The sequence below is a fragment of the Lemur catta genome, chromosome 7 (assembly GCF_020740605.2).
Source record: "Lemur catta isolate mLemCat1 chromosome 7, mLemCat1.pri, whole genome shotgun sequence".
Classification (NCBI taxonomy): Eukaryota; Metazoa; Chordata; class Mammalia; order Primates; family Lemuridae; genus Lemur; species Lemur catta.
Genome location: NC_059134.1, coordinates 53,098,289 through 53,242,467, shown reverse-complemented (window position 1 = coordinate 53,242,467; position 144,179 = coordinate 53,098,289).

Genomic DNA, 144,179 nt, shown 5'->3' with positions numbered 1-144,179 from the left:
AGTTTTATTTTTCACATTTAGATCTATGATCCATTTTGAATGAATTTTTGTATGTCGTATGAGACCTAAGTCAAGGTTCTCTAAATAGAAAGAAAACTTTTGCCACATGTAGAATACTGAAACAAGATCCACACCTCTCATTTTTCACAAAATTCAACTCACAGTGGATAACAGACTTAAACCTCAGGCATGAAACCATAAGAATTCTAGAAGAAAATGTTGGAAAAACTCTTATAGACCTTGGCCTAGAGAAAGAATTTATGAAGAAGACCCCAAAGGCAATCACAGCAACAACAAAAACAAGCAAATGGGACCTGATCAAATAAAAAAGCTTCTGCACAGACAAGGAAACTATCATGAGAGCCAACAGACAACCTACAGAGTTGGAGAAAATAGTCACATGCTACATATCCGATAAAGGGCTGATAATTAGAATCTATATCGAACTCAGGAAAAATCAAGAAAAAAATCAAACCAACCCCATTAAAAAGTGGGCAAAGAACATGAATAGAAACTTCTCAAAAGAAGATAGACTAATGGCCAACAAACACATGAAAAAATGTTCAACAACTCTAATCATCAGGGAAATGCAAATCAAAACCACAATAAGATAGCACTTAACTCTAGTGAGAATGGCTTTTATCAAAAAGTCCCAAAACAATAAATGTTGTTGTGGATGTGGAGAGACAGGAACACTCGTACACTGCTGGTGGGACTGCAAACTAATACAACCTCTGTGGAAAGCAATATGGAGATACCTCAAAGGGCTACAAGCAGAACTACCATTTGACCCAGCAATCCTATTACTGGGCATCTACCCAAAAGAACAAAAGACATTCTATAAAAAAGACATCTGCACTAGAATATTTATAACAGCACAATTTACAATTGCAAAGATGTGGAAACAGCCTAGGTGCCCAGCAATACATGAGTGGATTAATAAAATGGGGTGTATGTATACCATGGAGTATTACTCAGCCATAAAAATGATTAACTAAAACTTCTTGTATTATCCTGGATGGAGCTGGAGCCCATTCTTTTAAGTGAAGTATCACAAGAATGGAAAAACAAGCACCACATGTACTTACCATCAAATGGGTACTAATCAATCAGCACTTATGTGCACATATGGAAGTAACATTCATAGGGGGTTGGGCAGGTGGGAGTGGGGAGGGGTGATAGGTAAATTCACACCAAATGGGTATGGTGCGTGATGTCTGGGTGTTGGGCAGGCTTGTAGCTCTGACTAGAGTGGTGCAAAGGCGATATATGTAACCAAATCATTTGTACCCCTGCAATATTCTGGAAAAACAAAAGTATGATAAACTGAAAAAAAAAAAGAAAACTTCTAAACATTAAGGATAAATAAAGAACACTATAATTAAAAATATAAATAGGTTTCCTTCTTGAGTTTTCTAAATCATATTTGAGGACTGAAGCCATTTATAACACTGTTGGATGTGGTTCTAAATGCACGTAGTGAAAATATCTAGGACAATTGTATTATAAACGAGGGAGAGTAAAGGGATTTACAGACAGATAAGGTTTTTACTTCTATCTCAGTGTATTTTTGTTCTCAATCTCCTGTACTCACTCAGCTTTAAAAACTCTTACCATAAAGATTAAATATTATAGTGTCACTTTTGTGCAGTTATATTAATATCACTTGCCCTAAAATGGTTTTGTTTCTTCATAAGTCAGTGTAATGTAGTGATCAAGAGCACAAGATGGAATTAGCCCTGAGTTCGAAGCCTGACTCTCTCACTGATCTCAGATACTTACCCTCTAAACTGTAGTTTTCTCATCCAATAAATGGGAATGATGACAAGCATCTACTGATAGGTAGTTTGTAAGACTTAAATGAAACATTCTAAAGTATTTATCATAACATCTGCAATTTATTATCTACCAAATATAAAGAATTAGTGGCAATGGTGTCACGTATATATTTTAACCCAATTATTAACCTATGAGGTAGCTTGGGAAAACAAGTTTCTCTCCCTATTGCAGATAAGAAAACACCTATGTTATACTTGTATAAGACTTTAAAAGCATATATGCAGGCTTACACATGCTCATTCTTAGTTACTATCCAAAGGCTCCATGCAGTTAATTGTATTATTCCCATTTTAAGGATGTCAACAACAGGCAAAATGATAAGGTAGGTTAGTGACCACTAGGATGTAAGCTCCATGAAGACCAGGGCTCTGACTGTTGGGTGTCTTCATTACATAGAACACTGTGTGGCATGTAGCAAGCACTAAGAAATATTTATTGAGTAAAAAAAGCAAAGTAATACAATTATTCTCAAACAATATTCAGTATTGAATGAGCACAAAGATCTATCACTGTCTGTAATCTGCCATCATTCTTCTTTATCTAACAGTTTTCTCCTAGTGATGTTTCATATTATTGAGGGATTGGTTTATCCACAGAGAATGTCTATAATTTCTAATTTGCTGTAATAAATTTTTGGCCTTTAACAGATGCATGACAACTGTACTCCACTGTGTTGTGAATTCCATTATTATAAGACAGATGCCTGCCCTTTCCCACAAAGCTCAGAGCTCTGTGAACTTTCACTGTAAATTGCATCTCAAGTTCATAAATGGACATTTTTACTAACTGTGTGAGTGTGTGCTAAGTGTGGGTTTAAATCACTTGGTGAGTTACAGACCACTTAATTGGAGTTGAAGCACATAGCAAAACAGATACATATCCAAATATATTTTATACAATTTTACAACTCTGTAATGTAGTGATCATCAATAAAGCAAAAAAGCATAATAATAAAACTTGGATTTTATCATTTGGAGATGATTGTCAAATGTAAAACATTTATGTGTCACCCAGCAAGCAAATTCTTTACAAGAAAGCTCTGTGTAAAGACAATTTAACCCTAGGATTATCTAGGACAGGTTCAAATCCTGAATCTACCGTCATCGTTTGTGTGATTTAGAGCAAGTTTCTTTGCTTGTCTCCTTTGTTCATATGAAAATTTAGAAGGATGATGATGATGATGATAAATATCAACTAGCAAACTCATGGTACTTACTATGTCAGGTAATGCTCTAAGGCCTTTTATGTAGAGACTCATTTATTATTTAAAACAACCCTCTGACGTAGACACTGTTTCCTTTCCAATTTACAGATGTCTGCTTCACAGGTAGAATTAAATGATTAAGTATATATGGAAAACGCTATGCAATCAGTGAAGTTGTACACATTATTAGCTACAATAGCTTCTTTGCATCACATTTACCCAAGCTATGACAATTTTTATACAAAATCACATGGACAGACCTGGTTTTAAAGTTGGGTATCACTGCTTATTATTTTATACAGTATCCTTAACTTATTCAGTATACTTAAACTTTTCAAGACTTAGATTTTCCATCTGTAAAATTGGCATGATACAGAACCTAATTCATAAGATTATTTTGAGGATTTACTAAAATGATCCTTAGTTCTTGGCATATTTTCTCAACAATTGTTAGCTATAGTGATGATAAAGACAACGATAAGAATGAATATGTTTACTGGGAAATAGAGTGGGATATGCAAAATGGTGATAGCTCCTTGAATTACTTGTATGTTAGGTATCAAGGCTCTTTCAATGCATGACAGGTTTTATGTACATATCCTACTACTCCTAAGTATAGTGCTAGTATGTGACTAAAGGGCATCCTATATTCATTTTTTCTAGCTCCAAGTCCAATTAGCTCTATTCTGTTTTCCATTAGATCCTTGAAACTCATCAAGGTTAAATGTTCTGTTAGTGTAATATACGTGAGTCTCTTTAAATTATAATGTTCTAGATTCCAAGATAGCCTAATTATTTACTAGAGATCCCTGAAAGAAAGAAAATTACCAAATACGCAACACACTGATGATACAAGTCAGGGGAAGACTTATTCAAGACACAAAGCAAGCACATTATCAATATAAAAAAGTAATAATTTATAACTGGTAAAAGAAACTGGATGTATTTAATCCACCTCTGTTTGAAGGTCTTGCACAAGTCATAAAACAGGACTCATTATTTTTCTACCCAAATTCATTTGTGCTCTGGTTTTCTATACCTTACTAAATGACTCCCATGGTCTCCACCAACACTGTTGATGCTATGTTTGATTCCTGTCTCTCTCTCATGCCACATTGCTAAACAGCCATCATGAGCCCCCTTCGCTCAGGCTTATTGATTCTCTCTGTTCTCACCACTGTTTCTAGTCTTTGTCTTCATTGTTCCTCACCTGTACTATTGCAGTAGAGTTTTAATGGAGGATTACCCCATGCAGTCCATTTAACATCCTATAACCAAAAGTATCTTAATATAAAAAAGCAAATCTTATCAATTCACTTCCCTTCTTAAAAATCAATGATTTCCATTGCCCCTGCAATAATGTCAAACTTCTTAATACGGTCCATGACCTGCAGTTTGCCTGCATCTCAAACTGTCAGAAACCTCTTGCTTTGCCTTACTTATTTCCCCCTTAAAACACAACATTCAACACACATTGAGCATCCTTCAGTTCTTCAATAGAGCCAATGTTCTCTTTTCTCCTCTGAGTCTTTAAATTGGTCTTCTTTCTGCCTTGGGAAGTTTTCTTTCCATGTCTCTTCACCTAGGTAATCTGTGCCCAACCTCAGGGTCAGGTTAGCCATTGCTGTCCAGGAAGCCTTCTGCAAACTTTCAGTCAGATTATGTGGCTCCCTTTTTGCCTCCGTAGCACTCCTTATTCCCCCTCATTTTAGCACTCGGATTACTGAATCATAATTCCTTTTCCTTTTTTGTGTTGCTTACTAGGTCAATTTTGAGGACAGCTTCTGAGTCTGATTTGTTTGTCATTTTATCCTCAGGACCACTCTTCAAACAAGACACAGATTAGGAGAAGCTCAGCAAGGATTTGTTAAATGCATGCATGGATGAATGAATAAATTCAGAACAGAAAAGATTCATAAATAAAAACAAAGCAATGTAAAGGGTACAATGGCAAGCAATTTTAGATAAAGTAGCCACGGAAGAAAATCTTAAGATGTCTGTTATTTGAGCAAAGATCTCAAAGGGAAACGTGAGCCATGTGGATATCTAGGGATAGAGCCTTCCAGGCAGAGAGAATTAGACAGAGCTTTTGAGGTTTGAGGGAACAATAAGGAGGATATTGTAGCTGGAATAGAAAGCAGAGTGGGAGAAATAAGGGTTAGATCATGTAGCAATTTATAGGCCAAGATAAACTTGGGTTTTATTCTGAGTGTACATGAAGCAATTGAGGGATTTTAGTAAAGAATGCCTGAATTAGGAGATAACATTTATTTCTTAAATATACATCATAGCAAAGCACATTTTAAAACCATTCTGGGATTTTTAAGTGAATTTATTTGGAAGAATAGAGTTTATAAACATTAAAGTTGTAAAATCACAGATCATTTTACAGATAGAGAATTTAATCCCGAGCAGGCTGACTTTTATATCAAAAATTATACAGAAAATATATGGCTAGCAGAGATGAAAAGCAATGACTTTTTTGACTCCCTGCCTTGGTTTACTTTTATAAGGATGAAAAAATGCAAGCATTGTTTGGGGCCATATATATGAGCTTCAAAATGGCCAAAATAGGTGTGAAAAGTAACCTGAGATATCATTGAGATTTCTCACATTTTAAAGATCTGTTTCTTTGATAGTTTGAACTAGACTATAGAAATTTTCAAGGCAAGTATAGAGTTGCACTCATTCTTTATACTTTTTATAGTATGTGACACAGAGATTGATGTATCAGAGACCATCAACAATGAATGTCAAAATGCAATGAGTGTGTAGTTCACTTCCTCTGAACTCTTCCTAAAGTGAGCCCTGAATCACTCATTCCTCTATTAAGCATTTCTGAGTCTCTATTTTGTGCAAGCTATCTTGTTGGGTACTGGCACGGTAAAGATGAATGTGTCATGGCCTGTGTCCTCAAGGAACTTGATTCTTAGGGAGGATGACAGACATGGAGGCTAGTCATCATTTAGCATAATGTGAAAAGGGCCAAGGTGAAACTAACAAAGCATTTCATAGTTCTCAAATGCTCTATAGTTTAACAAATATAAGTATTATAATAATATTTAATATTTACTGTCCACTTACTTTGTAAATTCTGTAAGTGCCTAATGTGCATTATCTCATTTATCCCTCCAAATGATTCTTTTATTGTCCTGTGGGCCATAAAACTTACCCATTTTTTAATATGAGGAGTAACTACAGGGAAGTTCAGTAGGTTGCTCAAGGTCAATCAGTTGGTCAATGGTGAAGTTTAGAAACAAACACTGGCAGTTTGAACCCAGAGGCTATACTTTCAACAACTCACATAATTTTGAGAGACAGTGGCGTATTTTTAATTCTCACAGAAAATCTATGAACCAGTTTTTATTTTATTACCATTTCACAGGGAAAGATACTGACTCAAAGAGGTTCAAAAACTTTTCAAGGTCATGTAGAGCCCAAGATAAACCCTAAGTCTTGATTCTAATTCTTGTCTTCTTTCCACTAGAACATACTTCCTCTATATACATGTTTGTGTATGTCAGAGAGCTCGATAAACATGTTAATTCTTGTTTGACTGGTCCATGGATGGAGGTGAGGGACTTAATTAAGGGGGTGATACATCTCAAACAGGACTACACATTCTATTTTAAAATGTCACTGAAGTAGGATATTTTGCCACTATGAAATAGCAAGCTGTTTCCTGTTTAATACTATTTCTGGAAAATGTAAATTCAACTTTTCATTGAAGCTACTATATTCTGGATAGCACATGCCAATTGATTTGAGCATTCTTTCCCCATCATTGCCAGACTAAACATTCCCAAACAAAAATATACTCAAATTCTCTTGGAAGCAGAATTTTCTGACATGTACCTGGGAATCTAATTAAATATGGAATAAATACAATTTTAACTGAAACAGGCCAAGGGAATTTCAATAAACTGCAGTATTTTATTGACAAAAATAATAACAGCAATATTATTAACCACATGTTCATTATCATTATACTCATTTTATATAGATTAAAAACTCTAATCCTCACAACAGCCTAAGAGATATGTATCCCCATTTTGCATTGAGCATTAAAGATTCAAAATGTTAGATCACAGAGATAAGAAGTGGCTAAAGCAGAATGAATGACAAGCAACATGGCAACATAGCAATTCCAAGCCTTCTTCTCCCCACAGAAATACCAGTTTAACCAGCCACTCACAAGTAAGAATAACTTTATGAGAGCTCCAGAATCCAAGTGAGAGATGAGACAATACCAGTAGAACACAGAAACAAAAAACATAAAAGAGTAAAACTAACCTTTTGAGTTTACCCATATCACCCCTTTCCCAAGATGGCACAACACAGTGCTAAGATAGAATCCTTGGCTCATGAATTCTCCAATGGTGAAAAGAGAGAGTAAAGTGAGTATCTAACATCTCTAGTCTTCCAGGGCCCTACGTGAGACACCTGTGTTTTTTGTTCCTCACCCAGAACACTAAGAAAATCTGAATGGCTAGATTACCTAGGGTTAGCTAAGAACAAAAACAAATGGGGCCGGGGCTTTCAATAACAAGCACACAGATCTCAATAGCCAGCCTACAGACCCTGCCAATGACCTAGACTTGGACCTCATCAGCGGACCCAACTGAGTACCCTACCAGCTGCCCCACACAGAATCTCCTGCTTCGCTGACTGGTGAAGGGCTTTCCTTACCAAAAGTAATCTCCAAGGACTAGAAGAGGTGATTGCTTCTTCAAATATGCGGACACCAATGCAAGGCCAAAAAGATCACAAAGAATCAGGGAAATATGACACCACCAAAGGAACAAAATAAAGCTCCAAGAGCTGATCCTAAACAAATTTAGATCTACAAACTGCCTGACAAAGAATTCAAAATAATTTATCTTAAAGAAGATCAGTAGATTACTAGAGAACATAGATAGAAAAATAAATGACATAAGCAAAACAATACATGAACAAAATGAGAAGTTCAAGAAAGAGAAACTATAATAGAACACCAAACAGAAATTTTGGAGCTGAAGAATACAATGTTTGAAAAGAAAAGTTTAATAGACAGCTTAAACAGCAGAATGTCTCAGGTAGAAGGAAAAAGCAGCAAACTCGATGACAGGGCATTTGAAATTATCCAGTCAGAGGAGAACAAAGAAATAAAAATAAAAAAGACAGAAGAACCTACAGGACTTGTGGGATAACATCAAACAAATCAATTTATGTACTATGAAAGTTTAAGGAGAGGAAGATAAAGAGAAAAAGGAAAGAAACTTACTTAACAAAACAATGGCTGAAACTGTTCCACATCTGGAGAGGGAAATGGATATCCAGATTCATGAAACCCAAAGGATCACAATATGTTGAACCTAAAAGGGCATGTACTAAGACACATTATAATGAAATTGTCAAAAGTCAAATTCAAAGAGAGAATTTTGAAAGCAGCAAGAGAAAAGTGACTTGTCACATAAAAGATAACCGCAGTAAGACCATTAGCAGACTTGTCATCTAGGAAACCTTGTAGACTAGGAGAGAGTGGAATTATATATTCAAATTTCTGGGGGGAAAATTTCCAACCAAAATATTATACCTGGCAACACTGTCCTTTAAAAATGAAGAAAAGTTAAAAACTTTCCCAAGCAAACAGAAACAAAGGGAGTTTATAACCACGTGATCTACCTTACAAGAAGTGCCAAAGAGAGGTCTTCAGGTTGAAATAAAAGAATGCTAAATAACAACAAATAAGCACAGGAAAATATAAATCTCACTGGTAAAGGTAAATATATATAAAAATGTCAGAATAACATAACACTACATTAATCACTTTAATATAAATGTTAAATGACAAAAGTATTAAGAATATGAATAACCACAAAAATTTGTCAATGTGTTCACATATAAAAAGAGTAAATTCTGACATCAATAACATAAAGCATGGGAGGAGGAAGTAAAAGTGTACTTTTTATATGTGATTGAAATTAAGTTGATATCAACTAAAGTGGACTCTATAAGATGTTTTATGCATGTCTCTTAATAACCACACAGACAAAACCTATACTAGATATAAAAAATATAAAGAGAAAAGAATAAAAGTATATCACTACAAAATCAAATCTCAAAGACAATAAGAGAGGAAGAGAAGAATATAAGAACTACAAAATATAATACACAGAAAACAATTTTAAAAATGCCAGTAGTAAGACCTTATCTACCTATAACAATTTTAAGTGTAAATGGGTTAATATCCCAAATCAAAAAATACATAGTAGCTGAATAGGTAAAAAATATCTAATTATGTACTATCTACAAGAGGCTCACTTTAGATTCAAGGACACATAGGCTGTAAGTAAAGGGATGAAAAAGCTATTCTATGCAGTTACACAGTTACAGTAACCAAAATAGCATGGCAATGACATAAAAACAGAACATATAGACCAATAGAAAAGAATAGAGAGCTCAGAGATAAGTCACACATTTACAATCCAGTGATCCTTAACAAAAGTGCCAAGAACACACAATGAGGAAAGTATAGTCTTTTCAATAAATGGTGTTAGAAAAACTGTATATATGTATACATGTATGTATACATGTATGCAGAACAATGAAATTGGACCCTTATCTTACACTATATACAAAAATTAAAGTAGATTAAAGACTTAAATTTAAAACCTGAAAACTATAAAACTAGTAGAAGAAAACATGGGGAAAACTTTTTGACATTAATAATCTAAATGTCAAATGTCAATGATTTTTTTAGAAATGACCCCAAAAGCACAAGAAACAAAAGCAAAAACAGACAAGAGGGATTACTAAAAAACTAAAAAGTTTCTGCACAGTAAAGGAAACAATATACAAAATGAAACAGCAACATATGGAATGGGAGAAAATATTTACAAACCATGTCTAATAAAGGGCTAATATCCAAAATATATAAGGAACTCAGACAACCCAAGAACAATAAAACAAAACAAAAAAACCTGATTAAAACATGATCAAAAGATTTGAATAGACACTTTTCCAAAGAAGACATACAAATGTTCAACAGGTATATGAAAAAATGTTCAACAGCACTACTTATCAGGGAAATGCAAATCAAATCCATAACAAGATATCGCTTCACACTTGTTAGGATGGCTATTATGAAAAATAATAACCAAATATAACAAGTGTTGGCTAGGATATGGAGAACAGGGAACCCTGGAATACTGAATGTAGTAACATTAATTGGTGCAACCACTGTGGAAATTAGCAGAGAGGTACCTCAAAAAATTAAAAACAAAACTATGTTATTTATCAATCCTACTTCTAGATATACACCCAACAAATTGAAATCAGATCTCAGAGATATTTGCACGCCTATGATTATCATAGCATTACCACAAGAGCCAAGACATAGAAGCAACCTAAATGTCCATTGACAGATGAGTAGATTAAAAAAATATAGTATATACATACAATGGAATATTATTCAGCCTTAAAAAGAAGGAAATTCTAAGGTTTGTGACAATGTGGATGAACCTGGAGGACGTTATTCAAAGTGAAATAAGCCAGACATAGAAGGACAGACACTACATGATCCCACTTATATAAGGAATCTAAAATAGTCAAACTGGTAGAAGTAGAAAGTAGGGTGGTGGTTACTAAGGGTCTGGGGTAGGGGAGAAATGGGTAAGTATTCATCTAAATGTACACAGCTTCAGTTATACGAGATGAGTAAGTCCTAGAGAGCTACTATACAGCATAATGCTTATAGTTAATGATATTGTCTACTTAAAATTTTCTAAGAGGATAGACATTATGTTGTATTCTGATCACAAAAGTAAGAACCATAATGAATAAAGAGGGCAGGAGAAAACTCTGAGGTGATGGACATGTTTATGGCATAGATTGTGGTGATGGTTACATGGTACATATGTACCTACAAACTTATCAAGTTGTATACATTAAATACGTACATCTTTTGGACATCAATCATACATCAATACAGTGGTTTTAAAAAAAGGATCTACTGATAGATTGATTATATTCTAAAAAAAAAAAGAAAGTTCCTAAGGCAGGAACTGAATTCAAGTCCATATAACACCAAAGTTATTGCTTTCTCTACACTGTTTCCTATTTCATGTTGAGCTGACAGAGCAGAAAATTCAACTACATTGGACAAATTCATAATTAGGTTATCTATTAAGTGGACATCTGGGTATGGATTGGAATTTGCCGAGTGTGAATATGAATTTACATATTCTTATGTTAAAGAGATATATTAGATGTTAGCTATAGCAGTCTCCCCTCATCCACGGTTTGAGTTACCCACGGTCAATAGTCATCTGAAAATATTAAATAGAAAATAAATAATTCAGCTGGGCAAGTTGGCACATACCACCTGTAGTCCCAGCTACTTGTGAGGCTGAGGCAGGAGAATCACCTGATCCCAGGAGTTCCAGTCCAGCCTGGGCAACATAGTGAGACCCTATCTCTGAAAAAAAAAAAGAAAAACAAACAAAAAACACAGGAAAATAAAAATTCATAAATTTTAAATTGTGCCCTGTTTCACTCTGTGCAGCCCAGGACATGAATCATCTCTTTGTCCAGCATCTCCACACTGTATACACTGCCTGCCCATTGGTTACTTAGTAGTCATCTAGTTATCAGATTGAAAACGCATAGTCTATATAGCATTTGGGACTATCTGAGCTTTCAGACTATGTTGGAGGTCTACGGATCTTGGAACTTATCCCTCATAGACAACGGGGAACTACTGTACTTCAATCCCGACACTGAGCGTACCAATTCAGTGTTTCTAATGGACTTCAGTCCATCCAAGTTCCAGGACTTAGAAGATGAGTCTGTAAGTGGCTTCATTAATGTCCCAATTTACAGATTAAGCAAAGTGTAGATAGATGGGCTGGCTGCTGGAAGCTCCCATGAATAGACATGGTGGAGATTTTTGTGGTTATTTAGGTCTACCTGACATTTGACAATTGCCTACTTTCTCTAAATTCTTTCAATTGTTTGATAGACTCAAAGTGAATACTCAATTAGAGTAAGCACCATAGAAACCCATCTGCCGCACGACTTCTAACAAAGGCAGGATACCATCTACCCCCAGGGCAGTTTGTGGGTACAGCAGCAGCACCCAAGATTCAATCTGAACATTTCTTATTCAAAATCCCATGCTCATAAACCATATGAGTCATCTAAAAATGCTTTGAGAAGTCTCCAGTGTTCAGGAAATGGCTGAGATTTCCGTATTCTTCACATAGGAATGGTTCTTTTCCTTAAGCCAAATTATGATAGGCCCTAACTCATAGAAGATTAAATAAAATAAGGTAAGTGAAATATTTGGGACAAATCCTGGAAAATAGTATTTCCCCCCAAATTAATGCAATTCATACTTTCAATACATAATTTTTTACTAGATATTATCTGTAATGTATTGTGGCAAATTCTCAATATACTTTACATTTTGTACAAAAACATCATTTACTGAGAAAATGTGATATATCAACCTCTATATTAGGAAATGTATATGTAATCTCATATTATCCTCACAATAACAGCTCTAGATTCTAATTCCTCATTAGGAATAAAGAACCTGAAATTTAGTTATATGAAATCACTTTCCCAAGGTCATATGGTGACTCCACCATGTGAACATTATAAGCAAGTCATAGGTCCCGGAAAACACCATCCACCTAAGTTAGTAGATGTTCATTCCTTCTCCATTTCCAATTCTTTTCTTGGGAGAGTTTTAAAAGCTAAGCCGGAATCTACATTTTCTATACTTCTTTACAGCTACGGTTTTGCATGTAAAGTAGGTTCTATCCATTGGATGCATTTGCCTGAAATCTAAAGACAGAAGTGGGACAGAAAGCATTTTCCCTCTATCTTTTGGCTATGTCTGTGCAGGCACATGTGGGAACATAAAGTTTCTCTGCAGAAGCACCTCATGCTCATCTTTGTGTGTGGCTGGGAATAGTAATGGCAACATGGGGGCCAACGCCTCTTGAACCTTATTTCTCATTGCCTGGTATGCATATATGGGTTTACTTTCTCCATACTTTTGGTGTCTGCAATGGAAGTAGTCCTGGCAAGTTCTTGGGTATGGGCCAGCTCCAGAGGTAGCCTGGGGGAGGGTAGTTCCCCCATGGATTAGTTGTTTTTTGGGGGGAGTTTTTCTTAGAGACCTAGGTTAGACTCTATTTCTATGTCATAAATTATAAGCCCCTGGTTCCCTATATTAAATCCATTATTGCTTAAAAATCTACAGCAGCATCCATTTTCTATACTTAATCTTGAGTGATACATTGAGTAATGGTCCCTACTTGTTAAAACATGTCTGCCTGAGAACCCATCTTGTGATTTCTTACAATGAGAGAGAAAGGTATTACTAAAAATTTACCCCATTCTTCCACAACAAAGACATGGGCTCTGGGAGGGACAGATCTATGGCAAAAATTCCACTGCCATTTCACATATCGATCAATGCACAAATTAAAGAATAATGATTTGTCACTAATAGTTCTTTTATATTATTTCTGGCTTTTTCAGCTTTCTTTTTCACTTTAATTAATCATGAGAAAAGCCTCCAATTTTGTGAGTATCTATTAAACACCACAAATAGTGATAGGAACTTTGATAAACCTTCCCCAATCTTCATGAGATCTTCATAAGATATGTATTTTCATTCCTGTTTTATTTATTTGTTTATTCAGGTGAAGATACCCAGGTTCATAAAGGTAAGTCTGACTCCAAATCAACCCATTCCCGTTTTAATGCCTGCTGCCTGGTCAGCCTCTCATCTTAGAAAGACTTTCAAAGTTTCATCAGATGTACTAGCAGAAAAACACACTTGAAATCAGAAGACTTGGTGTAAATACAGCTCTAAGATGTCATAGTAGTGGAATCTAAGGCATTCACTCACATATTTTTAACCTTCGTGTCCTCATCAGTAAAATTGACAAACCAGCATCTTCTCTGACTAATGCACAGCTTCCTGCATCATTCCACAGCTCTTTCAGCATTTACTAGAACGTTGGAAAGATTTTAAAACATACACATTGTCTAAGAGTAAACACTTGGGCAAGTCATTTATCCTCTTAACTCTATTTTCTCATCTATAAAATGAATATGATGGTTGCAGCTCCCTCATTGTTGCGAGGATTAAGCAGGATACCATAATTGAAGTGCTTAGCACAGTTAGATGTTAAGTATCTAACAATGTTAGCTTTTATTATCTTTATAATAAATAACACAAACATAAGTTTGTCTGAAACATTTTATTTAAGTAGCCTCCTCCATAACACTGTACAAAAGTTTAAGAGTAATTTTAAAAGAAAAAATGTCAGCTTTAGCAGGGCCCTGGGTATAGCTACCCTGCCAGGTATAACTTGCATCCTGAAGTAGATATGCAAAGCCTCCTGCCAGTTGGCTCTATGCTCTGTTTGGAAGGCTGCTTTCTCCTTGTCCTCTTGGCTCCTGATGTGGATGAGTAGATTTTCTATCTGTTGGTCACTGCCAATGACTCGGGCCAAAGGAACAGATGTGAAGAGCAGCCCTCCAAGAGGGAAGTCTGATCAGATGAAAACTTTTCCTAGGACTGCTCTTTTCATGCCTGGCCTCACTGGCAAGCAAGAGAATGGATGAGAGACAGCAGCCATATGCCAGACCCATGGCAGATACTCGGCAATCACAAATGAGCCACTTTTTGTTTGCCTGCTTCTTTTAAGCCAATAGGGGTTCTAAAGTCTATACAGAATCATAGTAAAACCCATGCCTAACTGGGCATGAAATAGATCCCTGAGTGCGTATTTGGGGGAGAATGTCTGATAGACTAACCTTGTAACTAATCTGAGAGCCATTCACTCATTTACAATGGGAAAGCATTTTGTAGGTAGCACTTGGCATAGACCTCTTTTCCCCTCATGCCAACATCCCTCCTGTCAACTAGACTACTGCAGAGAGACAGATCTATTCCAGAAAGAGGCAGGAGGCTTTCTGCAGAGCACATACTAGAGGAGGATCCTCCTTGACTCCAAGTATTACACAAAAAGTCAGAACAAGTAAGCCACAGGAGCAGCCAGAACTATATAAATAAAACCACCAAAGATTTTGACTCTCAAGTCCAAAGCTCAAGCAACTGTAGATAGAGAAATTCAGAACTTTTGCAATCAGTTTATCATCTTTGTCAAAGAAAATCCAATGAGAGGTGATGCAGAATGTAGTAAATGATCAGAGACTTTCAAGAATCAGCGCAATAAAAGAAAGGCTTCTGAGCTACCACCAGACAGTAACGTTTCCCTTAGATACTCTGGGCTATGGAAGTCACCAACTCCTTTGTGAGGAGGGTGAGAGTAAAGATACATATCACACAGTATTTGGTGATAGTGTGTTTCTTTTCTTTTTATGTGTGTACATATACACATACCGAACTTGCTATAAAATGCATCTAGTCACCTGGTGACATTATCATCAGGCCTTTGGAGACTTTTTATGTAGTCCTGACATAAAGCAATTCCTTCCAGATATTATAAAAAAGCACATGAACCAGTGCTACCCAAAGGACAGTTTAGAATCAGGATTCTTATGCCTACAATATAGGACCTCATAGAACAAGCTTTAAATAAGGCTCATTTTCTACTTGAGCGCTATACAGGTTATAGGAATCTTCTGCTGTCTAAGTTTTGGGGGGGATTTCTGGATTCTTGAACTTCTCTATACTTTTCTATGACATTCTCTAAAGCCCCAGGAAAATGTGACTTTTTAAACCAATTTATTATTAATTATATACACAGTCCTGGGTGCTTTTAAAGGGACATTGAACTTAGTCATTTCAAAAAGCAAGGCTTCTATTCCTTGATGAGATGGAGTTAGTTTAAATCTTGCCTCAGTTCCCTGCTGCCCTCTGTTGATTTCCAAAAGGGCAAACGGAGCACAGCTGGGAGCTTCCCTGTGGAGGCAAAGGTGATAGGGGAAGAAAACTATATCCTGCTCCAAGGAGCACCCTTTTGAGTATAAAGCAGGAAACTGGAAATTAACATTTATTGAGAGACTATACTGTGATAGGACTATCTTAGTTAATCATACGGCCTCATCGAATTCTCAAAACAACACTGGAGCTAGATATTTTATTTTCATTTGGCTCAGGAAGAAACTAGCACTCAAAGTATGGTGTACTTTACCCTAGATCACATGGACAGAAAATGACAGAATAAAAATTTGAGTCTTTCTGGGTTCCAGAGTTCCTTAACTTCCATGTCCTCCTAGGTCTGAAGTCAAATTTAGTTTTTCTATTTCTTAATCCTTTCTCTAATCAGCAACTTCAACAACCAACCAAGATGCATTTCCTTCTCCATTTCCGTCAACTGTAGCTCACTGGCCATATCCTGAACCTAATCAACAGAGGGCAGCGGGGAACTGAGGCAGGATTTAAATTGCCCTGTGGGGGCCACTGGTTTATGTGCTTTTTTATGGAATCTGGAAGGAGTTGCTTCCTGTTAGGACTATGTAAAAAGTCTCCAAAGGCCTGGTAATAATGTCACCAGGTGACTAGATGTATTTTTATAGCAAATTTAGCATGTGTATATGTACACACATAAAAAGAAAATAAATTACCACCAAATACTATGTGATAAAATACAGATTTTATGTAACTTTTCCAACTTTAGAAGTAGCTCACTGACCATATCCTGAACCAATTGAGTCATCTCCTGACTGTTCTTTCCAATGCTGTTATTTCTTAATATCCACTACATATGGTACTGCAAGATTAATATCCCTAAGGTCAATTTGATCATTTGGCTCCATACTATAAAAAAAGATATCAGTACTCCTTCATTGCATTTTTAATTATGATTATATTCCATAACCTGGCACTTAAGGTCTTCTATAATATGGCCACAATACATGCTTCAAGTCTAATGCCTAGCCAAGAGCTTAAATCAAACTGTATATCATTCAAATAAGAGATGTAAACTCACTAAATAATCTTAGCACTTGGATTTTGCTCATACTGTTTTCTCCATAAGGATTACTTTTCTTCCATTTTCAAATAAAACTGCTCCTTTGGGGACCATCTCAAATGCCACTTTCTCTGCAAGCAATTCTAGATATTCCCAACCAAATAGTACTATGTTTTTATGGGCCTATCTTCCTCTGGATTGGCCAGTAAAAGAGAAAAAAAATTAAGGTTAATTTGTGTGCTAAACTTACATTAGCAGCTTTACATATTTTATCTTATTTAATCATCTACATAAATGCAACAGGTTTGGTAATACTCTCTACACTTTCTACAGACAGGGAAACTGGAACTTGGAGACACTAGGAGTTTGTCCATAAGCAGTAGTGTGGGAATAAAGTCCAGACTAGTCAAATTTCAAGTACATAATCTTTTCTCTATTCCACGTATGTTTACTAGAGGTCCAATCACTTAATCTGCCTCCAGAGTTTGACCCATATAGTCCTTTGATATAAGTACATCTATATCTATAGATATAATTACTTCGAAAGTTGGGAAAGATTACATAAAATCTGTATTTTAGCTTCCCTTGAAAAAAATCAGAAAATAGAGATACTTTGGGTTTGCATTCCCTCATGTTTCCAGGTGGTTTAATCTACATATTGATAACTGTCTTTATACTGGCAAATGTCCTCCAGTTTGCAATGGTCCCCATTCTGCCCACTCCACACTGTACCATTCTGATGCCTGTGCATTTGTTGTAATTTTCCTTTGACAGCTTATTTTCTTAGGGTTAGAATCTCTCTCTTATTCACTTTTATATTCTTTACCAGTACCTGGCATGGTACCTTTGTCAGGGAACAGTGAAGATATAAAAAAAAATAAGTAACATTTAAAAGCACAATTTTTGTGCTATCAGAGAGACTTTAGTTTGAGTCTCAACTTTATTCCACTAATGTTGGTCAGATTGTTGAACATCCCTTTGTCTCAGTTTCCTCCCAGAGTCAGCATGTGAATTAGATAATGTGTGCAAAATGGTAATGTGACTGGCACATAATAAGTGCTCAGTAAATATTAACTCTTTTTATGACAGCTGTAATTTCTGAAACTTAAGCAAATTGAAGTTCTCTCCATTAGCATTAATAGAAGCAGCAAAATGAGAAAAATAACAATTAATCGTTTGCCCTCTTATTGAATGAACCACACAGAGCAATCTTTTTTTCTCCTTGCCTCATTTTTCACAGAAGAAAAAGTCAATCAGAAGCTGCTAGAGCAGAGAAAAGCAAATCACTTTGGCACCTGAACAACAAAGCAATGTTAGTTTATTTTCTTTGTAAAAAGTCATCTGTTCACAAACCTCTTTTATGAAATACCTGTCATAGTTCATTTTATTGAACGTTACTCACGCCACATTTTTTTGGCCTCAAGGTCATTCCATTATCAGTTCCTACTTCACCTTCAGTATTGGAAATGGCCTAGGAGAGACGGAAGGGAAAACACGCACACGCAAACATACAACACACTCACCAGATGGACAGCTCAGATAATAAAGGTGATTTCAATCCCTGGCAGGCGGAACTTAGATCTGTCCCTGCTACAGATGAAACCAGCACCAATGACACTTCCTGACAGATCTGGAAAGACAGCTTTATCAAAGGTGCCTGAAGCCAGGAGCAGCTTTCAATCTGATCACTGGGTCTTACACAAGATAACAGAAATATGTTTTATGTGCTATTTCTTTAAAAAAAAAAAAAACATTTTTTTTTTGCTTCTTTTCCAAAAAAAAAAAAAAAAAAAGGGGGGAGAAAACAAACAGTAATAACCACAAAAGTACTCAAATACCTCTCCCCATCCTGAAGAACAACTCAAGATTCCTAGCATATTGTCCAAGATTCCTGCCATATTTTTGAGGCTCTCAGCTATGGTCTTAATGGGGCCGGTTTTCCCCAAGATAAAGGAAAGGGAGCCACCCAACCTTCCATGTTTTAGGCAATAAATTTATGTTGTACATATATATTCTTTCTCTAAATTTGTAAAAATTCCGTGATTTACCAATGACGATGATGACGATGACAACAACAGAGACAATGGTAATTATGATGGGATGATGATGGTAGTGATGGTAACCACGGACATTTTATAAATCAGGAAATTAGAGCTCATGAAGGAAAAATAACTTCAGTCAAGATTATGCAGCTAGCAATTAAAGCTTCTGAACAATTAGAGAGGTCCATTCACTGGTCTCCAAGCAACCTTTGTGCTTTTCCATTTTTGCCTATCAAGCTTCTCGGTTAGTTGAGATTTTCATCATAATAGGTTTTGTAGTAGTAGTAGTAGTAGTAGAAGCAGCAGCAGTAGTGCAGGGCCTGGAATTGGGGCATGCAGATAGAATTGAATTAAATTCAGGGAAGAAATTGACTTCCCAAGCCCTGTGACTACCTACATATATGAAAGGACTGTGATATAAGCTGCACAAAAAGAACCAGGTTATGGATACAGAATCTTCATCTTAAGGTTCCAGTGAGGTCTAGAATTTATAGGAATAGTATTCTGAAGGTGTAGATATATAGGATAAGTAAGACAGGTATGTGTTTAGTCATTCTTTTTTTTTTTTTTTGCAGTTATATTATAATGACCTGATACCATACATCTAAATGAGTGAACACATACCTTCAGTTATAGAGAACCCAGAATGATCCTCTTTCATGTTGAAGATATGTATTTACTGTTGCAAAATAGGAATGGTCTTCATTTACGACTGATCTCTCTCTCTAGTGTCAAAAAGAAGGCTTTTAACTAACCACTCTACATTGAAAAGCCTCAGTTTTGGCAGATATCTTAGTTAACAGGCTTGGCTAATAATCCTAACAACAAATCAACTTCTTTAGTTATATGAGAGCACATTTTACAAGGCAGATGTCCAAGAATGAGAATATCTCCTATTCAATCACCAATCTTGTTATTGATGGAGAAAAAGTAAATTTCAGTTCTCTTACCATCACATGAACATGAAACTATGGTCATTTTAAAAATAAAAACTGTATTTTTCGTCTGTAAGAGCTTGGGAAAGATAAAAGAAAAAATAAAAAGGAAAGAGAAAAAAGAAAAAAGAAAGAAAAACTGCCTGTGGACAGAGCATGGTGGCTCATGCCTGTAATTCTAGCACTCTGGGAGGCCAAGGTGTGAGGATCGCTTGAGGTCAGGAGTTCAAGAGCAGCCTGAACAAGAGTGAGACCCTGTCTCTACTAAACATAGAAAAAAATAGACAGTCACCAGAGTAAACAGACAACCTACAGAATGGGAAAAAATTTTCGCATACTACACATCAGATAAAGGACTGATAACAAGAATCTATTTAGAACTCAGGAAAATCAGTAAGAAAAAATTGAACAACCCTATCAAAAAGTGGGCAAAGGACATGAATAGAAATTTTTCAAAAGAAGATATAAGAATGGCTAACAAACATATGAAAAGATGCTCAACATCCCTAATCATCAGGGAAATGCAAATTAAAACCACAATGAGATATCACTTAACTCCAGTGAGGATGGCCTTTATCAAAAAGTCCCAAAACAATACATGTTGGCATGGATGCAGAGACACAGGAACACTCATACACTGCTGGTGGGACTGAAAACTAGTGCAACCCCTGTGGAAAGCAATATGGAGATACCATAAACAGATTCAAGCAGACCTACCATTCGATCCAGCAATCCCATTATTGGGCATCTACCCAAAAGAACAAAAGTCATTCTATGAAAAAGACACCTGCACCCGAATGTTTATAGCAGCACAATTCACAATTGCAAAGATGTGGAGACAACCCAAATGCCCATCAATTCATGATTGGATTAGTAAAATGTGGTATATGTATACCATGGAGTATTACTCAGCTATAAGAAATAACGGTGATATAGAATCCCTTTTGTTCCCCTGGAGAGAGTTGGAACCCATTCTATTAAGTGAAGTATCCCAAGAATGGAAAAACAAGCACCACATGTACTCACCAGCAAATTGGTTTCCCTGATCATCACCTAAGTGCACATTTGAGAATAACACCAATTGGGTATCTGACAGAGGTGGGGGGTGGGGGAAGGGGATGGGTGTATACCTACTTGATGAGTGCGATGCGCACTGTCTGGGGAATGGACACGCTTGACGCTCTGACTCAGGGAGATGGGCAGGACATGGGCAATATATATAACCTGAACTTTTGTACCCCCATAATAATAAGCTGAAATTAAAAAAAAACACAAAGCAGAGTTATTGTCGGAAACTGAGATACTTATGGATAGACCATATTTAATATATCTTTGTATCCATGTCAAAAAAAAAAAAAGAAAAAAATAAATAAAACTCAGGGCAACTAAAAATACAAAACATTAGCTGGGTGTGGGGAACGTGTGGCAGTAGTCCCAGCTACTCTGGAGGCTAAGGCAAGAGGATTACTTGAGCCCAGGAGTTTGAAGTTGCTGTGAGGTAGGCTAACAACACAGTATTCTGGCCTGGGTGACAGAAGGAGACTCTGTCTCAACAATAAATAAATAAATATAAACTGCCTGAGTATGCCCGCAATTTTTGTTTTTGCTTAGGTACTAACATAACTTATTCACTTAATTTTTTTAACCTTTATCTATTTTGTTCCGATTTAACTGTAAAAAAATTCTGTAGGAACCCAAACCAATATTTTTATAAAGTTTCCAGAAATTCTCAGTGGGATACTGAAACTTGAGGAGGCACTTAAAAGGTGCTCCCCAACCAGCTCTTTATGACAATGAAACTAATAATTGTTCCATTAAAGTAGCATTTTAAAGTCTACACATTACTTCCACACCTGTTATGTAATTGGATTCTTATCAGAATTTTTTTGGCAAGGTAAGTCATGTTATTTTTCTCATTTAAAAGATAAAGAAGGCATTGGTGTTCAGAAGGGTTAAGTGCTTTTACTGAAACACATTCAACTAAGGTGGAGTACATGGTATATTTTCTAAAGTAGCTTTAATTATCAACTAAATAAGGATAACTTCCAACTCTATAACTCTAGCCCAGATGTCTCTCCTAAGATTGAAATCTTATCCAATTGCCTTTCAAACATCTCCATCTGGACATGTCACAATTACCTCCCAGTCAGCCTGTCCAAAAATGAACTTATCAACCCCTAAACCTCTCCTCCCCCTGGGTGTTCAGTGATTGGTTCCTCCAAACACAAAGGTACTCAAACCACAGTCTCTTCCCTTATACTTCCCACCACTCTCATTTCCAATTAATCATCAAATTCAGCCAATTTTATATTCCAAATGTCTTCTGAGTCTGTTCACCTTCCTCTACTTTGCTAGTTTACATCACAATTTTTTCTTACTCGAACTAATAAAATTATCTTCCAACTGGTTCCTGACTTCCAACCATCCGGCAATTCCTGAATGGCTTAACAATAAAGTGTAAATATTTTGTTCTGAGTTTTTTCCTTCATAAAATGAAGATAATAATGGAGAACATAGTGTCTATATCTCAGGGTTGTTGTAAGGAAATAATTAGATGATGGCTGTAAAAGTGGAAGGCATTTTAATCATTATTTGACTGATGAACGGCAAGGATCTCCTAGACCACCTGATCATTAATACTCTCAAACTTATATAATATTGTGTCCATTTTAAATGTTGGGAAACTGAGGTTCACAACAGTGATGAAATCTGCTCAGGGTTAGTTGATAAGTGATGCTCCAGAGACTTTTCCGCATAACTGTCTGACTCCACACCTGTAACCTTTTCTTTATAAGAGCCTGGACTCTATCCTGAGGGAACTTGGAAATCAGGGATGATTTTTGAGGGTGACCTTGGTACTCAAAAGAGGATTTGATGCATATTTTCCAGGCATACAATACTTATTGCCTTGTGGTAACACCTTCTCAAAGCCTAGGGTAGAAAAACTGAGCTGAAGCCAGGAACAGAATTGGATGAATGGGACACTTGACTTAACTCTATGGAACTAATGAAAATGGTGCTTCAGGGCTGCTTGGGGGAGTACATCACCTCCATTTTTGGCTTAGCTGGGTCATTTTGCCTTGAGCCATGTGTCTGTAGATTGCTGGGTGACATACTGCTTGTGTCTCTCATTCTTCGAGCTACTTGGAACATTTTCTTCTCATGGCTATGGCAGAAGTATATAAGAGTACAAACCCAATCACAGTGTTTTTCAAGTCTCTGATGAAATCATGTCTGCTAACACCCCATTGGCCAAAGCATACCACAGGAGAGTCCAAGGTCAAGGAGCAAGGAACTTCACTGACCATGGAGTTGGTCAGAACTGCTGAGTCACATGGTAAAGTATGTGGACAGAGGCAGGGGTAAAGAATTAGCTTCTTCAATACAATTTGCCACATGGCAGCTTCTAGTTTGAGGCTATTAGGAGTAATATTACTAAGAACATTCTCATGTATGTCTTTTGATAATGTATGTATGCATTTATGTTGGGTATTTATCTCAGGGTGGAATTAGTGGGCCACAAGGGATGCATATGTCCAGCTTTAGTTGATGCTGACACACACTTTTACAGAGTTTACAAAGGGGTTGTAGGAAATTACACTCTCATCAGCGCTGTACAACAGTTTCAGTTATTCTATATCTTTGTCAATAGTTGGTACTATTTGTCTTATTCGTTTTGGCCAGTCTAATAATATGGCATTGCAGTTTTGTTTCTCTTTGCATTTCTCTAATGAACTAATAATGGTAAGCATCCCTTGCAAAGCGACTATTCCTTTTTCTATCAGATTGTTTACATTTTTCTTAATGATTTATAAGAATATTTGATATGCTTTAGATATGAGTCCTGTTTTAGATATACATATTACAAATAACTGCTTATACTGTGTGGCTTGCCTTTTCAATATCTTAAGAGCCAAAGTTCTTAATCCAAATACAGTTTGATTTATCAACATTTTCCTCATGGTCAGTGATTTTTTATGTTCTCTTCAAAAATATTTTGACTACTCCAAGGTTACAAAGACTTTTTTCTTGTGTTTTTTTTTTCTTTATTTCTAGCTGGTTTTTTTTTGTTGTTGTTGTTACTGGTTTTACTGTTCACATTTAGATCTACAATCCGTCGTGAGTTGATTTTTACGTGGTGAGAGGTAGAAGACGAAAATTCTTTTTTCCACATGTATATAAAATACACAACACAATTTACATTTATAGAAAACACCGTGCTTATCCCACTGCAATGAAATGCTGTTTTTGTCATAAGTGATTTCAAATGTGTAGATCTGATTCTGGGCTTTCTAGTCTGTTTTATTGATCTGTTTGTCCATCCTTGTAATGATGTCATACTCTCTTAATTACTCTAACTTTATAGTAAGTCTTCATATCTAGCAGTATAAGTCCTTCATCTTTTGTTTTCCTTCAAGTTTTTCCTGGCTATTCTTTAATCTTTTTGGAGCACACTAAATATGATTAAACATTTGAATGATTTCCCATTGCACTTTGGGTAGAGAATGAAATTCTTGTGAGGGTCTATGAAGCCTCACCTAGACTGAGCTCATCGACCTCTCATACCTTATGCTGAGCCCTGTTCATCCTTAACCTATGTTTCCTGACATATGGCTTTTAGAGTCTTGTAACTTCAGTGCTCCCTTCTGCCACAGTGCCTTTAAACATGCTGTTCCCTTGCCTTGGAATATTTTTGTACCTTTCCCCTAGTGTCTCTTGATCCTTTAGCTATCAGTCTAGTTGTTACTCCTTCAAGAAATCCTTCCCTGACCATTCTGGCTCATTTTTCTCTGCTACGTACTTCCATAGCTGAATGGACCTCTTCTTGTCACTGGTAAGTAACTTGCATGGGTGATTTTTTAGCTAATGTCTACCTTCCCCCTTGACTTGAGGTCAATGACCCTCGTGTCTACCTTATTTATTATTTTATATCCAGTACCTAGAAAAGCGCTTAGTGCATAATAGCTACTCAATAAATATTTTTCTGAATTAAGGACCTAAATGAAGTGAACCCATGTAGTATATCAAAAGGAGTATGGGATGGTGTAGGAAAACAGCATAGGCTTTTGGTGTTAGAGAAGAGTTTGAAACTAGGTAAGAGTACTACCAGCAGTATGATATTGGGCAAGCACTCTTTTTGTATCTCAATTTTCCTATCTATCATATAGGATAAATAGTTACCTTCTAGAATCTGACACATAGGGGATAGTAAGTCAATGAGAATTTTTAAAGAGCAGAGCTCAAACTTTATCACTGGCCATCTGACTCTTAGTTTGCTGCTCTATCTACCATTCTGATGATTATTCATATCAAGCTCTGTTCGATGACTACAAGGCCCTATTGAGTGAGCCTAGAAGTTGTCAGATGTAGAAACTCCCATTTTGAGGAAATAGGTCACTAGGTTCCTGTTTTCACTCATTTCTGTTCTACCATTTTATTTTAATCCTAGAGCAGGGAGAATGACCTTCCTGGGGGACAGAATCATCTTAAATCAGAGAAGGCTCAAAATCTATCTTATACAACTTTGCTATTAGTGAGAACAGGGGCCAAGCCAAAGCAACAATGGTGAAGGGGGAAGCTTTGTAAGAAACTGGTACCTTTGACATTTCTCCAAGTTTATATTCTGTAATGTGTTTCCATGCAGTAACCAGAGATGGGTTAAAATGGAAAGAATTTAGAGGCTATGTTTAGAGTCATCAAGGATATTTATGTCCCTGAAGAGCTTGATGAAGATGGTGACAATATCCACTCAGATTGTCCACCTGAGATAACCCATAGGATGTGAGCCCTGGGTAGGAAGCAACGCAGCCCTGCATGGGACCTGTGCAGTTCCCTGAATATAACCTCACATGATAATATCACTTTTAGACACAAAAGTCCTGTCTACTCCATTATTATGCCATTTAGCCTTTGAGTGTGTAAAGATGATGTCAGGGTATGCAAAGATTTTCATCCTGCCTTATTAAAGTCTCTGGACTCTGAAGCTAGGATAACATCATAAATATTTTTCTATTACATGAATACTTTCCTTGATTTGATTTTACTGTGGGTCTTGTAGAGTGAAAATCCAGGTAAGTGAGCCAATTTGTACACTGTTTTAGAGATATCATAGTGAAAGAAAATTCTATCCTGTGTGACACTCTCTCACCAAATAACCTCTGTAGAAAGCTCATGAGCTTCTGAATCAGAAGGACCTGTATTCAAAATCCAGACTTCTCCAGCAGTGGACACCTAGGGTGCTACTTGATCAACATCCACTCTATCCTTGTACTTCAGAGCCATGGCTGAAATCCTAGTCTGTAGACTACCAGTTCATTATTCTTCGTAGATCATGCTATCAGTAATTAAAATCTGAAAACTCTAAGAATTGGACCAGAAAATTTATGGAAGACATTATTGGTTAAGTTCTATGGCTCAAACTGGATTGTCTATATTTGAATCCTGGCTCCATCATTTACCAGTTGGGTTTCTCTGGGCCTCTCATATAGCATATTTGTGCTTTAATTTACTGAACTATAACTATCTCTATTTATCTACCTACCTACCTACCTGCCTATATCTTGTTAGCTAAAGAGCAAGAGTAGATGCTCCATACATATATAGTTATTGTATTATTAATATATCACAAAGGACAACAACATAGATGCCCTTAAATCCTTCATCTTGACGGATTCAGCTTGTTCCATTGTATTTAAAATAAAATTACTTAAAAAATAAGTCAAATGTCTTGCAAAGCTTATCTTTAGTGACAGAATGCAGTGGTTACCTCTTATGGGTTACTGAGTGAGAAATGGCAAAAGAGAGCCTTCTAACTGCTGAAAGTGTTCTATACTTTCAGCTGGGTTATGGTTGTATGAATATATACATATGTAAAAACTCATCAAACTGAGTATTTTAGAAGTGTGCATTTGACTGCGTGTATGTTATATATCTGGTGGAAAAACATTAAAATTCCTTAAAGCTCCAGCTCCAGTTCAGTGGGAAATGCAAACTTCCTCACTCCACTGACTCCATGCTTTTCAGGATGCTCATGTTTTTCTAGTCACCTCTTACTTCATATTTACGCTTCCGGTGAAATCCCCAGCTCTCTCGTCTCTGCCTTCTAGGTGGTATTCGTATCTCTTCACTCAGCATTTTTGTTGGCTCAAACAAGAAACACAATCACTTCTCTTCATTATCTAAAAGCCGTGCTCACAAATGGTGAGGGGTTAACAATAGGGAATTATGAAGATTATAATGCATCATAACATACAATTTAAAATTGCATACTAGGTGTTCCTGTTTGTGAAGCCCTTTGTGGACACCTACCCTTGGGAAATTCTTACCAGTTTCTCTTCCTCTCATTATCTTGCTTCGTTCTTTCCATCTAAATCTTACTTTTCCTTTCATTTCCTAGACCCCTGACCTCTGTGCAATCTGACTACAAAACTGAAAACTTGTCAAACTTTACCCTTCAAGATACTTTAACCCTCTTTGATTTCCCCTAACTGTAGGCCATGCGCTTAAGGGCTATTTATCCTCAAAACAGTCTATCAGGGGTTTTGTCAGAAAAGCAATTTATATGTTTTTAGAAAGCTCAATTATTCCCACTGATTCAGAATACTGTTATTATGATTGTGTTGCTTTTTAGAAAATCATTCCATACTCACAGTCTACAATGATAATAATTATATACAACCCCTAACAAACTCATCTAACCATTATTTACATATATACTAAAGAGAGTATACTATGAGCTACATAGACTACACAGGCTATATATATGCTGTGTGTGTGTATATATATAGCATAGGTGTACTATATATGTATAGGCTATGTTTGCCTGTTTGCAAAAAGGTATATGTGTATATATATACACACACACGGCAGATAGATACCATATATATACACACCTATATCATATTTCCTTGATTTAAAGAAACATATTTTTATATTTTAAGGTAGCTGATATTAGAATATGCTTTATAATTTTTGTAAAAAAATTAAAGCCATTAGTCAGAGGAGCACATGGCAACATAACTTGTCTCTGTCTGTGCATGTACCTGCGCTCATACCTATGTTCATACTACTGTTACCTGAGTTGGGTTACTTTGATTGTTAACATTACACAAAATTAAAGTTTGACTTAAATTTGGAACCCTAATTGTAATTTAAAATGTCTTCTCAAAGATTATACAGTACTACAACGTTCCATTGAAATGAAAAGTTATTGTGTACGACAAAGGCTGTCTATCATACAGCAGTCATTGCAATTAGAGTCTGCAGAAATTGTCAAATTTCTGGGACTATATAATGGTATTTTCAGCCCTAGGAGAGGTTAGTGTGACCAATTTATGCATCATGAAGGACTACCACTCAGGAACATTACATTTATCTGTCAAAAGCCTTTGGCTGACTTGCAAACGGAGCTATTTCACTTCCCATAATATGTAATCCAGTTACAGAAAATTTCAAAATGTCAAGTTCAGCCAAATGTGGAAAAAACCCAGATTTTATTTTTAATTTGTCTCAGAATTATTATATCAGGCTAAAATATGGCAAAACGGTCTTCATGACAAAGATTATGGAAAACAGAATGTTGTCACTGTGATATTATGCACACTAATTGGTGGCTAAAAGTAATTCATGCATAAGACTTTAGTCTTAATGCAAAGAAGGTTTAGACTAAATCTTTCATGGTCGTGCTAAAAAAGGATATCGTTTGTAATTGTGCAGATAAATGTATACCACTATGGCTCCATTTTATAAGAATCATGTTTATTTTATATTCAGTGTTTTTCCCTATTCCTCTGTTCTAACCTGGAGTTAAATTGATGGTGCATTACATAGTCACTGACATCTTAGAATTAAGTAAATGAAGTTTTCCATATTAATGCTGGAATACATATGAGATGGATTGGCAGGTTGTTGAAGGGGTAGAAGGGAGGGAGGGAACGAGGGAAGAGTGCAAGTCTTTCCTTTTAGTTATCTCTGTAGTTTTCATCAGGATTGTTTTTACTGAAATAATTCATATCATCAGCAATCTCAATCAAATTCAAAGACTTTGAGCACCTACACTGTGGTAAGAAGTGTTGGAATACAAACAATGTGGGATACATAGTGCTTGTCCATAAAGAGCCGGGACACTGCTTACCTCAGGATTAGTAGGCAGAAATACAAGATTATTAAGTGGAAACCACCTATGGGGAAAAGAGATTCACTGTCGGCTATTAAGGTAAAAGGCTCCAGTAAAAAGTTATGTCTTGAGACTGAGTTGACTTTGGAAATTAAAGGATTGAAAAGATTATGGAAAATACACAGTAAGTACTTCTAATGTGTCCAATGCTGGAAGCAACTATCATTGTGGTTTGAATGATTTAAACAGATACTATTAGCAATAAACTTCACCATAATTAATCTGGGTCTATGTTTTTGCTATTCATAGCCTCGTTCATACTAATGATAGCTAACATTTATTATATGCTACTAAGTCTTTTAAGCAGCAAAACAATCTTATGGAAATTTAGTGCAGTTATTTCCATTTTATTGATAAGGACACTGAGACATACTAACTCAACCAGGTCACTCAGGCAGTAGACAGTAGAGCTGTGGTGTATATGAGCTTCATACCGTGTCTACATTTTTTTCCTAAGTTCTCTAAATCAGCAGTTCCCAAACTTTGTGGTCTTGTGAAGCTTTTACCCTCTTAAAAATTATTGAGGTCTCCAAAAAGCTATGGTTCATGTGGATTGTAACTTTTTATATTTTCTATGTTAGAAATTAAAACTGGAAATTTTAAATAATTTGTTAATACATTTTAAAATAATAAACCTATATCAAAATAAATAACATAATTGTATGATAAATATGTTTTCTAAAACAAACCAAAAATACCGAGTAGCCTTTAACATTTTCTATCATATATACATATAAAAATATACATATTATACATATATATTTAATGTTTGGCTCAGTAGAAGATATCTGAATTCTCATATCTGCTTCTGCATTCAATTTGTGTTGATATGCTATTTTCATTGAAATATATGAAGAAAATATAGCCTCACAAATAAATATATGTAGTTGGGAAATTGAGGAATATTTTAATAGCTTTTACAGATAATTGATACTGCACCAAATCTTAACAAGTGCAGTTTCTTAAATGGTATTTTCAGTGTGGAATCTGAAAGCATGTCAATGAATTTGTTTGTGTTACATTAAAATCCATTGGTCTATTTTGCACTTTGATGAATCTTTTACTCATGAATGATTTTATTTTATGCATTAGGCATTTTGAAAAATATTGATTCGTTGAGTTGTTCTGATCTTCCACATGTTGACAGGTTTCTTTATACAATATTACAAAATTGTGTTTGCTAGTATCACCACTGATCTCAACAGAAGTCTTTTAGTATAGGGAGGCTGTCAAGCTTATAGTAGTGGATACAAGTTTCCCAAAATTCTAATTTTCACTTGGAAGCTTGAATTTTATCATTGGCAACAAATACTGTCAGTTGTTTTTCTTGAAATGATAGGTTCACTTCCTTCATTTTCAAGAAAATATCTACCAAATAATGAAGTCCAAATCACCATAATTTTGTCAATTATTCTTTCAAGTAAAAATGACATCCCTTGAAAAAGTGGCTAGTTCAGCTCACAACTCAAATCATCACACCAGGGCTTTCTGTACTAAGCCAACCACCATATTTCAATATGTAGCAGAACTGCTTTATGTGAATATCCATTTTCATCATGTAGAAATAAAAAGATATTTCCTCTATGTTCAAGATTTAATAAAATTGATAATTTTTACTACTTTATCAAGTATATTTTGAAGTGAAATTGGCTTTTTAAATAAAAAAATGAAAGTGGTGCTGAAGAATTCAGTGGCGCTCATACAAATTGGTGCCATTGCCCTGATTAATGCTAAAGGGCAGCAATTTTACCCACCATTGATTTTGTGCCATCAGTACAAAAGTCAACACAGTTTAAAAGGCAAATTATTTCTTAGTAGTATTATGAAAATAGTTTTGATACCATAAACTGCCTGATAAGGTCACAGGGACCCTCAGGCATCTGCAGATCACACTTTGAGATGTTCTAACTTAGTGTACACACATCCTATACATCTCCTTTTACAAATGTGTCTGTTTTTAAAGATATTAAAGGGAAAGAAACCATAAAGAAATCATAAAGAAACCAAAAAAATAAATTATTTTTAAAGGACCATTAAATGGCAGAAGTATGAATCAGAAGACAGCTAATGTGTTATATATGTAATCTGTAAAACATTAATTAAAAGTAAATTTTATGAGAAGAAACACTTTAAGATTTGAAATGAGTTGTTAGTTATACTATTCTACAAAATAGCACATTTATAATTTAAGTGGTTTCCCTTTTTACCTACGAAGCAAACTATGCCTGGAATCCATCAATATGGAATTCATATCTGGTATATAATTTTAAATAGTTCAGAAAACATTAAGATAAGATTTAACTATTTCTGAAAGCAAAAGGAATTAGTTTCTATGATATTGAAATAATAAATGATATTAAGAATGTTAATAGCTATTGTTTATGTTTTTTAACTATATTATTCACTTTAATCTGGCAGCATACTTGTGATTTAACTCCAGAAGAGAGAGCAGGTATCAGTCATCTGCACTCTGTCCGGAGCAAGGAAGATACCAGCCAAAGTTAACCAAGTCTGCTGACTCAAAGTCTAACCCTGAAACACAAATTCACACACACCGATGCTTTCTTCAAACTTTACTTTTTAGATCTGGAAGAAAAAAGATGCAGCAACAACGACTGAACAGACAACTGCTTAAAATAGGCAGTGAAGCAGTTCTCCTTTGCAATAGAAGGATAAAGTAGAATGTTCCACATCTAATTAGCAATCTTAAGAAAGTGAATTCACATCTTTTTTTCTGAGGTGTTACAGGCTAAACACAGTTGAGCTCCCGGTCTTTGGAGGCCTGACAAGGAGAGGTCACTGATAGTAAATTGCTGGAACACAAGGTGCAAGACATCACACAAGGCACCATAGTGGGAAACTAATATTTTTCCACAAAAACACAAGAGAAAACAGAAGGAGATTGAATAGCAATGGTAGTTAGTCTTTCCTCTAGCTTGTAAATTCCATTTGGGCAGGAGTGCTATATAATTCATTTTTTAATTTCCCTAATGGCAGAATGCTCAGGTACATTGAAGGCATTCAATGCATGTTTGTTCATTTTTAACAGAATTGAATGGGGATTATTAAAATTTAGTATTATAAGAAAAGATAACCCATGTATTTGAGTGTTTATATTTTTAAAATCTTCTTCTAATCATGTATCCAGCTGATAGTAATTAGTAAATGCTCAAAGAACTACTTATTGTGAAATTCGTAATATTATTCACTCAGCATCTGATGCCATAAATTCCTCTTAAAACTTTCACCAGTGTGCTAAGACATGCATCTGTGTTGGTAGTTTGTAAGAAAAATCTCTTCCTGAAAGCGTTTTGAATTCTTTCTTCACATCAGAGGTAATGTATTTTCAAAGTTATGTTAGTTACTACACATATACACAAACACATTCATATATTTGCATAGGAATATGTGTATAATTACATGTGTGTATATTTATATACAACTCATATATGCATACACACACATATATATAGCTTTTTTAAATAAATGTGTGGTCTATACTCTATACGACACCTCCCCTCTAACATAAATACCAATAAAAAAAAAAGTCATTTGCCTAACACTAAACCAACAAAAAATAGTTCTAGAGACCCAAACTCATATTTTATACTTTGTGTTTCATTGGTTATCCTAGTTTGGAAAAAAAACAAATCTCTCCAGGGGATTCACACAGCCACAAGGAATCATTGCCATTAGACTGGCAGTAGCTTCCTGAAATGTGACACAGTGACGACAAAGGAATGAATATTTTCTCTAATTCCTGCCTAATAAACATACACTTCCACATTAATTGAAAATATGAAAGAAAACACTCTGGGCACTGATTCACAAACTCAATATTTACTTCCTTTAATTACCTACTTCAGGAGATTCTCCCCACCCCCAGAAATGTTTTATAAAATCGATCAAATAGTATTGTTCCCTGCAACATCACTGGAGACAGCATTTTCACTGAAAACAGCCTGCTGCACACGTCAGGACTCCCACCATGGCGGCCTCTGCTCAGTCTACCGCCATGCCCTGCCCTGCGACCCGCCTCTTCCTCCTCAGGGGCACTTCACGGCCCAGGGACTCATGATCAGCAGGTTAGCAGACTGGCCTACTGAGACTTCCTACTCACAAACTAATGGTTTATTTACTAAATAAATGGAAAGATCACCTATATATCAAGCTGCAGGCTCTGGAGACACAGATATGAATTCAAATCCAAGTTCAGCCGTTTCCAGCTTCTTTGATCTGGGGTACATTACCTAACTGCTCTAAGTTTCATTTCTCTCATCTGAAAAATTTCTGTACCTATTTTATATTTCTGTTTTGAAGATTAAATTAGATATATAGAGTGCTCAATACAATGTCTGATACGTCAGTGCTCAGTGCCAGTTACTGTGTTAGCCAGGATAAGCTAGGCTAGGCCATGGAAATCTCACTGGCTTAACCCAAGAAATGGTTGTTTCTCAGTCCCGGTACATTTGGTGTGTGTTCAGGCTCTTCTTTTCAGCAGTTCCCTGAGTGGCGACTCAGGGACCTTAGTTGCGTCCATACTCTCAGTATGCTATCTTTATTGTGCATTCCAAGGCCACTGGAGAAAGTAGAAAGAGATCTGAAGACTTTCATGGTGTTTTTCTAAGACTTCCTAGAGGTTATTTTAATTGATCTCACCCACATCCCATCTGCCAGATGTCATATAGGCATATGCAAGGGCAGCTGGGAAATGCAGCCTTCCTATGTATGCCTCTGGATGAGGACACATGGTAAACTAGTTTTCATCAGAGTTTACAGCAGCATTGTCCTTGTCATAGTTACTATCATCATTACCCTTAGAGTTAGACTACATCATCTTTTATTTTCTATCCAAAGCGATTAACTGTATAGTGAAACCTTACAGTAATGTGCCCCACAAAAGAAAGTTCCAGGCCATGTCAACTGTCCATTCACTCATATTCTTAGCAACTGGCTAACTCTGGCCATCCCAGTAACTTCATAATGGTACAATCCTGTATTTTATGTGATTAAATTTTTGGACCCACATTATAACACCATGGCTAGTGTCTACTGTATGAAGTGTTCCCAAGAACTGCAGTCAAATCTGCCCTTCTAGTGTAAGAGTCACTAAAAGTGATAATTGATAAAATGTAGGTTGCTGAAGAAGCTGCATTATATTATATCAATTTGTGATGAGATATAAAGAATGATAATGCGATCAAGTAAAAAATATGGAATTTACATTCTGCTTTTACCTCCTATTAATTTTATAAATCAAGATCTCAGTGTCTCAGTTACCTCCTCTCTAATTTATATCCTTAAAAAATGTAAAAATAAGGCCAACAGTGCTAATAGTTGTTTTGTCTAGTGTTCAGAAATATATATATAATCATATTGAATTATTAGAATAACCCAATAAAATAGTATAATATTTATCCCTATTTTATGCAAAAGGAAGCTAAAATTAAATAACTTGTCCAAGGTCACATAGCTCGTAAGTGTTAGAAATAAATTTCAAACCTAGATCTGTATGACTCCAAAGACCAGAATTCATCATGCTGCTTCTTGAAGACCTCTGCCATTTTTAAAATAAGCAGTGCTATTGTTATCATTATGATTATAATTATAGCATCAACCTTGGCTTTTTTTTTCTATTTTGTCCTAGGAAGCCTTTCTTCTTTAATCATGTAAAGAAAGTTTTGCTGTAGACCACTTGAAAAGGCAGATAGTTCAATACACTGATACAGTTTAGAGAACCATTAGAGATACATAGAACATTTAATTTGCAATTCAAATGGAACTGCTGGTGCTACATATATGGGATGCTAATAAATATTAGCTAGGTCTCTGCCTTGATTCCACTAGTCTTCACCTTCAGGTGGGCCAAAATTCAGGGCCAGATCATCTTCATTAGAATGTTAAGTAGGTTTATGCCATTTCCTTTCTGCAACAAATTTATTTTCTTAAAGTCCCAGTTTTTAAGTCTTAATATTTAATACTTAATATATTTTTTACCAACATTTTTCCCTTTATATAATACTCATTTAATTGGGGGGGTGGGAATGTGTTATATAAAACTTATTTTTTTAAAAAATCTGGCTCTGTGACATTCTACATCAACACATTTCTCTTTTACTATATAAAAGTAGTTTTAAAGAACAGAAAATAAAGTGAGAGTGAAAGAGATATCAAGGTATCAGAGAATTGAGGTGGGGGGAGATATCAGAGAGAGAGAAAGAGATCAAAGTGTTCTGATCTTTCCCTTAAACCTTATCAGTTCATCACTCTTGTCAGCCTCACCCTTGGTGACATGTGACAGGGCAGCAGATGGTCCCCAAATCTAAATGTTGAATATTTCTAGGAGTGAAAATAGCATAATGTATTTCACAGTCTGATAAGATGTTAAAAGGCTGAATTCTGACATTCCTGATAAATATCATTATATAAAATACTAAGGGAATCATGCACATAAAATTTCTTCGACAATGATTTTACTGAGGACTGGGCACTGGTATGTTATATTAGCTCCTTAATGAAAAACCACATTTAGAAATCTCACTAGTCTAAGAACAAAAAGGTAGAAAGAAGCAGTTTAAGAAAGACTTTTACATGCTAAAAATATGGGACTTTGATAGTTAATGAATTATTACATAATAGCATAGGAAAATGGGAATATCAGTGTACCCAGTTCTCTGGTGATTAAGACTCAGAGCAGTTACGTGCCTCCTCAGTGAGAGGGCAGGATTTGCACGCCTCACTGATCGGCAACCCTGGCCCAGCAGCTCCGCATCTGACTGTGCCCATCACTCTGCTCCCAGAGCAGCCTGAGCCAGCCCTGCTGCAGCAGGCTACACTGCATTTCCCCATCTTGAAAAGTGTTCTCATTTCTCATTTACATTACTAATATTTTCAGCTTCCTCATCCTCACTCATCATTCAATAATCTTTAAAAACATATTTGTGAGTGTGTGTATGCATATACAAAAACATATATAAAATTTTGTCAAGCAGTTAAAAAGTCTTTATGTAATAAGCAACTGCATAGGATTTCTAACGGAAAAAAAATGGGGGATGAGGAGGATCTTATGGCTTAAAGAAGTTGGAAAACAATATATTATCCCTTATTCCAATACATAAAGAAAAAAAGAAAGCAGGCTTTATGGAACACATTTCAGGTGTAAGCACTGTGCACGGTACTTTGCAGACATCTGTCATTCTGTCTTAACAACCCTGTAAGCGAGCATTATTATGCTTATCTTCATAAACGAGGAAACTATGAATTGCACACTTAAGCAATAGTTAAATGGTGGAGGTGGGATTGAAACCCAGGTGTGCCTGATTCTTTCCAGCATATTGCTCTGTCTCTCCTTTTTTGTATTTTTTTAACTACCAACATTGTGGGGATTAATGAGCTCCTTGACTTTATTACCTGCTAGATGAAGCAGCACATTCACTTAACTACCCTCACTCAATTCACTTCTTTTGAGCTCTGTTTAGAATTCTCTTTTTGAACTAACAAGGTAGTATTCATGCCACCTATTTACTTCACACATTTATTAATTTCAACCTATAAATATCTTGTAGTACCTTGATTTGAACTTGAAAGAAAATTGGGTGCTTAACCATAATGTGTGGAGAATAAATAGAATTTTTATTTCTTTTAAATGAATCCTGATTTCCTGGGCTAATATTGTCTAGTCTTGATAATCTATGGTTCTGATAAACAACAAAAAACTATAAATTAGATCAATAAATGTTATGAGTTTCACTGGAACATCCTGGTTTAGGGCACTTGAGAAACAGGATATTGTGAGGAGTACAGTGAACTAATTATTTCTGTGTTTTATGAATGAAGTTTATGTTTGTAATTTTCCTATTTTTATTAAAGAGACAGATTGCATTTCATAATTTTTTGTTGCATCCACTGCTCACCTACTGAGCTGTGGAACACAGTACAGTTGAACCAAGGATTTACTGCTGAGAAAGAAACACAGGGGAGGTATCACTGGCTTCCACTTGGTTCTATAATGAAGTACAAAAAAGTGGGAAGGAAAAGGGAAGAACTGGCACTAAGGTGGCACCCATTGGGGCTTTCCAAAGTTACATTCTTTAATCCTCACAGTACTTGTTGTGTTGACATTGTTATTCCCATTGAACAGACAGGTTTCTAGTGATTAAGTGATGTGTTCAAGACAAGCCACTCTGTAAATGTACTTGATTCCAAATTCAAGAGAACCTAAGCTCTTGAACCAGAGCTTCTGCAACATTTCCTTGAAAGGATCCCATGTTGGAGGGGCACAGATGTCTATAATTGAGGTTCTGTAGCCACAGCCTAAAGAGGCAAACTTCAAATTAAAAATATCTTTATAGTTATAGTATCATCTACATGTTTATTCGAAAATTTGCACTATCTACCCAGAGGAACAAAAGTCATTCTATAAAAAAGACACCTGTACCCGAATGTTTATAGCAGCACAATTCACAATTGCAAAGATGTGGAAACAACCCAAATGCCCATCAATTCATGAGTGGACTAGTAAATTGTGGTATATGTATATCATGGAGTATTACTCAGCTATAAGAAATAATGGTGATAAGGAGTCCCTTTTGTTCTCCTGGATAGAGTTGGAACCCATTCTATTAAGTGAAGTATCCCAAGAATGGAAAAACAAGCACCACATGTACTCACCAGCAAATTGGTTTCCCTGATCATCACCTAAATGCACATTTGGGAATAACACCAATTGGGTATCAGACTGAGGTGGGAGTGGGGAGAGGAGATGGGTGCATAACTACATGATGAGTGCATTGCGCACCTTCTGGGAATGGTCATGTTTGAATGTTCTGACTAGGGGGAATGGGGGTGGGGGGAGGGGATGGGGGTATACCTACATGATGAGTGCATTGTGCACCGTCTGGGGAATGGTCACGCTTAAATGTTCTGACTCAGGGGGGATGGGGGATGGGGGGAGGGGATGGGGGTATAACTACATGATGAGTACAATGCGCACTATCTGGGGAATGGACACGCTTGAAGTTCTGACTTGGGGGGATGGGCAGTGTATGTGGCCTGAACTTTTGTACCCCCCATGATGATAAGCTGAAATAAAAAAAAAATTGCACTAGATCCCATAATAGAACCATGTTTATTTTAAGGTACAAGGTGTTTTATATTACCTTTTCTCAATAGACACCAAAGAAATAGTCTGCTTGTTTTTCCTTTCACGGAAAACTCCCTGCCCTGGCCCCTCACTCTTCTCTGTGAAGTAGTTATATCTGGAAAACTCCCTCAACATCAACAGCTTCTTCTGGTGGCTTTGAGTGTGGCTCTTCTCATCATTTAGGATGCTGTCTAAAGTCCTCAGTGTCAGTCTCCATCTTGTTGCCATTCCTTCAGGTTCCAGCTGGCATAACTGACTCATGGCTGTCTGTCATTATCAAACTACTTTGTCCCTTCATTCTTTTTTTATAAGTCATTAAGCTGGGGGTAACTCTAAGGTTAGTGTTAGGTCACACTTAAATCTCATACAACTCTGGCCTGGAAAACTATATTCTTATCATTAAGAACAACCGTAAGTACAGCAACTTTTAGATTTCTAAATACATTTCAGGGATTTTCATGTGTATTCCTCACAAGAATTCTGTAAATAGCATCATTATTTCTAATCAAAAACAAAAGCTGTCACTTAGAAAGAATTATCACTTCCAAAAGTTATAGGTTGGTAAGTGGAAAAACCAGTAAGAAATGGTTCTTTATAAATGCACCTACCCCCCCACACACACCTGTCTGGGTGTACATTCTGATGCTCTGGCTAATGTCCATTATTCTTGCCAATCTCCACAAATATAGAAGAAATGCTGAACTTGAATCCTACACTAATTGCTGAGCTTTATTCCCTTCACCACCGCCTTCCCCTCCGTACCCACAGCGCAGCCACCCAAGAGGCACCATTAGATCCTTCCATCCCAGAATCTATCAATGGTCATGAATTCTGAGTTCTGGCTGCACAAAAATGACTGAGCATGATGGTAATAACTAACAGAAACTTCTGTCAGATGTCAATGCAGAGGATTTTCACTCTTGTTTTGAAGAATTCCTAATGTCTATCTTTCATCTAGCCATTTGTCAATTCAATACACATGTATGTGGCGACTACACTGGTACTATAATATTCTTTCCACCCTCCTGCCCCAGTGGATGTTTCTGGGCACCCTCTCTACCTTGCTTCCTTTGGGAAGCCTTCAGCCCAACAAGGAGTGCAAGGTTTTAACCTTTATTTCTAAAAATATACGTTGTCCACTAACTAAATAGAAGAATATTATCAGCAATGTCACTCTTATTGACATCATTCAAAATGTAATAAAAAATAATTTAAAAATATACACTTGTGATTCCATTTCAAATTTTAGTAATTTTGCCCAAATTATCTTAATTCAGATATTAATCCCATTTCATAGGAGAGAAAACTTAACTTTAAAGAAGCTCTGTAATTTCATCTTGAAACCAAGTCTCTAATCCAATTCCAGTATTTTCCCCTTGCACCAAGTGTTCTCTTATAAATAACATATAAGTCACCTTTCCTTATAAAGCACATAAAATGTGTACACACTCATGCAGTACATGCTAAAATGGTAATAAAAATAAACAGAAGGTAATAAAAATCCTAAATCTAAAAATAAATACAATTACTGTAATTGATAATTAATTTTGCTCTGAGTTTCCTATCAGCCAACATAAACACAATTATAATAGTTTGTGAAAATATATATTTTAAGTCATCACTAATATTTCTAAAAAATCAGATAAAATTTGAGAATTGGTATTTTAGAGCTTATCAACAGTCAATCACATTTCCCAAGCTGCAGGCCCAGCCTAAGGCATTGAGAACTTTAAATGAGATGCTTGAGTGGGGGTCCCATTCAGAGGACCAGTGAGAGGTGGCTGGTGCAGGGGAACAGATCACCCACAGCTGTGGAGGCACCAGAATATATCAGAAAAAGAACTAGAATGCAGCAGCTAGAATTCCACTCAGAAAGGTTTAAGGCAAGAAAATTTAATGAAGAGACAATTTTTGTAAAATTATTGAAGGTTAAAGGGAAGAATTTAAAATGTTGAGGTACCCAGAGACGAACAAACAACACGAAAATTTTCCCACAATTAGGTCTGAAAGGTTGAAGGGAGGAAGATCAGTCCCTAGGACCTGTGAGAGCCAGAGCCAGGGAGGAGGCTTCACCCAGCAGCAGCTGTAGTCATAGCGGGAGAAGCTATTACTGAAAACCAGGAGGAAGGGGACACAAATACTTCATCCTCTCTCTCTCCCTTTGCCAGCCTGTTTCCTCTTGTTGCCTCCCATTGGCCAAACCTTACCAGAGGGCAAGGAAGCCCTGAAGATGCCAGGATGATGACCTTTAAGTCACATGACTGAAAATTGGCGGGGCAGAAAAGTGATGATAGAGTTTAACCAGCAAATCTGTGTTCAAGTCTTGGCTTCTTTACTCACTATGTGAAACTGGGCAAGTTACTTCACCTCTTGGAGTCTTACTCTCCTCAATGGGTCATTGTGAAATAATAGATAAGAAGAATTTAACATAGTGATTAGAAACATAGTGAATTCCCTGTACATATTTGCTGAATATAAACCTGAATTAAAATGGTAGCACCTTAAGGACTGGCATGAAAGAATCAGATTTATGGCTTTGCAGACAAGCTGAGGGCCATGAGCAAATTTTCTAAAGAGCTATGTCAAATATATTTATGCTCATGAGCAGCTAAATTATGGCTTCATATCTAAAGATCTACTCAAGTCCCAACTTCTCTACAGCCTTAAGTGATCATCTGGTTGGAAGCTAAAACAATACTAGGGCTTAAAAAATAACAACAGTTACATATTTTATCTTTGACTCTGAGAAATGTTAAAGTATGCCCCCAGGGGACAGACAAAATGGACTCCCCATGGCTCACTGAGGTGCTCAAAGTTAAGACAGAATGAGGTAGCCATCCCTGGGTGAAGGAGTGGTCACATACTCTGTGTTCTCAGAAAGATGCTGGAAAAGTGTCACAGGACCTCCCTTTCTACAATCAAGCTAAACTAGTTCCTACTGTCAGTGCCAAGATAAACTACAGATGGAATCTCTCCCCTATTGCCGCCCTCCCACCCCCATACACACACTGGCTATTAGAAAGGAACACCTGACAGAAACTTCTGGTTTGGGATTTGGAAACCACCCAATCGGGGCTCAACTATTCTGACCAATCAGAACTGAACAAGTTTGAATCCTTCATTTGCATAAACAGACCTGATTGAGAACCTGGGCTAGAACCCTTCCTATTTAAGCCAGACCCTCTGTTTGTTCTTCAGAGAACAGACTTTCACTTGTACTAAAGGCTGTGCCTCCCCATTCTGCAGAGTGTTGTTTTACAGAAAATAAAATTCTCCCTTTTTCCTCTGCAGATCTCACGGTCATTGGTTAACAGAAGCTAAATAAGGCACTCAAGTGACCTATTGCTCATTGACTCATGTCAGGAAAAACAAATACAGCTTGGTAGTGGCCCTTTCTTGGGGAGGCTGCCATTTCTAGAAATGGTCTCCAGTGGAAATGATACTCTGCTCATACTCTACCAGGGTACATACCCAGGCATAGTCACTGGACCCAAACTGAGTTAATCTTACATCTCCTCCTAGAAGGAGAAATAATGCTCTAGAAGCTGAGTGAAACATGTTTATAACAGCATTCTACAGAGGGAAGTCCAGGAATTCCTGTTACCGAGACTGTTGAACAGCTATCCACTCCTGAGTCTTCAATTGTTTAACTCTTCTTTTAATGATATACAATACTTCAATACTTTCTAATAAATTACTTTAAATATTTTTTGAAGTAGTGATTATCAGTTTTTATTGCTAGCAACTAAAAGAACTTTAGCTAATATGATATTTTCTATCCTCATTTATACCAGGGTTTCTCCCTGGACACTACTGACATTTTGGACCATTCTTTGTCATGAGGACCTGTCTTGTGTGCCGTAAGAGATTTAGCAGCAGCCCTGGCCTCTACCCACTAGATGCCAGTAGCAACATCCAGTTGTAAGAATCAAAGATGTTTCCAGACAATGCCAAATGCCCAATGGGGGGACACAATTGCCCCCAGTTTAGAACCACTGATTTAGACTAACAGGAAGCTACAAGTGGACAAGGAACGTTACTTATCTTTGTATACTGTTTTTAGGTAGCCAGGTCGTATGCTAAAAATCATGTTTCAAAGTTGATTTAAAGCAATTTTATGGTTTAAATTCCAGCTCTACCACTTACTATGTAACCTTGGGTAAATTATTTAACCTCTCTGAGTCTTTGATTCCTCACTTTTAAAGTGGAGATAATAATTAAACCCCACTAGTAACTCTGAGGATGTAACAGAATAGGGTATGAATGCAAAGAGCATAAAACAGAGTAGGACTTAAACTGGAGCTAGGCTAGGCCTCCTTTCCTCAGTGTAGTGCATTCTGCCTAGAAATAATTCAATCATTCTTTCTTAAACAAATAAATGACTTATTAATAAAAGCCTGTAGCTGTGTATGTGCATACATATATGGTCATTTCCAATACTTCTGTTTGCTTATAATAAAATTTCAATTAAGTAAGAGAGACAAAACTCTTGTTTGCTCACAAATATCAGGGTAATTAATAATGGTAGGAAACAAAACCCCTGGTGTTTAATGAGAAATTTAGCAAAATATTATATTTCCCTTGTTTGCTATATCTGGACGTGGTCTTCTAGGCAAACATGAAGTCGCATGCAAATCACTTATGCTCAGAGTTCCTAAAATAACAAAGTAAAATCTCCCCAGTGCCTGAACATCTCTCAGACAGTAGGCTGGATACAGTGATGATTGGTTTAAGCTCCTCATGTAGTAGAGTTTCTACTAAAATGTTCTCCTGAAACAGGCCTTTTTTCAATTTACCAAGAAATGTATTAGAACCAAAAAGGATCGCAAAGGATAATGTTGGTGGAAGATATTTGACATGTTGCTAGGATGAGTTTTAGTCAAATTTTGCAATGGAAAAGACCAAAAGGAAGGGGGTTGCTGGATAGTTAGATAAAGTGATCAAAGAATATTCTAATTTCCTTCTCTCCCTACTTCCCTCTCTTCTTTTTTTTTTGGAACTCTTTGATAAGAGAGAACCATAATTGGTATTTTGAAAAGAAGGGGGAAAAAATCATAGCCCCAATTCATCCAACATTCATTGTGTACCTGCTTTGTGCTGATCATTCATTAGCTGTTTGGAATATAATAATAATAGACAGCTCTTAAATCCCAAAACAACACTACTATTTAACAAATGCTTCATGAGTTTCTCTGCTGCTAGGTACTGGAGTTGGGTGGTTGTACATTTCTCTGTCTCTCTCACTAAAATTTAAAATCCTCAGGGTAAGGAAATGGTCTCATTTATCATTGTGTGCCTAAATCCTAGCACAGCCTAGCACAGTCCAGTGCTGGGATCTAGGGCACATTAAGGACCAAATATTTTGTTTAAATAAATTAATACATACTTGTTATTATTCCTGAGATCTGCATGTTTTAAACACTTGCATATTAGGTAACCATTAGATGATTTACACTTAATTTGCTTAAATGCAATAAATATGTATTGTCTGCTACCACCTTGTATGTGCTAAGAGTTGGGAAACAAAGATAAATTTAATAACTACTTTGACCTCAGGTTACCTTGACTACTACAAAAGTCTCTGGGAAGAAAGTGCAGGCAACATAGCAGCTTTCTGAAAACACAGAGTTCCTTCCTGTAGAGGTTCAAAGCTATGAACCCTAATTTGGCTGGTTCCTCAGTATAATAATATTAATATCTCTTAATTTTGGACAAAACGCTCTGTGATATCAGTAGCAGACTGAGGGAGTTTTCCACAGAGCCTCCATCATCAACTCCCAATATTGGGGCTATTGGTTATATCTTTCATTGTCAAAGCCATGAGGGAGAGGGATGTCTCATCTCTGCAAATATTGGCATAGTCAAAGGACCTTGAATCTTTTGACTTATTCCTTTGGGTTAACTACTTCCTTTAAAGATAGTCTGCAATGAGCAACTCATTGTGAGAGCAGGGCTTGGCAACGTGCTTCACTCATGGAAATAGAGGTGCCATCCTCCTGTTTGCACTTATTTTCATTTCACAGGCCCCTTTCTAATCAGATAGGAGAAGCAGACACAATTGCTCACCTAGGTTTCTTTCTCCCCTCAGAAAATCATCTTACTTTATATTTAAGCAAAACAAGACACCAGAAATATCCTCTATAAGCTCTCCTACCTCTTTCTGCAAATGCAATTGCTAGCTTTAAAAAAAAAATTCCCTTTGAAGGGAAGATTTCTTATTAAGCTCATTAATTAAATAACATATTCACTAAGTAACTTATTTATTCAGTCTAGCTTCTGTGCTGACCCTTGTACTAGGCATTAAGCCTCACAGAATAGGGGTGAAGGTGGAGGGAGAATAGTGGGACAGGATCTGTAAAGAGAGCACCAAATAAGAAAGAGAAATGAGTATATAGAGCATAGCATTATTCGGGTGTTCTGGAGCTGGAGGAGGCGCATGAGCAATGAGATTAGAGAGACAAGCTGGGAACTGTTCATCAAGGAATGTAGGCCACGCTGAGGAGTCTGGACTTGGTATTGAAGATGTTGTTTAGCCAGTGAAAGCTAGGTGTTTTTAAATGATTAGTCTAACTGCAGATAGAGCTACACCATATAATATGGCAGTAAGGAAGTGTAGCCACGGGTTCCCCCCTTAAGCACTTAAATTGCAGCTAGTCCAAATTAAGATGTGCTGTAAATTTAAAATGTACACAGGATTTTAGAGACTTAAATACAAAGGTATCACTATTTTTATATACATGGAAATAATGCTTTGTATGTTGTGGGTTAAATAAATTATATATTATTCCTAATACCTGTTTTTTCTTACTGTTTGTTTATTACTTTTTTTAATGTGGCTGCTAGGAAATTTAAAATTACATATGTGGCTCACATTATATCTCTGGCTCACATTATATCTCTCACAATGTATTGCAAAAACTCCTGGTTTAGATGAGAAACAACAGGGACCTAGACAGAGTGAATTACTTTACATTTACTTAAAATAGTGAATTTAAGACTAAAATATGTATAATACATACTTTGGTGCCAAAATAATCTTCAAGAAGCACTGAGGTAACAGATTTTTGCCACATCTTTCATATAGATCTTTCCCAAACCTCAACTGCCTATAGAAACTCTGGGGGTTGAGGGACACATGGAATAAGTTCTCTTTTTCTACCTTTTCTTGAGAAAATATATATTTTATATAAAAGAAACGGGGCTCTCTCACCCACCCTTGCTTCCCTAGAGTGTACTGCTCCAGCAGGAAGACCCTCCTGGGCTCCAAACAGAGGACAACTGAAAAGATTGGTGAAGAGTTGCAAAATTGAAGGGCTCGAGTCTGGGTAATAAATCCTTTGGCAATGGAGTTGCCTATTCTTTGCTTTCAAAGACACTGAAGAAGGACCTAATAAAACTGTCAACTGATGAATCATTACAAATAATTTTTGATGAAAGATCACACTATGATCTTTGGGATATTATTCAGAAGAAAATAAAAAATGAGAAAAGTGTCTATGACAAAATCTCTCCATTCTTATTCACTTATATATGTGAAAGTTTTCTCAATGCTTACATTTAGAAAACAAATGGAAAAATAAAAATAGATATTGAATCTTTTTTAATTCTAAGTAATAGTCATCTATGGATACATGAAGTAAAAAAATTATCTGGGATTCATATCCTATAAAATGTTACTATAATCTTTAATATTTACTAAAGTTAAAAATGTATGTATATAGTTTTAATTAGCATATGAATAATGATTGTATTAATAACTCAATCTAGAAAAAACAATTAACACCTAGAGTTTTATGTTCCAGGAATGTGAAAAATCTAATTTACATATGTATTTTTGTTTCAGAGAAGTTTGATAGGTTGATCAATAAAAGACTTTCAGGCTTAACAAACAAATTACATTAGAACAAAATTCCGTGTAAGAAGAAAATTGGAAATACAAGTTCAAAGAGAAAGAGTAACAAGTGAGGCTCCTTATTGTTAAAGATGAGCTTGTTCATGTATTTTTAAAATCGATGATGGTGAGTGTTAAAATCACCCTTGTATTTAAACTCCATCTAATATGTTTAGAAGAGTGATGTAAGAGTTTTACATCTAAATGTTAGTTTTTACAATGTGCTGTACATTACATCCCCTGCAACTATTTACACTTAAGATGAAAAATCGTAGATGTCAGCAGAAAAATGTGTGAGGGGTTGTATAGTTGTTTTTCGTAATTCTTCAATAGGCCATGCAAACCAAATGGTTTGAAAAGCATTGATTTAGACGATATATTCACGGTGGGCTTAGCAACCTAGTCAGCATGGTTGGTGAGGAAAATGATTTGGGGTGGAAGAAAGGTAGTCTCGGGCATTGCTGTGCATGCCCCAGGAGACCAGGCCTGATCAAAGGACATACTGGCATTTTCTCCAGTGCAGTTTTTCCATGTGAGAAACCATGCTATATATTCCTGGCTTTCCTAGGCACCAAATGCCAGCAGCAATCCTTTTTCTCATCAAGATACCCCAAAGTGCCTCACATACTTGCATGCAGTGCCTTGGACAGCAATCCTTGTCCTGGCTGACACCCACTGGAGGAAGCATTTCTAATCCTGTTTCAGCAGATACATTGCAGAGGTCTTCAAGGAAGATTTTGGTACCATTTTTGCCTCCAGCTTGGTTTGCCAGGGGGTCTTTCAAAAATCAGCACATATATAAGCACTCTCACACCAGAAGTTTTCATATATGACATAAGAGAGTCAGCTCCACATTTCTATGCAAATAATAGTGGAATTATGCTCTTGAAAGGGACTTGGAGTTCAGACCAACATTTTATTTGCACCGCAGGAAACACACCTGCTCCACCCATCAATATTTGATGGCTATTGAAGGGAGGACAGAACAGACATGCTGTCAGAATTTATCAAGGAAAGAGCAAGAAGCAAGCTTGAACTTGCACTGGAGTTGCCCATGGGGAGTCGGAGTAATTGGGACATTGCCCCACTTCATCTAGCAGGATTTGATGTAAGCAGCCAGCAGGGGTGAAGGAGTTCTAGCGGGGGCAGAGGAGGGGGCAGATGGGGAGGGGGTGGTGCCATGTGCTATAAAATCAGGCACAGGGAAAACATGTCTAAAATGATACTGAGTTTTTGTGATTGCTCTATCTCCAGCTTCAGGGGCAAGGGCTCATTTTATAAGGTATGATAAATAGAGATTTCTGGCTCCTTCCTCTGGGATACTTTTCCTTACCCGTATCCACCTCAAGCTGGTTTAGGACCCCTTCTCCTTCTACACTTTCTGATCACCCTCTGATTCTTTTTATAATAGCCCCATGTACATTTTTGATGTGGGGCCAGTCTGATGGGATAAAAGAGAAAGGTACAGAAAGAAGTGCTATATGATCAGAGGTAAATGCTGGAATAGGATTCAAAGTCTCTAACTCTCTCATGTGCTTTTTCTCTGTGGCTTCCTAACCAGCTTTCTCTGAACCCATGTTCCGTTGTTTTTGGCTATTTCTTGACGCATGTTCAGTCTTCACATACAGTTGATACAGGTTTGTAGTTGTGGTTGTAGTGAATACAGTTACCCAACTGAGTATTTTTGAAATCAAGGCGTTTGTGGCAGGGAAAGTCTATGCTGGGTCCCAGGGCTCTCTAGAAACCTGCACGGGAAGGAAGGACTCGTGAAAGCAGCAAGCAACATTCCTATTGCACAAACTCTGTGCCAGGCTAACCCTGTGCCAAACACAGGACATCAACACGGAAATACACAGGCTAGTGAGACGGAAGCTTGTGACAGGGAAAGAAACCATAGTGAACAGCTTTATAAAATAACACATTAAGAAGTACCTACAAGTATAGTAGAAACTTAGCTAAAACTATTGAAAGGCTTGAAGAAGCAAAGAAACTCATACATTCAGAAAATGAAATAGACTTAAAGGCATTTAGTGAGACGGAAGCTTGTGACAGGGAAAGAAACCATAGTGAACAGCTTTATAAAATAACACATTAAGAAGTACCTACAAGTATAGTAGAAACTTAGCTAAAACTATTGAAAGGCTTGAAGAAGCAAAGAAACTCATACATTCAGAAAATGAAATAGACTTAAAGGCATTTTATGAGACGTTTATGAAGCACGCCCAGCCCATGCCTCCTTGGGAAGGGCCTCCTTTCTTTGTTCCATTCATGGAAAGTTTGCATCCAGTGATTCTGGCCACCATTCCACAGATTTGTAGGCACCTGATCCCAGCTAAGTCAATTAGATTCTCTTCATTCTCAATACTAGAATCAAAATACAAAAAGTTAAATAAAAGATTGTGGGAACTGGCGCTATAATGCCAAGGCAGAGGCAGAGTTGGTAGACATTTTCTGGGACAGCTAACTAAGTGGAGAAAACCAGTTTGCAGGGAAAAGGTGCGAAGTGAGCAGAGACAAGGAGTGGCAGAGATGAGAGACAACATGGCCCCAGATAAACATACCCACACAAAGAGGTTTAAGATATGAGGTCCAGTTGTGCTGCCAACTACTGGGTCTACACATAGCTTCCCTGCCTACGACAGTCACACCGGCCCCATCTCTTATCTTCAGAAGGAAAATAGTCCTAGAGAAGAAAGAATAGGTACTTTAATTAATGAATTAGGCCTGGCATACAGATCTGCATTTTCTATGCTACCAGTTGGATTTCAGAGTAAAGGAGCTACCAGTTTCGAAAGAGTTGGTGATGTTGTTTCCTCCAATTCCAGGACCCATTCCAGGTCCAGGATTGTGCATCTGAGTCAAAGTAACTCATAGAAGACCACTATAGTCCAAGATTCTGACCTGATGCTGAGTCACCATGTTATGGGGAAAAACTGTGTGTCTGTATATATGTCTATATTTTCACTTATTTGATTTTGCAGTTTGGCATTTAAACACCATATCTACAGGATAAAGATTATTGCTTTTAGTCATACGTCATTGCAAGGTTTAACGTACAAAGACCATCCCTAAGTGCTTCCTGCAATTCTTGAGCCAGTATCTGATCTCTTAGAAATCCAGCTTCACGATGATCTGTCCCAGGAGAGTCTTCCTTCTTCTTCCTCTCACCAGAACTACTTCAGTCTATATTTGTAATCCATTCTGTGACAGAGGCCCCCAACTGAAATAGGGTCCTAAAAGGCCCCCTACATAAAAAGGAGCAGCCTTTATCCTAACTAGAACTCTGACTGCTCTGGACAACCAAGTCCTCCCTGGGAGTCTGCACACCAGGAAACGTCCCTGGTCACCCAGGGCCTCTTGGCAAATCTTGGGTCAAATACTATCTCCCTTCTGATGGATTTTTAATCTCCACCTGGCCTTCCTTGATCCCCTCCCTGATCTAGGTCCTGTGAGTGATCATTTAAACTCCTTTCCCTTCAGTATCTTCAACACTCTTCTGTGGCTGTCATTCTGTCACTTCTCATTCATAAAACCCCAGTCATGGAGCATGCTGCTTTCTCCATACCCCTTTAGCAGTTGGGTCCCGGTGTTCAGACTGGTACTTAAGGTCGATTATCTCAGCTGGGCCCTTGGCAATGCCCATTGGTCCTTTTCCTTGTGCTTACCAACACCTGATACCATTTTAATCCAGTTTAACGTAGTCCCAGAAAATGATTGAGCCTCCTACTTCAACAGGGATACCCGAGGACCTCACATTCCATTTACCGCAATTTTCTAGTAACACACTCTTTAGATCATACTATCTGATCTCTTTTTCACTCTGTAGAGAAAGTGATTCTTCTTCTACTCAAGGATAGGCCATTCACCTGGGCCCACTCTTGAACTCTTAACCATGGGAGAACCATAATCAGGTATCCTTAGCTCTAGGATACTTTTAGCTTCTCTGTTCCTATTGATTTACTTCCTTGAGCCTAAAAATAAAACATAAATCTCTTATAGCTGGACTTGATCCATTTCTGAGAGAATAAAGCTTAATACATTGACTACCCCACTAGAAAAAATTATCCCTGGGGCCTTGGTGTTTTCTTAAAACAAAATGATCCTTTGTAATTTGTTATTTTTATTGTTTTCTGTGCATGAGTTATATGCAACATAATCCATGTTTATAGAATTAAGTTGTCAATATTAATTGTAACAATAAGAACATCTACAAGGAAGATTTTTATGAACCAACTACAGAACTACAGAATTTTGCTTCACAAGGCCCTGGGCTCAAAACCAGCCTGAGTTAAATACAATTCACATGACAGTCAACGTGTTAATGTCCTAAGGCATTGATTGTATCTAATGAACTAATTTTGCTTTATGCATCTATATTGATATTGTGCTTCCTAGGTTATCCACATCCAGAAACCCACTAATACATGACTCTCCAAGGCAAAAGCATTTACCACTTCCTATGGTGTAAATACTCCCACAATGGTTGATTTCAAGCTATCAGTATGTTATTAAGCATGCAGTTGGGAAGAGATAGACACACTATTACATAATATTTCCACCATTCAGACCAAGAGATGTAAATAACCTCAAGATCACAGATAGTAATAAATGTAGTAAAATAATGAAGAAGTGACGAGTTTTGAGTATTTATTACTACTGTTTTTAAAATGATTTATTTTATCAAAAGTTTATATCATTTAATTATTAATCATGGTTTCCCTTAACAACTGGCTTGCAAAATTCTAAAAATTGAACAATATTTTAAGAATCATTTGTTTGAGTTGATTTTTGTGAGACGTGAGAAGTACGGATTTTTGTGAGAGGTGAAAAGTGCAGATCCTGTTTCAGTCTTAGAAGACCGTTCACCATTATTTTAAGAATCATTTGTTTCATTAATTCAGACCCTAAAATGGTTTTGGCAGACAAATCTATGTTTAGGCCAGCTCACTGGATATTTCCAGGAAGTAGGTACAAGAACCTTTGAAATAACCATTATTTTAAGAATCATTTGTTTGAGTTGATTTTTGTGAGAGGTGAGTGTGGATTGCTGAGAGGTGAAAAGTGGGGATCCTGTTTCAGTGTGTAGCAGCAGTTCTAACACACCACCCCTACATCGGGCTATTAATGAACTTCTTTCTTCTTGAAACCTGATGCTTCTATCCATCCTGTAACTATGTTAATACTTTGTCTGAAGCCCCCTCATGTCTTTCTAATGGTGTGTTTTTAATCTCTGTGATCTCTTTCTTTCTCCCTACCTAAGAAAATCAGTGCTCCCAAAAGTTCTGTAATCAGCCAACAGATCTTCTCACATTGTATATACCCACTGATATCCCTTATTTATTTCTGTTTCAGGTTTCCTGCACCCGGACAACTAAGGCAGACCACTGAATGTCATCCTTGAATATTTCCAATTCTTTCATATCCCATAATCACATCTTACTTTGCATCCTAAATACGTCATGTAGCCTTTCCTTTTCTTTCTTCCTATGGCAATTGTTCTAATGCAGGCCCTCATCTTACTAAAGCAGTTTCCAAATGGATCGAGATTTCTCTATTCTTGTCTTTTCTTGTCAGCAGCTACCACACTGATTTAGTAAAATTCATATATAATTATGACATTCCTTGATTAAATCCTTTCAATGGCTCCCCATTACCCACTGGATAATTACATTGCAATATAAATCTATTGTTATTTGGCCTCTGCCTAACCTCACCAGCCTCATCTTTCACCACTTTCTGCTTTATTTACATTTTGTTCTTCACCAATATCAAACGCTAACAATTGCCTCCATAACCAGCTCTTGCCCTTCTCTATGATTTAATTCAAGCTATAGTTTTTGTTGGCATAACTTGCCCCTATCAGCCCGCATCTGACCATATCTTTACCCAACTCTTAAATCTTAGATCAGATACCACATCTCTTTTAGGCAGACATTTCTGATCTCCTATAATGGACTAAGTATCTGGGGCAGCATGAAAATAAGCCACTTCCATCTGCTGGTCTGGGGAGCTTGATGGACTGATGCCCCCAGCTCCTGCCGCTTTGGATTCCCCAATGTATTCCTGTTGAGGTCACGCTCTGTGAAGGTCGTTCCCAGCCAATGGCAGAACACATTGGGGAAACTAAGGCAGGCCCATTCTGGCGGGAAACAGTACTCCTCCAATGAATGATTTTGGTCATTCACCATTGCCCTGGCTAAACTTTTTTGGAATTATGATGCAGTCTGACATACTCCCTACCCCAAGTTTCCTTCTTTCCCTTTCCTTCCATAGGTGTCAAATCTGCACCCTGATCTGAAGGCATATCCCAGTCTTCTCTTGATCTCCTTCCCTAATAAATTTCTTGCATGCCTAAGGCTGTCTTGTTGCCCTGCTTCTCTAAGGACTCCAAGTAATGAAGTGTCCTATCCTTCTACCAATTTCTATCGATTTTCCTATAAACTATATTTTAACATTCTGTGCATGCCTATATTTATACACATATATGTATATATCTGTGTGTGTTTACATATGGCTGTGTGTGTCTATATATGTCTGTGTGTGTGTGTGTAAAAAGATGAGACTGTGAAATCTTGAAGGCAAAAGCTCTGATATTCATCTTTGTATCACAGCATCTTACATACATTTTAATCAGTAAATGTACAGAGAATAAATATATTTGATGTGAACTTCTGCTGTGCAAAAAAATAGGTGCAGCGTGATTCCCAGAGTAATTTATTATGCTAGAGTTTTTCAGAGTATGAAAATATGTGATATGTCAGAAGTATGACAATTTCATAAAAGGTATTAAACCACTATATCACCATTTCCAGTTAATTGCAGTATATAAAATAACTTCAGCTCTGAATATGGAAGCAGCCAATATAAAAAAGAGTGACTTAAGATATTTTTCACAAGGCTGTGTCTTATAGTAAATAACTTATTTCTTCTGAAATTGATTTTGAATAAATGCTAGTTAAGCGTTATCCCTAGGAACTTTGGGGAAGGATAAATGAAAATAGAAAATACTCTCATTCAGGGACTCCACAAATATACTCTAATTTAGAAAGTAGCATGCAGCTTAGGGAAATCTCCCTCCGTAATTTCAAGCGTACCTGTTTTATTTCACATATTATCAGAAAGTTTGCATTGAGTGTTTCTGTTCCAGGCATTGTTTGAAACACAAAGAGAGATGGCCTATACATCTATATAGTTTGAAAATCCTTGAGAATCTCTGAAATAAAATGTGATAGAAAAAGTTGATCATTTTTTAGTGACTTCATGGTTCCATTTTCTGTATATTTTTTAAATATCTAAATATCTTCAAGGATGTATATATAAAACATATTTTTGCAAACTGAAAACAAAGGGGGTAAACTATTTCTTTGTTCACAAAGGATGGACTTCTGAAAAAAATAAGAGAAAAAAATACCTGGTACATTTTTATTATTAAATATATTTTAAGTTTGATATACAGGTATATTGCTGCTACTACTACTATTGGTTTAGGTTTTTTGTTGTTGTTGTTGTTGTTGTTGTTGTAATAATTCAGCTATAGAAGAGAGGAGAGAGACTCTTGACAGTTTATATTCCTGATGCATGGGACCACAGAATATTCAGCCTAGAAGGAAATTCTGAGGCCATATAACATGTGAGAAAATAAAAAAAAAAAGGCCCAGAAAAATTAAGTTACTTGTCCAAGGACACCTAGAAAGTTGACAGAGATAAGATTTTAAAGTATTAATTGATTGACTGATTTCATTCATTCATTCATGTTTTCTTGTGCTCATATAAACACTCATGGACTGCTTAGGATGTTCCAGGGGTTCTGCTAATTGCGAGGACACAGAGGCTGTAGCAAGACCCTAGATTTCCAGAAGCCCACAGTCCAGTGATGGATAAAACATAATTTTTAAAAGGAATTGTTATACAAGAATGAATAAGCTAGAAGCAAGAACAAAGTGCTTTGGGGACACCCAGAGGGAAATGAGTTACTCTTTTAGGAGGTTTTAGAAAGTATAATACATATAGGTCCTGTTTTCTCTGACCCTTTCTCTTTCTATTTCTGCTGAGACTCCTCTCTATAAAACTTTCAGGTTCTTCAATTAGTCCTGTCCTCCTGGAAGCCGCTCCAGGAGCACAATGTTTTCTGATACTCTTTTGGAAAAAAAGGAAAGAAAAAAAGGCTTGTGCCATCCAATTTCAAGTTTAGAAGAACATTAGCATGCCTGCTCATTGGAGTGAAACAGGTGTGCTCAGACCGTGAGTGATTTGGAACCAGAGCCCTGAAATGGAAGTCAAGAGAGAAGCATCCAGAGATATATACAGTACCTACTCCAGCATCTATACCTGTTTCAATTTTAAAGTTTTTTATTTTGTTTTTTGCCTAATTTAAGAAGATAATTTTTCTTGGGTAACTTGAAGATAGTTTTAAGAGAACTAGATTCAAGAAGTGCCTTTGATAAGAGGCAGAGGATGGGAATTACTAAAGCCAAAAATTCCAATCTATGTAACCACAAGTAGTTTTGTTCTCACATTCCTAACCGAGTTCAGGGTTAGCTGTGACTTAAAGGCCAATATATACTGGAAGGATAAAGTTCCTTTATGCAGGTAAGTGTGGAATTTGTTTTATTAAATTTCCTCCATACTAAGTAGCTCTCAGGTTTTTATAATGAAAATTATTTTATGATCCTAGAGGCATTTGCCACTTCCATCTTCCCACTCTTTGCACTTTACTGAATGTCTTGATGTTCTCTAAGTGTGCTTGGCTATTTCTCACTTTTGGAGTGAAACACTTTATTTTCTCTTCCTGAAATATCGTTTCCTTTTTTCTCAATATCTCTAATAACTATTCATCTTTAGCTTTAACTTCTCTCAGGAAATGTTCATGATTCTTCAGGCCTTCTCCTGTGTTCATAACTTTTAAACTCTAAACAAACTGCATCAAAATTGCCTGTCTACTTATCTCCTAGACTAGCCCTGTCAAATCCAAAGATAACAGAAGCCACATCTGTAATTTGAAATTTTCCAATATTCACATTAAAAAAGGAGAAAAATTAGATTGAATTAATATTAGTAATATATCTTATTTAACTATGTCTCAAATATGGTAATTTTGACATTTAATCAATATAAAAACTCTTAGTGAGCTGTATTGCCTTTTTTATACTGAGTCTTTGAAATTGAGTATGCATTTTATATATAACCACATATCTCAATTTGGCCTAGCGATATTTCTGTTGCTCAATATGCTACTAGATTAAACAGCACAGTTCCAGATCATAAACTCCTTGAGAACAAGAATTCTTTCTATTTAGAAGTTATAGCCTTAGGACCTAAAGCAAGTTATCATAGGCTTATTGCAATAGAAGGAGACATTGTTCTATATGGCAGTTAAGAGTTCTAGATCCAGACTGACCAGAAAAAGTGGCTTTGTCACTTATCTTTCTAATTTTGAGCAAGTTCCTTAGCCTTTCTAACCTTTCTTCTGCAGTAGAACCATAATCTACAGCACAGATCCTATTGTGGTGACTAATAGTAAAATGCACAGAAAGCACAGACAGAGTCAGTATATGTGGCGTGTTACACTTATTGACTGCTCAATTAATATTCAACTGAAGGATAAGTTTGTATAATTTTTCCAAAGTAGAATTTTTTTTTAGCATTTGAAAATTAATTACTAAATTTATAATTAAATGAGTTGAATGCATTTATATAAACTGAAAAAATGGCCATCTGTCAGTCATTGCATTACGAAAAAAGCACTAAATAAATTTTCAACCAACTTGGAACATGCCTCTGGTTTGGTATGGTTTATAGGACAGCTGTAAGATAAACCAAAAGTTTACTTTTGGTTTCTCAAGAGGAACTCCCCATAAAAGTCATTCATATTCCACAATAACTGAAACTGAGATACTATGGTGTGAGGTTGTGTTACTGATAATCTGGGAAGACATGTGATATGTATTATGCATTTACAGATTAAAGAAACAATAATCATTTCAAATATGAGCTACGTAAGAGGAATTGTAAAGGCAAATGTTTTAAATTACTACATGTGTTGGTTTTTGGTTGAAACCTCGTTTATGCAATTCTTTATGGCTGTCCCAGGGTCAACAGGAGCCGTGTTTATTCCCCTTCCCCACCCTCCTGAAAAAAAACACTCAGTCATGGTGACCATAGGAGCAGCCATCATTCAGTGCAGTGGCTGGATGGGTACCTGATCTTCTTTGAGCCAACTAGTACCATATACTGAAATTCTAAATAGAGACAGAATGTCTTTGCTGAATGAGCTTAAAAGATGCTCATTTTCTAACATCTGCAACATAAGTAATAAATCAACCAATTTTCAGAAAAAAAAGGAAACCCTGAAATGAGAAAATTACGATGTCGGTTGAGCCCCAGGTCCCAGTTCCTGCAGTGTGGTTGCTCTATGAGTGTCTGTGCTATTCTTCTAACAATTTATCTAATAATATTTTGTTCAAGCTAGATTTAGTTGGATTTCTTCCACTTTAGATCAGAGATTTCTAGTTACTATAAATGAATACTTCTATTATAAAATTAAAGGAAGAGGAAGAAGAAAAAATAAGAAAGGAGGAAGAGGAGGAGGAGAAGGAAGAAGGAATAACTTTTCTAGGCCACAGTCCCTGTATTTGGTACTATAAGCCACGCACAGTTTGAAGCCCTAAAGAGTAGAGATACAATGACTTATTAGAGAACCTGGGAAGAACATTCCATAAGGCTGAGTGTAAGTGTAAGATTAGAGTCCTTGAGATGTCCCTCCATATACCATGCACACACAAGCATACAAGCATACATGTAACTGAATAATGTATTTGAATTTGGCTCTTTGCAAGCATTGACTCTTGTTTGAGACAGATAACTTTCCTTAGATGTAGACTAATATTCTGATTTAGTAGATGGAGAGATGGCGGGTTCAAATGGTAACCATTATACAAAAAGCCACAAAATTAATTGATAGCAGAGCAAGGGCATAAACCCAGGTTCTTTGAGCCTATACTGAAAATTCTCTTTCTCCTTTTTCAGTCAGCAGCTCCCAGACATCATTCAAGTGGAAACTGGAAGGCTCTCTCCCAGGACTGTTGGTGAGGGGATTTCTTCTGGGGGTGAAAGTGGGGGCTGAATGACAGGTAACCCCTCTTCTCTTGCTGTGGCTCTGGAGTGAAATCTACAGTGGAATTCAATCCTCTGCTGCAAACTTTGAACAGTAATTGGTATTATAGGCAGGAAACATAACAAAGAAAAGCATTTAAACCTCCTGTTGTTAAGAATCTTTAGGTCAATAGCAGCATTTTAAAATCAATTTGAGGGTTTGGTGGAAGATACAGAAGAGAAACTACAATCAACATAATAAGGTTAGATAACCCTTGTCATGTTAATAGCTACCTAAAGCTTGACATCAATCCCTTACATTGATTCTCACTTACAGTTAAAAAAAAAAAAAGAAAGAAAAAATTAGGAAGGACAAGCATAACACATAATCTCACTGAAGCATCAAATTAGTATAAATAATGATGAAGAATAATTGCTGCTGTTATTGGAGAACAACGCTGAAAATGAGGTTTCCAGGATATCTGCTGACAATGAGGAGAGGCTTTGGCAGTTTCGAAATTCACAGAAGGAAAAGATTAATTGGTATTGCAGAAGTACACCTGCGGTAGGGAAACCAGCGTACGCAGAGCTAGATGGAGGGTCAGATTTGTCCTCCTGCGCCGGCAGCCACGGCGTCAGCCTTGGGAGGACTGGCGCCACCTAGTGCTTGATACTGTGCTAGGCATGGCAGGGGCCACAAAGGAGACGTGGTTCCAAAGGTTACAGAGATGGGTGATAAGTAGAAAGCTGGATTTGAAGTCAAAATCCTGTGTCTGCATCCTGCCTTCACCAGTTGTAAGATCATCTGACACACATACACACACATATAAATATATATATATAATATTATATATATGACATGTAGTATATCGGCATCTGTATGATATTATAAATATATATGTATATTTTACTTTTCATGTATTTTCTATTTCTTTGTACTAGAATGTAGGGTCCAAGAAAGACAGAAAGAAGGAGTTTTGGTAAACTAACATATTCCTAGCTTCTAGGATAATATAATAATATCTGGTGCATCGTGGGCACTTGAGAAATATTCATTGAATCAATTTCTCATCTTTTAAAAGTCCTCTATGTAGTTTATCCACCTTTAATCACCCCTTGATACTTTCACACCTATTCTTTGTATTGTTACCAGAATGATTGTCTAAGAAATGAATCAGCTGCCATTAATTTTATTTGTAATGGAAAGGGGGAAGGCATGTGATAGAGAAAGAAGAATTTTTTAAAAATGGAAATCTGATGAGGTACTTGTCTGCTTAAAACAACGTGGTCCTTTCTCATTGCCCTTAGGATTAATTCCAAATTCCTTAGCATGGCTTGCAATGTTCCCCAACTAATATTTCTACCTTCACCTCTATTTTTCCTTCTGTACCTCCCCTAAACATGCTGTGCAGTTTTATGACTTTATGGCTTCTTGTATGTGGTTTTCTCTCTATAATATCCATTCTCAATCTTCAGGTTGCATTTGCAAACTTCAAGTTCCAAGTTAAAATGTACTCAGTCTGTAAGGATTTTCCAAATTCCCTCCAGGTCTATTTAATCTCTTTGTCCTCCTTCCATGACCAGGCCTTTGTTAGACAGTTTAAATTATGGTAACATAGTCGGACTCCACATAAGACTCTGACGTAACCGAAAGTGAAATTACATCATCACATCATCTAAGAAGGAGCCCTAGTTCCTAGCATAGTACCTGGCAAAAGAGAAGATGTTCTGTAAAGTTTTCTTGAATAAATGGTTGTATGTATAGGAAATCAGATGTATGGGAATAAAGCTACTATATATATCACAAACACACTAATGGTTATAAAGATGTAAACCTGAATATGACTGATTTCAGTGATTTTGCAAATCTTATTTTCCCTCATCAATGAAATCTGCTATTATGTTTCATTTTTCTTCTAAAGAAAAACAACTCACAATATCCAGAGGTCCTTGGTAAAGCAGAATGCAGCCAGATGGCCCAGGTAAAATAAAGACAAGCAGAAGAGATGAGTCTGCCCAGGCTTGGGTTTAGTGCTTCTGAAATAAATTTATCAATGTTCTAACTGACAGTAAGGGCCATAAGCTTTCCCCAACTTAATTTCACTTCCTGCTGTTTACACCAGAATGAAGTTACAATGTAAATTTCTGTTTTCATTATCATCTTGCCCATAAGGAATCATCCCAGAGCTCCCAAGCATGAGTGGTGCTTTAGAAATAGTCTGGATCTGGTGACAAGAGATGTGGGTTTAAAGCCTATCTTTGCCATTTAGTGTGAACGTGGATGATTTGTTTCATTCCTACAAGTCTCAGTTGTCATATCTGTAACAATTTCAGGGTTTCAGCTGGAATTCAGCTGATTGTACGTAAATGACAGTCTGGAGTCTGGGTCTACTAGGGGTTTATTTCATTAAGCTGATTAGCAGAAGGTTTCTTAACCTATCCCACACCTAACCCTTTTGGGAGAAAGAGAAAGAATATTAGAAAACTTGTATCCCAAATCAGAGATCCACCATCAGCATCTTCTAGGGGCTTGTTAGGAGGCAAATCCTCAAGCTCCACCCCAGACCAAGTCAATTATGACTTTTAGGGACTGGAGATCCACACCTGTGTCTTACCAAGCCCTCCATGTGATTCTCATACACACTAAGGTAGGAGAACCACAGTCCTAGAAGGGTGAGATGAAGAAGGTAATTTGTGCTGTCTCAGAGCTTGGTTTCCTTGCCCACTCCCTTGGCCCCATGCCCAGTAGAGAGGGTACAGACAGAAACTGGAGGAGTGCTCCCTCTTTTTGAACCTAAAAGATGTTATGCCCACCTTTATAAATATGCATTAGATTTCAACATAAAGCAAATCAATGCACTAGTCTATAGCACTGCTTTGGTTTCTTCCTACTCACACTTGCCTGGAGAGTCTTACATGCCCCATCCTAGGGGATCTTAACTTTCTCCCCATTCTCAAGCTCAGGAACTTTCTTATGTATTCTATACACTCTACACTGTGCCTGTGCATTCTTTCTCGTTCCATATTTGCCACCACCTGTCGTGATGCCAGAACCTGCTGGCCCAGTTCCATCCTAGTGGCCTAAAAGGATTATCCAAACCCCTGTAGGCTTTCCTATCCGCTCTACAAGCAATGCAATTCCAGCCTCGGGAAATTTTAGGAACATAGTCTTCACCTGAAAGGGTAGTTTGGCAATAACTATCTACCTTCTAAGGATCAGAGCACACAGAGACTAAGAGAACTATTTTGTGCACATTTGTTCAGGTTGGCCATGTATTAATAGTTACCACAAATAGCCCCAAACACAGTTGGGCTATTGGTCTCATATGTCACATACAGTAGCTCATTTGTGGCCAAGCTAATCTCGCTTGGCTGCCTTTCTTTTCTGGATGGAAGTTGCTGACGAGAGTGAAAAGGTACATAACTACCCCAGGAAAACCAAAGGTAAGGCCGAAACTTGATACGTATACAACCTAAATGAGAAGCAGCTCTTAGAATGCAAAATCAGGTAATTACACCAATATCACTGAGAATCAATGCTAGATTTGGCACTTCAGAAAGGGAATGTGTGAAAAGAAATATGATGTTTCAAATGATCCATTTATACTGTCTATTGTTTCTAATACTGTATATTAAATGGTAGTATCGTTTCCAAGCAATATTTTACCATTAAAATGCACATCACCATATGGAGACAATTTTGCCTAAATCCTTTACTGTGGCCAAGTTGATGATTGAGAGGGGCAATAGCAAAGCCTGGCCTCACTTTACCAATACCCAGGACTACGATGCTGTGATCACCCACCCATTTTACAGAAGAGGACATCAGGGCACAGAGAAAATTAAGTTGCCCAACTTGCCAGACACCACAAAATCCTTAAGTGGGGTGTTCTAATGGCTTCAGGCCTCCCAAGAAGATGGGATTTGGAATTAGTTTTCTATCCTATGATCCATACAGAAATCTGGGCTGAGCTTAGAGAACCTGTCCCCCAAGTGTTCTTCCAGTTCCCACCTTGTTGCTTACACCACATGAGCTTTTTCCTGGGTGTCCGACTTTTGCTCCAGTTCCTCTCTCTAGGATCAAAGCTCTTCCTTAGGACTTGGCCTACTTCACTGGGGCTCGCACTTCCCAGTCCTCAACTTTGAACTGGAAGGAGCAGCAGTAAAACAGGTGCTGCCACTTAGAGCAATGCTACTTTAAAGAAAGAAAGAAAGAAAGAAAAGCCTACAAACATCAAATCACACTCAAAAGCCTACACACATCAAATCACCCTGCATGTCAAAGTTGGTGCAGACCAAATGCAAGTCTCCAAGTCCCACAGGATTCAGACCAGTGTCCTTTAGACTTCAGCTACCAAGCCCTGCACCTGACCTTTCCCCATGGCTGGGCATGCCGCAGGTCTCTCTCTGAAACCTAGCTAATGTTCATTTCAAATAACATAATTTCCAGTGACCAGTGCTGGTGCCCAAAAAAAGAGATTCCATTTCCTTCTTTTTACATCTTTTTTTCTTTTAAAACACAGGAATACGACAGAATCTGAAAGCTTGTCAGTGCTTTGTGGAAAGCCTATTATGGTATTTTCTAATAAAAAGTGTAGAGACAAATTTAAAAAAAAAAAAAAGAAAAAGAAAAAGTGACCAAAAATTCAGATCCCCCCAAAATTATCCCTTGCAATACTGCCCTTACCTTTTAATGAAAGGAAAGATCAAGTATTCCAACCATCTCCTCAGTTCTTCAGCAAAAGAGCTTCTGCCAAGAAAATGATTAATGGCTGTTACTTATTTGCATTTAATGACTGAGTTTCAGGGCAGTCATAAGCGTTTTTAATCATTGGCTGATTTCTTAGTACTACCAGTTTCAAAACTTAATCCAGTGTTTTACGAAATGCTAGGTAGAATGGTGCAGGTTGAAGGAAACCAAAATATTTCATCCCAAAATATACTTCTTTGAAGTATGTTGAGATGGCTGGTCAGAGGGCCTGCAGAGAGAAGTAGTCCTACGAAGCTGTCTTTCTGGGGGGAGTTTTGCATCTGTAGAGAAAATCAGTATGGATGCAGCCAGCCTTTCTCTGAGGCTCTACGTTGTCTGGATCTAAGAAAGATTAACTGAGAATCTGATACCTTTAGAGGTTTGGGGAAAAAAAAAAAGAAAAAAAACCCAAAAACATCTACCATCTATTCTCTCTGAGGGCTGCTTTTTGTGAGGTTTCTTCTATAATATATAACAAGACCACCTTTCTAGGCAGGCCTCCTCCTCCTCTTCCCCTTCTTATTACCTGTTTTGCCACTATAACCTGATTAACCACCATAACCTGTTTTTGGCCATGCTTTGAGCCCCTATTCTTTCAGTAAAGTCAAGATGGTATAGGAGCTTCTGTACCCCATTAGGGGGTGGACAATTACTCTGTGCTTCTCCCCTGTGCACATGAATGAATTTGTATGCCATTTCTCCTGTTAATCTGCCTTTTGTCATTTGATCACTGAAACTTCAGAGGGTGAAGAAGTTTTCCCTTGACCCCTGCAGGGGTACTGTTTCAAGAGATCTGAGTCTTTTGTTCTTGCTGTTCTCCAAACTCTATCACTTTCTCATTTGGGGACTTAAAATGAAGATAAAGCTGCATAGGTAAACAGGTTTAAACTGCAATGATGGTGGTAGGGGTAGTGTTGAGCAATGTATTAAAGTGAATGCTCAGTAAATATTTGTGGAAAGAAGGGAGGGAAGGATGAAAGAATGGAGGAAAGTGGGGAGGGAAGGATGAAAGAATGGAGGAAAGTGGGGAGGAAGGAAGAAAGGGAGGGAGGGAGGAAGGAAGGAAGGAAGGAAGGAGAGAGGAAGAGAGAGAGGGAAAGAGCAGGGAGCTATAATAGTAGAATAAGGAAAATCCCTTGAAGTTCTCACAGGTAGTGAAACATTGACCACATATAATCTTTAATATCCTCATTCAATAGCAGCAGTTCTCAACCAAACTGCACATTATAATCACTTGAGTAACCTAAAAAATCTTTATGCTATGACTATATCTTCCACCAATTAAATCAGAACCTCTGGGGGTGAACCCCCTAGAGGTGAATCCCATGCCTCAGTGTTTTTTAAAAGCTCCCCAAGGGCTTCAGTGTGCAGCCAGGGCTGAGAATCAGTGCTCCATAGACAGTGTGCCTCTGGAATCAATCTCTGCCTAATAATTGGTTGCCATGGAAATTTATCTACCAGCTGGGTGATGGGTGTCCAACCTCCAGGTTACTTGCAAAACTAAAAATAACTGACAATTTTCAATCATTGGGATAATAAAATCTTTTTATGATCTGCAGCAAAATTAAAAGTATTGCAATGAGATCCACTCTTCCCCTCTGTCTATATCTATCCAGGTCTGTTCTGTGGTCCCTTCAGTTGGGCTCTAGTTGTAACTATAAACTAAGTAGCATCAGAAAAACCACTGGACATTTGCTTCTCATTTGCCAGATACTATCACCTCTAAGGGTGCATCAGGCTGTCAGCCATCGTACAAGGGAGGGGATGTGGGTAATCGACTTATAAGGCTTCAGTTTATGTGTTGTCTCTGTCACTTACTCTGTGACCCTGGACAAATAACTTTAACTGCAACAGGTTCAGTTTCCTTATCTATGTGGTAGGGATATTAATACCTCAAGCAAAATTTTTTTTTTCCAGTAGAATGAGATGTGTTACTTCGTAAATCCCAATTATCACATCATATAATATTTATAATAATAGATATTTCTTCCCTCTGTTGGCATCAATAAAAATAATATAAGATTTTAAGATTAAGGGTAATTTATGGAAATTTCTTTTTTCTACCAGGCTCCTAAAGATCAACATCATTGTGGGCTCCCATGTCTCGAGTCACATTCTTTAACAATAATTTGGATTGCCACAATCTATGATGTGTTAAATTTTTTTAGGAGCAGAAGGTAACTTTCAGCCCGTGTTTTGCTAAAGAGTAAGTGCCCTATTAGTAAATTCAAGTCCCATAGAGATCTTCCTCATGTACAATTTGTTCAGTCTACCCTCTGGGGTTTGACAGCCCAAATGGCTGGAATCCCCTTGTTCTGGTAGGGACCAAAGCCATACAGAAACTGCCCTTACAAAGTAATAGAAAGGGGTGCAAGGCAAGAGTTCTGGTATGGGCCTAGCTAAAAATAATGATAATAATTAGCCACTGTCCCCCTGTTTGCTTCTCTGTAATTGCCACTCCAGAGCCTCACAGCTGGTGATCATAAAGATTCTTAACTTTCTCCATAGTGAGGACTGAACTCTTGATCTTTTCCTTTTGCTCAAATTCCTTCCTAAGGAGGCCAGATGAGTCAGGCTCACAAATGGTAAAATCCCAATAAGCAGGTTTTTGTTAATCAAATATAATGTGGTTTACTTCCCAACCTGATTCCGGTATAGCATTAACATCACCTAAAAGGTAGAAAGCCCCCATCTTAACTCAAGCATCCCAGCAGATCCTTATCTTAACTTGAAAGATTCTCCTGTATGGACCTCCCAGAGTGCTTACACCTTTATCTTAAATTAAGCATTTCCTTTCTGGCCTTTTAGATAAAGCCTAACTCTCTCAGCCAATTGTCAGCCAAAGAATCTTCAAACCCACTTATAAGCTGTAAGCCCCTGCTTCGAGATGGCCCACCTTTTCGGGCCTAACCAATGTGTGATTGATTCTCATGCATTGATTGATGACTCTACCCATAACCCCTGTCTCCCTGAAACGTATAAAACCAAACTGTAACCCAGCCACAGCAAGACCACTTGCTCAAGGCCTCTTGAGAGTGGCTCTGGGTCATGGTCCTCAAAGTTGGCTCAGAATAAACTTCTTTCAAATGTTTCAGAGTTTGGATTTTTCTGTCCACAATAGATAACATCACCTTTTTGAAAACTAAAGTTAGTTTTTAAGATATCTGCCAGGCCCCACATTCCAGTGGATTGGCTGACCCACACAGGCCAGTGGTCCATACCAAGAAACCGACTCGACTGGAATTGTGACCCCACGGACTGAAGCAACACAAGAAGATTTCTACACCCCTATAATTTTGCCCCAGTTAACAAACCTAATTGCCTAATCTCTTGCCTGTCAAACTATCCTTAAAAACCCTGCCTCCTAAATTCTCGGGGAGGTGGATTTGAGAAACTTTCCCCCATCTCCCTGCTTAGTGCTATTCAGAATAAACTCTCCATTGCAACTCCGACTATCTCAGTTCATTGGCTCTTCTCTGTGCAGCGGGCAACACAACCCAGTCTGTAGGCAACAATATGATCAAATGACTCTCATTCACTAAGCATTTCCTATACATGATCCTGCAATTGACAAGTACACCTAGGTGTTGTTACAGATGCTCTGTTACCTAAAAAGCAAACTTGAAGAGAAGGGAGAAAAAAAGAGCAAAACAATTCATTTTCAATCTAGTTAAAGTCATTATAAACAGCCTCCCGGTGCTTAACCTTTCTCCTCCAAAATCCCAGTGTTTCAGCTGAATGCTGAGATCTGGAGCTTCATTGAGGTTTTTCCTAATTGCCTTTCCATCACTAATGGGATTCACTTCATTATTACCTCTGCCAAAAGCTACCTTCAACTTTCAGCCCCCATGCTGGGCCATTTACATGCCTATTTATAATGCACATTTTCACTAAATGCTGAAGTCTCACCACCTCAAAGTTTACCAAGCTAAACTGGAGTGTGGCCCCTCTAAGTGGGAAGCAGCTACTTAAATTATACTTTCTTACATATCCGTCAACTTGCTCTCTCTCCAAACCCCTCCCTCTCTGTTTACATGTCGCCTTCTTTCCTCCCCGCCTTCCTTTCTTTCCTTCCCTGATTCCTTCCTCCCCTCCCTGTTCTATTTCTTCCCATGTCTAACCCTGTAACATCCTCACAGAGCCATCTTACTATTTCAACCACGTCTACAACCACCTTACCCTTGTCTTTAGTGAGCAGCTACTTTACCATTTTATTTTATTTCACTCCAACAAGTCTTTCAACTAGGTTTCATGGATCCCAATTTAAAGGTGAGGGAATTGACGGTTAAGAGAGGAAATGCTGTAATGAAGAATACCCGGTTTACAATGATGAAGGGAGGATCGGAACCCAGCCCATAACCTCTAGAAAGAAGTGAACAAGACCACAGAAATCGTGTGTCATATCACAGAAGGGGGACCATCCAGAGAGGGACAGTGCTCAGCAGGGGTCTCTCAGTGACCCGGAGGAGCAAGAGTGGTGTGAATCCAGACCTACAGATCCCCAATGCCTTATTCTTTCTACCCCTCTTTAGCCAAACCTCCTTGAGCAGCACATTAAGTTAGAATAATCAGGGTCTCATCAAAGAGAATGAGTTAGCAGGAGTGGGTAAGGGGTAGGGACAGAGTCTTGCTTATCTCCAGGAAAAGGAATGGCCAGTGCTGGGTAGGGCTTTGTTAACTTCTGTTGGTTTGTCAGCACAAGGCTTAGCAACTTGTTTGTGTAGTCCAATGAATTCTATTTTCTCTGTGATGCTAAGAGAGAGGACCTTTGTTGCACGTGAACAGAGACATGGTAGGTGTTAGGGCTTAGAAATGGATACCCCAAAATATGATGCTTTAACATGCTGAACTGAGGAAGAGACCTCAAGTTCTCTATGACTGCCCCGACCCCTGTCACCATCTCTCCCAAAGCACAGGATGAAGTTCCTCTTTGAAGTTCCTCCATCTGCCTAAAGTCCAGACCCACCAAGTAGTATAATTGTTTTTTATTCATCTTCCTGTTATCTCATATTTTTTGTGGAAAAGAAGACCAAGAACAGAATGTGACCACACCTGAACAGAGACCCTTCCACACAAAAATGTCTGTCTCTCAGACTAATTCAAATTCCAAACAGGGGTATTTACAAGTTAATCTCTGTTCCCAGATCCATTCATTTTCCCTAGTAATCATATATTGCCCTTCAGCAGAATTCCTCTTCTCCCCTTCCCATGACCTATTTTGCCACCATACCCTGTTTTGGTAGGATCCAAGCCCCCTTTCTTTCTGTAATGTCAAGATGGTATATAAACTTCTAAACCCCATTTGGGGGGTAGGTAATTATTCTGCGATTCTCCCTGTGTACATTTTAATAAATTTGTATGTCATTTTTTCCAATTAATTTTCCTTTTGAGAGTTGATTATCCAGTAAAACTCGAGGGAGTGAAGGGGAAGTTTTTCCTTTGGTCTCCAGTTTTGGTACTGTGATCAGGACATCAAAGCTCTTTGGGAAGGTATAGCGAAGGGAAGCCAGGACCTGACCAGTTGGCATAAGGGTAAGAATTTCTTACCAGCCAGGATCATGGCCTCTCTCTGTGGAATCTGGTCAATAAATCAATGTTTCTTTTTCCTCTTCACAATATTGATTAATGGGGAGAAGGATTTATGTGGATAATCCTGTGTATAGTGACTCTGGTGTACTTTTGGCTGCTTTGTGGTATGGATATTCATGTTGTTTGATCCCTTTCCTCCTAGAAAGAGTCATTTCCTTTGTTTTTATGTTTCTGTGTTACTCCCTTGTTTTTTACCTGAGAACATGGGCCTAAAACCCTTATAAGCCACTGTTCAGGCCAGCCCTGCAGACTAGACAATTTTGTGGTTATGACTTGATCAGTGTCTATTAAGATAAACTTCACTGAGGCTCCCCAAAATAAACACCCTATGAGGATGCTTTCTCATCTTATTTTATGTCCTTGAGAACTTAACTTGTAACCAAGCGGGAGCACTCCTGGTCTTCGGAATCAAGGGAGTGTGATTTTCGGGTCATGTCAGATGGTCACTTGGAAAAGACTGGGAGTTGGAGACATTTAAGCAGCACACGTTTTGTGTCCAGACACGTTACTCTCTTGGGGAGTTTGCCTTAAGAAGTCTCATTCCTACAGGATTTTTGTCATCTCCGCGACTTGTTGCCTGGTTAGTTCTGGGAAAGTCCAATCCCAGGAGGGCGTACCTGGCATCACATATTAATGGGTCTATGACTGGCAGCCCCCCATAAGTCTGTGGGTTACAAAACACCATCCTTAACTGTTTGCAGTAACAAGAGTCTTCTGATATCTTAGCCTATTCCTAAATTAAAAAAAAAAAAATCACTCCTAAGAGTGAATGTTTCTTGAAGGGAGATCTTTGGGATTTTGTCTTCAATTCTCTCTCCAGGAACTAAACCTGGAATATTATGCCCTCGGCTTTCTATGAAGAGGCTATTGGATTGAGTTGATATTGGAATAAGTACACCATTGGAAATTAATCAGTGGCCAAAAGATGGATCTCTTAATAGAAAGAGTCCTAAATTTAAAAAAAGAAAAAGAATTTAGAGATCTCTTATTATAAATAATTGCCTCATTTGTATTTGTGGGAAGATCAAAATTAAAAAAAAAGAAAAGACAGATAATAGTGTCATGGCCTTAACAGCTCCCTTAACTAAAGTAAATGGCAAAAATCTGACCTAAAACAAAGTTAAAATCTTTTGTATGCTCAAACTGCCTGCTTTGGACTCCCTGTGGAATTCACAGTGAAGGCAGCTTCACCTTATAATCTGGTGGCTGGAATTCCACACTTTTACCACCACAGCCTGAGTTTGATTCCCAGCCAGGGAATCCGTTTCCCTTTGGTTTGACATTTGCATGACTTTTGACTTTTGAAGGGGTAACCAGTCACCCCTTTGGAGATGCCTCGTGGGTCCTTGGTTAAATTATAACCTTGGTTAAAGCTTATTAGCTTCACGTGGGAGGGTATCTTTGGTTAAAAAAAAATCAAAAGCTAGAAATATCAGCTGTTTGTCCAGCTAAAATCTAATTACAAGAGATTTAAAAGAATTCTTTAAAAGGAGCTCTGTGGTCAGCAGTCAGCTTAATTAAAAGCTGATATTCAAGATATACATACACACACACATACACATTTTTAAAAAAACACCATTGTGCTTGTTCTCTTAGACCCTATTTTAGGAATTTTTTTTCAGTGCACTGAAACTTTTTAAAATTATGTTCTTGGTCTCTCTGTTGCTTCATTTGTTAAGAATTGTTCTCCCATTTACTATTACTCTTCCCTATTCCTCTTTCCTCTCTTCAATCTTCAGTACCACATGAAAGGATCTAGAGGGGATTTCTAATGACTCAGACCCCTTAAGGAACTCAGAAAAAGGTGTCACTCACTCCCTTTTTGGGTTCTTTTCTTTTCCTTGTGAAGTTTCAAGCATCATGGGCAGGCTCCTCTCAGTTCTAAAGCTCTTCTCTCTTTTACATTTTGTTACCTGATCTCTTTAGCTTTTGGAAGTAGCAGAGATTATTTTATACTGTGAGAGACCATTTGACCTTTGTGTGTGTGATAACTGGAAAGTGGTACTGGTGAAAAGTGTAGTTTGGGAAGTAGCTTACAGCAGTTGTTTACAGTAAATGGCTATTACTATAGGGGGATACTTATTTCTTTGCACACTTAGATGAGAAAGGCTCAGTTTAAACACTCAGAAAAACATCTTTGTAGCAAAGTTCACCATAAAAGCATTGCAAAGCCCGGTTCCATAGCATTCATTCTTTTGGGAGACCCAGGATTCAGTGTAAATGTGGACTAGGTGCTCTGCCTTCTAACTGCACCTGCTTTTCACATATTTAAATTATTAGGTCCTAAAAACTACACATGCTTTTTTGGTCTTGTTCCTTAATGGATTCCACATGGAGGTCAATCATCCAGTTGGAAACCAGAGACTAACTTAAAAGTCACATATTTAAATGAAATTAGTCTTCTAATAAAATGCTATAGTAAATTTGTACAATTTTGTGTTACCTTGGCATCTATTTTTAATCTTCTGCTAACTAACACACTCAAACTCCTTCTTGAAAAAACTTAAATTCTCTCTCTGTGCTTTGAAATGCAAATTTGCTATCCTGTTTTCTCCAAAACTTAGTGAGGGCTTTGGCCATGTGAGATAGATAAACCTTAAATTTTTCCATTTACAAAGGCACAGTTTGAATCCAATTGCATTTTTAAACTAGTGAGCTTTACTGGTCTCATAGCTAAAATTTTAAAATTAAAGGTATAAAGTCTTTGTGGCTATCTATGTCTTTATATGTATGGGGATATGTCTGTGTACTGTCCACATGGTACCAAATTGACTTATACATGAATCAGTGCTCATAAATCAAGTAAATAAGCCCAAATGCTTTTCAAATTCATGTGACTTTAGTAATCTTTGGTTGAGAAAATAAAATGAAAACATTTTCAGAATTGAGATGTTTTTGCCTGGGTCTATTGGCTGATAGGTTTATACTTTCTCTTATATATGTTTTAAGGTCATAAAACTCTTACATCTATGATTTTTTTTAAAAAATCTGTGAGCTTATGTCTTTGGATTTGAGCTTTTAGGCTATGCTTACGCCAATGCCAAGGGATAGTCCCCAGATCCCATCATTCATATCCAGCTGTGCCTCCTGGCTATACTGGGAGGAATTGGATCCCCCAGGCATTGCCTTCACAGTTCTATCCTTTGTCCCGGTCTCTGCATCTGGTTAATAATTAAAATTGTTTACTTCCTATATTTTTCATCAAAAATTAGGATTACTAAGAGTTAACACTGTAATTAATATATGCAATTAAATACAAAATATAAAAGAAAAAATTCTGTATGTAAAGTGTATGAGGAAAGTTGTATATATTTTGATAAAAGAAAGGTTATAAAAAGGCATGAGACTCTGACTTGGGGGAATGGGTGGGACATGGACAATGTATATGACCTGAACTTATGTACCCCCATGATGAGCTGAAATAAAAAAAAAAAAAAGGCATGAGAATGTGTTTTTTTAAAGTTAAAGTAATTTTGCCTAGTTTACAGGTTTTTAAAAGTTGTTTTAAATTAAAGAAATAAAAAAAGGATGAACTGAATATAAAAAGTTGGGGAAACGGAATGAAAAAATTGTAAGAGTTTATAAAAAGGGTTTATGAAAATTTTATTATGTGTGGTAAACACTGATTGAGATTGGATGGATTTATTTATAAGGTTTTATTAAAATTATCTTTAAAGTTAATAATATATAAATACAAAAGTAAAATTTTTTTTTTTTTAATTTCAGCATATTACAAGGGCACAAAAGTTTTAGTTATATATATTGCCTTTGCCCCACCTGAGTCAGAGCTTCAAGTGTGTCCATTCCCCAGACTTGTTTTCTCTTTTTAATAAGATTTTTGTGTAATATTAATAGGAGATAGTAAAAACATTTTTGTTCACTTTCTGAGTAAACTAAAATAAAAAGGAAAGAGAGAAGGGTGGATTTGGTATTTAGTTTGACTCACACTGTCTTTATCAGATCTTTTGATTGTTTTGAAAATTAAGTCTCCTCTCCATCAAAGAGTAAAGATTTTATTTTTTGAAAACTTTGAATTATCACTTTGACTAAGTGAATGACTATTATTTTACAGAGACCTGTGATCCTTTTTTTGATCAAGTATATTAAGCCTTGATATTTGACAATCTTTCCAAAATAAAATTTTAAATTCTAAATTCAATCTTTTGGACCTAAAATTAACCTTTAGGATATTAGGGCCCTTGGAAGTCCAAGAGAGACATATTAGGTTTATTTGATATTTTAAAATCATACAAGAAGCATTGTCAAATAAGTAATGGTATTTATCTTTCTTTGAATTATATTTGTATAAATGTGTTAATCTGTATTCCAAAATTTTATTAGATTCCCAAAATTCTGATATATCTTAATATATGTTATCAGTAAGAATTATGATTATTATGTTAAATTGTTTATGCCACACAAATAACAAAATTTGCATGTCAATTGCGTCTTTAATCATGGTTATTCCAAGTTATTTTTCATCCAGACAATTATTGTTTTACTTTGATTATTCTCAAAAAAGTGGTTTATAATTAGTTATTGTCCAAAGTTTGCTGCTGCTTCAAGGAAATTCATGAAAAAGATCCTGACAAGTACTCTTGAATACAGGTTTCTAGTAGCTTTGGAGATCATACTATTGGACTAGGCAAAAACTTCAAGGACTAATTAAAAAGCTGATGAATTCAAGAAGATTGCTAACCCAACATCAATCAGAATAGGCATTAATTACATGGGATTAACCTGACAGAAGACTGAAATGTGTATTTTTAATGAGTTTTTTTTTAAACATTGCAGATTCTTTTTATGTTTTGTTTTCCAGAGTGAAAAAAACATTTTTTTTTCATTTGAGCTATATGTGGCTTTGAACAACTGAGTAAAGTACACTTTTTTGAACGAAATTGAAACATTTATCTTTCTCTCTACCAGATTCCTCCAGATTTTGGAAACTATTTGTGAATATTCTTAATTTATGACATTATAGTTATTTGAATAAATTCAATAAATATCTGTTTTCTTTTATAACAGAACACGATGCAGATACTGGTTATTTTGCCAAGGCTTTGACTGGAATGACATATTTTCAGATATGACCAGACTATCTTGAGAAATTAAGATTGACTTCATAGAGCTGATAGAAAACCCCTGGGAAAGACTTGCCTGTTATCTTGTCTACATGGTTCATTTACAAGGTTCTTGACCTGTGATAAGTAAACAACGTCACTTTCTGAAGGCCCAGGAACCTCCAGTTATTTTGGAACCTCAAGAAGAGAGGAATTCATCCAATTCATATAGGTATTGCAGGCACAGTATGATGGCAAATACTTGGTTTGTTTTCCTAACCTCAGGTTTTTAAAAGTCTAATTTGAGATTCCTTATGAAAAAGTTCCAGCAAAGTCAACTTAAAAAGAGCCTATTTGGCCAATCACCACTTTTGCTGCACTTTATGCAAATGAACAGGCCAAGTATAATGAGACTAAAACTTATTTTACAAGCAAGTTGGGCCTACTATGATTTGTGTTTGATAAAAATTGGAAAATAGAAGAAGAAAAATTATGTTTCAGAAGAAAACTCTAGTATACCTGTTATTACATTCTAATCTTGTTCATTGTTTTTGAGTTTTTATTATTTGCCTATTACATTTTGGGTACAATTCTCCATTGTAATGTTTCCAAATTTTTCTTTCATTTTTCCAACTTGTACTCAATGCAATTGCTATAACTTTTTTCCTGAGGCCCTGCAAGGTGAAGCTCATACCTTGTGACATACAAACTACAGGGGAGAAATGTCTATCAGATTTCCACTGCCTACTTTCACTTTAACTAAAGATGCTTCAAGTGTAACACCAGGATACCTCAAATGACTGCCTGACAGACTCTAAGAAAACTGGGTTATGGATTTTCCAAAGGTTAACCTTTGTTTTTCTTCTGTCTGAAAGCTTGCCTGTAACACCATCTCCTGAAATTAGACACAACTGTTTAATGGGACTGACCTATTCCTAAAAATTGGAGAGTGGTTTAATGGGATCTTTTGTCACTCAGCTATTAACTCATATTTTTCCTTCTATAGCCACTAAATAAATTTTTAGTATATGAAATCTAGGGAAGTTTCAGACAGAGAAATGTTGGGGCTCAGAAATCAATACCCCAAAACATGGCACTTTAACATACCAAACTGAAGAAGACCACTCAAGGTCTCTCTGACTCCCCCTTCCCCAACTCTCCCAAAGGAAGTTGTTTTCTGAAGTTCTTTTGTCAGCCTAAAGTTCAGAGCCTCCAAGGAGAACAATTATTTTTTCTTCTCCTTTCTTATTTTATTGCAGAAAAGAACACCAAGAATATACCCACACCTGAACAGATCCTGTCACACAATAACTTTTGTCTCTCAGGCTCATTCACATTCCAAAGAGAAGTTAATCTCTGTTTCCAGATCCATCCATCCTCCCTAGTAATCATTTATTGCCCTTCAACAGATTTCCTCTTTTCTCCCCTCCTGTAACCATTTTTGCTAGGACTCAAGCCCTCATTCTTTCTGTAATGTCAAGATGGTATATCAACTTCTAAATTCTGTTGGTGGTTAGTGGGTAATCACTCTATGATTCTCCTCATGTACATGTTAATAATTTTTTTTGCCCTTTCTCTAATTATTCTGTGTTTTGTGAGTTGATTTTTCAGTGAGCCCCTAGAGGGCAAAGAAGTTTTTCTCTTGGCCACTACATGGGGTAGAAGTTTTGAGGAGAACATGGAGACAATTTTGGGAAATTGATATCTGATGACTTTAGGTGGATTCTCATCCCCTGCCTTCCAAAGCTTGACTGCTCATTATGTGTGTGTGTGTGTGTGTGTGTGTGCACACGTGCATGTATGTGATTAGAAGCAGAAACATCCATAGAGACATCTATTTTCACAGCCTCTGCCTTCAAAGAGTTTACAACCCCACTAGAGAAATAAGGTTGACACTGAAATAATGAATAAGATTTAAAAAATGCAGAAGTAGAAAGGCTAAGTAAATTATGGTCCAGCTTCTAGAACAAATATAATCAAGACTTTAAGAAGAGTGATTATGCAAATAGCTTTTAAATGTCTATTATGTGCAAGACTCCATGCTTGATATTGGATAAATAATGCTAAACAAGATACATTCTCAGCTTGTGAGGAGTTTTGAGTAGGTTCCTAGAAGAAGAGGCAGCAGTCTATAACACAAGAGAATGGTATGGTCATACAGGAGACTGCTATGAGATGCAGTCTCAGGGCTGGGCAGTTCTCATCCCAGTGCAGTGCAGCAAGATGAGGTCCCCATCTTGCCTACTAGCACTCCACTTGCAACAACAGTAACAACAGTGATCATGAGAACAAGAGTTCCAAATATCAAATGTCTTTTTACCATTAGTTCCTTCACTCAAAAAAATCACATTTGTTTTTGTTTTGGAAAAAACAAAACAGGTATCCTATGATCAATGTGTAAATTCAATTCAACTGTGTTCCTTTGTGCCTAAAGTGTTGCTATTAATTTTGACAATGCACCTTACAACCAAAGACATCTAAGAATCAAGAGACTCTAGTGTGACAAAAACTGTGCTAAGCCCTTCACCCTTCACATATGACACTTCTTTTAGTTCCCACAACTCTGTGAAGGAGATAATGCTGATCTTTCATTTTACTGGTGGGAAAACTGAAGCTGAAGATGACATGGCAGAGCTGAGATTCCAAACCTGGTTTAAGTAACTTCAACACCCAAGCTTTAACCCCTTTTAGCCCTTGACTATGGTGGGATAGAGAACCTCAGGCAAGAATATGACTTAATATCACACTCTTTTAATGGTCCTTATTCTTTTCTCTTTTCGCCAATAATCCTTTTATTAAATGTTTCACAGAGTTATTCATAAAAAGAGATGAATTTGTGGGATGATTTATGCTGATTTGAATTTCCAGTGGGTATTTCTTCTGTCATTGTGTATTAATACATTGATACTCAGATTTTTTTTAAGATAGGGTCTTGCTCTGTTCCCTGGGCTAGAGTGCAGTGGCATCATCATAGGTCACTGCAACCTAAAACTCCTGGCCTCAAGCAATCCTCCCACCTCACCCTTTCAAAGTGCTAGGATTACAGACATGAACCATCACACCCAGTCTGACATTCAGATCTTCTACACCAATCTCCGTGAGTTTTATTAATGTGAATCTCTCTGAGAGAAGGAGCCATCTCCATAGACAATGAACTCAGCTAGGTGCCTCTTGGAATCTCTCCTTCCTCCACTTATAGTTTTGGGCATCTCTTTTGAGTTCTGCATTAACTGTACTTTGCCTGGGACTTGGCCTGGCCAAGGGGAGAACACATCCAGGAATAAAGATGGACACATGAATCAAGCTGATTCATGAGAATGCTGGGAAATGTCAGCACAGATAGACTCTTCTAACCCTTAGAAAGAGAGACATTTCTAAATAAAGGGAAAATCCAAGGGGCAGTTTCCCCTGCTGTGGACATCTTCAATAGGCAGGGATCAAGAAATCAGTGTCCAAAGTTTAGAACCTCAGACTCTAGCTCTGTTTAGTTGCAGCCTGGGTTTATGCTGCAGCAGAGAGGGCAAAGTCTTAGAAGGCAAAGTCTTTGAGGACAATGACAAGCTGCTGGGAGATAACTCTGTCATTTGTCTTCCTGTGATTCTTCTGTCCCTTTGTTAAGGCTCTATGTGGCCAAAGCTAGCTGAGGGTCAGCGGCCGCTTCTAACAACCAACAAACCACATGCAGAAAGGACAATACACATTGATGATGTGCCATGAGGGTCATGGCTCAATAACATGACTGTGGCAATCACACGCTGCAGAAAGGCGTTACAACCACAGGGAAGGGCACTTTATCAAAAGTTCTGAGAAGCAGCGTGACTCAGCAGGGCTCATGAGTCAGGCTTACTGGAGTTCAACTCTCAGCTATACTACTAACTCTTTGGGTGACCTTGGACATGTTCTTCACCTAGGTGTCTTAATTCCATCATCTCTAAAAGTAGATTAAATAAAATCTACCTGTTAGGGTTAACTTAATTGCTAGATGATTGAAAATGCATAAGCACCTTGATTAGATATATGTAAACAAAAAATGTTACTTTCTTTCTGAATTCTCTGTTCAACCCATTCTTAGTTCTTACATGAGAGTAGTTTTTTCAAAGTCACACAGATTTTTACACAGATTTTTTTTTTGTTTGTGTGATAAAGTGTGATGTACCAGAAAGCACATTGAACTTGGAATCAGGAGAACTAGGTTTGAATCCCAACTTTACTCCTTAATATGACATTGGGGAAGTTATTTAACTTCTCTTAGCCTCAGTTTCCTCACAGATATAAGGAGGGTAATGATGCTGCTCTTCCTGGATCTCTGGCATGCTTTTATTTTATGTAACATTAAGAAAGAAAAATCTTCAAGCTAAGAAATTTAATAGAAGACCCCCACATGAGTCTCGGATACCAAAGGGCTGTGCTTTCAGTGTAAGGGGAATAATGAGAGACATTCAGGAAATGCGCATGTCTAAGTGTTGGGGGGTGTGGGGATCTCTCAAGAATTTGAAGCACAAGTATTCAGGCCAGCTTACCTTCTGGATTTATAATGCAATGTCAGTACGCACCCCCTCCACAAAAATCAAAGAACCTTCCTGCAGAAAATTTAAAGTGGTCTCAGATTGATAGTGCCTCCATGTGACCAGTGGAAATAAACTTTTCTAGAAGAACTTTAATAGCAGCCCTCAGAGGTTTAAGACATTGTAAGAACCATTCCAAATTCAACAATGTTGTATAAAAAGATATACATTTTAGAGTTGATAAAATATGGTAGATACTGTTGTACCTCTCTCATATTATTTTAAGGAATAATGTTTACATGTATGTATATATATGTGTGTGTATCTTTATCTACATCTATATGTGTGTATATATAACTATATCTATATATATCTACATATATAGATAGATATCACATATAACACAGTGACAGGCAATGAATCTTGGCTTTCGTAACCAGCTCTGCCTTTTCTAACCAGTGGCCTTGGGTGGGTTGCTTAAAAGGAGGGTGAGATCTATGTTTCCTAAGGTCCCCCTCTAATTTTGCTTTAATGATTCATCTTAGGATAGTACATATGTCTTTATTTATTCACAATTATTAAATTGTGAATTTACTTCTGTGAGGTTTCAAGTTCAAATGAGGAATCCTTGATTGTTCTTGAAATGTCCCACAATGGTTTAATGCCTCATTTTTCTGAAGAGTTAGGAAAAGTCAAAGTTTCCACGAAATTCCTCTTTATCAGCTGCGATTTCTGTTCTAATCATCTGATATTGTTCATATCTTCTTTAGCATTGAAACATTACTATGCCAACACTCTCCACTTTGAAATTTAGTCCTGGACAAAGAAGGCAAAGGTATCCCAGAAGAAGCCATTTTTTCATGCCCAGCTTCTAATAATAAGGATGGTAATCAGTTTGCAACCTTTTGTTTTCATGCCTCAGTAAAAGATTTCATGAGGGATTAATTCATTAATGACCACAAAAGGAGTATATCTACTTCTCTTATCCATAATTAATTAGGAAAAGATAAAAGGGTTTTTTGGGGAGAGAGCAGAATGTTGAGGAAGAGCAAGGCATCAGTAAGTTTGCAGAAGAAAGAAATGCCCTGCCGTCCTTTCAACACACCAGTGCTTCCTTACAATGCTATCTGCTTTCCAATTCCCCTGCTCAGGTGGGCTGGCAGGACTTAGAGCAGCATGTGAGAGCAAGATTAGAGTTTCACTAGGAAGTGACATTCAAAGGAACTAATCTCAAAATCTTCCAACCAGTCACAGGTGACAAAATATGGAAGCATTCTTTTGAAAGCAAGGGCCTTGGGCAAGAAGGAGACTAATAAAAAATATATAATGGTAGAGAAATGCATATTCATCCAGCAGCAATTTACCAAGTACAATCCAAGTGCCATACATTGTGCTAGGCTCAGATGAGAGGGAAAAAGTTTCATGCCTTTTGTTGGGTATATATTCTGTCAGGATACTGTAATAACATGCACTACAAAACGAGGATGGCTTTTCTTCTTCTTCAACTGCTTTAGTATTCCTTCCTTCTTTCTTTCCTTCATTTGTTAGTTCCATAAATATTTGGAAATACACTGTGTGTAAGACACTGTGGTCAGCATGGCCTTTAAGGAAACTTATGATCTATTAGACTTATACCTTTTTTTTCCAGGATGTGCTATAAGGTTTTGTTCAAAGTAGGTGCTCAACATATCTCTGTCAATAATGCTGATAACAGAAATGATGGTTTAGCCATTAGAGTTTTTTTAGTGTGTTGCACATTTAAAAAAATTGTTTGACATAAATACCAATTAGTTATTAATTACCTATTTTAATATAATAGCACTAATTTCAGCAGGCTAGTCTAAGAAAATGTCAAGTGATTCATTAGTGTATAATTGTTTTTTTCCTAAATAAGTTGATTACTAAATTTTCTCAAGAAAGAAAAAATAGAAGCTTTCAAATAATTCTAGATATTAGATTGGCAAGAAAATTGGATATTAATTTATGTACTCCTTGTTAAAAATATGATTTTCACAAAATGCAACTTCATTTCATATTTCATCTGAAAGTTCCTTTATGAAGGAGCTTGAAGACTGAGTTTATGGAAAGAACGCAAGAGTTAATACCTGAAAACATAAATTCAAGGCTGTGATCTCAGCTGTTATCTTTGTGATATTCTGAATGGCCATTTCATCGTTTATACACTAGAGTTAAATCCCTGCCTGGTCTACTGTTCAAGGTTGTAGGAAGCCTGAACATACAGGGCAACCAAGAGGAGTTAATATGCGTGAAATGCATTAAGAACCATATTAAAATGAGAAATTTTATTATTGGGCTACTGTAACAACAAACACTAGAAAAGGGAGGAAAGCTTTTGTTCTGTCTCAAATTCTCTGCTGATTTAAAATCAAATTGAAAATGATCCACAGTTGGAAAGAGTGTGAGGTCACTGTCTGAAATTCTACTATTACAGGTCTTGAAGGTGTTTTCATCTTTGAGATCCTTTCTGCTAAACTTTAAATACTCTTGGTTGGTTATACATGTGATGTAAAGAGAAGAGATCTGACTTACTTTCAGCTGAATCCCAGCTTCCCTCTTTACCATCTATGGGGCCATGGAAAAATTGGTCACCTTTTTTGAGCACAGAATCCTCAACAGGGAAAATTACTACCTGGAATGGTGCTTGGAATATACCACATACACAAAACATTATTTCAAAATCTTTCATCATGTTGAGGCAGGAAAAATGTAAAATGTTCTTTTTTTCTAATTTTTTCAAGAAGGAGCAGACTTGCCAGGGACAATGAACATGTATGCCTACATGATGAGTGCGTTGCACACCCTCTGGGGAATGGTCATGCTTGAAGGTGCAGACCCGGGGAGGTGGGGGGGGGAGGGGATGGAGGTATGACTACATGATGAGTGCCAGGTGCACTGTCTGGAGAATGAGAACGGACGCGCTTGGGACTCTGACTCGGGGGGATGGGTGGGACATGGAAAATGTATATAACCTAAACTTATGTACCCCCATGATGAGCTGAAATAAAAAATATATATATAAAAAAAAAAAAAAGAAAGATATAACAGGGTAGAAAGAGGTAGACAGAGGTGCATTGTGACTCTGTTACCTGGGTTTGGCTTCTTAATCTCTTAAACATGGAAGCACGCATAATTAAAATGCCTGCATGCTCACTGCATTTGGAGCTTGCTGCTATAAACATTTCTGGTAGCTTCCTCAATATCCATTTTCATATTCTTCCTTGCTAACAAACCCTAATTAAGTTCAGGGTGGCCATATGCCCAGCTTGAACAACAAAATTCCCCAGCCACCTTTTTAGTTTGTGACACAATTCTTAATGAAATTCTAAATGAAAGTCACTCCTTGGAGCTTTGGAGGAAACTTTTCAAATGCAGACAAACTCAGCTGGCATTCACCCTTTGTTCTTTTATCATCTCTTTCTTCTTGTCTGGAATATGGAGGCAATGATGGAAACTAGGAGCCATACTGCAACTCCAGCAAATCATGGAGCCAACATATCAGCCCTGGAATGCTCTATGCTACAGGAAAAAACTAAAACCACTCCTTGGTAAACCACTGTAGTTGAACTTCGGTTACCAAAAACTAAATGTTCATTGTAAGTGAAAAAAGGACTTTGTGAAATAATAAAGTTCTTCAGCAGCATCTAACATACAGGGTCAGACCTCAATAAATGTTACTTCCTTCCTTTTTTCCTGCCAAGATAGAGAACACACACAAGGATACAAGGATTAGGGACAGAAGCTCCACTCAGGAGTAAGTTTGAGTAATCAACTGTCTTGATTATGAATACAGCAGCAGCCAGCGAGGGTGCAAAACCAGAGAAAAGAAATGGAAGTCTCAGTGTCAGGGGAGAGGCGGTGGTACATATTGTGTCCTCCATTTTAAAAATGAAGAAACAGAGGCTCATCAAGGACAAGTAACTTACCAGGCTGAGATGGCCTGAAAATAGTAATTTTCCAAAGTTTAACCCTAGCGCTGTCTGATTTGGATGACTATCTGCCCTTTCCATTCAGCAGGGGTACAGGAATGTCCCAGAAGGGACACATTATATATTTTGTTTCTCATCATACACTTTAGGTTTCTTTGGGTGTTTATCTTTCCGTGAAATACAGGGGAAAAAGGATGGAGAATCTTTGTCTTCTTCATATTGTGTATCTTCTGAGTTTCCAGGCACACAGAAAATCCAGGCTTATAGTTGTTAAAGACTGAAGAGTTTGATGTGGACAGTCTTTGCCAGGCCATGGGTCATCACAGTTGTTCAGCTGCCCAAGGACCTGAGATGACAGTGCTAAAGCAAACACTTAGGGAGTGGCCCAGGCTCTCAGCCTGGACCACTCAGACCACGGGGACTCAAAGGCACAGCTCTCCCTTTGTTACCAGCTGTTGATTATCCTTGGATGAGTTGCCTCTCTGTGCCTCATTTTGCTCAAATATAAAATGGAAATAATACATAATTCATAGAGCTGATGTAAAGAGAAAATGAATTAATACCATTAAAATGCTCAGTCTAGTGCACATAGTAGATACTCAATGAAACTTATAATGATAAGCCTTTAGTTTTCCAGTCTACCATAAGAACTCGACCGCAAGAAGTAGAAACAGGTTTTCAATCATAAAAATATAAATATGCAGGAGAAAAAAACTGTGTCCACATGTTTATGGAAAAAGAAAGCTGTTGAAAACTAAGCATCTCAGCTGTTTGCAAGTTTTCTCATTAACATTTGTTTGCTCTTTTTGATTCCTTTTGTTTTAGGCTATCAGACAAGTGGTAGCAGGTGCCAAAGTGTAAGGAAAAATATGGGAAAAAATGTAAATGCGATTATAAATATCTATTCATTAACTCTTTTTCTCCCTGCACATTATGTGGGAGTGTGAGTGAGAAGAACATAACTCAGGAAACCAACCATCTTATGCAGAAGAGTCCCGTGAGGGGCTTCTAGAAGGTTGGACTGAAGCTGCCAAGCTGAGGCAGATGCAGAGCTTCCAATGGAACCCGGAGCATCAGGTTATCTGCCCTAACACACTGGGCTAGGCATAGGGTGACTAATCCTATTTTGCCTGGGACTTTCTTGTTTTTAGTGCTTAAAAGTGCCACATCCTAAGAAACCCTTCATTATGGGAAAACCAGGGTGTTTGTTCACCCTGGTAGGAATTATATTCAGCAGAGGGTAAAATACCACACCTAAGTAGATATGCAGATTTGTAGTAGACAGTCAACCCTCACCTCAACCCTCCACCTTGTGCCTTTGTGGCCTGCTAAAGGAACTAGCCCCAATCACTCAGTAGTGGACCTACCTGGTCAGACAGAGAGAAATGACAAAAGAGCAGTGGCTGCTTCTCTTCTGCTGACTCTGATTTATTCTTCATTGTTTGTCTGTCTATCTGCAGGATGCATTTATGGCTGCATTTTTCTCTCTACAAGCTAAAGGACTGACCTGCACTAGTGGCAGTGGCAGCAGCAGGGCAACACAGCCCCAGACAAAGACTTAACTGGAGTGAATAAGTGGTGGAGTAGGGAGGGCAGGACCGTTCATACTGTACACCCTGTGTGTCGGGACAAAAGTAGGTCCAGTACATTGCAGATCACTGTCCACATGGATCCAGTAAATGAAAGAGATACATTTCTCATTCATTCTTTATATATATATATATATATATATATATATATAATTTTTAAATACCCACTTTTTTGAACACTCACAGTGTACCATGCATTTATATGTGCTCTCACTGAATCAACTTTCTAAGGTAGTGTAGACAGGGGAAGCCTGAGGCTTAGAGATAAGCCTATGGAAGGAAAATGTAGTTTTCATTTTGAGCTGTGCTCATAACCAAGTGATTCTCCCTAGGACATGTCCTTTAGCCACAGCATTCCTCTTCATATTCATTTGTGAAACAGGTCATCCTCCCTTCACAGGGTAATTTTCAGGATTAGATCAGAAAACAAACATGAAATTACTTTGTAAAATGCTACTCAGATATAATCATGTCTCCCCCTACACACATACACAGTAACACATTTAGCAACCTTGGGCCATTGATTTAACCTTTCTGACAACACCTAACCAAGAAACAATTCATTGAGTGGGAACTATGGCTTCAGACTCTGTGAGAGTCTCGCCACCCCTTCTTCGAGCCACACCAAAGAAACACACAAGATCGATACAAAGAACTCTGCCGTCTGGATGCAGCTTCCTTATCGTCCCTTCTAATTAGAAATCTCATACTCCATCCCTGCTCTCAGCCCCAGTTTCACATCTATACATCTACATTTTTGACTGTTTGTCTATCTATTGCAAATATAGACACAACTAAAATACTCGTGCCTAGAATACCGATTAAATTCCCAGTATTTGTGAATGTTAACTAGAATGTTTTATGCAACAAAGAGAAATAAAGCTATAACTGGTATCTTGATATTTTGTGGGATTTTGCTCTTAATCTTTTCATTGTCCTGTGGTCATTTTGTATTGATTTTCTTTTTTTTTCCCAAAGAGTAAATAAATGACTTGTTTTAATGTCTACTTCAAAAGAAAAATAATCTACAAAGTTCTAAATTATTTAAATTAAATATAAAAATGTTAGTTTTTAAAATATACTATTTTTCACAAAGGCCTTCTGAAGTTCCCGGCATCAATTGGGCATTAGAAGTCGTATTTTACAATGCCAAAAAAAAAAATCCAAATATCAAAGGTTTGATAATGTTGTAAACAAAGAGGTCTCAGGGATTTTGAACTAGACACATACATTCTCTTGTCTGTTTTAATGCCTGAGATAAACATTAAAAATAGCAAGGTTATTGTATCCCAGAAGCTTTCTGTTTCTAACGTATTCATTAACAGAAATAAGTGAGAGTCAAACTACTTATGACAACAATCATTGAAGAGACGAATGGTTTTTCCTTCTTAGGTATTTGCCAAATTAAGGAGGGCTTAGAAAAGCACAGAATCTACCTGCTTCAGCCACAGGTGTCCCCTGCACATGGACTAGATTGTTTCCTTGAACTAATAGCATCTCCCACCCTTACCCACCCCCAGTTCTCATTTTGGATTTCGTATCACAGGATGATGGACTGCCATGGTTGAAAGGGATCTTAAAAGTTATCTACTTCAATTTCTCTTTCAGAGTTTTATTTCCTTCTATAGCCTATGGGTCACATGGTTATCTGACTAGTAATTAAAGATTTTCCATAATGAGGGATGCAGTACCTTCAGGGCAGCCTAGATCTTGGTCACTCAGCATTCTTTATCATACTTAATTGACATTTGCTCTTTTCCAGATACCTGCCTTCCTCCATTCCTTCCTTCTTTCTTTTTTTCTCTTTATATTTCTCTTCCTTCTTTCCTTCCTTCAGTCTTTAAAAATATAACTACTAAACACCAACCATGTGCCAAGTACTCTGTGCTAAAATCTGGGAAGACAAAGCTAGGGTTTGGATTAAGGTTAGTTTTTCTGCCATCAAGTGTCTTCCCCTCTATGGAAACAGACTAGAAAATGGGAAGTACAATATTGTGGTCTGTATGGGTTTACATGGAGGAGAAACAAAGTACTAAGGGAACATGAAAATAGGGCATCCAACTCATTCTTTCATGAGGGAATAAATGTCTCCAAAATAGGATCTTAATTAATAAATAGTGGTTAAAAAAACAATGACATGGGGAAATGCAGTAAACATTTCTTGTTTGAGGGGGGTTGCTAGAACACATTTCTGTTTCTAAAATAACACATTTTCCTCTAGAAAGTGACCTCTGCACTTTTGTGATTGGTCTTGGTGGGGCAGTAAGTCAAGGTGTCCTGATCCCACCAAGTGGTGGTGGAGAACATGACATAAGCTAAGCCAACCACGATCCTTCACTAGGGATTTTGAATCTTAGGCTGATGTCTTAGTCCATTCGGGCTGTCATAACAAAATACCTTACATTGGATAATTTATAAACAACAGAAATTTATTGCTCACATTTCTGGAGGCTGGGAAGCCACCAGCAAATTTGGTGTCTGGTGAAGGCCCATTCCTCATAGATGGTACCTTCTATCTGTCCTCACCTGGTGGAAGGAGAAGAGCTCCCTCAAGCCCTTTTATAAGGTTACTAATCCCTCAAGATCTAATCAACTCCTGAAGGCCCCATCTCTTAATACTATTATACTGAAGATAGGTTTCAACATATGAATTTGGAGAAGGGGGGCACATCCAGACTATAGCAGCTGAGTAACAAAGTGATGAAAAAAGTCGCTTGGAGTAGATTTGTTATGTGACACCTGGACAAGATGATCAGGGGGTTCCTGCTGCCCAAAGTCCCAGTAATGCTCCAGTTCCTCACTGTCTGTGCTGTGAGCTACTTGATAACTTTCCAACAAGTCCATTTTTTCTTTTAACAAAGCAAGAGGTTGTATTTGTTTTTATTAATTAGCTAATTCTAACTGAAGCAGGAAGGCTGTCCTATCCAGAAGGTATAGTACCCACAAAACCTGGAGGCAAGAAAGAACCAGACCATGTATCTATAAGATGAGGTTTGAGAACAAAAGTGAGAATATAGGGATGAGATTCACTGGGAAACAAAGACGGAGAGAGTAGAAAAGAAATCCTGATTAAATATCTTGTGTAAGCTTCTCAAGAGCTGACAAGTCAAGACAACATAGAATTTTATTCCTGACACTGATCCCTATCTTTATTTTTATAGACAAGGACATTAATAACCAAGATCTTAAACCACTCTCTCAAGCATGGGCTGCTGATGCTGCAGCTGAGCCTACATTTGAGTGGCAGAGATTAGACCCATGCTACCATGATCGCTCTCCTCTCCTTTTCACAGAAATACAAATGAAGGCAAATAATTTTAGCCTTCCAAAATACATATTACAAAAACAAACACGAAAGATGCAATAGCATCCAAACAAGCAATTTGATAAAATTCAACATTCCCTGTCTGATTCAACATAAAAATCTCTAGGAAAACTGAGTAGGAACTTCCTTTATTTGCTAATGGCCACCTACTAATGACAAATGAAAAACACCACACTCAAATATGAAAATGTAGGACATTTCCTGTAAGGTTAGAGACAGGAGACTTCAGCTACTATTAATACTGTTTAGTGTGCATCAAATAGTGAATGATGCAGTAAGGAAAGTAAAAGAAACAAGAAACTTAAAAATTAGAAAGGAAGAGTCCAAATTATAATTGAATACAGATAGAAAGTATGATGTTCACAGGATATCAAAAAGAATCAGGAGAAAAACTGTTAAAACTAATTAGAAAATGTAAATAAAACTTCCAGCTATACATTCAACATGTGCAATCAAGAATGTCCCTCTGTACCAATAACCAACTATAAAATGAAAAATAAAATGAGACCATTTGCATTACCAAAAATACTCTAAAGTATCTAAGAATTAAACTAATTAAGAATAGACAACCACTTTATAAAGATAAAAAAGTATAAAGTTCTATTAAAAGACTTAAAAGAAGGCCTAAATACACTCTCCTACTATATTTATGGGTACAACTACTTAACCTTGTAAAAATGTCAACCTCCCAACTTAATCTATTAATTCAATGCAATTTTATTCAAAATTTCAGTGAGATTTTTAGGGAAACTTGGAAAATATCTTAGAAGTATAGCAAAAGCTGAAATTATATTAAAAAATAAGACCCTGAAAAAAAAATAACAAAAATAAAAATGAAGCACAAAGAAAAAAAAAAAAGAAGAACAAAGTTGGGGGCCTGGCCATCAGACCTTGGTGGTCAAGCAGGGCAGGGCCAGGATCTCTGAGAGTTTGGAAGCATAGTGAGCCCTGTGCTGGCCTGCCCACTCTGCCTGGAGAGCTTCCAGACCATTGCTCTGAGAAGGGGAACCCAGGAGGAGCCAAAGATGGGAATCTGGTCTGCCAAAAGTTTGTAGCACACACTACTGGAGAGGAGGGAACTGCCGAGAGAGTACCAGAAATCTCAGATGGTCCCCCAGAGTCTTTAGATGATTTCTGATAAGCATACGCCTGCAAGGAAACTACAGGAGACCTGGGAAAGAACCACCTGAAAGGATTAGACCACTATAGGGCTTAGTGGTGATAGTGGTGGATTAACCATGGATGGACCACCATTTTGGGGCTCACACAGGACCAAGAACAGTCATCATACATACATCAGTAGGTCAACAGTCAACTGCTTAGAAAAATGTGTTAAGACAATTGAAGTTGGAACCCTTTTTTTAAAAAACAGTAATATATACAGTGATGCATTTCAAATGGATTCAAAGGTAGCATAAAATTCACAGATGAAAATATCAGATTGTCTTTATGGCACTAGGGTTTGGAAGAAGTTCTTAAAACACAATTTAAGAAGAAAACAAAGCTTAAAGGAAATTATTATAGATTTGATTAAGGGTAAAGTTTTCTATTGAGCAAAGAACATCAAAGACAGGTAAGAGACTGGAGAAAATATTTTAATGAGCTAAACCTAATAGAAATAGTATTCAGAATATAAAGTTACCTCCTACAAATTGGGGAAAATAATGGTGTATAAGTTGAGATTTCAACAACAGTAATCATAAAAATGCATATTTTTATAATGGTAAACATAATAATACATATTTTATTTTGTAAATTTAAATTCATTTAAGTAATATATTTTAAAATTTCATAAATTTACAAAAAAATAATTATAGTGAACAGGCTTCTTCCCATCAAGGCCCACAGTTACTCAATTCCCATGCCCCTACCTCCTTAGATGGCAGCAGTTAATTTCTTACATATCTTTCCAGAAATATTGTATGCATTACACAAGCAAATACAAATATTGTTCACTCTAATTTTAATTTAACAATACCTTGTGGAGATCTTTTTATTTCAGTACTTGTAAAGCTTCCTAATTTTGTGTTTAAAAATTGGTTCTGGTTGTTAGTTGTTGAGATGGCCAAATAACAACCAAATATTTTCCAGCCAGGATTTATTTTTCTTAATAAAGAAGTGGCTAATTAAATTATAGTATAATCATGTAACAAAATGCTACGAATTGTTAAAAAGAAGGAGGGATCTTTCCACATAGAAGGTCACCCTTGCTTCGCAAGCAACTTTGTTTATAGAAGACTGGTGGTCTCCTTGTTTGACACCACTCAATGCTTCACTGTTATGTACAATGCTGCACCAAAATATAAGCTCCATGAGTGTGGGGGTATTTCTCTACTTTGTTCCTGAGGCATCTCCAACAACTTGGACAATACCTGGACAATGTTAGGTTCTCAATACATATGTTTAAATGAATATCCTGTGGCACTGAGAGTGAACAGTAATGTGCAAGCATATCTGAGGGATGAATTATTACAATTAGAATGGCTGGGTCAAAGGATATATACAATATTGAAATATTGAAAGGTATTGCTCAATTGTATATAATATAAATTGTACTAACTTAACTACTACCAACAATGTATGAGACTGTTCTTTTCTCATAGTTTTGCCAACAGTGTTTTCAAACTTCAGTAATTTTGTGAATTTGATAGAAATATATGTATATGTATAAAACATCTAACAAGTTACCACTTTATAATCACTAGATGTGTAAGAATTAAAAAATTGTATAATATGAACGTGGCGGGAAAGCCTCTTATGTTCTGCCATAAAAAGTATAATCTTCTAGAAAAACTTACAGACATTTTAGAGGGCACAATTTCATAGCTTTTTGAAATCAAGCATATATATATATATATATACCCTAAGACAGTTATTTGCCATGCCAGTAATCAGTTTGGGAATAGTAAGTGATTTAATCTTGGTCAATGATATCTGAGAGAAAATCTGCTAAATACTATCTAGAAAGAAATTGCCTTTGCGAAGAGACTCACAGAAATTATGTCTGTACTTTTGCCAATGGCTGGTCTGTCTTGAAGTGATTCTTGGAACCAAGGTAGATATTGTGAAATCACGAAGGGTGTTATACAGGTTTGGCAAAGAAGAAAGATGGGAGGGTCTTTGAGGACACAACTGAGCCTTGGAACTACCCTCTATTCAGACAAGTGTGATGTGAGACTATAAATATCTTTATTGGTTAAACTGCTGTGGTTGCAATTTGTTTTTTTCATTCATGTGGCCAAAGACATTCAAAATAACAGAGAACACCTTTAGTTTACATCCATTTTCTTGGTGTTTAAACTGAAACCAAGAGCAGTAAAGGCATATTCCGAAGCTTACACGCCTGGCATAAACAAATTGGTTAGCTGAATATCAGGTAGAGTTTGCTAGCTGAGTAAGTGGAAAATAGATATTTCATCAGGCATAAACTATCAAATTCTGAGCCAAGCCACAATGTGCTAATTGCTTCCATATGTTTAATCCCATAGAGAGGCCCGGGAATTGTAGTCAAATGCTCTACATTTGTGTCCCAACTGTTCTCCCTATTGGTTGTATGATTTAGGGCTAGTTATTGACCCTCTTTGAGGTTCAGTTTACCTTTTTGTTTGGTGGAAGTACTAAGACTCCTCTCGGTGGCCCTAGAGTTATTGAGAGGCTTACCGTTTTACAGCTCAATCATGTGGGGCACATGATATACCAACTACAAAAGGCTACACTCCATTGAGAGGCAGCTCTACTGTTATTTTTTTGCCCTTGAGAACTAAGGTAAATCATTTAAACTCTCTGAGCCCAAGTGTCCTCATAAAGACTGCAAACACAGAGCAAAATAGATATTCTCTATGTTTGGGGGTCAGTTGATTTTTATAGTATATATATTTTCCCCCAATTTTCTATCTAGGACGTGTATTATTTTTGCAATCATAAAGAAACTATAAGTATTATTAAAAATAATTAACAAAGCTTTTTCCAGTATAGGTGATTTGTACTCCCATTTCAGTATCCTGGTGTGTTCAGGCTTGATAAGGAAATTGTTTCTCCAAAGGGCACTTTCATTTATATGTTGCAAGGATCTATGTGAAAGGCAAGAGGTTACCATTTAACACAAGTCTGTTTATCCACACTCTGATTTTAGTAGCCTAGCAGCCCAGAGCCAGGAACAATTGGAAAAAGAAAATGTGAAGGATTTCTGTGCTAGGGCATACTTGGTAGCTACTTAAACATATATAACAATTTATCTGTTTAACAGTGACTTCATATCTATGAACTTGTGTTATATTCCTCACTATTTTTAAATGTAATTAGGGCAGGTATTATTATTGTTGTTGTTTGTATTCTTATTGTTGATGTTTTTCTTATGCAACAAAGGTTGAAAAAAATGAACTGTCCAAAATCAAAAAGGGAAAGCATAATTTCAAACTCAGGTTTGTTTCTAAGTGAAGTAAACTGTTCACTAAAATAAGGAGAACAATATCATACAATTATTGATCCACTACTATATGCCATCTACTCTCTCTATATTACCTAATTTAAGCTGCATAATAAGACAATAGAACAGGTACTGTTATCCCCAATTTGCATTTGATGAAAGAAACTAAACCAGAGAAAGTAAGGAGATTCACTTAAGATCACATAATAAATGCATAAGTTAGAGGTGAATGCAAGTCTATCCGACTGTGAAGCAGGCACTTTTGTACATTTGTGCCCTCTCTACCCAGTTACCTGGCCATGTAGCTATCTTAAGGTAAAAAGAGCGGCTCATTTGGCTTTTCCCTCTTCATTTCAGCATGGCCCTCTGCTTTTCTGAATCCCTTCTATAATAACTGTTGAATTATGTTAGTTTCAATTTTGTTCCCAAACAGCTATCCAGTCCCCCAGACTATAATGTAGTAAGACAAAAAACATTGAACATACTGGCTTAGCCTAGGTGGAAGTTTTTGTTCTGTTGCTTATTGTCTGTATGCAAAAATCATGTGAAAAAGTCAATTTACTCTAAGCCACAGTTTCCTGGAGTAAAATAGGCAGATCAGTACATCCTCCGCCCACTCATGGGTTTATACTAAGGACAAAAGTAGGTAACAAATGCTTATCTTCTTTGTAAACTGCAATTTTTATTAGAATGTATATTTAATTCATTTACCTTAACAGTATTTTATTAACAACATATTTATTTACTAAATAATAATACTAAATATTTCTATTCAGGGGATTGAGTTATGTTGATTTACATACATTATCTTCTGTACCACAATACTGAAAGGTAAATAAAATACTCCCCACATTAATATAAAGAAACTGAGGCTTGAGTTGTTTAAATAATTTGCCCAAAGTCATACATTTTTCTGTCAACAAAATATTTTCCTCTTCTGTAATAACTTGATTTATATTAACCAATGACACAGAGACTGACTCTATAGAGGGAGAAAAAATATAGCAACCAATGGCATTCCATCTTGAATAATTTCAGAGAAATCGTGATTTAATTATAGTGCTGTGATACCATGCCAGCATACTGCTTGTCTCCGATATGGGAGGGAGATAAAATACCAGTCTCCAAAGCTAAGACTGGACAACTTGACCAAGCTGAGGAATTAGTTATTTGCTAGGGGCATCAACAAAGGATTTTCATCTGTGCCGCTCATATAAACCCAGTATTCATTTATTATCTCTGATGCAAGCCACAAATGTTTACACTGTATATTCATTAATTCATCTACATATGAAATCTGTCCTTTAGGAGGGTCTTTTCTAGGACATATTAATTTTAATCATAACATTAATATAATTTGGATTTTGTTTCTCTTCTTGTGCCACTCATTCATTCACTTACTGAGTAAATATTTATTGAGCATCAATTATAGGTAAAATATTTTATTTAAAGACTATTAAGATATGGAACACTAAGGGGTGGTTATAGACAAGGATTATTACCCCTCTCTTTTTATCACCTGGTATTAAAGAATCAAAAATCATCTTATCTAAGACTCATGAAGAAATAAATAGTGCCAATAACCTCAGCCTCTGAACACAGATCCCAAATCTTATCATATTAGCCATGAAATTGTGGTTTGTGATCAGTGGTTTCTGAGTCACTGGTCCACAAACCAGTGATAACTGGATGGAATCTCCTGGATAATATATTAAAATTATAAATTTTTGTTTTACATTTATACCAAAAGATTTTAAATCAGTAAGTCTTGAGTAGGACTCAAAATATTTTATTTATTTTTTATTATAGGTAATCCTAATGCACACTAAGTTTAGGATCCATTGACTTTATTAACATATATTACTTTTTGAGAAAATAATAAAAGTTTAGGATTCTTCATTAACATGTATGTACTTGTGTAAAATAGAAACTACATATAATTTCAGAGGACTCATGGAGTTTCTACAGCCCATTTATATATCCTTTGATGGCTGTAGAAAAATATTAAGAGCTCTTGATTTAGAAACATGCCCTCATTTTGCAGCTCTTAGAATACAGGATGGGCACAAGACAGACATCAATGTTGTCTGAAGCACTAAGGGAAACTGAGGTCTAGGGAAGTCAAGACTCTTTCGAAGAAATGTAGCAATTGTAATATTGCAAGTTATTCTTTCTAAGGGAAAATATCATTTTTTAAAATTCTCTCCATGTGTGAAAACATTCATCAGATTGATCAAAAAAGAAAAAGTATTGGCTATATTTGGTTAAGGTGAAGAAAATAAAAACCAAAAAAGATTTGGCAGGACTTAAAAAGGGCAGATTTAAAACTTACTGGGTATTGGGGAGCATGGTTTATGAATACTCTTGTCTTACTGTCCTTAGCTGGAGGATTTTAGATTTTAGTTAAGAGACAGAATGCAAACATTAATTAGGCATTCCTGGATGTTTTAGATAGTAGAATGAGGCTATAGGAGTGGATATTAGTGACTTTGTATTGGTTATATCATCTCAGTTTTAGTTTCATATCAGAGATACAAAAAGAGTACAAGACAAAGAGAATGTCCCTTACATAATGACGTAAGACATGAAATAGAAGAATTAATGATTTTGGCATCTGAACTGGTTAGCTCCTACTATGCCCTGACATCTTAAGCTTTAGAATAGTAAGTCACAATGCACTTCCCTCCTAACACATACACATGCATACACAGAGAGGGAGAGAAGTGTTGGAAAAGGTGTATGTTTTGTTTATGATTGACAAGTTCAGACAAGTCATTTGAGTGAGTTTGTAAATAATCCTACTGAGATGGTAGATGTCATTGATAGACACTTCCAAGGCACTCTTATTTAGGTTATATTTGATTTTAGTAGTTTTCAAACTCTTGTCTATGCAAAATCAAATGTTCAGAGGAAGCATATGGAAGGAACCAGGGCTGGGGTCCAGAGTGGTGGGGGCAGAGAGGGCGGCTGCACCTACAGAGAAGCTCCACCTTATTTTTATCTAAAATATTGAAAATTTTCACAAAAGTTTGTTTGAAAAGAGAAGCTCTTCTTTTTTTAAAGTATACAAATCACTGCTTAAAAGAAATATCTAATTTTCTAAAACTTTCTTAATCAAGTAGTATTCAAAATGCTCTATGCAAATCTGCTATAAAGCTTTAATTCATTCATACTTTTTTGAAGAAGCGTAAATGTCCCAGCTATGAAACCTGGATGGGGCACCACTGTCATCTGGAGACAAAGTTCACAGAGATATCATCTCACACGCGTGTTCCAACCCCCATATCATGGTGTGTATAGTGTTGCACTCCTCAAAGTCCTTCCTGGAGGAAATTACCTCAGGGGACTAATTGTCAAGAAAGTGACCAACACTTTTCAAGGCATAGCTTGTCTATAAGCAGCATGTGGTAATGGAAATATTAGGTTGAAATCACACAGACTCAGTTTCCAATCAAAGCTCTTCCATGAGCTAGCTCTTGTGAAAGTCTCGGGCAAGACAGTTTAACCTGTGAGCTTCATTTTTCCAGTGCATAATTAGGATAATACTTTCCATTTTGTAAGGTAGATGTGTAAATCAAATAACTACCACAGTTAATTGGAGGTGCAATAAATAATTTAGAGTCCTCTTCAGAAACTTATGGAAAAGTGAGAAACATGGATAAAAGATCTCTAATGTGACAACTTTACTTTGAGAATTCTATCTGACCAGCTTGGATGACAGGAGGAGTGTATAGACAATCACTTGCTTAGATAAGCAACTTCCAGATTCCCTTCTGAGGTCTCAAGACAACATTCACCAGGTCTCTAGCCTTGGTAAACCCTGAGACACGTTTAATTAGTAAGTAGGGATTTTTTCCCCCCAAAAAGGATGAATTCAAACTTGATCCAATTAAGCAAATTAGTTTTAGAAACCGTATATTAATAAAAGCATAAAAGGAAGGGGTATAATTTCCTCCATTTTTGATATAATGCTCTTCACCTAAATGACATAAGGGTTCATTTCATGAGCGATATGGATTCCAAAAAGAACATAAAACAAGTTGAGGGTCAATGGAGTCCCAGTTACATGTTATAAGCACCAGGGAGGCATGAATGCAAGCTAACTGCCAAGAAGAGACTGTTGTAATTATCTTGTCATTTCATTTTTTGAAAATATTTTGCAAAAAATTCTGGTGGAGGGCTAAAATTACCAAGACTGTCCTAATTGAAATAATACTAGAGTAATGTATATGAATTTTAATGATTTGAGAATTCCAATGTGGCATTTACTCAAAAATAGTTTTTTGTTTTCTGCTTTGATCCTCTGGTGAAAATTGTCTACCCCTTTCCATAATGGTCTTCCACACAGTTCTCTAGTGAAGAAAAATTGTCTTTGCATTTCATAGCAGTAAAACCATCATAAAACTGAATCTAGGGTACTTTTAATGTCTTTATATTTTTTGAATCATCCTCTGTACTTTAGGTGGCCTGGGGGTAGGGCTTACATCTTTATTATTTACCGTTTTATCTCTAGTTAGTGCCTGGTATTATCTTTTAATATTTAGCTATTCTAGTGGGTGTGTGACAATAACCCATTGTGGTTTCTGTTTGCATTTCCTTGATGAGTGATGATGTTGAGCACCATTTCATTTGGATAGCCTGTTTGTGATGTGTCTGTTCACGCCTTTGCCCATTTTCCTAATGAGCTGTTTTCATTTACTTATTGATTTGTAGGTAGGAATTGTTAATACATTCTGAATATATCATATATTATATATAAATATTTTTATATATAAACACATAAATTATATATAATTTTTTACTTATTTTTTAAATCATTAAGTGAAAAATTACGTATTACATATCTAATATGTATGTTCCAAGGACAATGCCAGTGATTGGAATTAGTAAGGATTATTTTATAAATTACTGATATATATTTACAGGAAGAGAATGTTAGTAAATTTGGGGATAATAAATGCCAAACTGGGAAGCAGTACTGTAGTTTTGTGCTTCTGAATAACCTATAATCTGTCACCTAGACATCCTGAGTATCAAAGCCATCTTATAATATGTCTTTTACTGATAGAATATTCACCATTATAGGAACCAGGAAAAGAATATTTTCACATTTCCTTGAATGTTAAGTAGTTCTAAAAATATAAGTTGTACATATATCTTTTAAGTATGTATTGGAGAATGCACATTTTATGGGTAATTGATAAATAAAATTCTCTTTAAAAATAAAATTTATGATGAGCAAGATGGTTTATCCATTAAGTAGATTTTAACACTCAAGTGGTCCTTTTATTAAAGACATTTCAAAGCTTTTTGTTACATAAATTTTATTTAGTACCACTTTTTTTTTTTTTTGAGACAGAGTCTCACTCTGTTGCCCAGGCTAGAGTGCCATGGTGTCATCCTAGCTCACAGCAACCTCAAACTTCTGGGCTCAAGCAATTCTCCTATCTCAGCCTCCCAAGTAGCTGGGACTACAGGCATGCGCCACCATGCCCTGCTAATTTTTCTATATATTTTTAGTTGTCCAGCTAATTTATTTCTATTTTTTTAGTAGATATGAGGTCTTGCTCTTGCTCAGGCTAGTCTTGAACTCCTGAGCTCAAATGATCCACCAGCCTTGGCCTCCCAGAGTGCTAGGATTACAGGTGTGAGCCACCGTGCCCGCCCAGTACCACTTTTTTTGAGCTTAGTTAACTGTTGATTTATCTTGTAAAGGTGCGATGAAGTTTAACTTCTTAATTTGACAGATTAGTCATATGATGATTATATGAGCACCACATTAATGACAATAAGTGAATGACTGTTAAGTGATGAATCTGTTTCTTTTCAGATAAAAGAGGTACATCTAGTTTGCTAGTATTATTAGAGGTTAAAGTCTCTTTCACAGAATTTATCAATATAATAATCTTTCATTTAGTGAATCAATAAATGGTTCAGTCTATTGACAATATTTATTATCTTAATCTCTGGAAGGCCCTATACTATGTACTGAGTGGGCACAGAAATACAGAAGCTAGGGTTCCTCTCCTCCAGTCCATGTACTGGAGATAAGCCACATAACTGAAAATAAATGTATTTTTCATAAGCAGTTTATAGAGAAAGGACTATGACCATTTAAAGAAGGATTCAAACTCATGAAAAGATGTTGTTTTTGAGTGAAACTATGGAGGACTGGGACAAAAACAGAGGCAGATACAGACCACCTATACTGAAGTTGATCAATATGGTAGCTTTAGCCACCTGTAAATATTTAAATTAAAATTAATTAAAGTAAGAGAAAATTAAAGATTCAGTTTCTTACTAGAACTAGATTTGTTTCTTGTCAATAGCCACATGTGGCTCATGGCTGTCACACTGAGTGGCACAGAGAGAGGGCACTTCCTTTATCACAGAATATTCACCTATATTGGGATGACCTAGACAAAAGGGTGTAAACAACATTCAATGTAAGAGATTTTACAGAATATCTATATAAAAGGGTAAACGTTTTAGTTTATCTAAATTTAGGGAATTTGAAGGGAAATGACTAAATTTATAAAAGCCATATTTATCTTTTTTCAAAAATGAATTAACTTTAGCTTAGTGTAACTTTTTTACTTTATAAAATTTTGATTTTTTTAACTTTTTTTTTTTTTTCACTTCCCATTTCTCTCCAACCTTCTGGCTTCAAGAAACCACTAATTTGGCCAGGCGCAGTGGCTTACACCTGTAATCCTAGCACTCTGGGAGGCCAAGGTGGGAGGATCGTTTGAGGTCAGAAGTTCGAAACCAGCCTGAGCAAAAGAGAGACCCCGTCTCTACTAAAAATAGAAAGAAATTATCTGGACAACTAAAAATATACATAGAAAAAATTAGCCAGGCATGGTGGCACATGCCTGTAGTTTCAGCTACTTGGAAGGCTGAGGCAGGAGGATTGCTTGAGCCCAGGAGTTTGAGGTTGCTGTGAGCTAGGCTGATGCCAAGAGACTTTAACCTGGGCAACAAAGTGAGACTCTGTCTCAAAAAAAAAAAAAAAAAAAAAGAAACCACTAATTAACTTTCTATCTCCACAGATTTACCTATTCTGGACACTTCATATAAATGGAATCACATAATATTTATTAACTTTTTGATTCTTTTGCAATAACACTTAGCCTAAAATACAAATTCATTGTACACCTGTACAAAAATATCTTCTTTATATATATATCCTTATTCTGTAAGCTTTTTCTAGTTTTAAATTATTTTATTTTATTTTTACACTAAACTTTTTGGTTAAAACTAAGATACACATATTAGGTCAGAATCATTAGTATCATTGTCTTCCACCTCCACATCTTGTCCCACTGGAAGGTCTCCAGGGGCTATAACACACATGGATCTGTCATACCCTATGATAACAACACCTTCTTCCAGAATACCTCCTGAAGGACTTTATTAAGGCTGTTTTACAGTTAACCGTTTTTTTAATAAGTAGAGGAGTATAATCTAAAATAATTATAAGTATATTACAGCAAATACATAAACCAGTAACATAGTCATTTATTATCATTATCAATTATTATGTACTATACATAATTATATGTGAGATACTTTTTTACAACTGGAAAAGCAGTAGGTTTGTCATCACCAGTATCACCACAAACACAAGAGTAATGCAGTGCACTACCATATTTTGACAGCTACAATGTCCCTAGGCGATAGGAATTTTGCAGCTCCATTATCTCATGGGACCACTTTCACACGTGTGGTCTGTCGTTGACCAAAATGTCATAATGTAATGCATAATTGTAATGTGATTGATGTTATTCTAAGTGTTTTATCAATCTCATTTAATATTTAATATCCATTTAATATTCCTAAAAAACCTATAAAAAAAGATTAGTGTTTCCATCTTCTTCTAAAAAATGATAAAACTGAGGTTTTACATTTTTACATAATTTGTCTGAGCTCACCCAATAACTACGCAGTAGAACTAAGATTGAACCCAGGTAGTTTGAGTCCAGAAGTCACACTCTAATGTAGAATGCAATATATATAGATCTTCTTGGTTCCAAAGCTCATGTTCAAATTTAGAGAGGAGAAATCATAAAGTTCAGTGACTTGACTGGCTGTGGAATATGAGCAAAAGGGAAGAACTAAACTTCTAAATATCGCTGCTATTCATTTAGGAATGTGTAAGAACTATACTCTGAATTCATATTGCTCCCAAAGAAACCCCGAGTTCACATTATCACTGCTCTGGCCATATTAATGTAATGAAAAATGTTCTGGTGACTCCCATGTGGATTAACCCTAAAATTAGAGGGCAGTGGGTAGCAAGAATGGAAACACTGACCAAAGAGAGTAAAAATGAAGGGGAGGAAGAATGTCCTTGTGACTGCACTATTGGGGATGGGAGTTTTCAATAACACATGCAGATGATCACAGCAAGCTCAGGGGTCTTGTAGCTTTCCACAGTTACACATAGAATTAACACTCTTTAACCTGCAGTCAAAGGAGACTTTTACTTGAGGAAGTTGATGGGTTTTACAGTTTTACAGCTAACCTTTTTGAGTCTTTAGTGAATGAGTGACAAATTTAAGGGCAAAGGGCTCAAAATTCAAGACCCTCCACTCTGAGTCTCGAGACTTGCCAAGGGCAGGAGTTGATGTGTGATGCCTGCACACTAGGACCTTTGCTCAGCTAAGTCCCTGCTCTTTATAGGCCAGCCCTTTGCTGTTTGTTAAAAGCTGATATATATCGAAGCCTGATACATATCTCTGTTCACCTTTTCTTCTCATTTAAGCCACACATCATCAAACCCCATGCACTTAGCACCCTGAAGATAGTTAATCCCCTTCTCACCAGCCTCACTGCCTTGCCCTTAGTCCATTCCTTTATCAATTCTTGCCTGGATTACTCCAAAGACCTTTTAATCTGGTCTCCAAATTCCTTTCTTCCTGCTACTTTGCAATCCATTCTTTACATTACTCCTGATTAGTCTTTGTAAAATGCAGATCTGATCATGTAAATCCCTTGATTAAAAACCTTTATTAATCCCCATCGATCTTTGATGCTGTCCAAGCTTCTTAACATGGCTCACAAGGATGTCATGATCTGATCCTTTTTCCATCAATTGACATGCTCTCCTCCCAGTATGTCCTCTGCTGTAACTCTGATCCAGTTGTTCTTTCCCCAGATATGTCATGCCATTTCACACCTCATAATTTGAAACTAGTAATATGAGTTAAAAGTTTTGCTTTGTGCATTTTCAGTTTTATTCACACATATTACTTTGCTATTCCTCTGTATGACCCCAGGAGGTACCTAACTTAGACCTTTGAGAACCCAAACCAAGCCTTTACATCCTGAAAGATATTCTCAGCCAGGCTGAGGCAGGGGCTTCTGAAGCAAAATTTCATATATACATTTAAGCATAAGACATGAGATGGAGCTACTTGCATTTAGAACTCCTGCTGCTTAAGAGTTTACAGGTGTTCCTCATCTACTCATTCCTTCTTGCCAAACATCCTTGATGCTAAGCACCTGCCCCTCTGACAGTGAGCACCTGACAGCATATTTAACAGCTAGTCCCTGCTGGCCATGCCTCCCGCCTGCCCCTGCTTACTGTCCTCTGAGGAATGTACCATGAGCCACTATGAAAGTGACATCCCTGCCAGTAATGGCAAATATCAAGCTCTTTAAGGGCCACAACAGGGTCACACAACACTAGTGAGTGGAACCAGCAGTGAGAACAGACAGGAAGCCAATTGTCTCTTTTTCTATGGACTCAATCTCTTTCTTTCTATACCACCAGAAGAAAAAGATCAGAAAGACCAAATGTGGCCAAGTATAAGATATTTGGCAAGAATAAAAAGAAAAGAAAAAGACCTGTCCAATCAGACTGGGTCTAATGGAGCTTTAACAAAAGGCACTGGAGGTGGAAGGGGAGTTTGTAAGCAGTTGTAAAATAGAGGGGATGCCAGTACCCAGACCCATGGACATAAGATGGCTTTTACAGATGTCATTAGTGAGAAACTTCAGGCCAAAGGGAATACCCAAAGAGACATTTTTTGTTGTTGTTATCTAATTTTGGATGCTTTGGAGACTACAGAGCCATTGCATAAGGCCTCAAAGTACAACTGCAGGAGTTGCATGTAAAAGGTTGGAATTTTCTGGAGTCTACTGCCTTCTGACTATCTGACCTTTTGCTCAATGAGGGTGAAGCATGGATGACCACTTTCTCCCTTTGGTCTTAATATTGTCAGTTTTAACTTTCAAAAGATAAGAAGAGTATTGAATATCCTATAGTTCCCTCTTCCTGCACAGAGGCTAACCAGAGAGAAATTCTCTCCACAAACAAAGATTACCTGCTCAGAGGTGGAAGTGTGGAGGGGAGCAGGAGGCTTTGTTGTTCATATTGATGAACTAGATGCCACTTCGTATCACCATCCAGTTTAAAAAAGAGTCAGTTATATTGACTAGTTGACTAATTTTTTCCTTCTGTTAAGCCCCTCGAGCACTTTGATAGATTTGGATTTATAAGTTTGGGAATAAGAACAGAAGAATGCAGACCTGCTGTGCATGGTAGGGGAGAAAAGAAGTTGGTACTCTGGGGCAAAGCACATAGGAAAGGTAGGAATTATCAGGGAAGAGAACTCAGAGAACAAGAATAAATAGTAAGCTGTAGGTGCATTTCTCTATGACTCCTACAAACTTTGGAGGCTCTATTAAGATCACAAGGTGTTTGCATGTGTAGATTCCTTGTGAAAATCAATGCATGCTCTAAGCTCAACATGGATTGATGTCAAACAGAATACATTTATTTTTACGTGCAAAAGGTAAATTTTAGCTTTCATTTCAAAATAACATTTTTTTAAATTTCAGAATATTATGGTATACAAATGTGTTGATTACATTTCATTTGATTTGTGCAATTTGAGTCAAAGTGTCCCCATCACCAAGATAGCATGCTTGGTTAACTATTATATGTGCACATGGGTGTTAATCAATTGATTCTAATTTAATAGTGAGTACATGTGGTATTTGTTTTTGTATTCTTGACATACTTCGCTTAGAAGAATGGTCTTCAGTTCCATTCAGGTTGTTACAAATGGTATTAGTTCACCGTTTTTTATGGCTGAGTAGTACTCCATAGTATACATATACCACATTTTATTAATCCCCTCATGTATTGATGGGCACGTGGGTTGATTCTACATTTTTGCAATTGTGAATAGGGCTGTGATAAACATTCGAGTGCATATGTCTTTTTGATAAAATTATTTTTTCCCTTTGGGTGAATACTCAATGGGGGATTGATGGATCAGCTAGGTCTACTTTTAGTTCTTTGAAGTATCTCCATACTCCTTTCCATAGAGGTTGTACTAGTTTGTAGTCCCACCAACAGTGTGTAAGTCTTCCCTTCTCTCCACATCCATGTCAACATCTGTTGTTTTGGGACTTTTTGATAAAAGCCATTATCACCATTCTCATTGGAGTTAGATGATATCTTCTTGAGGTTTTGCTTTGCATTTCCCTGATGATTAAAGACTTTGAGCCTTCTTTCATATGTTTATTAGCCATTGGTCTATCATCTTCTTCTGAAAAGCTTCTGTTCCTGTCTTTTGCCCACTTTGTTATGGAATTGTTTGATTTTTTTCTTGCTGATTTGTTTGAGTTCTTTGTAGATTCTTGTTATCAGCCCTTTATCAGATGTATAGCATGCAAATATTTTCTCCCATTCTGTAGGTTGTCTATTCACTCTATTGTTTCCTTGGCTGTGCAGAAGCTTTCTAATTTAATCAAGTTCCATTTATTTATTTTTGTTGTTGCTGTAATTGCCACTGGGGTCTTATTCATAAATTCTTTGCTTAGGCTGATGTCTAGAAAAGTTTTTCCTACATTTCTTCTAGAATTCTTACTGTTTCATGCCATACATTTAAGTCTTTTATCCATCATGAATTAATTTTTATGAGTGGTAAGAGGTGTGGATCCTGTTTCAGTCTTCTCCCTGTAGCTATCCAATTTTCCTAGCACCATTTATTGAATAGGGATTCTTTTCCCCAGTGTATTTTTGTCTGCTTTGTCAAAGATCATATGGCTATATGAGAATGGTTGTATGTCTGGTTTCTCTGTTCTGTATGCCTGTAATCTGAGCACTCTGAGAGGCTGAGGCAGGAGGATTGCTTGATCTCAGGAGTCTGAGACCAGCCTGAGCAAGAGCGATGCCCCATCTCTACTAAAAATAGAAAAAATTAGCCAGGCATGGTGGTGCACTTCTGTAGTCCCAGCTACTTGGGAGAATGAGGCAGGAGAATCACTTGAGCCTAGGAGTTTGAGGTTGATGTGAGCTAGGCTGACACTATGGCACTCTAGCCTAGACAACAGAGAGGGACTCTGTCTCCCAAAAAAAAAAAAAAAAAAAAAAGTGAAAAAAAATTCCTTTGGTTTACAATGTTCCTTATATCAGATTCATTTATCTTGAAATGTCAGGCAAGTGCTGCTGTAGATTTTCATCTATGGTACATATCAAACATATGTACTTTTTTCTTGTAAAGTCATGACTTCTCTCTGCTTCTTAGGAACACTTCAAACATCACTAGTGGCACTTGGTATGGGTCCCATAGTGTATTCAAGGTTTATCATATTGCACTAAACACAATGAAAATACAAAAGAACCACAAGAGATCACTTTTTATTGCAATACACAATTTACTGGACAGATGTACTGCTCATGCAGAGATCATTAGTGTCACGTGGTGTTTTAAGCAGATACAACACTTCAGCTTACCACAGTAGCAACGGAAGGTAGCAATGAAATTATTACGATATGTTCTACTGTTAATTTTATGTAGTTATGATTTGATACTGCGTATTTATATTTGTTTACATTTCTCTTGACTGCAAATAGCACCAGGTACAGACTGTGTTTGTGTAAGTTTTGATAAATTTTAACTTTTTATAATAGATTTGTATATATTTCATGATAGTAAATGATTGAATAGACTAGTATATGCATAAATTTTATCCATTTATGACATGCTTTTTTTCTTAATTTTTTCACTATTTCTAGGCTACATAGTTCATCTGTGAATTTTTTAAAAATTGTCATAAATCTCCAAGACATTTTCCAATGTATTTATTGAAAAAATCCACCTTTAACTGGACCCACACAGTTCATATCCATGTTGTTCAAGGGCCAATTGTAGTTTCAACATATTAATTTTGGGGGCTGGGTGCTTACATAAGCATTCTATGACAGAAAGTCTCAATCTCACAGTTCTTGAGAATTGTAAGTAACAATGGTGCATTTTGATATTCTGACTTTTGAAAGATGTTTCACAGAGTAAAATGTGGGCATATGGAGTAGAATGAGAGACCACATTTAGACCTAAAATAAGGCAATTAAGGGCCTGGATTTTACCATATGGGGAGGCAGTGTGGTGTAATGGAAGGAATCTGAGCATCGGATGATGAGCCGTCCAAGCCCTCGTTCCGCACAGAGCCACTTGGCAATGTGGGAGGTGGGTGAAGATGGGGCCACACCCTCCTCCTTTTCTCTTGCCTTTGCTCCTGTGCTCCCCGTGATTGGCATGACTGTATATTTCAATCTGCTCAGTCCTGCCATAAAAATGCTAATTATAACTCTATTGGAGAACCTGAATTCTCCTCTCCTGCTGATATAAACCTAGCCATGGGACTGGATAATTCACTTTGCTTCTTTGGCCTCAGATTTCTCATTTATGAAATGGAGGTTTTGGGACAGATGGTTCCAAACATTCTTTCTAGCCTTCTGACATTCTGAATGAAGATTTCTATTCCTCAAAATCCATTCCCTTTAGAGTTTTGATTTTCGAGGATTCGAGTATGAAAGAAGGTTTTACTTGATAATCAGCATGCCATGGGCTTGAATTTCTCATCCATAGTTTTTCATTGTGTTCGAATGGCCAGAAGAGAAATGCTGTGCATATTTATCAACTAGGAACTAATGTGACGTTAAACACTCAAGATACAATGCCATGCCAGATGTGACAGCTGAATATTCATTAGACAGAACATTTTTAACTCAAAATTAAACCAGTAAAAAATACTTTAATTTGTGACTGCTTTTTACCACAAATTGTTGCTACAAAGTTTGGTTTAGTTTTCAGCTTGAACAATTCCTAAGCCTTTCCTATTACATGCATTTTTTTTGTATTATTAAACATCCATACACACAATCCTAAGTTAATAGACCTTTTCTTGGTGAAGATGAGATTTTTCAAAAAGCTGCTTTCCCCTTCACACAAGTTTGCTCAACAAAATCTGTCTTTCTTTGATCTTGGACTTTGGCACTGCAGAACCAAACTGAGTACTGTGACATTTGTGACATGATGAAATTCTTGTCAACCCATGATAACTTTCTCAGATAGAAGTACAGGAAAGAACATTTATTAATCATTCAATAAGTGCCTAGACCAGCAACTGGCTCACGGGCATTCACCGAAAGAAAGCTTGTTAGATAGGTGGGTGAATGAACAAACAGACAGACAATAACGGAAATCTGCATATCTTTTCCCATTTAGTGCCCAGTGCAGTCTTTCAAGATGGAAATTGCAGCACTCACAATATAATTAAGGGGAAAAAGGTACCCAAGGTGCCACAGCTGGTAAGTGGTAGTGTAAAAACTTAAATGGATATACAAAACTCATTTTTGAGGGGGAAAGAGTGGTACTTAAAGATGCTTTCTCATGACATAGGTATAACTATATTATTGGATTTTCTTTCACTCGATTAGAGGCATTATATGCCTACAGACAATATAATAACATGGGGAGAATGCAGTGTCTGGCATTAGATAGACAGGTTTAACTCCTACCTTTGCTATTTAGTACTTGTGTAAGTTTGGGCAAGTTTATTAACACCAAGGCTCAGTTTCCTTATCTGTGATATAAAGGATCATATTACCTAGAAGGATTGTTCTAAGGATTAGAAAGAATATGTACAGAGTATCTCCATATTATCTGATGCTTCCTGGCTATACTTATTACTGTAGGTGCTGATTAAATATTTCATGAATAGTAACTTTGGTTATACAACCATTTAAACAGCTCAGTACATCTACTTCTAAAAACATGCAAACAGGACACAAAACATTTGAAACCTCTAATGAGCAAGTGGAAAGTGAAAGTTTTGGCACTAAAAAGTCATTACTGTAAGAGAGGTAATTACCAGTGTGAGCTGCCTGTAGTATTACTGGCTTGACTCCTAATTTTGTTTGGGACAAAGTTCTTAGCAATGCCTAATCAGTTAAAACTCCTAAAAGAAAACATATTCTGCTTCAGCTATCTTCAATTATTCTTTCCTTACCACTGAAATTAAGTTCATTATGGTAGTGCTAAAGAACTACACACACTGTTTCTGAACCTTCCAGGTGAGTTTTTTTGTGTGTGCTTAGCAGTCACAAAGCGAATAACATAACTCACTTTCTTGGTTTCCGTATCAGCAGCTCTTTCAATTACAACACTAATGTGCGAGGCCTGCCTGTATGACTGGGTGCTGCTGCTAATGGTGTTTTCTCTGCTTACCTTGCAGGAATGGAAAGCTGTTTTGGTTTTATTTTGTATGCAATGTAGCTAGTTAGCCTTCAGTCCTTCTTTATGTGTAAAAACACTAAAATAAGACTGCTCCACGGTGTTGTCAATCCAAATGATGTAAATGGTACGAATATGTAGTCTTTGATTATATTTAAATGGAGGTAAAAATAAAATTTAAACTTTTTTGCCATGCTTGAGAGAGACAAATGCGGGGACACAGAGGAGGAAGAAGCATGTTTATGGAGAGTTTGATGTCTAAAGACCAAAGTCCTGGGTACAAATTTTAGCCAAGTAAGTTGTCATCATCGTCCTTGTCATCATCGTAATGATAACAATTATAGTAATAATTACAAGAAGAAATGAAACAAAGGCTATCTCCTGTGTGCAGGTACTGTACTAGCTATTTTAAATGTTTTATATCATTTGAACTTTACAATATTATGAGGAACATATTGTCTTCCTTTTTAGGTCAAAAATTGAGTCTCAGGTGATTGTATTATGATGTAGGTCTCTAAAGTGGTAAGTTACTGATGGGTGACTCACACTTGGATGGTCTGGCCCCCAATCCATGCTCCTTTTACTATGTCATTCTTACTCGGTTCCTGCATGTTTAATCATGTTTAGCTCACATAAACTCTCTGAACCTCTGTTTCCTTGCTTGTATAGTAGGCACACAATAATATCCAGGTCACACAATTATTTGAGCAACAACTCCAATAATACATAAAGATATGCATTATCTGTTATCATGTGCTATGTAATTAAGGATTAGATTATTATCTCTCCTTACAAGAGATACTATACTCCTATCATTTTAGCAACAACATCAGCAATGGCAACCTCCCTTCCCCAAGACCCAAAAGAGAGGAGAAATGCCAGACTGGGTCTATCTGCAAGATAGGGGTCTTGGTTTCTACAAGAGTACATAAAAGATTTTCCCACAATGTTTCTTTACTTTCTCCCCCTGTTACTTAATAGAGCCCCCAGATTAATGCTGCCCAATGGCAGATACGTAAGGAGGGGGAAATCCTCACTGTTGAGACTGCCGTGGATGAAAACTCACAGGACAGTAATAAAATGTCTATACTACCCAAAGTAATCTATAGATTCAATGCAATTCCTATTAAATTACCAACATCATTTTTCACAGATTTAGAAAAAATAATTATACACTTTGTAGGGAATCAGAGAAGACCCCGTATAGCAAAAGCAATCTTAAGCAATAAAAACAAAATGGGAGGTATTGATTTGCCAGACTTCAAACTATACTACAAAGCTGTGGTTCTTAAAACTGCTTGGTATTGGCACAAGGGCAGGGACACAGACCAGTGGAACAGAACAGAAAACTCAAATATAAAACCATCCTCATATAACCATCTAATCTTTGACAAAATAGACAAAAACATACTCTGGGGACAAGAGTCCCTATTCAATAAATGGTGCTGGGAAAACTGGATAGCCACATGTAGAAGACTGAAACAGGACCGACAGATTTCACCTCTCACAAAAATCAAATCACGGTGGATAACAGATTTAAACCTTAAATGGGAAACGATTAGAATTCTAGAAGAAAATGTAGGAAAGACTCTTACAGACATTGGTCTAGGCAAAGAATTTATGAAGAAAACCCCTAAGGCAATCGCAGCAACAACAAAAATAAACGAATGGGTCCTGATTAAATTAAAAAGGTTCTGCACAGCCAAAGAAACAGTCATGAAAATAAACAGACAGCCTACAGAATGGGAAAAAATTTTCGCATACTACACATCAGATAAAAGACTGATAACAAGAATCTATTTAGAACTCAGGAAAATCAGCAAGAAAAAATCAAACAATCCTATCAAAAAATGGGCAAATGACATGAATAGAAATTTTTCAAAAGAAGACATAAGAATGGCCAAAAAAACATCAAAAAATGCTCAACATCCCTAATCATCAGGGAAATGCAAATCAAAACCACAATGAGATACCACTTAACTCCCGTGAGAATGGCCTTTATCAAAAAATCCCAAAACAACACATGTTGGCGTGGATGCGGAGAGACAGGAACACTCATACACTGCTGGTGGGACTGCAAACTAGTGCAACCCCTATGGAAAGCAATATGGAGATACCTTAAACAGATTCAAGTAGACCTACCATTTGATCCAGCAATCCCATTATTGGGCATATACCCAGAAGAACAAAAGTCATTCTTTAACAAAGACACCTGTACCCGAATGTTTATAGCAGCACAATTCACAATCGCAAAGATGTGGAAACAACCCAAGTGCCCATCAATCCACGAATGGATTAGTAAACTGTGGTATATGTATACCATGGAGTACTACTCAGCTATAAGAAATAACGATGATACGACATCTCTTTGGTTCTCCTGGAGAGAGCTGGAACCCATTATATTAAGTGAAGTATCCAAAGAATGGAAAAACAAGCATCACATGTACTCACCAGAAAACTGGTTTCCCTGATCATCACCTAAATGTACATCGGGGAAGGATACCAATTGGATATCAGACTGGGATGGGGGGAGGGGATGGGTGTATATCTACATGACGAGTGCGTTGCACACCCTCTGGGGAATGGTCATGCTTGAAGGTGCAGACTCGGGGAGGTGGGGGGGGGAGGGGATGGAGGTATGACTACATGATGAGTGCCAGGCGCATTGTCTGGAGAAGGAGAACGGACGCGCTTGGGACTCTGACTCGGGGGGGATGGGCGGGACATGGACAATGTATATGACCTGAACTTATGTACCCCCATGATGAGCTGAAATAAAAAAAAAAAAAAAAAGAAATTGTGCATTTGTCCTCCTTTATTCCAAACTCTTCAGCAAAGGGATCTCAGAAGCAACTCTAGAACCTGGGCTGGGAGGAGGAGGAGAAGAGTCAGTTTAGGAAAGATGGGGTTAAACTCATCACAAACACATCTGAAGCAGACAAAGAGTGTTCCTATTGCACGTACTGTTTCCCATAACACTTCTCTCTAAGTTTTTAAGCCACCCTCAGTTCCAAACTGGCCATTGTGTACTCTACTTGGTAATGCTGAGACAGCTCTCTGAAAACCACTTTTCTTTTTTGCCAGCAGCTCCCCATGAAGCTGTGACAGCAGGGGGTGCTAGAAAGAGACTACAATTTTGGTGGAGACAAGAGGGACTAAGAGGAACTCACACCTTCCCTTCCTGCGGGTTTCCTGCCTGCTTCCTGCTCCTGATCAAATGCTAGATAGGCTTCACACTGTCCACTGTACACAGCAGTTTCTTCCCATAGCAGAAGGTAAATCTAGTCTGCAGTTTCTTCCAACATTTGCCAAAGCAGCTAAGCAGCTTTGTCATGCCCCCTACAGATACGGCAACATTAGCCAACTAGAACCTTTTCCTCAGGGCTCAGAGTCCCAGCCCCACAGCCCTTCCTTCGCACTCAGACCTCAGCACCAGCAGAGCAGAGCCCCTTCTTCTGAGGGCTGAGTTTCGGCTCCATAGTGCACCTCCTCCAAGCTTTCAAGTTTCAGTAACTCCAAGCACTTTCTTTTCTGCAGTTGTTTCCTCTGTGAGACCTTAGTGTTTTCCTTTTGCCTTTTTAGTTATCCTGTTAAAAATTGTATGCCTAATTAAGAATGTTTTTATATGGAATATGGGCTGCTCCAATAACTGGTGTGGGTTTTATCTCCTGCCTGCACCCTGTGAATATACCTTCCTACCTGCCTTTAGTCACATAACAAGACTGATGGCTGTGACCTTTGGTAGGAAGGGAGTGGGAACACAAAACTTGAACGGCTGAAAAAATTCTGAGTCTATGGCTGGGAAGTGGGAGAGGACTGTCATTTATTTAGAAGCTACTATGTGCAAGCACTGTGTTAACCATTTTATATACATTATATTTTAACCCTCACTACATTGAATTAATAATATGAAAAGCCTCATATTATAAGTCACTCTATAAATGAGATTTGAAGAGACTAAATCACTTTCCTAACTGACTTGAGGTGGTGGTACTTGGAACGGCCAGAGCCCCAGCTGGGCACCTCTGGCTGGAAGCAGCAGTCTATTCACCCCGTGTGCTGTAAAACACTGCATGTGCCACAGTGAGGAAAACACTGGGAGGCCCTGACATACTAAAGGGAATGGCCAACTCCGGGACCAGTAAGAGGGAATTCATAGAAAATGTGACATTGCAGATGGATGTTGGCATCTGATTAGAGATTAGGTACAGGGACATTCAACACAGAGAGCACACCTTGTAGAATAGATGTACATATGAAAGCAAGATTTGTGTTCTAGAAATTGTGGTAAACCTAGACAATTGAGAGAAGGTGAAGAAGAGATACAAAATAAGCCCAAAGAGGTAAGAAGGGACTTTATTCTGATGCAATGTTAAGATTTTTGTTTTCTGTCATAAGGTCATTCGACAGTGCTGGGTATATTAACTTTTTTGTAAAAAAGCATTTTGAACTAATTTTGGACTTACATAAAAGCTGCAAAAATAAAGTGCCCTTTTACCCTCTCCCACTTCTCCTAATGTTAACATCTTGTACAACTGTAGAGCAATCATCAAGAATGAGAAATTAACATTGGTACAGCATTATTAGTTAAACTACAGACCTTCTTAAAAACTCACTAGCTTTTCCACTTAATGTCTTTTCTTTTTTCTGTCAGGATTCTTTCTATTCAGGATCGCACATTGCATTTCATTGTTATTTTTCTTTTATTTCATCCATTCTGTAACAGTACCTAAGTCTTTCACTGTCTTTTATAATCTTGACATTTTGAAAAGTACTGATAAGTTATTTTGTGGAATGATTCCCGATTTGGATTTGTCTGATGTTTCCTAAAGTGCAGTTATAATTTTTTTTTTGGTCAAAAATGATGGTGTGCCCTTTTCATACCAGAAGGTTTATGATATTGTTTTATTTTCTTACTATTGATGTTAACCTTGATCACCTGGTTAAGTTGGTGTCTTCTCGATTTCTCCGCTGTAAAGTTACTTCCTTTTTGTAGTTGTTGTTAAGTATTATGGGGAGATACTTTGGAATGCTGCAAACTCTATTTCTACTCAAACTGTCACCCCCAAATTTTATCATCCTTTGGTAGATTTTGTCTGCAACATTTATTACTGTGGTGTTTACCTAATGCTGATTTTCTGTTTTGTTCTTTTCTTCCTTCTGCATTTATTAATTAAAATTCTATTGTAAGGAAGAGCTGAGCAGGACAGTAATATTATCCTTATAAAAATAATATCTTATAGAAGAACAGCACATCAGAGGTTGGATTGGAAATAGTGAGGCTGGAGGTGTGAAACTTAGTGACTGACTGTGGGGCAAAGGAAGGGAAAGCAAGGCCCTGGCAAGCCTTCTTCTCTGTGTGTCTGTGCTGCGCGAAACTGCAGTGGGAACCCAGGAAAATGGACAGGTACAGGGGAGTGTACCCTGATCTTTAAGACGCAGACTCATTCAAAGCTGTACACTCTTTTGGTCTTTTCTATAAAGGATATTTTGTTTCCAATTGAAAAAGGGTATTAAAATATTGGTTGTGGTTATTTCAACACACTGACCAAAAATAGATGAGCAATCTGAAATATAGAATCCATGTAAATGCACAGTATTGTACTGACTGTCAGTTTCACCCTGCAGACTCCTCATAGTGCACAGGGTAAAACAGAAATACAAGCAGACCTCTTTATGATCTGGCTCTTGCCTACCCTTGCAAACCCATCTCCTGTCATGCCTTGCCATTTTACATCCTATGCTCAAGCCATATCAAACAGCTGACAGTTTCCTCAATATGCTTTCACTTTTCACACTTCATGCTTTCACAGACAAGGATTGTCTTTTGGGACTATCTCCCCACCAGCCTAGCCATCTCCTCTGGCTGAATCCTACACATTCTTTGAGATCCAATGCATGTGTCTCCTCTGAAGCTCTTCTGAGACCCTCAGGCAACCATAAATAGAATATGTATGCACTTCTGTTATTGTAGTAAATACACTGTATTACAATTACTGGTTCATATTTTCATATAATTTAATAGCAATATTAATAATGGGTTAGGTGTAATACCTATTAGTTGCTTATATGCCAGCACTTTACCTGTATTCTTTCATTTCCATCTCATTTGAGGTGGCTACTATTATTTTTACATGTTTATAGAAGAGAAAACAAGCTTAGAGATAAGAGGCAATTGTCTAAGCCTACCCAGCTAGCAAGTGGTGTCCCGGTTGTCTGGGTTCCCAGGCCAGGTATCAAACCACTATACATTTCTACCCCTCTCTCCAATTCTCAAACTTCTGAATGCACAGACAGTTTTGTCTTCTTTGTCCTCAGTCCACTCTATGAACTAAAGAAGTGAAAGGTAATGGAAGAGACTGGTATCTCTCCAGCCTGTAGGGAGCTGAGGGTGGGGGAGGACACTTGGCCTTGCAGTGCATCCTCACCACATTTCCCTCTGTCCCTCACCAGTGTCTCAAGCCATCAAGAAACCGTCTCCAAAAAAAGATGCAGGGCCTATGTGCTTAGACTACCTCAATTCCCTTTCTCTGCATACTGTCTTCAGGTGTGCCCTGCTTGGCTTTTTGTGCGCACACAGCTGAGCCGGACACATGTGTGGGAAAGGCTTGGGATCAGAGTGAGGAGGTGTTAGAATGGGATGGGCTTTGTGATCGCTAAGCTCTGGGGACTCATAGCTGCTGTTCCTAAGCTTCCACCCTCCCCCACACTTTGCACAGTCTTTAATTGTGACCAATTTGGAAGTCCCAGTTACATCTGCTGGGATAAAATATGTACAGCTGTGGAAATAACAAAAACATGAAAACTTACTCTGAGTGTGTGTGGGGGGGAGAGGGGAAGAAACATTCATAAATTGCCACTGAGTACTTAAAATGAAAATGTTGCCTTTCCTATCAAATAGCTTTGCGATTTCCCAGGGTGCAGTTTTCTTTCTCATGGGTATGGACACAATAGATATTTTCATGTATGCTTCTCTCCACAGTTTTGTTGGGGTTACAAACACAGAAGTAGGCCTTCAATGACAGCCTTTTATTAGATCTAAAACTGTTGGGCTAATAGCGCATCTCAAGTCATCATAAGATACAATTATTACTGCACTGAAAAGACACAAAACACCAAGAAAATTCTTCTTAAAATTTAAGATTAATGTAGATACTATTTCTTATTTCTCCTTGCCCCCACCGGGCCAGATCAGTGTTTTATATCTGATAGATGTTCAAGCACTGTTTTATGAATCAACTGAAGGATCTTCAAACAATACAAGATGTAGAAAGTCAGAAAGGAAGGGAAGGAGAAAGGATGAGGCATGTATTTAGCCCCTACTATTTGCTAGATAATGTGCTTTAAATGCATTTGTCTATAATACTTCAACCTAAAGTAACTTTTTATTTCTGTCTTATCAATAATGAAGACTCTGAAACTTAAAGCAACCAATCTATAAAGCGAGAATCTTCACTCCCTGTTAAATAAAGGTCAGGAAATGAGAATCCATCCCTACCACCCATGCCTCCAGGTGGGCCACACCTGAAGCTCAGCCTCAAGCTATCATTAGAAGTGCCGGACCTAGACCACCTGAGCCTGAATGCTGATTCCATCATTTGCTAGCTGTGTAGTCTTGAGCAAGTTAACTAGCTTCTCTGGGCCTCAGTTTTTCCATCTGGAAAACTGGATTAATAACAATATGCATTTCATAGGGCTTTTCTTGAGAGAATAAAATAAAATAAAAATGAAGTCCTTAGAATAGTGTCTGGATATAGCTAGTACTTAATAGTACTAATAGCCATAATTTATTTCTGCAAGCATTATAATCAATACATTATATATGTATATAATGTAGAATATATATAATAAGAAGAATTTTCTTGGTGTTTTGTGTCTTTTCAGTGCAGTAATAATTGTATCTTATGATGACTTGAGATGCGCTATTAGCCCAACAGTTTTAGATCTAATAAAAGGCTGTCATTGAAGGCCTACTTCTGTGTTTGTAACCCCAACAAAACTGTGGGGAGAAGCGTACATGAAAATATATATATAAAATCTCAAATCCATACAGCAGCCATGCAAAAGAAACAAAATTCTTCTTCTATAGATCAAGAGACTGAGACTCAGGCAGGTAAGATGGGTTATTCAAGCTATAGAGCTGGTAAACAAAGAAGCTTAAGATTAGAATATGTGTCTGTTTCAAATCAAATCCCTCTTTTCCCACTATGTCATGTAGTGGGAAATATACCCTTCCGGATATTCTCTGCAAATAGACCCTTATTGTTTGTCTTTCCTTCCTTCCAACACAAGGTCAGGTACTCTTCTATGTACATATTGAGTAACTCTCACTTTCAGAAACATTTTCAGAAACCAGTGCTCTCTTCTCACTCCAGTACTTTGCAAGCACCAGTTCTGACTTAGTCTCCCTGCCGTCACAGGCCCATCCTTTCTTGAATAACCCATCTTCATCCTTCATCCCTCTTAGCTTCAATGTCACCTTTTCCAGGAAGCCCTGCCTGATACAATTGATACCAATATCAATTCATTCCACTCTCACAACATCCTTTAAGACTTGAGTGATTCATGTTCCCTTGACTTTGATGACTTTAATATAGTTTTCCAATGGGCTCGTTTAGCATGTTTAGTCTTGCTTCTCAGAGGTCTCAGATCATTCTTTGTTATTTCTCTGAATTTTCTAGCTTGCCTCCAGGAACTACCTGCATTCTGTTTTGTTTCTAACACAGGCCCTCAAATTCAAGTACAGACGCAGGAATCTACCAATATCAAATAAAAGGTACAAACAGACAAGAATCTAAAAAAGGGTCTTCATTGTCTCTCCTCTGGTCTTTAGGTGGATTACTTTAACAGTTTTCTGTCCTGTGTGTCTGGATAGGGGCAGGTATTACATTTATCTTGTTCACCATTGTAATCCCCAGCTTGGAGGATAATGCCTACTAATAGGTTGTAATTAATTCATAAATAAATTAAATGAGTTAAGTAAATAAGGCAGGAATAAATAAATAAGGTCATTTTTCTTTCCTCCAATCCTGATTTTTTCTAATTCATTCTTTATTATACCTTCTGGAATTATTTATCTCTCATTCAAATTTATGTATATTACTTTTTTCTTTCAAAAATTTCGATTCTTTTTTAGAACCTTCAAGATGAAGTTCCAGCATTCAACCAACTAGGGTCTTCATGATCTGTCCATTGAATCTATTTCTTGTTTCATCTTACTTTGTTCAACCTCTCAAAGATTATACTCCAATCATATTGAGTTATTTCCATTTTTAGGAGCATTTTCAGAAATCAAATTTTTCTTCTCACCCTGGTACTCTGCAAATGCCACTACTTCTAACTTACTCATACTGCTATCCTATGACCAACTTTGTCTAGATATTTAATCTTCATCCTTTGGGTCTTAGCCTAGATGTTACCTTCCCCAAGAATCCTTGTTGACCCTCTCCTAAGTCTTATTGAAATGCTTCTCCAATGTTTTTTATAGATTGCATTTCAAAGGCATCTTTGAGTGTTTGTCTCTCCAGCTGAATAAATGGATGAATGAATGAATAAAATTTCATGATACTTTATTCTTTCCCTTAGAAAATTATTGTCTATTGTATGATTAAACTGTTGCTTTGTGAATATGAATACATTTATTTTCTCTTCTACTAAACTAAAAGTTTAAAGAGGGCAAGAGTTTTATCTTCTTAACCCTCTCATGATTAACTTGTAGTTTAATAAATATCTCCATTTCCTGGATCTCTCTAAAAGATAGTTATCAGTGATGTGTTAGAAAAGCAGAGTGACTCTTCCTTCAATCTTTCTCTAGGGAATATTGTGTGCCAAGTACTGCTAGGTGAGAGGAAAGTAACAGACAGATGAGCAAGGACTCTACCCTTTTAAAAATGCATTCCAGTGGAGGAGAGACACATTAACCACGACATATAACAAGCTGTAATTAAAAGTTATAAGACCTATAAAATAAACTCATCATGTTGGAGAACAGGAAGAAGAAAGTAGAGGCTATGAGAAAACTAATCAGCTGAAAGGCTACTGGGGAACGCCAGGTGAGAGAGTGAGAAACAATTGACGTCCTCTATGTTAGAGACGGTGAGAATGAAATGAAATGGAAGGAATCACATGGTGATTGGGATGCAAAATTATTTGGATGTGGTGCATTTGGTGACAGATTGCATAGGGAAGCATCAGGACTGACTCCTGGGTTTCTAGATTGTCCAGTCAGAGGGATGGTTGAGCCTTTCCTGAGCTAGACAGCAGTGAAGGAGAGCCATGTTTCTTAGGGAAAATTATGAGCTCACCTTTGTGCATTTTGAGCTTGAGATTTCTCTACAGCATCCAAAGAGTGAAAACGGTGGTTAGATTTATAAGACTAAATGACAGAAGAGAGAAGGCTGGGCTCAAAATACACTTTTGAGACTTGTTGGCATATAGATGGTAATTGAAGTCATCATAGGAATAAAATTGTGAAGGGAAATGACAAAGAGAAAAGAGCTATAAAATGACAGTAAAAAAGTAATAATTGGCCAGACATGGTGGCTCATGCCTGTAATCCTAACATTCTGGGAGGCTGAGGTGGGAGGATCCTTTGAGCTCAGGAGTTCGAGACCAGCCTGAGCAAGAGCGAGACCCTGTCTCTACTAAAAATAGAAACAAATTAGCTGTAAAACTAAAAATATATAGAAAAAATTAGCCAGGCATGGTGGTGCATGCCTGTAGTTCCAGCTACTCGGGAGGCTGAGGCAGAAGGATCTCTTGAGCCCAGGAGTTTGAGGTTGCTATGAGCTAGGCTGACACCACGGCACTCTAGCCTGGGCAACAGAGTGAGACTCTGTCTCAAATAAATAAATAAATAAATAACAATTGTTCAAGACTAAATCCGTGGGGATCATCTTTGATTCCTCCATCGGGAGTCCTGTTTGTTCTAACCCTCAAACATGCTGACTCCATCACTTCTCACCACTTTCTCATCTGCCTTCATCATCTCTGCTTCCATGATTATATCACCAGCAGTTCATTCTTTACAAAGAAGACAGAATCATCTTTCTTAAAAAAAAATACACATCTCATCAAGAATGTTTCAGTTGCCTCCTATGGCCCCTGGACTTGCATTTAAACGTCTGACCATGGTCTTCAAAGGTTCACTTGATCTGACATTTCATATTACTCTCACCCTCATCCACAATGGTCCAGCAATACTGACCTCCTTGGTTTAAATCAAATATGACAACTTGTACTTTTTTATTCCCATTTCTCAAATTCCCATTTTCCATTCTTTCTGCTAGAAATTTTCCTCCTTACATCCTCTTGTTGCATATCTTCTTCTGGTATGTGCTCAAATGTCACCTCAGAGAGGCTTTTCTTGACCCCTTGTCTAAAATAGCAACACACATCCTTCAGTCAATGTATCCCTTTTAGTTTCTGCATAACATTTTATTTTACTGTCAATAATTATATTAATGTTCTTACAGTCTAGTGGGGGAGACAGACTATAGAAATGTGAATATGTGCTTACTGCACCTGTTTTATCCATTACTGTTTCCCCAGCACCCAAAACAGTGACTAGAATAAATTATCCTTCAATAGTGAATGAATGAATGAGTGAACCAGTTAAATCAGACAATATATGGGAGAACGAGGCCATAGAGAGGGAATTCAGAGGACAAGGATTATTCCCAGGTTCACTACTTTTCATCTGAGTGTTGTCACTGACAATGTCACTCCATTCTCTGGAGATTTAGTATCCAAACTGCCTTCATTCATTTGAAGGCAAGGCTGAAAAACAAAATGGCAAGTGACTGTTGTACAAAATGGTTGCATATTTTTCATCATCACTTATCCCTTTGTTATAAATAATACAAATCTTAAGTAAGGCCATATCCTACCTCTGTGGACTACCCACCTATCTCTTTAGCTCTTTAAAATACATTCACACTACCATGACAGTCCTAGAGTACTCTGTATATGGCTTTGTATTACTTATACCATTGAGTTTTGTGCTTTTATATATGTTATTAAATAGTGGCCTTTTGCTTCAGCTTAAATAACTCCCTTTAGCAGTTCCTGTAAAGCATTCCTAGTTGTGATGAATTCCCTTGGCTTTTGTTTGCTACTTGTGTGTGGAATCAAAAACAATCAGACTCATAGAAGCAGGGTAGAATGGCGGTTACAAGATGCTGGGGTCTGAGGACCATGAGGAGATGCTGGTCAAAGGGTGCAAAATCTCTGTCAGACAGGAGGAGTATCTTTTTCGTCTTGAGATCTATGGCACAGCATAGTGAATATAGTTAATATTAGTATATTATACACTTCAAAATTGCTAAGAGAGTAAATTTTGAATATTCTCACCACAAAAAATAAATATTTGATGTGATGGGTATGTTAATTGGCTTGATTTAATCATCCTGCCTTGTATTCATTAATTATAATATTAATTTGTATCCATAAATATGCAATTACAATTTGTCAATTTACAATGAAATTTTTAAAAAGGATATTCATTTTCAGGATATTCATTTTCAGGGTAAGACATTTTGTCATCCTTCCCCATTGTCGTCATCATCATCATCATCACCATCATCATCACAGCAACTAATTTTCAGTGAAGGCTCCTTATATGCCAAGCACCCTACTTAGTGCTTTATAAATGTAATCTAATCCTTTAATCAAATCCATGGGGAAGGTATTGTCATGAACCCCATTTTATGAATGAGGTACCTGAAGCTGAGGAAGTTTTAGTGACTTGACTAATGGCATAGAGCAAGTAAGTAGTGAAGTAAGTACTCAAACCCAGATCTGCCTTACTGTGAAGCCTTTGCCTCAGTACTCCAATTCAGTTCTCACATTGTTTTTCCACTCAAGACATCCAGAACTTCAGAGGGTCAATGAAAAACACGTGAAACATGAATTAAAATATGCTTCCTCTGTGGCTCTTCTTTCCAAAAAAGAGAAAAGCTTAGATCAATGCTAAAATAATTAAGTATTTTTCTTTTGTTACTTATGCTGTTTGGCATTGTACCGTTTGTTAATGAGGAGTCCTTGAAGGTAAACGACATATGCTGTTAGCAATTCCATTACCTCTTATTAAGAATGTCCATATCCCACCATTGCATGAAGACCCATAAGTGCAGAGCAACAGAATAAATCTATCAGAATAATCAGAACATGAAATTATTTTTAATCACCAAAATGGTCCTTTTAATTTTCTGAAAGATTTTTTATAAAGCATAATTAAGTAAATAAACCACAATATTTTCCTGATGCCTGTATCATCACTTTTTCACATTATGAGTATCAGAATTAATGTTTGCTGAGAGCAAATAGGAGTAAAATTAAATATTTTCCAATTGAAATGATAACTGAGTACTTGTATAACAGAAGTGTTTGTTTAAACAAAGTAGACTAGTGTCATATTATATCTCAGGGATTCCAATTCTGCCATTCTATCCTACATTTGTTCTCAAAACAATAATTAAGGACATATATTCAGCTAAATGGAAGAGAAAACTAAGCAAATCTGACTGTTTTCATGTGTCATAAATCTAAATATAATTCACTACAAGTCTCAACATTCTCTGAACAAACCATGATTTCTCATAACTACAAGACTTTGAGTCTGGTGTTTCTCTGTGCTGATTTTGATGGGGGGAGATATTTAAAAAAATAGTTTCTCTATTTGACAAATTCCTTTTCTCCATTAAAAACTAAACAGGGATTTTCCAATTATCTCTTTTTAAAAATTTTACCATTATTATTTTTAGATACAGAGTCTTGCTATGTATGTTGCCCAGGCTGGCCTTGAACTCCTGGGCTCAAGCAATCCTCCTGCCTCAGCCTCCCAAGTAGCTGGGATACAGGAGTGCCACCACTGCACCTGGCTTCAGGGTGTGTTTATTAAACAAACACATGACTATCAGGAAGAGGGATGCTTTTACCTGGGCCAAATGAATTGCAGAAGAAAAAATCCTCAGTAATGGGAATCTCTGAAGAATCAAAAAAGTGCCCATAAGAGAAAGCATCACTTGTGAACATCTGTAAGTCCGAAGAGTATCATGTCAATGTAAGAAATCACAAGTTGAAGCAAAACTCCTCTGCACCACCCTTGCTATTCAGAAACAGGCTATCGAGCTGGGGTGGTGAAATAGAGAAACCGGCCATAATTTCTACTTCAGCTGTAGACTTCTTCCACCTAAAATAAGTTCAAAATGAAATTTAATGCTGAATTAAGTGTGTGTTTAGTTAAAAATCTTGGACTAGACTTGTTGACATTGTGTTTGTAACTTAGCGACTTTATAATATATGACCGTGAGAAGAAGAGTCATGAGATCTGCTGAGTTTTCATCTAGTAATAGGAGATAATTCCTACCAAATTAATTCTGTAGGTACACCTTTATAGGGAAGGTGGGTGATTCCCTTAGGAGAGGGCTCATGGAAGTGTGTGCTGGTTTTCCCAGACTTCAAGCACCTTTCCCTTTAGCTAATTTTATTTTGTACCCTTTTTCTGTAATAAATCATAGATGCATAATAGTAACTAGTATTATTATGGCTGTAATTTGTGGTGTGGCTACTTTATATTGTGGCACTACATTAAACATCACATGTGACACCATCTATTTATTTTCCATAACAATCCTGTTATGGAAAGTAATCCTGTTATTACTATGTTCACTTTAGGAGGAGAAAATTGGGGCTAGAATATCTACATAACTTGTCCAGAGTCAAATTTGCCTGAGGGCTGCGCTTTCAGATAGCCACTGGGAGTCATTACCATGTTCCTATTCTGTTTGGACCAAGATGTAAGAGAAATTTCTTCCATGAATCTCTATAAACGTGACACTGACATTGCAAACTCTATTTGATAATATTCCCGCAGTAAATTCAGTGGCAAGCTTCACATGACTCTTTCTCGTAACGTCCTTCTATGCAGTCCAGGCAAAGCAATCCACTCATTGCACAGCTCAGATGGGAAGAGACGGAACTGGAACCCAGCTCTCCTACACCCAAATCCTATACGGCTACCTTCATGTGAGTAAACATCCCTCTGCAAGATGGGTTCAAACCTCCTAATGTGGTCTAAATTTGCTCTGCACAGTAATCTTTGAAAGATACCTGTCTTTGAAGGAAAATAACTGCTCTGGGTTGGGACAGCAACATAAAATCCCAATCTTTTTGAGGATTTATCAAAACACTTGAAAATGGAGATTTCTCTTTAGGACTCCTTTTGCCAATTTGAGAAAGTTGGAATTGGAGAGGTAGTGCCATTCTGGTTGTGTTCAACTGTGCCCATATCCCTCTTTCCTTCCTCCCACACCAGAGAAGCATCAGGAATGAAGAATTTAAGATGCATGAAACAGACATTTCGTAGGACATGTCTAGAGGCTTCCCTTTGTGTTTTAGATCCTGACTCCTTGCTCCCCGTCCACCAGTTATGTGGATTTCGTATCTCTCCCACCTCCCTCACTCCACTAACATTGTTCAGATAAGTATCACAGGGGGCCCCTTTTCCCCTGGAAATAGTTTATTATATTGTAAACAAAACAATCAGAAAAAAAAGCGTACTTCAAGATTAGAAACTAGGGGCAATTTTCTTGCCCTAGGAACTATTTGAGAATCACCTTCAGTGGGAAATCCTAACACTTAATTTCTTCTTTTAGCTTTTTCAACTCAAAGTAGTTCTCCTTTTTCATTTATGTCAGTGGCCTTTTGTCTCACACAAATGATTGATCTACTCTCATTAGGTATTTCATCTACAATGTGTGTTAATTTCTTGCAGCCTGGGGAATTCTCAGGCCAATATGCTTTAGGAACAGGTGGATTGAGGACTTGGCTATTACACTACTGACCATCATCACATGCTTTACCATCCATGTGGAAAAATCTGTCAGGATTAATGAAAGTTTGCTTACTGCTCTATTTAAGTCTTCCTTGATATTTGAATAGAAGCTTCTGACTCAGGGTCTGGCAAGGGGCTAACAAGTGATGGTTACATACAATCAGTCCTCACTTAAGGTTGTCTATAGGTTCTTGGAATCTATGACTTTAAAAGAAACAACGTACAATGAAATGAATTTGCCATAGGCTAATTGACATGAACAAGAGTTAAGTTCCTACAGCACATTTCTGCTCACAAAAACATCATCAAACTTTTAAATAAAGACCAAAGCAAGTCTAATACTAGGCATTGAAATAAATGTTAGCTATATATAAATTTAAGAACGATTTATTTTTTAAAAAGGTAATTATTTACTCAATTTATCCAGTTTAGAGTCTCAGGGGGCCAGAGTCTATCCTGTCAGCTCAGGGATCCAGGTGGGAACCCACCCTGGCCAGGATGCCATCCCATCATAGGGCGCACGTACACACAAACTCTCTCTCTCTCTCTCTCTCTCTCTGGAACAATGTAGACAAGCCAATTCACCTAATGTGTACATCTTTGGCATGTGGGAGGAAAGCGAGAGTACCTTGAAAAAACCCACACAGATAGATATGGGGAGAACGTGCAAACTCCACAAGGACAGCAGCCCTCACCAGGGAAGTGATTTTTTTTTTTCTCATTAAGTTATAACAAAACAACATTGAACAAAACAACATTTGGGGACTTGCTGTATATTGTCCCCTAGTTAATGATATTTATAAAAAGTCTGTCCCTTAATACCTTAGATTCTCAAAAAGAGCAGGGGATTTTTGAAGGATTAGGTAACAATTTTGAGTGAGGAAACCACATTTCTTTTACTCTTTGAAAAAATTTTCCCCGTAATAACTTTAGGCTACTTCCAATAAACTGATGTGAAACTCGTGATTCTAGAGACCTAGAGGATTAACATTTTGCTTGTATTTCTGTTATGCAAACACCAAGGAGGGCATGAGGTGCCTGGAATTTACTGGCAGACTGTCCAGTGCATTGCCTCTGGCTGTCCTGTGAAGTGTGCCTAGGTCACATATATTACAGCAGGAGGCAGGTACTCCTTTGTTATGCTGTAGGTCTGAGTGCCCTAGCAAGCAAGCACTAGAAAACCAGCCTGAGTCTGGGCAACAAACAGGCCGCAAATGAGTGCCAGTTCTTCAAGGGAGTTGTTTACTACTGTTGGGAACACCAGCTGCCAGCACCTGGTGGCCTTCTGGGAAGGTGCTGTTTGCATAGCCCCTCCCAGGGTGCAAGGTGGAACTACCAGCCCCAGCTGGCACACTGCCAGATAACTCAGCAGGGGGCACTGGCCCCTAGCAGACATTCCCCTTGTCTTTCTACCCTCACCAACTACAAGAGATTTTCTCCAGAAAGAATGGCTACCTTTGTTGGAAAGAATGTGGAGATACTGCAAAGAGCTAAAAATAAAAATACCATTTGATCCAGCAATAGCACTATTAGGCATCTATCCAAAAGAGCAAAAGACATTCTATAATAAAGACATTTGCACTCGAATGTTTATGGCAGCACAATTCACTATTGCAAGGATGTGGAAACAACCCAAGTGCCCGTCAATCCATGAGTGGATTATTAAAATTTGGTATATGTATACAATGGAATACTACTCAATTATAAGAAATGACAGTGATCTAGCACCTCTTATATTTTCCTGGATTGAGCTTGAGCCCATCCTTCAAAGTGAGGTATCACAAGAATGGAAGAATAGTCACCGCATGTACTTGCCATCAAATTGGCACTAACTGATCAACACTAATGTGCTCACACAGTAGTAATATTCTTTGGGGGTTGGGGGGTTGGAGGTGGGTAAACTCACAACTAATGGACCCAGTGAATGTTGTAGGGGGGGAAGGGCACACCTCAAATCATGGTTTGGGTGTGGCAAAGTCATAACACGTAACCAAAATCTTGTACCCCCATAATATCCTGAAATAAATGAAAAAGAATGGCTACAGATAAGTGATCTAAAGTTAAAAGCCCCATTTAGGTATTTCTTCTAGCATTCAGAGAATTTATATTTAATAATTCTATTCAGAAATGTCACTAATTTGATTGCCTTGCTGTGTATTTCTCAACCCATTTATTTTGGAGGACACACTAGGATATTCTATTGTTTAAGTTAGTCATTCTATGGGTGCACAGAATGGCCTCCGGAGAAGGGAATGATTACTTATAGCTGATTAAAGATCTTAGATGTTAAAGGCACATCATTTGTTGAATGACCAGCTGAATGAATGAACAAATACAAGAATTGTTTTGACTATGGTGAAGACCTGAAATTCTCTGGGTCCTTAGTTGTCCATTTGCCTGAACACTGGAGTTAACCCAACACTAAATATTAAGAAAAACATTGATGATATTTACTTTGCCAGTGGATACTGCTTCATAATCTTCTGAAATTAGAGATAGGAAGTCTATGTTTAGGCTATGATTTTCTCAATGTCTTCCTTTTTTATGAGAAGACGTGAATGCTGCCTCCAGGTCAGGTAGCTATGAAAGTGTATGGCCCTATACTTACCCAAAATATAAAATGGATGTGTGCAGGGGTTTATTTCAGGGAATATAACTTCAAATATAGTGCCCATCACTGGGTACTGAAGTCCATGATTGGATTATTCCAAAGGAGTACACAATGTGTACAGCAGGGATTGTCCCATTTTATCTACTGAACTGTGCTTTAGTTTGATGTGATTAATATTTAGTGACAAATTGTATGAGAAAAAAACTATTTAAAAAACCTAATTGGAATATTTACCATAAGAATATTGTTGAAAATTTTGTGTATCACATTATACATCAGCCTGGATTTTTTTTTTTTTTTCTGATCATCATACTAAGAATAGTGACACTGCTATTTTTATTTTATGGGGACTGGCAATTTTGTGGTGCCCTCTTTGCAGTAGCTGCTAGAAAACTTACAATCACACTTAGTGGCCCAATTCTAGAAACCACACAGGACTTCAACAGTACAATTTTTATATATCAATATTATACATGGATTCATATTTTTATTTCAATCCTCATTCTCCCTCTTTTTTATATGCATATTTTAATTTTTTTTTCTTTTTAAGGAAAGATGCCTTAAACTATGGCTGAAACAAGATGGAGAATAAATGAATATTACATAAACAGTTTGTTTACTACTAATAATTGCACTTGAGTAAAGTCAACAATAGCAGTCTTGATTCAGGCCTGTTAGAGCAATAGGCTCATGCGCACACACATTGCTCAGTCCCCAGCAAGTGGCAGCCCCTGAATACCCTAAGACATATTCTAAGGGAATGAACTACCATAAACATGCTTGGTTCCCAAGACCCTCGTTAATATTTCTGCCTAAAATGCTCTTTTAAACCACTCCTGAAAGAAACATTTTTTGACTACCGCATTCCTCCTTCCTGTTACAGATAAAGTTAAATTTCCTTTGAGCTGTCTACCTTATACACAGGCTCTAGATTGCATTTAAACTGTTACTGTATTCTGTTTATGTTTCTCTCCACTACCACACTATGAGATCCCTTGGATTTGTCTAATTCTTTTCAAATCCACAAGTCTTAAAACTTAACAGGGATTCAATAAGTGATATTTAGAATGAGAAATTTAATTTATTTAAATTGGGTAGAAAAACAGAAGTTATGAAAGGATTCAAAATCAGAAATGTAATTTCTAATATCCTACTATAAGTAAATTAATTCAATTGAATAAATAAAAAATTCTATAATCTAACCATTTTTCTAGGTGTGGAGATACAAGCATCACTAATCAAATGTTCCTGTTACAGAGGCGTTCCTAGATATGTCTAAAATTTAGTCTGATGGGATAGACATTTAGAACTATGGATTTAGAATGTAAGTTCTACATACTCAAACATTAACTAAAGGCAGCTTGATATAGAGGTTAAGGTGGGGTTTGATCTCTGCCTTTGCTCCTTGTAATCTCTTTGCCTTGAGGAAGGTTGCTCAAGCTCTCTGATCTTAAGTTTCTCAGATGTAAAGCACAGCTGTGTTACCTGCCTCGTGGGGTTGTAAGGATCAAAAGACATCATGCTTATAAAGGCTTTGAACCAATGCAGAGACACATAAGGCTCAATAAATAGTAGTAATTATAGTATCTATGCATGCAAAGCACTTTTCTAGGCACTGGGATACAAAAATGAGTAAAGAGATGCTGCTTTGTCATTGAAGAAACTACAGGTTCCTGGGGAAAACTGTGTAAGTAGGTTTTCTCTGTATCATGGTAAGTCAATTACAGAAGTGTGGACATGGTGCTGGGAGAACACAGAACACTGGCACTTAGTCCCTTATCTCTGCACAGCTCCTCATGCTTTAATAACGGCAGAATAATAATTGGAGACATTTTAGGATGTCTTTCTTTCTTCTTCCCTGTGACAATGTATAATCCTGATGTGACAATGAGAATAACATTAACCAAAAACAATAATAAAAGAATTTTTCAGAGTACCTCTAAAATCAAAAGCCTTTATCCAGATACAAGGGTCTGTTGTCATGTCCCAACCACCGTGGAATAAAGGGCAAGTAGAGAGGAAGGGGTGGAGAAGTGTGAGAGGCTCTCCCTATGGAGTTTCAGGAATGAGAGATGAAAGGACATGGGCCTCCTTCAGACCTCTCTGGACCTCTGATATCTGAATGTGAGTGAGAAGTGTTGGGGTAATGGGAGTCACTATCTATAGCCTGGACTTTTCTGTAGTAAGTGACTTAAGGATATAGGAGAGATTAAGACTGAAATTCATGGCAAGATGGGGTGAGGAAATCCAAATCAAAAAGAGAAGGTATGGCTAGTCCCCCCTGGGGTTTACAGGAGGGCACCAAGACAGCTCTATGTGAGGCCAGTGCCCAGAGCCCTCAGGGACACCTGAGGGGGCCCAGTTGTTATTTCAGCAAGCTCCTTACGCTGACTATGCAGTGGATTGCACTGGGAGTAAAGACCAATATGGGAGCCAGGTAGGTGAAGTTCCTGAATAAAAGGGCCCCTCCTTGGGGGCCCTGTGTGGGCAGCAGAGGAAGCCCCCTGGAGCTTGCAATCAACCAAGGAGCAGGAAGGAGACTCTCCAGAGAGGGAGTCTGAACAGAATGACACACTTACAGCCGTGACTCAAGCATTACAAAATCGATCCATGAAACAAAAAACATATGTACCCCCTTAATATTTTGAAATTAAGAAAAAAAAAGAAAATTGCCAGAAAAAAAAAAAAAGAATGTGATTGAATTCTACATCAGATAGACTAAGAAATCACTGCCTTACACTGAATGTTTCTAAAAGTGACCAGATTTAGTTTCTATGTCAGGCTTAGAGAGCTTTGAATCAAAACACTGCAATGCCTCACAGGAAAGTAGTTACATTTTTACCTTATGCCAATCTGTGCTTGTAAAATTTATACCTGCTACCTAGCATGGGCCTTTATGTGATTCTCTGGGAGGTCAACAGCCAACGGGAAAAGGTAAAAAGCATAATAAGGTCCATCCAGGCTCCAAATATGCCTGTCTCGTTCATCACAGTATCTTGGTGCCATGCATAGGGCCCAAAGCGGTGTGGCTGTTGAGTTTCTGATATATTTGTGACGTATATTTGTGATTGAAATGACTAATGATTATGAAGATGACTCATAAAAACACACTATGGAGAGGAAGTCTGTTTTTGCCATCCTAGGCTGTTTCAGAAAAAATTTACTAGGCTATGATTCCCAGTTTTGACTTGCAGAATAAATTATGTCTATAGACTCAAGATACTTCCATGGCCTTGCCCTGGGTAATCCAGACAGGACTTCTGGCCTGCTAGCTCTATCCTTAACATTCATTTCAATGCAAAAGCATATTGGAACATAAAGTGGGACTAGGGAAACACTTTGATGCCCTCTATAATACCAACATGCAAATCTTTCTGAAACTCTAGAACTCCATAAAACTACCTTAAGCTGTCAATTACTTGTGAAAAAACTAATAGTGTGTGTTTACAGAGAACCTCTGTTCCAGCCTGTGACATCCTATGAGGTCAAGGTTCCTGCCTCGTTCAGTTTTGCATCCACAGTGCCCAGGAGACTTTGGTGTATAAAGTAGAGATTGAATAAACATTTAATTCAAGTCTATTTTCAATATCACATCCCTTGGGGATTTTTTCAAATTAAAAAAAATATCTGTTCTGAAATTCCATGCCCAGAATGTGTGAGTGGTAACGTAATTGAAAAGTTTGCCAGAAGGCTTGGGAGAGAATGTGTGTTATAACAGACTAGTCTGTCACAATAAAGTCTTACATATTCATATGCATATAAATTTACAAGCATCTATTTTAAATGACACATTTTATTTTGCATTTTTTTCTATCCGTAAACTCTTTTGTGTCAATTAAATGCCATTAAATGCTTTATTTTGTCAAGAATGATTTCTTTCAATTCTTTCAGTAATTATAGTACTTATAGATTTCGGTATAACAAATGCTCTGAGAGGTTGTTAGAATTGTCCAAACAAAGATAAGGATGTTGAGATTCATAGAAATTAACTTTCTCAAGGCATTATCTGTGACAGACACTTTGACGAAGATCATCAGATAATCAATTGTAAAAACTGTTTAAAGACTAGCCAAAGAAACTTTAAACAAGAGGTGGTACAAATATTGTTCTGTCATGCACAGCATTGTTAAGAGTCTCAGTGATACTACACAGTATGTATAGTGGTCACACTGTTAAAATAAAAGGAGTTCTGTATACACAGAAGTCAAAATAATTTGGAGAAAAATTGAAAAAACAAAAAAGAATTGATTTGAGAAAGAGGATTTAGACTACTTAAGCCAGAAAAGCTAAATCCACCTACCACATAAACAAATCCCCACACATGACAGTCACACCATCGTGACTTTCTGCAACAAGAATATATGAGTGCACACTATGTCAAAGAAGAGAAATGTCATATGTTCAAATGTGTTTGCCTTTTTCTCTAAGTAGAAACATTCCTTTCTACTTGTTTATCACTTTTCTGTGCATTTGACACTGCATAAAATATTTGGTTAATAGTTCCCTCACAATCTGTTAGGTTCCTCTCTTAACCAGATGCACTATAGTATAGCCAACTTCCTTCTAAAAAAAATATATCTAAATAGCTTGATGACACTTGATTGGCATCCAACACAATACCTTTTGGGCTCATCTGCCATTACTGTGTGTCCCTGTGGTACATTTGTTTTAACCCTGGCACATCACTTAACACACCGTATCACAAACATCAACTTATTTGTATGTTTATCTACTGAATTATAAATTTCCTGATGGCAGAGTTACTATGCAAAGGGCTCCCTAAGGTGCCTGGTACACAATAGATACTCAAGTATACATTGATCAAGTCAAGGAGCAGCAGAAATAGAATTATGTATTTGACACTGAGGAGGAAAACCTTATTTCAGACCACTGGCAAGCCCGTCTACAAAGATTTAATCAACTGGTAATTCCAGTAGAGGGGAGGCAAGAATTACAGTTAGCATGGAAATCCAGATCAGAGTTTACCCACCTGCACAGTTTCCCTGCTCCCCAGCATCCTTGCTGTAAAGAATGAGTGTACAGTAGGCAGAGGGCACACGTGTGCTGCTCATTGGTTAGTTCCAATTCAATAGTGAGTACACGTGGTGTTTGCTTTTCTTCTTTAAATACTTCACTTAGGATAATGGTCTCCACTTCCAACCAAATTATTGCAAAAGCCAGTAATTCATCCTTTTTAAGGTTGAGTACTATTCCATTATATGCATATATCACATTGTGTTAATTCACTCATGAACGAATGGGCACCTGGATTGATACCACATCTTTGCAATTGTGAATTGTGCTGTGATAAACATTTGAGTGCAGGTGGGTTTTTTTGTAAAATGAATTCTTTTACCTTGGGTTAAATACCTAGTAGTGGGATTATAGGATTGAATGGTAGATCTATCCTTAGTTATTTGAGGAACATCCATACTGTTTTCCATAGAGGTTGTGCTAATTTGCAGTCCCACCAACAGTGTATAAGTGTTTCTTTCTCTCTGAATCTATGGCAGCATCTATTGTTTGTGGACTTTTTAATAAAAGCCATTGTAACTGGGTTAAGGTAATATTTCATTGTGGTTTTAATTTGCATGGCCCTGATGATTAGTGATGTTGAGCATTTTTTCATATGTTTATTGGCCATTTGTCTATCATCTTTCAAAAAGCTTCTGTTCATGTCTTTTTCCCACTTTTTAATGGGTTTTTCATTCTTTTTCTTGCTGATTTACTTGAATTCTCTATAGATTCTAGTTTTTAATCCTTTATCAGATGTGTAGCTTGTGAATATTTTCTCCCATTCTGTAGGTTGTCTGTTTGCTCTGTTGATTATTTCCTTAGCTGTGCAGAAGCTTTTTATTAATAATTTAATCAAGTCTCATTTACTTATTTTTGTTGTTGCTATATTTGCTACTGGGGTTTTAGTAATAAATTCTTTGCCTAGGCTGATATCTACAACAGTTTTTCCTACATTTTCTTCTGGGATATTTATGGTTTCATGCCTTACATTTAAGTTTTTTATCCATCTTCAATTAATTTTTGTGAGTGGTGAGCGATATGGATCCTGTTTCTTTCTTCTGCATGTAGCTATCCAATTTTCCCAGCACCGTTTACTGAATTGGGCTTTTTCCCTCAGTGTTATGCTGTTGTCTGCCTTGTCAAAGGTCAGTTGGCTCTATGTGGATGGTTTTATAACTGGGTTCTCTGTTCTGTTCCATTGGTCTATGTCCATTGGTCTATGTTTTTGTGCCAATATGCTGTTTTGGTTACTATAGCTTTGTAGTATAGTTTGAAATCTGGTAATGTGATACCTCAGATTTATTCTTTTTGCTTAAGATTGCTTTGGCTATCCAGGCTCTTCTCTGGCTCCAAATGAAGCACAGAATTATTTTTTCTATATCTGTGAAATATGATGGTGGTATTTTGACGAAGATTGCAAAATATCATCTGTAAATACTATGAAAACTTCTACATATATAAACTAGAAAATGTAGAGGAAATGGACAAATTTCTGGAAACACATAACCTCCTAAGAGTCAATCAGGAAGACAGAGAACTCCTGAACAGACCAATAACAAGCAGTAAGATTGAAGCAGTAACAAAAAATCTTCCAACAAAAAAAGCCCCAAACCAGATGGATTCACAGCAGAATTTTACCAGACCTACAAAGAGTTGGTACCCATATTGCAGGAATTATTCCATAACATCAAGAATGTGGGAATCCTCCCAAACTCGTTCTATGAAGCCAGTGTCACCTTGATACCAAAACCAGGAAAGGACACAGCAACAACAAAAAAAGAAAACTTCAGACCAATATCCCTTATGAATACAGATTCAAAAACCCTTAATAAAATACTAGTAACCTGAATTCAATACCACATCAAAAAAATAATCCACTATGACCAAGTGGGCTTCATCCCAGGGATGGAAGGAGGGTTCAACATATGTATAACAATAAATGTGATTCACCACATAAACAGAAGCAAAAACAAAGACCATATGATCATCTCAATAGATGCAGAGAAAGTATTCGACAAAATTCAGCACCCTTGCATGATAAAAACCTCAAAAAATTAGGCACAGAAGGAACATGTCTCAAACTTACAAAAGCTATATATTATAAACTAATAGCTAACATCATACTGAATGGGGAAAAGTTAAAAGCATTCCCACTAAGAACTGGAACAAGACAAGGGTGCTCACTGTCACCACTTCTATTCAACATAATACCGGAAGTCCTAGCCAGAGCAATTAGGCAAGAGAAAGAAATAAAGGGTATCCAAATAGGGAAAAAGGAGGTCAAACTATCATTTTTTTGCTGACAATATGATCTTGTATCTAAAAATCCCCAAAGACTCCACCAAGAGACTACTGGAATTGATAAATAAATTTGGCAAAGTCCCAGGTTACAAAGTCAATGTACACAAATCAGTAGCATTTCTATACACCAATAACAGTCAAGCTGAGAGTCAAATCAAAGACTCAGTATCATTCACAATAGCTACAAAGAAAATAAAATACCTACATGTTTACTTAACCAAGGATGTGAAATATCTCTACAAAGATAACTATGAAAAACTGAGGAAAAAAATCACAGATGACACAAACAAATGGAAAAACATATTATGTTCATGGATCAGTAGAATCAACATTATTAAAATGTCCTTACTACCAAAAGTAATTTACAGATTCAATGCAATCCCACTGAAGTTTGCTTTTAAAGAAGAAATGTGGCTTTGCTGCTTTGAGAATGGATTGGGTCACGTGAGAAGTAATATGGGTGACCTCTACATGATTCTTATTCAATAATAAAAATAAACAGAGACTGACCATGGCTAACAACCAACAGGCAATCAGGGACTTCAGTCCCACAACCACAAGGAACTGAGTTATGCCACCAACATCTATGAGCTTGGAAAAGGACCTTAAGTTCCAGATGGGAACTCAGCATAATGAAACTTTGAGTTCAACCTTGGGATGCCAGGAGTAGACAACTATGTTGAGCCTATTCAGACTTCTGTTCTAAAAAACTGTGGGATAATAAATAGATGTTGTTTCAAGCCACTAAGTTTGTGGTAATTTGTTATGCAGTAACAGAAAATTAATATATTTCTGCAATAAAAAATTTACATTCACCTGAAAAAGATAAGTTTTTTTTGGTTTCTCATCCAGTGAGATGTTATTAAAAAGTTAAATGGGAGAATAAACTTGTGCACTGCTTTGGTGGTCTAGATTTTCAAAATCTAGAATGTATAAATTATGCTTTTTGCTATGGGTGATATAATGGCACCCATAGCATAAAAATAGACCACAAATGTAAATGGGGCTAGTCTGGTGACCTCCAGCCACCAGCCTATTACATAGACAGGACCATACAGTTTTTTGCCATGTCAAAGATATCCCCAAGCTCTTTGTTCTTCCCAGGCTTTGAGACAATCTGTGATGAATGATAACAGTCTTGCTGAGCAATGTGGCATAAAAAGAAAAGGTTTTACCTTCCATAGTGCCAATCATAGTTTCATAGTTTTTTTTTTTTTGTGTGTGTGTGTGTGTGTGCTAGTGATGTTCTTAAGGTAATAATTGGGTGTGCAATATTCCACCTTGAAAGTTCTGGGACATTTTAAATAGACATGCTATTTCTTTAAGCATTGTGACTTCTAATGTTTATTAAAGGTAATCCTCCAAAATGATAATTAAATGATACCGAATTGCTGATATTCAGCCATTTTAAATGTACAAAAACAGTAGCTTCATACAGTTAAATCTAATAAAGTTATTTATGCAAGGCTTTAATTTTTTAAAAAAAAAGCTTAGTCATAATGATTCAAACATTCTGTGGAATTAGTTATGTGTAAGTTATTGAATGAGTTCATATGTGTTCAGGAAATAAAAAATATATCTCATATCATTATGGTGGTTTGTAACCCTGTATGACATTCATTCATACATTTAATCAATTAATTATTTATTCATTCAAGACATTCATCAAACATTTATTAAGAACTTTTAACATGCCACAAGTAATCCTAAGAGTTAAAAAGGTAAAAACCAAAGGTGAGTGTCCTCTGAATCTTGTGATAGAGACATATAATTGTCATGGGGTGTTATATACTCTATGGTGAGAATAAGCATAGATGCTAGGTGATTAAGAGAGGCATCCATCCCAGGCTGGGCATGAGGGGATATTTACTTGATGAAGTAAATTATTATCTACAAATTAAAGAATGGGTAGAACTTTGCCAAGCAAACTGGTGGAGGAAAAGGATGTTGGAAGGAAAGTGTAGGAAACCCGTAACAGGAGAGTGAGAGCATGGAACACTGAAGGACATGTAAGACCATTCAGTTTGTGAGATCTTGGGTTGCAAATGGGTCAAGGCTGAAGAAAAGCCTGGCATTAGATAGGAACTGACTCAACAGAGCAACAGCAGTACCTTGCTAAGGAGTTTCATCTTTATTTTGTATGGCACTGACCTTTGGAAGCTTAATCATTTCAAAAGTAATGAAATATCATAAGTGTCTTTATCATCTCCTAGATGTTTGAACCAGCCAGATTCATCTTGGAAGCCCTGTAACCCAGCTGGTGCCCTGCCGGGTAACTTGACACTAGGGAATCAGACCAAAGTGAGAAAATCAGACAAGGAACTCAGCTCAGTTTAGTGTTAAACATTTCAGGATGGGCTCTAATACCAGGCTTCCCACAAAGTAGGGTGACCAATCACCCTGGCTGCCTGGGACTATTTTAGTTTTAGCACTGAAAGTCCTGTGTCTCAGAAAACCCTTTTCCTGGGATGTAATAAGCCACAGCAATCAGAGATGGATAGAGAAGTACAGGGGAAAAGTACAAAACACATATGGTGGGGAAAAAAGGGGAGGAGCTGAAAGCAACATATTTTTGGTGTCAAAAGGATATGGTATAGATTATCTCTCATAGTGAATACTGCTATTTTTTTCCCCTGACCACTGGCGTTGGCAACCATGATTTGCAGTTCACATTGTTGCATTGCTCTGAGTATGTGACTTAGGTGCATAACAGAAGTGCATTGTAATCATGAGTGTTAAAAGTCTGTCTCTGAAAAAAAAAAAGGGGGGGAGGTGGCGATGCCAAAAAAAAAAAAAGTCTGTCTCTGACTTGTCTATAAAGTGACTGTTTTGATATGTACTAAAATGGTGTTAATTTAATATTTGTCTTTGTGATCAAGTTTTCTAAGAGTTCAGGTAATGAAAATAAAAATGATTATAATGCCAGTGTCAACATAACCCCAACATTATCAAAAAATAAAATTAAACAACTGTGGCCTTTTTATATTGGTGGAAGGACACATAAAACTGAATTAGGGTGGCAAATGATCTAAACAGAGCATACCGAACAATATACGGAAAATACAAACTAGAATTGGCATGGCAGAGAAAGAGATGTGAATCTGTGAGACTGAATCTCACAAGCCCTGGATGACACAGGCAAGTACTTCTAAAATAATCAGGCATTTTTATATCCCCAAATAATATCAATGCTCCTTAGAAAACAGTAGCTGTTGAATTAGCTTGAGAATAGCATACGAATGAATACACATTATCTTCTTGTTCCCTGATTGCTCTAGTAAACTTACATTTCTTGATTCAGAGAGTGCCGTTAAGTTGCCCTGCAGCAAACGAAAGGGGACATTTTGACAACAGATGAGCTGGCCTCTGACAGTCTAGAGCTGATTCTGTCAGATCTTACCAATGATCATGTTTTCTAAAGTAAAAAAGGTTATTCATCAAATCATAGCAACAGCAACAAGAGGTGGTACAAATGTTCCCCCAGCTCTGAAGTACTTTGATTTGAAAAATGCAGTTCCAGATTGTTTTCTTGATTTGTATGAAAATTCTAATGAAACTGCAGAAAACAGAAGGTTATTGATAACTTGTCCAAATACAAACTAGACTTTGCTCATCCATTTGCATGGTCAGCAAACAGTGCAATTATAGATTTTGGAAGATTTCTTCAGTCTATAGATTTCTTACTAAAGAAAATGAAAAGGTCTACTAAATGTCCTGCACACCATATACCCATTGACAACAAGCAGTATGGTTTGTTTACCTGTGAAATTGAGGCCTTCATAATACAATTTTCAACTTCTCAGTTCCTTCAAGATATGCAGAAGCACTTAATGAAATTACTGACTTTATAGAAATAGAAAGAAATAATCTCTTTAGAATGTGCCTGTAAGATGGCTATCATTGTTGCCTGCCACAGAAAAAATGTTAAAATGTTGGCATGCCACTATTTTCAAAGTCTGGGACAAAAGGAATATTCTTTTCTAATATGGAAATACACTGAGGATAAAAGCAGAGAAAGGATTATAGTAGAAATTTATATATTGAATACATATGATAGAAATGTGTATATTGTTTCTCCAAAGCTGTATGATAATCTTTGAGGAGGTGGTAAAGGACAAAGAAAAGGATAAACTGGCAGCACCTGAGTTGTTTGATGTTGTATTTAGGTTGCAACGAAAACTCAGACAGTGAAAAATAAACTCTCATTTCGGAAATAAGACTGCTTTAAAACTAAAAAAAAAAAAAAAAAAAAAAAAGCCGTCAGAAAAGGGAAACAAGTTGTTATAAATAGGAGTTTCTCATTTTTTAAAATTAAAACTATAACTTATTTGGAATTCAACTCCACTTTCACAAGTTCAAATTACCTCTGTGCCTAAAACCATTTTCCCCAAGAAAGAGAGGTTTACCTTAGAATGACATCAATGTATTTCTGAATCTTTAAAAATGATGAATATTTTTAGATTTGGATAGTTTATATGATGAATGCATAAATATAAACGACCTGACTGATAAACAAGTGGTCTATCAAACTGTGTCTGTAGATAGAAAGTGGATTTATATTTTTGGAAAGCAGGAGACAAATTCCTCCAAGTGTGAAAATTATATCTTAACTATCCCATGCTCAAATACTTTACTTCAAGAGGATATTTAGTTTGATGTTATCATGGTGGAAATGACACCAGTTATCTCTGTAAAATGGGCTTAATAAAAGCAGAACTGTATAACAATGTGAATTTTGCATGATTACATTCAGTTTTAACACCACATGAGGTAAAAGAAACATGTCCTAAAGGCTATAAGCAGTTTAGAGAAGTATTATTGGATAAGGAAACAAAAAGAATAAAGAATATATGATAAAGAATATCATAATGTAATATGGGACAGAAAGAAACATGCCATTGTTATTTTTTCTTGAAGTTAGGTCATATTTGCTTAACTGGTCCTATATGAGTTCCATTAATAGTATCTATTTCACAGAACTCTTTTGATAAGAAATCTTACATTTTTGTACATTTATGTAATTTCAGAATACACTAATATAGACAACACAATTTAAAATTCTAATACAGAGTTTAAAAAATTGCTGTATTAGAAGATAGAAACATAAAACTATCGCTATAATTTTCTCCCACATATTATTTGGTTAATTAATCATAGTATTAATTACTATTAATTGCTACTGTTAACTATTTTTATTGTTTTGTTTAAACAATAGCATTTATGTAACAGAAAGCTGAATATACAAAGTAATACATAATTTCAGATAAACACTTTTTTAAATATTTTATGTTAAAGTAAGAACAGGTACTGTATGTATACAATTATATATTTATTATTATCCTGATCATTATTATTATTTAGTTTGGGTCTGGTATGACTGTATCCTGGTTTGGATCCCTAAAATTTGGTCATCCTACAGAAAAGTCATCTGTGTAGCTTTTTAAAAATAAAGATTCCCAGGCCTCACATCTAGAGTGATGGGTGGGGAATAAAGCCTAGGAAATGATATTTTAAAAAGCACTTAAGAAATTCTCACATGTAGCCCAGTTTGGGCACCACCGTAGTATTCCACTGGAAGTTGGAGGATTCTTAGAGATTTGTCTCATATTCAGGAAGTTTTGTGCTCAAACCACCGAATGGAAGCACTGTACATAAAATATGAAAGTATTAGCAGTTTATATTTGACTCCAAGCTTCCTCAGTATTTGAAGTTTTGCCTTTATCTTTGTATGCCTGGTGACAAAGAAGTTTGGTGAAATGCGGGCGGTGGCAGGGAGACAGCAGAGGGGAATGGGAGGGTTGCAGGTGGCCGGCTGCCTGCACATGTACCCAGGTTTCACTCTTCACCGGCAGCAGGACTACAGGCAAGTGAATTTTTGCCGATCTTATTTTCTCAATTATAAAATGCAAATAACAGATTACACTCAAAATGCTGCACAGTGCCTGGAACTTAAAAAAACGTTTTATAAACATAAACCAAATAAAGAAAAAGGACAATTGGAATTCATTCTTTTCATTGCTCAGATCCCAGAACTCCTGATGGAATTAGGAATTACTTTTTAAGTGGGGAAAATGCCTAGATCTGGAATATGTGGTGTAGGAAAGTGGAAAATACAGCCATTGAATGGCTTCACATTTCTTACCTCTTATTTGACCTTGAGCCATCTAAACCCTAGTTTCAATCACCTTACACTGATATTTTAATAATATCTATTTCACAGGACACTTCTGAATTTTAAAAAAATGGAATATTTAGAAAAAAAGTCCAAATATTAAAATGCTAGGTAAATAGTAAATATTATCTTCTTTTGTAAGTTCAAAATTATTAATATTACTTATAAATGTAATAATGCTGACATATATGAATTAGAAATATAAAGTTGTAAATCTGGATTAAAAAGAAAGTTTTGCTAGAGGTTAGATAGTTTTATGAGTTTTTAAATTTTTCTTATACAATATTTGAACTTAGAAGAAAAGAATAAAAATTATGATTCTTATATATATGCTTGATGGGGTTTGATGTAAAAAGAAAGAATTATGTCAATCTCCTGAAGTCTATGAGGTTTTCCTTTCATGTCGTAATCCGTGTTTTCCTTTTGTGTTTGATGATGTACATTGTACCTGGCATCTCAATAAATATTCTTTGCTGATTGAACACTAATGAATCTAGATGGTGACTAGGAACATAAATTATAGAAACACCATCTAAGCTCATTCAAATTTCTAAATTTGACAGCAAATGCTCACAACTGGGTGAGCAGGGACATAGTACAGATTTTACACTACTATGAAGATAATTAAACTCAGAATCAACGTTTCAGGGTATTTCTCCTGAACCCTTGAGGACCCATAGCTCTGGAGGACATGGGTGAAATAGGGGCTAGTAGTAGATGGCTTCTTACAAGAGTTGGCAGCCTATTTTTCAAGCCTCACAAAGGTTGAATATAATAAAAATGCCTAATACTGCCATCAAAACGTATTTCTTGACCATAGAGTTGTTCATGTTTCCTCACTAGGAAATCTACTGACAACCTCAGTAAAATTCCAATTGTGAATCTGGCTGTGGCACAGCAAAAATAACACAATCACGCTAGAGAAATCAAAAATTGCTCTTCCAGATCTTTGTACTTACTAGATGAGTAGTCTTGGGCTAAAGCTTTCTAGGTTTAAAATATTTTTATACTCTAGCACTGCGGTCCCCAATCCCCACGGCCACAAACTGTACCCATCTGTGGCCCCTTAGGGATGGGTTGCAGAGCTCTGCCCCCGAACCCCACCGCATGGAAAAATTTGTCTTCCACGAAATTAGGAACCGTTGGGCCACCCAGCAGGAGGTGAGCAGTGGGCAGGCAGGCAAGTGAAGCTTTGGCTGTATTTACAGCCATTCCCCATAGCTCCCATCATGCCTGAGCTCTGCCTCCTTCTTCCCTCACCCAGCTCCCATCTGTCTTCCATGAAACTGATCCCTGTTGCAAAAAAAAAAAAAGGCTGGAGACTGCTGCTCTAGTGTTATGCTAAAGAAAAATATTATTATTGTTATTATTATCATTTTGAAAAATGAAAGTTCTTCAGGAAAGCAACCCCACACAGATGAGACTTTTAAAAATAAAATATACCTGTTAATTTCTATAACTGGTGATTTTTGATGAAGAAGAAGTTTAAACTCCTGACAACATTTACTGCATTCTGTCTCAGAGAAACTATCATTTTTTTAAAAGTAAATGTGTGTGTGTGTGCATGTGTGTGTGTGTGTGTACTCCACATCTGTACTTTTCACTACGAGCCTGTAAGATAGATACAATTTCTTTTAGAATACAGGCAGAAAAGCTGAGACTAAGGTCATGTGACTTATTCCAGTGCAAAGGAAGGTAATACATGGTAAAATCAGAATTTAAATTCAGGTATAATTGAGCTTCTGGCTAAAATGGTGGCTTAAAGGCATTTTTTGCTCTATTCACCATTGAAATGCTCTGGAACATCAAAAGGACAAAATATAGAGGAGAATCTAGCAACACTATTTTAAATAAAACAAAGAAATGATAAAATGTCAAATCACAAATTTAATAGGCATGATTTGTCAAATGTCTTAAGATTTGGGCCAATATGAGAGGGCATCAGGCCTTGGAGTATACCTTCTCAGATCTTTGAGCAAGACATAATTTTTTAGATAAATAAGTGCTGTCCTCCTGGAATGCCCATTTAAAAATTCTCTGATGAAACTGATGAGCTCTAGGGACACAGATGGACCACATAAAAAGACAGAGAACGTATCTGCAGAGACCGAACACCAAACTCCATCTCCTAGAATGTCAGGGAGGTGGAGCTGAAGGAGAAACAGCAACACTGAGCCTTTTGCTGTGGACAATCTTGCCTTTTAGGGGACTGACATGTTAGGTGGGGAGCACAGTCATCTTAAAGTGGCAGTTCATCTAGGGAGTTGGTCTATGAGATGAATACTTGCATATGGTCTATGATTTGTTGTTTTTGTTTTGAGTTGTTCTTAGCCTATATGACTCCTCCTTGTAAAGAAGTAAGTTATAAACCCTGTGATTCTCCAGGATTTAGGAGCACTGACATGTGCCTGAGAAGCAGATGACTTCAATCTCAGTCCTCTTGCTAATACACTTTGAGCTTCTGGGCAGAAAATGAGTCCCCAGGACTGGAGCCATACCGAGGACCTCACTGGTGTTGACTAAGTACTTGTTAAACTGAACAGAAACAACGGAACCCTTCCATTTAATCCTCAATGATGAAACTGGGATTTGGCAGTGAGTATCTACATACATCTTTGTAGACTTAGTACTTTACATTTTTCTGGCCCATGGTGAGCACTTAATTCATGCATTAAATGACTAAATAAGGACACTTTGGAGATGCTTACACATTGCTCTATTCTGATGTCATGTTAACTTGGTCTGACCCTTTCACACTGTCTTAAGAATGCCTTTTTCCCCTCCTTTTTGAAATTATTTTTATCACTAGGAAAGCAAACAAAATCAGTGGTCTCTGAGAATTCATTGCTTAGCCAGCAGTTATGAAAATGACCAGAGCACATAAGTACTCATTTGTGAGAGAGCTATGAGAGAGTGGAGTGAGTACTTACCCTGAACCTACTCTGTAGAGTATCATCTCATTTATTCCTCAAAACAACCTTGCATTATAGGCCTTATTTCTCTATCTTAAAAATTGAGTAATTTAGATGCTAAATGGTTTATTTAAGTCACCTAGTTAATAAATGTCAGGGTTGAGACTTTACCGCAGGTCCCTGAATTCAAAGCCTGTGTTTCACGTGGGTTAGTACTTTCTACAATGACTTATGTAAAAAGGATAGATACACTTGAATTAATCAGAATGTGAGATGAAGTCAGAAAATAAATACGAAATGTACCAATTATGTGCATTCCTCATGGGTCATTTCCCAAAGGAGAGCGTAAGTCATGAAATTATTTTAAAGCAGAGATCAGCAAAATAACACATCTAAAAAGAAATACTCTCCTGGGATTTTAAGTTACAATCACATTAATATTCTTACATGAAGAGGAATAAAGAGGGTAACAACTATATCTATGTAAGATATAAAAAAATATGTACATCCATAAATAATGAAAGTGCTTAATAAATCTTTATATCCAATTATATTTCCACATTGTCTTAAATATTTTCATTTTTGAGCTACATTTCATGTAACATAAGATCACTGAACTTCTTCAAAAGGTCTGTACTCTCATAATATTCTGAAATTTAAAAAAAAGTCTGTTAAATTAAGAACCAATATCTTGACTCTATCTGGAATCTCTGGAATCAAATGCTACTACTGTAGTAGAGCTACACTAAGAGATTTTCTTTACACAGCCATTGAATCAACTTGGCAAAATAAACAATGAATGTTGATACTTTTTACCTGAAAGTTAAAACTTCAGCCATGACACTGACAGTATGGTTACAAAGGACATTTCAGCACAATTCCAGTTGGGCAGAACTATCCCTTCTCCAAATACCCACTTCTAATAATAATTTTTATCTAATCAGTCCAAGCCCATGAATTTTAGAAATTTCTTATTTATAGGCAGTTTAATCTTACCTTTGATCTGACTGAATGAGCTGTATAACAATATTAAACAAAAATAATCAACCAAAAGCAAAGAGAACTGAAGTTTATTGAGACCATATGTCTTTTCTGATAATGATTATTTCTATATAGGATTATTAATCATTTATTCATTCATGCAGAAAATATCTATGGGGTGTCTACTATATTCAAGTACTGGAGAAACAATAAACACAATAAGCAAGTTGCCTTCCTTCATTGAGCATACAGTTGTGAAGGGAGAATAATTTTAAAATACTAATTTTTCTCTTGATAATATTCCCTTTTTCAGCCCCATCCTCAATTTAAGCATTCAGCCCATTCTGGGTTTATTACCTGCAGAAGCATATAACCAGGCCACAAGAAGAAAATGGCTATCCAAGAGTTTCCAAACTCCTAAGCCCTAGAGAAGAATGGAAACACCCACTTCTCACGGTCTCTACTCCTCCTCCCCGTAGACTCTGGTAAGCCACCGCTATCTTTTGCCCAGAGCCTCCTTAACTAGTATCCCTATTCTTACTGCTTTAAATTCCATTCTCTATATGTGGGTGGTCCATATCACGTCACTCCTTTAATTAAACTCCTCCAATTTCTTCCCATCTCACTCAGAGTAAAATCCAAAGAACTTAAGGGAGGTTATGAAGTTCTCTAAATTATCCCTCTTCCCTCCTCTGAGCTCATATCCATTTCTTCACTGTCTCTGGGCCATCTCATAAAGAAGTAGAAATCAAGGAGGTAAATACTTTTCTCTGCTGCCACATTCTATAAAAAATACATTCTACTTCAATGGCTGATAAACAACCTAAAATACATTAGCAATAAAGAAGACAGGAGGACCTTTTTAGCTTTTCCCGATTCTAATCTGTGAATGCTATCTCCAACAGACAAGCCAAAGAAAGCTGAAATTTTTCTTTTCTTTTTCTTTTTTTTTAAACAACATCTCATTCTCACCCAGGCTAGAGTACAGTTATATTGGCAAAATCACAGCTCACTATAATCTCAAGCTCCTGGGTTCCAGCGATCCTCCTGCCTCAGCCTCCCAAGCAGCTTGGACTACAGGTGTGTGCCACCACACCTGGCAGAAACTGAACATTTAGGATGAGAATAATTCCTTGATTTAGGAATTAGATAAAGTTTAAGCTCTGTACAAATTGTTCACAACCCACACTTGTTATACGGCATTTGTCAAATGTGTTTTCCTTCTTAGTCTTAAGTAATAAAAGATAGTCACAGTATTACACTTGCCCTGAGATATTGTCTTCCAATTTTTGTCCAAGTTACGTTTACCCACTGTGTTAGGTAGAGTGCTGGACACTGGATATAGAAAAATGAATAAGACAAAATCATGCATTCTAGTAGCAGAGACAGAGACTATGTCTTCACTACTGCCTTTTAGCTATAAAGTGTTGTGGAAATACCAGGACCTAGAAATTAAACTTAAGCATGTATATTCTTAGACAAGTCACTTGGCTTCTCCTAGCTTTTACTTTCATCACCTGCAAAAGTCTATGTGAGGATTTCATGATCAGTTGTACATAAAGATCCTAGTTTACTACCTGCACATTCTAAGTACCCAAGAAGAGGTAGTTATTATTCAAATAGATGAGAAGTGTTTCATGGTATTTCCATGACTTCAGATTTCTATTGAGCCTGCCTGTGAATAAAAACAGTATTGATTAATTCAGAAGCAAACTAAAGTTAAGGTGGGGTTATGCCACTTGTGGAAGAGTCAGGAAGTAAGCAGGAAGGATATATGTAAGTATAAATTCTGAATCAACTCCTGCTTTTCTTTGGAATAGCTTTATTTTCATCTTTTTAAAGACGCAGCCTCTAATAATTTTTAAGGATAGTAAGTTAATTGATCTTGGTCATTATGACAGAGCCACGTGTCAAGTCAACCATTTTAAAATCCGACCTCTCTTTTTATACATATACAATACAGGTAACAGGTCTCTCTGCTTCTAGCTACTTTTTTTTGTTTGTTTTTGTAATTTAGTAAAGGTTTGTTAATTTAGAATATACAACAGAATAGTAAATCTGCCATAGTGTATAGTCTTAACAAAGACTATTCTAGATGAAATGCAGTTTTTAATTTTTTTTTAATATTAAGAGGGTACAAAGGATTTTGTTACATGGAAAGTTTTATAATACTTTAGTCAGGGCTATAAGTGTGCCCATCACCCAAATAGTGTTCATTGTACCTGTTAGGTAGGTCTTTACCCCTCTCCTTATCTTCCCTTCCTTTTTCTTGGTTTCCAATAATTTTTACTTCTTTCTGTTTTTATGTGTGTCCATCAATTAGTTCCAAATTATTAGAGAACATATGTGACATTTGTTTTTC